The sequence below is a fragment of the Lates calcarifer genome, unplaced genomic scaffold (assembly GCF_001640805.2).
Source record: "Lates calcarifer isolate ASB-BC8 unplaced genomic scaffold, TLL_Latcal_v3 _unitig_5006_quiver_581, whole genome shotgun sequence".
NCBI lineage: Eukaryota > Metazoa > Chordata > Actinopteri > Centropomidae > Lates > Lates calcarifer.
Window position 1 is genome coordinate 114,149 of NW_026117230.1, and position 139,921 is coordinate 254,069.

At 41.9% G+C, this 139,921-nt stretch overlaps 12 protein-coding genes across 32 annotated transcripts in view; 4 read left to right on the forward strand and 8 right to left on the reverse strand.

Moving 5' to 3' along the window:
- Positions 1-3,415: 3,415 nt before the first annotated feature.
- Positions 3,416-5,855, reverse strand: LOC108873245 (interferon a3). Its single transcript, XM_018661409.2, has 5 exons — positions 5,267-5,855; positions 5,093-5,167; positions 4,603-4,755; positions 4,033-4,110; positions 3,416-3,915 (listed from the first exon to the last, which is right to left on the reverse strand). Exons 1-5 carry the CDS (start codon positions 5,441-5,443, stop codon positions 3,781-3,783), a joined length of 618 nt encoding a protein of 205 aa, XP_018516925.1. The 5' UTR covers positions 5,444-5,855; the 3' UTR covers positions 3,416-3,780.
- A 581-nt stretch (positions 5,856-6,436) lies between these two features.
- Positions 6,437-20,622, forward strand: LOC108873243 (globoside alpha-1,3-N-acetylgalactosaminyltransferase 1). Of its 3 annotated transcripts, none has more exons than XM_018661403.2 (12): positions 6,437-6,588; positions 7,015-7,317; positions 11,071-11,103; positions 11,808-11,852; positions 15,172-15,216; positions 15,347-15,400; positions 18,108-18,140; positions 18,231-18,368; positions 18,467-18,599; positions 18,706-18,901; positions 19,201-19,420; positions 19,499-20,622. In XM_018661403.2, the coding sequence occupies exons 2-12, from the start codon at positions 7,259-7,261 to the stop codon at positions 19,638-19,640; spliced, it is 1,098 nt and encodes a 365-aa protein (XP_018516919.1). In that variant the 5' UTR covers positions 6,437-6,588; positions 7,015-7,258; the 3' UTR covers positions 19,641-20,622. The 3 variants fall into 3 exon arrangements, with proteins under 3 accessions (XP_018516919.1, XP_018516921.1, XP_018516920.1); XM_018661404.2 differs by lacking the exon at positions 6,437-6,588 and adding an exon at positions 6,862-6,901; XM_018661405.2 differs by lacking the exons at positions 15,172-15,216; positions 15,347-15,400.
- A 4,143-nt stretch (positions 20,623-24,765) lies between these two features.
- Positions 24,766-44,664, forward strand: LOC108873251 (integrin alpha-3). 3 transcript variants are annotated; one of them, XM_051068586.1, is made up of 29 exons: positions 24,766-24,866; positions 26,243-26,415; positions 28,740-28,867; positions 29,273-29,358; positions 29,703-29,839; positions 29,920-30,026; positions 30,136-30,228; positions 30,453-30,512; positions 30,603-30,756; positions 30,936-31,129; positions 31,214-31,302; positions 31,475-31,608; positions 31,996-32,073; positions 32,156-32,223; positions 35,339-35,475; positions 36,745-36,888; positions 37,426-37,523; positions 38,428-38,596; positions 38,947-39,030; positions 39,174-39,253; positions 39,341-39,418; positions 40,232-40,334; positions 40,409-40,582; positions 40,732-40,869; positions 41,079-41,189; positions 41,664-41,762; positions 41,901-42,026; positions 42,149-42,291; positions 42,938-43,087. In XM_051068586.1, exons 2-28 carry the CDS (start codon positions 26,255-26,257, stop codon positions 42,257-42,259), a joined length of 3,141 nt encoding a protein of 1,046 aa, XP_050924543.1. In that variant the 5' UTR covers positions 24,766-24,866; positions 26,243-26,254; the 3' UTR covers positions 42,260-42,291; positions 42,938-43,087. The 3 variants fall into 3 exon arrangements, with proteins under 3 accessions (XP_050924543.1, XP_018516934.1, XP_050924544.1); XM_018661418.2 differs by lacking the exon at positions 42,149-42,291 and having other exon boundaries at positions 42,938-44,664; XM_051068587.1 differs by lacking the exons at positions 24,766-24,866; positions 26,243-26,415; positions 29,273-29,358; positions 42,149-42,291 and having other exon boundaries at positions 42,938-44,664.
- A 6,659-nt stretch (positions 44,665-51,323) lies between these two features.
- LOC108873228 (phospholipid transfer protein) lies at positions 51,324-59,816 on the forward strand. 4 transcript variants are annotated; one of them, XM_051068591.1, is made up of 16 exons: positions 51,356-51,367; positions 51,962-52,087; positions 52,192-52,327; positions 52,472-52,571; positions 52,973-53,107; positions 53,696-53,848; positions 55,188-55,248; positions 55,490-55,651; positions 57,176-57,355; positions 57,686-57,730; positions 58,015-58,131; positions 58,563-58,630; positions 58,722-58,761; positions 58,866-58,905; positions 59,018-59,094; positions 59,252-59,816. In XM_051068591.1, exons 3-16 carry the CDS (start codon positions 52,312-52,314, stop codon positions 59,327-59,329), a joined length of 1,272 nt encoding a protein of 423 aa, XP_050924548.1. In that variant the 5' UTR covers positions 51,356-51,367; positions 51,962-52,087; positions 52,192-52,311; the 3' UTR covers positions 59,330-59,816. The 4 variants fall into 4 exon arrangements, with proteins under 4 accessions (XP_018516880.1, XP_050924546.1, XP_050924548.1 ...); XM_018661364.2 differs by lacking the exon at positions 52,192-52,327 and having other exon boundaries at positions 51,324-51,367; XM_051068589.1 differs by lacking the exon at positions 52,192-52,327 and having other exon boundaries at positions 51,324-51,367; positions 58,869-58,905.
- Positions 59,817-61,404: 1,588 nt separating this feature from the next.
- Positions 61,405-65,587, reverse strand: rdm1 (RAD52 motif containing 1). Of its 2 annotated transcripts, none has more exons than XM_018661360.1 (8): positions 65,516-65,587; positions 64,966-65,066; positions 64,691-64,870; positions 63,574-63,702; positions 63,334-63,487; positions 62,628-62,726; positions 62,383-62,459; positions 61,405-62,027 (listed from the first exon to the last, which is right to left on the reverse strand). In XM_018661360.1, exons 2-8 carry the CDS (start codon positions 65,062-65,064, stop codon positions 61,947-61,949), a joined length of 819 nt encoding a protein of 272 aa, XP_018516876.1. In that variant the 5' UTR covers positions 65,065-65,066; positions 65,516-65,587; the 3' UTR covers positions 61,405-61,946. The 2 variants fall into 2 exon arrangements, with proteins under 2 accessions (XP_018516876.1, XP_018516877.1); XM_018661361.1 differs by lacking the exon at positions 65,516-65,587 and adding an exon at positions 65,314-65,509.
- Positions 65,588-72,030: 6,443 nt separating this feature from the next.
- LOC127140816 (interferon a3-like) lies at positions 72,031-75,490 on the forward strand. The gene is made up of 5 exons (XM_051068588.1): positions 72,031-72,308; positions 72,448-72,522; positions 72,854-73,006; positions 74,433-74,510; positions 75,024-75,490. Exons 1-5 carry the CDS (start codon positions 72,132-72,134, stop codon positions 75,156-75,158), a joined length of 618 nt encoding a protein of 205 aa, XP_050924545.1. The 5' UTR covers positions 72,031-72,131; the 3' UTR covers positions 75,159-75,490.
- Positions 75,491-76,227: 737 nt separating this feature from the next.
- Positions 76,228-85,318, reverse strand: abi3a (ABI family, member 3a). 6 transcript variants are annotated; one of them, XM_051068597.1, is made up of 10 exons: positions 85,160-85,318; positions 84,387-84,523; positions 83,702-83,872; positions 82,211-82,399; positions 81,150-81,208; positions 80,970-81,023; positions 79,886-80,193; positions 79,595-79,738; positions 77,345-77,473; positions 76,228-77,122 (listed from the first exon to the last, which is right to left on the reverse strand). In XM_051068597.1, exons 2-10 carry the CDS (start codon positions 84,516-84,518, stop codon positions 76,959-76,961), a joined length of 1,350 nt encoding a protein of 449 aa, XP_050924554.1. In that variant the 5' UTR covers positions 84,519-84,523; positions 85,160-85,318; the 3' UTR covers positions 76,228-76,958. The 6 variants fall into 6 exon arrangements, with proteins under 6 accessions (XP_050924554.1, XP_050924558.1, XP_050924556.1 ...); XM_051068601.1 differs by lacking the exons at positions 84,387-84,523; positions 85,160-85,318 and adding an exon at positions 84,346-84,364; XM_051068599.1 differs by lacking the exons at positions 84,387-84,523; positions 85,160-85,318 and adding an exon at positions 84,217-84,259.
- A 640-nt stretch (positions 85,319-85,958) lies between these two features.
- On the reverse strand, positions 85,959-87,707 carry ccdc103 (coiled-coil domain containing 103). Its single transcript, XM_018661399.2, has 3 exons — positions 87,228-87,707; positions 86,497-86,648; positions 85,959-86,157 (listed from the first exon to the last, which is right to left on the reverse strand). Exons 2-3 carry the CDS (start codon positions 86,643-86,645, stop codon positions 86,055-86,057), a joined length of 252 nt encoding a protein of 83 aa, XP_018516915.1. The 5' UTR covers positions 86,646-86,648; positions 87,228-87,707; the 3' UTR covers positions 85,959-86,054.
- A 3,013-nt stretch (positions 87,708-90,720) lies between these two features.
- On the reverse strand, positions 90,721-116,576 carry arhgap27l (Rho GTPase activating protein 27, like). Of its 7 annotated transcripts, none has more exons than XM_051068592.1 (22): positions 115,834-116,576; positions 115,677-115,733; positions 109,370-109,498; positions 108,229-109,133; positions 104,732-104,953; positions 103,329-103,655; positions 101,705-101,767; positions 101,505-101,588; positions 101,330-101,425; positions 101,176-101,256; positions 100,946-101,011; positions 99,098-99,165; positions 98,809-98,896; positions 98,034-98,135; positions 97,757-97,855; positions 97,588-97,660; positions 97,328-97,444; positions 97,033-97,131; positions 96,652-96,729; positions 95,586-95,720; positions 95,056-95,161; positions 90,721-94,537 (listed from the first exon to the last, which is right to left on the reverse strand). In XM_051068592.1, exons 3-22 carry the CDS (start codon positions 109,398-109,400, stop codon positions 94,360-94,362), a joined length of 3,018 nt encoding a protein of 1,005 aa, XP_050924549.1. In that variant the 5' UTR covers positions 109,401-109,498; positions 115,677-115,733; positions 115,834-116,576; the 3' UTR covers positions 90,721-94,359. The 7 variants fall into 7 exon arrangements, with proteins under 7 accessions (XP_050924549.1, XP_050924550.1, XP_018516910.1 ...); XM_051068593.1 differs by having other exon boundaries at positions 110,540-115,733; XM_018661394.2 differs by lacking the exon at positions 115,677-115,733.
- Positions 116,577-116,705: 129 nt separating this feature from the next.
- On the reverse strand, positions 116,706-119,044 carry LOC108873230 (uncharacterized). The gene is made up of 2 exons (XM_018661366.1): positions 118,936-119,044; positions 116,706-118,399 (listed from the first exon to the last, which is right to left on the reverse strand). The coding sequence occupies exon 2, from the start codon at positions 118,390-118,392 to the stop codon at positions 117,070-117,072; it is 1,323 nt and encodes a 440-aa protein (XP_018516882.1). The 5' UTR covers positions 118,393-118,399; positions 118,936-119,044; the 3' UTR covers positions 116,706-117,069.
- Positions 119,045-122,080: 3,036 nt separating this feature from the next.
- LOC127140815 (uncharacterized) lies at positions 122,081-134,317 on the reverse strand. 2 transcript variants are annotated; one of them, XM_051068585.1, is made up of 3 exons: positions 134,186-134,317; positions 132,797-133,266; positions 122,081-123,586 (listed from the first exon to the last, which is right to left on the reverse strand). In XM_051068585.1, the coding sequence occupies exons 2-3, from the start codon at positions 133,262-133,264 to the stop codon at positions 122,411-122,413; spliced, it is 1,644 nt and encodes a 547-aa protein (XP_050924542.1). In that variant the 5' UTR covers positions 133,265-133,266; positions 134,186-134,317; the 3' UTR covers positions 122,081-122,410. The 2 variants fall into 2 exon arrangements, with proteins under 2 accessions (XP_050924542.1, XP_050924541.1); XM_051068584.1 differs by lacking the exons at positions 132,797-133,266; positions 134,186-134,317 and adding an exon at positions 125,220-125,431 and having other exon boundaries at positions 122,081-124,065.
- Positions 134,318-138,078: 3,761 nt separating this feature from the next.
- LOC108873232 (cephalotoxin-like protein) overlaps positions 138,079-139,921 on the reverse strand; it is a 2,908-nt gene continuing 1,065 nt past the window's right edge. The window contains exon 2 of the mRNA XM_051068583.1: positions 138,079-139,921. This exon is cut by the window's right edge and continues 328 nt beyond it. Within this exon, the coding sequence (XP_050924540.1) occupies positions 138,592-139,921 (1,330 nt within the window). The 3' untranslated portion in view covers positions 138,079-138,591.

The window sequence follows — 139,921 nt, forward strand, 5'->3', positions numbered from 1 at the left end:
CACTATGACTGTTCATTCATTCACAGTTTAACAGTGAAAAAGTGAAACATCAACAAATATTAGAAATAAACTCAATTATTATATGTGTCCAAAGGTCTGTGGACACAGGAACGGTTCAACTCAATGAGTTAACATGGGGACAGTCTGAAAGTGTGTCTGTATGTTAATGGCCATGTTGTGTTTCAGCTCAGCTCCTCAAATCATCCTGTCAGTCAGTTAATTAGTTAATTATTAGATTAGTTAATTAAATAGCCATTTAATAAGTTAGTCATTTAGTTAGATAATTATATTTAATCAAATAGTTAATTATAGCTGGTTAACAATTAAGTAGTTCATTAATTTGTTATAATTAGATAATGTAAATAATTGTCAATTGATTAGTTAGTTTCTTTATTAATTAGCTCGTTAGTTAGAATGTGACATAAGAAACATTTATTCTCCTGTTTATTAATGAGTTTAAATGTATTAATTCTCCTGATTTATCTGTGAGAACTGGTTTAGAACATACAGATTATTTAACAGAGTTAATTCAGATTAAATGACAGAATAAATGAATAATGTAACATCACAGGACATAGGATTTTTTTTTAGTGTAGACCTTTAACTTTGAATCTGGTTTAAGTTGGAGGTGATTTAATTATTAATGACATGAAAATTAAAATAATAAAACATAATTAAATAATTATTTTGCTGTTTTTAAACAAATAAGAACATAAACAGATCTGTAAAGAGGGAATTTATTGCCTTTACTCAGATTAATGAATGAATAACTGCATTATAATCTATAAACCAGGATTAATGAACTGATTATCCGGGCAACAAAAAACACAAATATGAACTAATATCACTAAGACATGGATTTTATACATGTGTGGTTTTACTCTGAAATTACCTATTTTAAAGAGTATGGTCTAGACCTACTCTATATGAAAAGTGCCTTGAGATGACTTGTGTTGTGATATGGCGCTTCATAAATAAAATTGAATTGAATTGAATTGAATTGATAATCTGTTCAAACTCTTTAATATATGAGTCCAGTCTGTTTATAGTTCACACTTCAACATGACAACAATCCACTTTTATTATTTTACATCAAATAAACGATTCAAACATTGTTAAGGTGTAAATTCATTAGATTTTAATGAAAAAAATGAAGTGATTGTATTTGCGGAGGAGTGAAGAGCTGAGTCAGCATCAGATAGAAAGGTTGGAAAATAAATATCACTGAGCTGTCCACATACTTTTGGCCACGATGTGTTTTAGATTCCACACTGCAAAAGTTTTTTTTTTTCTGTGAATCAAAGTAAAACCCATTGATGGCGTCAGAGATCAGAGCAGCTCAGGATGCGGTTTAACCCCCAAAAGCTTCAGTTTACATTTACAGAGAAAAGAACAAGTGAAGAAACAGAGGAGAGAAAAGAAAGAGTGGGGAGATGGAGGAGAGAAAAGAAAGAGTGGGGAGACGAAGGAGAGAAAAGAACAACAGGAAGTTTACGCTCAGTTTACATTTAGACAGAAAAGAAAGGAGCAGAGAAAACGACAGAGAAGAGGAAGGAAGCAGCGTAACCTCCTCTGAGGGTTTTCTGAATGAGTCTGACGATGCAGACTCGACCAGGACCAGGAAAGTCCTCCTCTGTCCTCTGCACTCACTCATTCACTTTCCACTTCTCTTGAGCTTCAAGAGGAAAAAAAGCTGAGAGCAGCTTCGTCTCTGCTGCTGCTGCAGATTTCACTGAGGTGGAAACTGTCGGTTAGGTTTCAGTAGACCCAAAGGTTTACTGAGGAGAGCACACAGGTCAACTTCATCTGACAGAGTCTGAACCCAGACTGAGCCGAGATAGAACCAAGACTGAGCCGAGATAGAACTAAGACAGGACCGTGACAGAACCGAGACAGAACCCAGACTGAGCCAAGACAGAACCCAGACTGAACTGAGACAGAATCCAGGAAGAACCCAGACAGAACCAAGACTGAACCCAGACAGAACCCAGACTGAGCTGAGACAGAATCCACACTGAACTGAGACAGAACCCAGGCAGAACCCCGACTGAACTGAGACTGAGCCAAGACAGAACCCAGACAGAACCCAGACTGAACTGAGACTGAACTTACGACGTGTTCAAATAAGGATGTTCCTCACAGCACCTGTCTGTACAGGTGTGAAAATTCCTTTCACCTTCAGCAGTTTCCCAGGAGGACAGAGTCCATCTGGATCTTAAGGGTCCTTGTGTCTTGACCCCTCAATCCCTCGACCGGAGGCTCACGCTATTGTATCTTGACGACCTTGGTTGTTATGACAACAGCTGCCAGGAAGGGTTTGGGTTCATGTTATCATCCTGAAGTACTGGTCTCAGAGCTGAGCTGTAGTACTTCACTGTGGAATACTGGTCTCAGAGCTCAACTGTAGTACTGAATGACTGAAGGTTGACTCAGTGTGAAAAAACAGATTCAGAATAAAATGTTAGTTTCAGATTCATCTGACAGGCTCCTCTAAAACTGAACAAAGCAAGGACTCATTTTGCAGCTATTGATTAGATTGTTGATTATTTTCTCAATTAATCAATTAATATTTGATCCTTTTCACTGTAAAAACAAGTGACAGGAAATAAACTTTAAACCAACCTGATGTTTAAACTCTGAGCTTCAGAGTCACTGTGATGGTTCAGTGTAACAGGGAGAACGGAGCCTCTGTTTTCCAGCTTCAATCTCTGACTGAGCGACAGTCTGAGACTTTAACTGCTGGAATCAGGTCCAGAGAGTTCATAGTAACTCTGACCTGTACATTGGTTAAAAAAACTTAGAAGTCATTAAAAACCAGTATTCATCTCCGATATCCAGGAAACTGATGGAAATATCAAGAATTAGAAACAGAGTTTAGTGTGTTTGTTAAGCCACAGCACCTCCTGCTCCAGAAGGAGAAGAGGATCATGGGTAATATAGGCTTTGTCTCCAGTTCACGTAAACCACTGAACTGCTCGGACTCAGAGCAACAGCAGAGTTAATGACCTCTGGAGGCAGCAGGGGGCGCTGCTGCTCAGAGAAGTCAGCAGTTACAGAAATACTCTGATTTATTTCTCTCTCTCTAGGAACCACAGTCTGGATTATAAAGTGCTCAGAGCTGATCACAGAGACCTGTCACCTTTCTGCTACTGCTACCTGCTACTCCACTCCACCACCAGTCTCAGAGGGTAATACAGTACTTTTTACTGCACTAACTGTATCTGATTACTTTAGTTAAATTATTGCAGCTTAAAGTAGTTTTAATGTAGACCTGTCTAAAAGAAGTTTAATGTTTTGGTGTCTGATGAATCATCACTGTAGAAAACTTTATTGTACCATGTTGATGAACTGACAAACACATTTATATTTATATTTGAAAAAACTTTATTTAATAATCAGCACATGAAATAAAAACATAATAAATAATACATTTATAAAAAAAGGTTTCTAATATTAAATCATCGGTTTGTTCATTCATAGAAAAACAAAACTTCAGGTTTCTGAAGAATTCATCAATACACAATCAATAATAGAATCTAAGACTTGAGTAAATGTCAAATCAGAGTAGGTTTAATTTCAGCTCTTTACAACAGAGTAAAAACTGTCACATCTGAACAAATAAATAACAATAAATAACAATAAATAATCAATAAATAATAATCAGTAGATCAGTTAATGAATAAATAAACAGAGTGAGAGTAGAGACGCTGAGTGTGTGTGTGTGTGTGTGTGTGTGTGACAGAGGAGGTGGAGGCAGTGAAGCAGACGTCAGACGTGGTGTCAGTGTTGGTGGTGAGTTGGTGTAGAGCGCCTCCTGCGGGTAGCAGCTCTGATGGAGGCCACCAGCAGCTCCAACTGATCCAGGTGCAGTTTAGTTTCCTTCCTGATCAGCTCCCAGGACGCCGGGGCCCCGCCCTGTACACACAGTACTACAGTCAGTACTACAGTCTGTATACGCCCTGCACACACAGTACTACAGTCAGTACTACAGTCAGTAGAGTCAGTAGTAGAGTTGACAGTAGTAGTACTCACAGTGAGGTACAGAGTTCTCTTCTCCAATCTCCTGTAGTATTTCCTCAGTCGGCTGTCTGCTCGTTTGTTCATCGAAACCTGAAAACAAAAAGTCTTGAGGTTAAATTTTTTTTTGTTTGACAGAGAAAGCTGAAGCTGAAGACGTGAAAGGAAATGAAGCGAATTGTGAAGAGAATACACTGTTCAGTTGAAACAGAAACACTGACTGAACCTGAGGTTTCAGGTGAAGAGTGAGAGGAAGTTAAAGCAGCTGAAGCATTGGTCGATGAAGTTAAAACAACTGAAGTGTCAGTCAATGAAGCTAAAGCAGTTGAAGCGTGGGTTGATGAAGTTAAAGCAGCTGAAGTGTGGGTCGATGAAGTGAAAGCAGCTGAAGCGTGGGTCAATGAAGTGAAAGCAGCTGAAGCGTGGGTCAATGAAGTGAAAACAGCTGAAGCGTGGGTCGGTGTCTCTGTGAAGTTCGGTCTGAAGTGTTGTTCAGTTTCAGTGTTTGGGCTGATGAGTCTCAGAGAAGCTGAGCAGCTGAAGAGGAAACACTGAAAGCCGCTGAAGCGTCGTCTGTTTACTCACACAAGTGTTGAGTCCGTCTATCTGTCTGTCCACGCTCATCAGGAAGTGATCCATCTTGTCTGTATCCCAGGCGATGGAGGAGTGGTTGTCGTGGTGATAGAGGTTAAGGATCAGCTCCAGACTGTCTCTGATGAAAACCAGCTGGGACTCCACCTGGAGAGAGAGAGAGAGAGAGAGAGAGAGAGAGAGAGAGAGAGAGAGAGAGAGACAGGTGTGAAGCTTTCTGATTGGCTGACAGAGCTGATGTCATTAACACAACAGCTGCAGGTTGTTTACATGTTTGTATGTAAACAAACACTGAAAAAAGTTAAAGCGACGATAAAAACACAAACACTGAAAGAAGTGATGGTAAAAATGGAAACAGTAAATTTGAGGCTAAGAGAAGTTGAAGAATCAGGAGACGTGAAAAAGATTCAAAGTCACTGAAACACTGAAGAGGAAGCAGCCGACATGTTTGACAATGACATTGATTGATTGATTGATTGATTACCTCAGTGTTGCGGATGTCTTTATAGAGTCTGTATGGAAAGGAAACTTTACTCTCCTCTGTTGTCAGCGGATCACCCTGAAACATGAAGAGACAACATCACACTAAATTTTAATATATATGCTCCTCCAGGACCTTGGAAACTCCTCCAGGACCTTGAGTCGGCGCCATACTCACCATCTGGAGGATGAGAGTCCGAGAGATGTTGCTATGGCGACTGTAGTGTGTGAGCCAATCACAGCAGAGAGCGGGAGCGAGGGCGGCACAGAGGAGGAAGAGGACGGTCGAGCTGATCATGATGAAGGTGATGAAGATGAAGATGTGAGCTGAGCTGAGGATCAGTGTCTCCAACATGCTGCTGATCTGAGGACAGGACTTTTATTCTGGAAGGACAGGAAAGAGAAAACAGAGCATGAAAGAAGAAAAGTCCCAGTTTCTACTCTCACTTTCCACACACACACACACACACATAGACACAGACACACACACACACATACACACACACACACACACAAACAGTTTATTTCTTTTGTTTTTTATTTATTTAAATTGTGAAAGATCTGGGACTGTACTGCAGTAAAAGTACCAGTACTAAACTGTAGCAGAACTCTGTTACAAGTACAGTTATACTGCAGTATTAGTACACAGAGTGTAGTACAGTCAGTACACAGAGTGTAGCATTAGTGCAGAGTGCAGTACAGTCAGTGGAATATTCGGTCGTTTCCCGCTCAGTGAAGTCCCCTCACTTTCATTTTCCAAACTTCACATTACGCACACCACAGGAAGTCACACACTCTGCTGCTCTACAAAATAAAAGCTGTGACTTTGTCAGTGAGTGACTGATGAGTAATCTGATTACAAATGTAACGGAGTACAAACAGGAAAAGGTTCAGGTTCAGGACCTCGGATGGTTTTTCAGTCTGGTTTTTATAAACTGGTTTTTATGACGACGGGTAAAAAGTAAAAGCTTTTATTTTGAAGGCTGAATCCTCTTTACGTGACTCTTACTTGATTTTTAAAAAGATGACGTCACAGTTTTCACTTTCGCGCCTCACACTTTCTGGTTGTTCTGGAAACGATCGGTGATGATGCAATGCTGCGACATCACAGAAACAATGACATCATCAGCTCACGTCAGTTTAACCAATGTTTCTCTACCTGACTCTCAAGGACCCCTGGAATCTCTCAAGGACCTCTGATACTTTCACAAGACCAGGTTCAAGGTCCCCTGGAAAATCCTTATAACACCTGAGGAACTGGATCTGAGTCGTTTGACTCGTGTCACTTTGTTTCAATGAATGCACACTGTGATCCTCAGACCAGACCAGCAGGCGGCAGTGACACATCGCGTCTCTGTTTAATGACGGACAAGAAACCCCGAAGAAGGAGGAGGAGGAGACGAAGAAGGAGGAGAAAAGTAAAAGAGAAGAAGAAGAAAGTGTTTCCTGATTCAGTGTTTCATGGCTGAGAGCGCGCGCTGGGAGCGGCACGCCGAAACGGTGAGTCTTTCTTTTTCTTTGAAGACGTTTGTCGGTACAGAGTCCGGACTCCCGGAGACCCGGACCCCCGGAATCCAGGGGACAGGAGGAGTGTTTGAGTCGTGTTGATGTGAGCGGCTCAGGTGATTGAGCTCACCTGTTCACCTGTTCACCTGTACCTGAGCTCCACTCACACAACAGCTGTTTATCAGGACACATTCACACAGGAAGGAGGGGGGAGGGGGAGGAGGCAGAGGGAGGGGTTGAGGGGGAGGAGGAGGGAGGGAGGAAACCCAGTGTTTTCTGAGCAGGAAGTGAAATCTGATCCTGTCAGGTCTGAATGTGTCAGGATTCTGTGTTGCAGCATTAAGTGTTTTTTAGAAACTGTTCCTCGAACTAATGAATTGTTCTGTCTGTTAACCCCTCCCCCTCCCTCTCTCTCTATAGATAGTGCAGCTCTCTAGACTACTTCCTGGTTGAGTCCGCTCCCTGAGACATTTCGACACTGAACCACGGACTAAACCACTTTACTGACGTCAGACCACCATGAACCAGGACCAGGACTAACCAGGACTAACTGCAGAGGACTTGTCTGTTCAGACCTGCTGTATCTGGTCTCAGTGGACCTGGTCTGGAGTGAAGATTCTGACCCTGTGGATCAGGACTGTCCTGGTCTGACTCAGACTCTGAGATGAATTTATTCAACGGAAAAATTCTGGCAGTGACTCTGATGACGCTGCTGACACTGGGGTGAGTACAAATACTTCATATACTGCAGTACTACTGCTACTGTTACTAAGTATTACTGCTACTGTTACTGAGGTAGTAATAGTGTACGATTAATCAGTTGATTAATCGATGGTTTCAAGGTTTAATTTTGTCTCAGTGAATCAGTGATTAAAAACATTCATCAGGACAATAGTCCTGATCCTGGTCCTGGTCCTGGTCCAGCTCAGGTTCCACTGATCAGTGTGTGGTTCTGAGCGTCCAGGTGTTATTTACAGGTAGAGATTTACCTGAGGAGCAGGTTTGTCTCTGGACTAATGTTGATCCTTATCAGAGACGTCACACAGTGTTGTTCAGTTACCTGTCATTCAGGTGTTGGACTGCTGGAACCACCTGGTCTCAGTTTATTAGGAACACCTGTCTGACCCTGTGATACTCCTGCCGGAGGAGGAGGAGGGTGATGATGATGATGAAGCCTTACAGACCCTGTGTTGCTGCTGTCTGCTGACTGAGACTGAGTTTACAGGTTTGTTTATGAGACAGTTTATGAGACTTTATGAGGCCTCAGTTATTCCAGCAGAGAGATAGTGAGATGAGTTGTCATCTGACTTCTTGCTGGTGTTTTCATTTGTTCCTCTGTCAGAGGTTTTCTTCAGGTAAAGACAGGTGAGGATGTAAAGTATCCTGAACAGGTGAAAACATCCACCTGAGCTGTGATGGAGGAAACTCATCAACACAAACTGTCACATTCACATCACACATGATTTCACTTTGGTTCATTCATTCAACAGTAAAATATTTAACTTCACATTTTAAACTGATCATGTTTCATATTTTATTTCATCCACAGTCTGTTTGCAGGTGACATTTAAAACGTGAATGATAATGTAGAACACTGATCAATCAGTGATTGATCTTTTATTGATCAGTAAACAGCTCTGAACAGTGAATAACATCAGGATGTTATAAGGAGCTGCAGAGGGACAGACAGGTTGTGTTTCATCAGGTGTAACAGGAGGCAGCAGCAGGGTAGAGTCTGCAGGTGTCTCAGGTGACTGAAAGCTTTTGTTCTTTAGAGGATTTTAAGATGAATCATGATCGGTACAAACGGACGCTGCTGCTGCTTCCGAGAAATGTTTTCATACAAATCAGAGGCCTGTTCTATGAAGTGAGGTTACTGTCTTATCAGAGTAACTTCAGGAGTAACTTGGTGACGTCAGATGTAACTTCCTGATTAACCTGTACTATGAAAGGTGGGTAGGTTTTACCTGAGGTCTGTTGCCCTGGTAATTTATGCTGCGTCTCTAAACTGCTCCACACAGGTGGAACAACCAATCAGCAGAGAGAGGCTGACTCTGCAGGATGGGGTTCTCTAAAGACCATCAGAATTTAGCATCATTAGTGTTGCATATTATTGATGTGAATGATCCCTTAAATGGGGGGGGGGGGGGGGTATTGAAAATATGAATGTGAACCACTTTATAGAATGTTTCTATTTGATCCAGGTTCAGTTTCCACTGAGGCTGAAATACTGTTAACATGAAGTTCATACTGAACATAACAGCATTACATTCATACATATACAGCCTGAGTGTTCCAGGCAGAACATCATTAACAGGAACAGCTCATTCTCAGATATGTGACCCACGTGTTGACTGTAATCCAAGTATCTGAGAAATGATCACATATGTTCCGTGTCCTTCCATCTCATATTACAGATGAAGAATCCAGAGAACATGTGACCAGTCTCCCTGTCTTTGTTGGTTTTACATTGTGTCGTTAGAGTCTCTTTAAATTCCTCTAAACCCACAGAATTAACGTGCGCTCTTCATCTGAGAGATACGGTGCACGCCCCTTTAATCAACACGCACTAACTCTGATTAACACAGACTCAACTGACCGACATCTGAACCACCGTTGTACCATTTAACACAGATCGAGGCAGTCAGGGTTTGTCAACCCCGACTTTCACTGAGAACCTGAGTTAAACCAGAGGAGGTTAAACTCTCTTCGTAGTTCAGGCCTCAGATCCCTGAGATAAAACGACATGAAGCAGGAAGTTCACCGTGAGTTCAGGATGATCTGAAACCACTCATCATCAACAGAACATTAATCATCAAATAGTCACAGCTCCTACAGGATTTCTCTTTGTGTCAGTAAATTAATAACGTCTGGGTTTTTTAATTGTTGACTGAACAAAACTTTGTAAATGATTGATAAGGACAAAAATCTGGTCCACGTTAAAGTCCATGCACAAAGTTCTTGTTTCTGTCACTGACAGACGCAGGACTCCTGCAGAGCTATTTATTTAAGAGGAAGATCCTTTTAGTTTAACCAGAAACATCACTATTCAGAAAGTATTCAGACCCCTTCACATGTTGTTATGTTAGAACCATTTTCTTTCTTATCAGTCTATAATTATCCAATAATGAAACAGCCAAAACAGATTTTTAGAATTTTTTGGCAAATTTATCAAAAAAGAAAAATTGAAAAATCATCAAAACATCTGGAGGGAGCTCAGAGCAGAGCCACTACTCCTTCTCGTGGAAAGAGGGGAGAAAGATGTCTGGGAAAACAAGTGGATGACAATGAAGTGGATGAATGAAAAATCACACTGACAGAAGTATTTTGACCCTTTAATGTGACAGTTTAAATGTAGCTCATGTTCATCTCTGGGATGTTTCCACACCTGGACTGGAGTCCACCTGTGGTAAACTCAGATTTGAGACCAGCTCTCCGGCTGCTGCCATAACTGTCTCTGTCTCTATAAACTGACTGAATCCAAACCAGTTTGACTTTTAAATGACGAGAGGAGAGAACAGTTTTACCGCTTTAATGACGCCTCAGTCAGACTAAATCCTTCACTCCTTCATGTTTGATATGATTTGATATGAAGGGCTGAACAATTTGGGGAAAACATCTACTTATTATTTTTCTGACCGATATTGTGGTTTGATTTGCGATATAATTTTTGAAAGTCAAGCTTCAGTCCAGGATTCACAGTATACATGTAAAACGCGATAGAGCATTAACATTTAAGGTATCACTGAAATATTAACTGCTTTGTGAACTAATGGGATGAGAATGAAAAAATACAAATCCAAAATGTATTTATTCTAACAAAACAAACACATAATGAACCATAGAACAGTAGCTCTACATTCTCTTTCCTTCTCTGCAGTAACATCAGTTGTTCTGCTGCCTGTGGTGATTTTTCCGATGCTGATAAACTGAGGGTTAATAACAGCAAGCTGACAGAGACACAGCCCATTAAAACTCTGTGGGATTTGTCCCAGTAGAAAATACAAAATACACATACAGATCTAACTTAGTGTTAGCTAGTTCATTCTACCATTTTCTTTCTTTTTCTCTTCTTTCTCTCTCTCCTTCTCACCTCAACCGCGTATATTGCAATAATTTTCAGAAGCGGCAGAAACACTGCAAACAACATAAAGGTGGCGTCTTGGTTACAGCTCAGTTCTCTCTTCTGCTGGGCTGCTGACACTGTCGCTTTTAACTCGACATAACACCTGTAGTTTCTGCTTCCTCTGATCAGAGGTGGAGCAGATCAGCCTCTAATCAGAGGGTCAGTGGAACATATGGATGAATGCATAAATGGGTGAAGGGGTGAGTGTGAGCTCTAGTGTTGAAGCTCTTTTACTGTAAAACATCAGTTTTCATTTTTAGATGATCCTTGTGTTTAGTTTTAGTCTGAGCTGCTGCATCTAAACAGTTATTATTGATGATTGATTATTGTGTCTCTGTTTGAACCCACAGGATTTTCTACTCCTACATCTTGAGGCACTACAGGTAACACACACACACACACACACACACACACACACATACACATACACACACACTTCCTCAGGGGTGAATCAGGTGAATCAGTGTTTGTGAAGCCAGAACTGACCTGAGTTCAGTGACAGATGTAAAGACTCAGAGCGATGATGTTTAAAATCCTTTGGCCTGACTGAAGTCTGACTCTGGTCACACCACCATTTTGTTGGACCTTAGTTCAGCCTTTGATACTGTTGATCATATGATTCTCCTCAACAGATTCAGGAACTGCGTTGGCTCAGGTGGAACTCCCCTTGAGTGTATTCATTGTATTTACCAAACATACAACACAGTATTCATGGTTGATAACTTTAATTCCTCAGCTGCTCTCATGTCATGTGGGGTCCCACAGGGGTCAGTGCTCAGCCTTGGTTTTGTTCAGTTTGTACCTGTGGCTGTGTTACCTGCTTTGAACTTCCTGCCACTGAACACCGATCAGACTGTTCCTACGTTTAAAAAGCTTTTAAAAACCCATCTGTACAAACTAGCATTTTACAATATTTAATACTGTCTATTTAATTGTTTTGTTATATTTTACATCTTTCTCTTAAATGTTGCTCTAAATTACTACTAAATTATCAAGTTTTTATACATATTGTACGATATTGTGTGAAGCACCTTGTAAAGTGCTGTAGAAATAAAGACATGGTCTTTGTGTGTCTGTGTTATTTCAGATTTGTTGTTGCCTTCAAGCATAAAGACAAGACGTCAGCAGACAGGTCAGTAACACATTAATACTCTGTTGGCTTTTCTCCCTGGGTGTGGGCTGATAGGCTTATCAGCTCCACCCTGTTCTCTGACCTTCACACAGAACAACTGTTACCTGTTCACCTGCTCACCTGAGCTCTGTACTATGAAGCAGGATTTGTTGTTAGTCAGATACCTTTCAGGTTTAACTCTGAGTTTTCACCTATATTCACTTTATACTATTTTGTTATGTTGCAGCATCATGATAAAATAAAAAATCTAATTTTCCCTCATCAGTCTGCACTCAACACCAACACAGATTTCAGGTGCCAGAGTAAAGTTTCTGGATAATTATCTCAGTGTCTTATTTCAGTTTTTCCTTTTTGTAAATTTGCATTATGGGATATTGATTGTAGATTGATGAAGAAATTTTATCATGAGGCTGAAATGTTACAAAATGTGGAAAAGTGAGAGGATCTGAATACTTTCCAAATGCTTTGTATATCACGACTTTAACTTTATGGTGAGCATCATTCCTACAGGAGCCCAACAGGGACAAAAGAGTTTATAATAAAGTGACAATAAAGATAAATAGATATTTGTATAGATCAGTGAATGGTTTTTCTGTTTGTGTCCACTCTGGTTTTATCAGACTAAATAAATCCATAATAACTATTCTAACTTCATTTGAACAGAGATTCTTTAATGCGACAGATTTACTGTCAGTGTTGATGGTTTGACTCTGTTTCTATCACTGCAGCTCTGATGTCTCTGATCAGAAACATGATCACTGATCAGTGTTTCCAGGTTTCCAATTAGAAATGATTGATCTGATCAGACATGAACTCTGTCAGTCTGACGATACTTTACCTTTTATCTTCGTCACATGTTCTTGACAGTTTGTTCATTATCAGACAAAAGAACAAAAACACTCAGAATAATTCTCAATCCACAGTTTATACTCCGTCTGACAGTAGAAATTATTTCTACTGTTTCTGTTCTAATCGTTCTAATCGTTCACCTGTTTACTCGTTAACTGTTTACCTGTTTACTCATTAACCTGTTTACCTGTTTACCCGTTTACCTGTTTACTTGTTTACCTGTTCATCTGTTAACTTCTTCACCTGTTTACCTGTCTCTTTTGGAGTCTCTCCAGCTTTATTTCACTGTCAAAGTTTTTCTAGTCATATGCAAAGTGTTGCACAATGAACTTGTTCTGTGTGTGATCAGTGTCCCCCCTCGCTCCCCCGCCCTCCCCCTCCCCTATTATTATTGTACATGTGGTGCTGTAGCAGCACATACCAGATATTAAAGCTCAGCTCACACAGAACTATCACATCTAATGAAACCTGCAGGTATGAAGTTTATCTACAGGACAACAACAATAACATATTACAAACTGCACTGACAGACTCAGGATGATCGAAGCTGTTAAAGGACAAACTGAAAAGAACAACAAAAAACAACACAACACTTTATCATTAATCTGTTGTCGTGCTTGTTCCTTTGACACCTAACCCTAACACCTCTAACACTTCTAACACCTGTATCACCTCTGACATCTCTAATACCTGTAAACACCTGTAACCTGAGTAACTAACGCTCACTGTAACCGTTCTGAATCTGACACAACAGTAAATATAAATGTCATTAGATCATCAGAAACCTTTTAAACTTCCTCCTCACACTGAGGTCAGATTTCAGTCTGACAAAAAGTTAAAAACTTCAGGATGAGTCCGTAGCAACAGGAAGAGCAGGGGTGGGGGGGCTTAAAATCATCTTGACCCCTGTACAGACAGGAATAGAGTCTGTGGAGCTTTAGGCGTCTGATTTTAACAAATTTAAACCTGCTTCCTGGAGCAGACTCTAGATCTATAGGTGGTGTTTGTCTTCAGATGTGGGTGGGGCACATTCCTGATGTAGGTTTCTACTAGTGATAGACCGATATGGTTTTCTCAGGGCCGATACTGATACTGATTATTAGTAGTCAAGGAGGCTGATAACCAATATTTGGAGCCAATATTCATTTAAAATATTGGCGTCAAAATTTTGAATAATACAAACTCCAACACTTAACTTTGTTTAAATGCCTTTAAGTATATGTTTGTTAAACAGCTTTTCAGATTTGCAACATGTTAAAGGTTTTTTTTTTATCTTAGACAATAGACATCTTTGTTTTAAAATTCTAACAGAAAGTGCAGGGAGCTCCCAGGCTCAGCAGCATGTCTTATAAAGTTAAATGAAAACTTAAACAAATAAATAGCTCCCTAAAGTTTTCTACAGTAAATAAAGAAACATATATCTGCTCTCTGGAGCTTCTCCACCTGGCAAAACTTTTTCTCCTCTCCGCCGTGTGTGTGAGCACTGTGCATGCACAGCTTTCACTGCTGATTGGCTGTTGCCATGGATCTGCGTGTAACCAATCAGATGGTGCTGTGGGTGGGACAATGCTGGAGACAGAGTAGTGATTGCAGACAGAGAGGCGCGGCTGCATCAGAGCCAAAATAACCCATTTTTAAATTGAAGGCAGATGCCAATGTGCGTCAAAATGCAGAATACAAGCGCCAATAATTGGTCCAGCCGATAATCTGTCTATCCCTGGTTTCTACCCCACATTTGTACATCCAGCTCTGATCTGAGATCTGCGGTTTTAAGGAATGCCCACGTCAGAATGAGAAAACCTGAATGTTACTAAAACAACAAGAACATTTAGGAATATTCTTTGTGAACGAGCTGTGGTTCAGGTCTTGACCTGGGTTTATTTGATTTCTTAAGGAGGGGTTTGTCGTCTGTTTGCCTTGGTGCAGTTCAGTTCAGTCCTGACCTAAGACAACCTCAGAAACACCTGATAACTTCCTGTTTCATTGGAAGAGCTGGATGAACAGTCCTCCCACAGTAAACTGACGTTGTGACTGATCAGTTCAGTGAATAGACAATCAACTGATCAGTAAATAAAGTTTCTGTGATACAACCCCTGAAAAAAAAGACAGTTTTGTAGTTGTTCTTGAATCACTGAATCATTTGTCATGTGATTCATGAGAAATGTCGTTTTCTCAGTTATGCTCCAGTTAAAACTACAGGCTGCATATCAGCAGAGATTCAAGATTATTTTATTTGTCATTTAACTAAGTACTTGCAAACACAGAAATCAAATATTGCTTCTCACCAGCATTTAGTGCTTTAAGGATAATATAAAAAAAGAACATTAAGAGACAACTCTATGATTAAGAATAAATAACTAAATAAAAACAAAGCTGAAAAAACAAAAAAAGAAAGAGAAAAATCTTATTTTAAAAGGTCCTCTGAGACAATTTCAGTGTGTTAATAATGAATTGAAATTATGTTTTACAGTTCAGCAGCGTCTGACTCCACCACAGCAGCAAACTGTGTGAAAGAGTGAGTGAAAACCTGACATTTAAAGCGGACTGAAAAACTGAATAATGACAATGAAGATGTTGTGTTTAGTCGCCTTTATTCATCAAGACTTTATAGTGACTGTGTGTGTGTGTGTGTGTGTGTGTCGTAGATCTCCGGCCATCAACATCCGAAGTCATGAGTTCAGCCTGGTGGTTCCCGATCAGTAAGTATGAGGGCGACTGATAAGTTCATGGTCTAAGGTAGAAAGAGTCGGTTTTAGAAAAACAAGCCAACCTGCATTTACACATTTAGTCCAGTGGTCCCAGAGCAGATGGAGCCATTACTTGTAGAGGTCGGCGTCTTGGACCTCCATCATCATCACTGTCAAAATGACAACCACTGAGCTCCTCCTCCATCTCAGGGTAGAGCTTTGAGGGACCAGACCAGGTGAAAAGGTGTTGGATGAGTTCAGATCCACAGTCCTCCTGTCCCCTCCCCACACTGAGTCTCCTTCGTGTCCTCCTGCAGCTGTCTCAGCAGATCAGTGTAGTCAGACAATGTAGCAGTGTGACCCTCTTCCAGGCTGTCCTCCAGCAGCACTCCCTTCTGCCGAGGCCGTCAAGTTGCTCAGGATGTTTTCACTGGTTTTTGTCTCTGGTTGGAGGTGGTTGACCCCAGTGTCATCCATGCTCACGAATCACTGGAGAAATCTCTCAGGATCTGCCTCAGAAATTGAGATATTGTCCTTTAACATGTTGTCCTGAACCTGCTTCTGATCGGCCCAAAGAGGTTCAGGACCCAGCGAGCTGACACCTCTGTCGTTTGTCCTTGGTTGTGGTTCCTAAGAGAGACACAGCTCCGCGGTAATGAACCATGATTCATTGATCTGTCAACATCATATCATGGATCCTGTCAATGGCTTCCTGTGTGGTGATGAGGACCGGCCCTCCAGGAAAGAGGTCTTTGTCCGGGACGAGAGTCCAGACTCTCTCAGCAGCTCTCCTCTTCAACACCCTTCCCTGGTGTTGTCACCATGTCCTCGTGGACCTCTCTGGATAATCAGCTCTTCAGACTGAGGACTGCTGCACAAAGACAGATGTTGTCCATTTTCTTAGTCAGAGCTGATTTTTAATTTTCAATCAACTGAAACAGAAAAAAACACAGACGTTCTGAAATTCAAACTCTCTGCAGAATCAGTCAGAGAGTTGAACTGAATGTTAATGTAAGAAGAGCTGTTTAACTCATCTCCTTCTACCTTAGAACATGAACTTATCACCCCTTGTACACACTCGCCTTTATCATAATCATCAGATTTTAATATTGTCAATTATTGTCAGCTGTCACTCATTGGTGGGCAGGGTGTCAACGTACCTCAAGAGAGAAACGGTAACTGCTGTGTTCTCATTGTGTTAATGAGCTGCTGCAAAGTCAGAGTACTTTACTGATTAAGAAATGACACAGTACTTTAGAGTAACACCAACAACTCCCTACAAAACCTATTAAAACTTACCAACCTAACCTGGTGAATAAACAAAACAAAACATCTTTTAATCTTTGTAGAAACCTCAAACTGAACTCTAGAGAAAGACTGTTTAATCATGTGAAGCTGAAAAGACTGTGGTCCAGAGGGGATCTTGGGTAATCTCACAGATTGCACGGGTGTCATGACAAACACTTTCTGTGAAGGTGTCGGTGGTTTCTGTAGGTTTGGGATCCACTACTTTAAGATTACATACATGACTGAAGTTTGATGTTCTGAATCTCAGTGACAGCATAAAAGTTTCTGGTTTCAACACACTGAGATATAAAATATTTTAATTTAAGAGCATCATGTAAATCAGTGCTTCCCAACCTTACTGACAACCTGACCATGTGACTCCTTCACATGAATCATGGACATGCTGCATGTGATGATGAGTTGTGAGTCAGTGCCACCAAAGGTTGAATTTTTTTTAAATGGGGGGTGGGAGAGGTGGTAGTGGTGGTATTTGGTCTACAACAAGATGGGTGATACGAGTCAAATTAACATCCAGATGAATGAAGGAGCCAAGATTTCCCAGCACAACATTGGACTATAACCAGATGATCAGTGTTGTTCACTTCACCTGTCAGTGGTTTAATGTTGATCAGCTGATCAGTAATCAATAGTTCAAAGCATCAGATTGATCAGTGGTCCAACCTTTAACTAAAATGAACACGGACGACCCTTTGTCACATGCTGCATGTCAGTGAGTTGTGGGTGGTTTGATCAGAGTAATGATTCCTCTTCAGACTGTGTTTGATTCAGTTAAAAGCAAATATTTATACTCTTTACAGAAAAGTCAAAAAGTCAAAATACATAATGTTACATTGCAGAGATCTAGGCGGTGACAAACCTGAATAAATGAGTGTCCATCCATAATGAGGGAATATGTTTTAGAAGACCTTGCTAACATACTTGATGTTGGTTTTTCCTTTAATGTCACCGTCTGTAAGAAAAATATAAAATATGACCAGACTTCTGTCACGGTGCTGTCATGATGAAGAGGCTCCCATGTTTACGACTGCAGACGGTTGAATGTACAGAGTTGGCTGCAGACTGGTCTGGTCTGTGGTCACGAGTCACAGTGGGACCTGAAAGCCTCAATCCTCCTCAGAGACTTTGTTGCAGAGCAGTAGATCCTGAAACATCCAGGTGTCAGTCTGAACCTTAAGGGTGTAATGACCTCATGATGTTTCCTTTTAGCACCACCTGTAAGACAAACAGGTTCTACAGGTTGGACTGTGGTGATGCAGGCTAACCAGTCACTCACTGTTCAGACTCCATCACTAAAGAAATGGTCTTGATTTTGTTCATGTTGCTGTGGTGAGCTCAGCGGCCTGTAGGGGGCACCTGCAGCTCTTCAGAGTATGTGTGTTGTTTTCTGATAAGGAAACTGTTTGTGTTTCAGTCTGAAGTACAACCAGCCCCATCTCACAGAGAAGTAAGTATCATTCATTGTCGTCACTGTTTATGAGTGGTGGTGGTGGTTGTTTGTTTTTTTGTTGATGACATCAGTGTGTGTCTTCAATAGTAGTCGTACCGACGTGATGACGGTGACTCCCTGGTTGGCTCCTGTGGTCTGGGAGGGAACCTTTAACCAAGATGTCCTTGACAGCATCTACAAACCAAAGAACATCAGCATCGCAGCCACTGTGTTCGCTGTTGGAAAGTATGAAGTCAGAGCGCTGTGTTTTCCACACCGCCCTGAACATGACATTTCTGGTTTGACCTTTGACCTGGAGATGACCCCTCTCACCTTCTCCACAGGTACACCATGTTCCTGAAAAACTTCCTGGAATCGGCAGAGCAGCACTTCTTTGTTGGTTTCAGGGTTCACATGCACGTCTTCACCGACCAGCCGAACGAGGTGCCCAAAGTCAAAATGGCTGCCGGTAGGCAGGTAAGGGCAGGACACAAGTGAAATGTTCTGTTTCCAACAAACTGACCCCATATCAGCTGGACTCTGTCCACCTGGTTTATTAAAAAGACTCCTCCTCCTCTTCTAGGTCATGGTGCATAAAGTTCCCAGCTTAAATCGTTGGCAGGAGATCTCTGCTCGCCGGATGAAGCAGATCCAGGACCTGATAGAGGAGAAGCTTCGTGGAAACACCGACTACATCTTCTGTCTGGACGTGGACTCCAAGTTCCACGGTCGCTGGGGAACTGAGTCACTGGGCCGACTGGTCACTGTGGTACATCCAGGTCAGCAGTGAATCCTTCAGGGCCACACATTGTATAAACTCGACTCTCCTAGAAACTGAAATCAGGGAAAGTTTCACATTTTAACAGGAAAATTAAACAATAATCCAAGTTTATGATCATTAGTCCATCAGTTGATTAATTCCGCTCCGATCACCAGCTGATACATTCAGTATTGATCTACCTCCAGAAGTATCGGTGTCTCAGAGACTTCTTAGGTTTTTGGTGCTGCATGAGGATCAGGCTGATCTCACCTTTATATTTGGTTCTGTTCCTTTTTTCGTTCCTACCTGTGTCCTTAGGTTACTACAGAGACGACCGCAGCAGGTTCCCCTACGAGCGGAGGCCTCAATCCAGAGCCTATGTGGCTCCTGGGGAGGGAGACTTCTACTACTGTGGAGGGGCGTATGGAGGCCTCCTGCAGGAGGTCCACCAGCTCACCAAAACCTGCAATTTAAACTTTGAGGCTGACGCGAAGGACGGCATTGAGGCTGCTTGGCAGGAGGAGAGTCACCTGAACAGGTAGGCAGAGTCACCTGAACAGGTACTGACTCTGGCTATATCTTGTGATGACTGTACTTCCTGTTCCTGTGTTTTCAGGTACATGTGGATCAACAAGCCCAGTAAGGTTCTATCCCCTGAGTACCTGTGGCAGGACTTCAAGCCCAAAAACCCTGAGATTCGCCTCCTCAGGTTCTCTGGAGTCATCAAGAACTACGCTGATATCCGACCCAACGTCTGAGAGAACTGAACTGAACTGGACTGAATTGGAATAAGCTAGACTGGACTGAATGAGCCGAGACCTACCCAGTCATGGTTTGAAAGGGTTTGGAAAACCCTGGCTCCACCTGATTTCTGGTCATCATTCTTCACCTTCAAAGATGAAACTTCTGCTCTTTAGCGTCTTTTTTCTTTCGACTGTGACTCTGACTGTGAAGCTTGAATGTCCTGCAGTCAGTGTTGTGCCTGAAGCCACCACTGTGTCTCCAAAGAAAACAACTCTGAGAAAATCAATAATTACAAATGGCCTCAGTGTTTAAACAAGGCTAGCTGTCAGCTGACTTCAGCTGTGGTTAGCTTCTTTCTGCAAGTCAGTGAGGTGCAGGACAGATTAATGAGCTAATATTTGTTACCCAGTGAGCTACATAGCCATGTTAAGTCTTGTGTACGGACATCTTTAAGAACAGGACATCATGTAAACGTGCAGTGGGTCCTGGTTCAAGATGGCCTGACGTCATGAAAGTTGCTGTCTTCCTCTCAGGTGTCTGTGTTCTCTGATGAATGGAATAAAAAAGGGAATTGTTACACAAGTGGAAACTCCAGGTTTTATTTGGTTCTATTTGAGTGAGTTGTCAATAATCAATAATCTGAACAGGATGTTGATCAGTGAATAAAAACACGTTGACATGAAGCATCATATGTCACACAGGAGTGTTCAGGTGAAGACATCGTATGACTCACAGGTAACACAGTGAACACTGCATCCTCTGTCGAGAGTCACATGGCCATTTCTGATCAAAGTTTTATTATGAAAATTTAAATGATTTAAACTGTAATAATATTATAATGATAAGTTTTAAGTTTGTTCAGTTGTTTTTCTAAAATCAGTTTTTCATTTGTTAGTTTAGACAATGTGACCAGTTTATCAGATACACCTGTAAAATCTAAACTGTAAATGGGAAGAAACAGTTGCACCCTCAATAATAAACATAAAGTTAATGTCAGTAACACTGATCATTATTATCTGTAGAATTCATGGCTGAGCTGCTTTATTGTATTATGTTAAAGTGGACAGTGAGTGAACTCTCCACAGTCAGGATGTTTGGAAACGGGTCTTGAGTCTAATCTCAGGTTCAGAATAAAAACCTGGTAAAAGGTAAATTTATCCAGTGAATGTGACAGAGAACAGGCTTTTATCAGGGATGAAGACGCTGTCTCATATTTCCCACAGCAAACTCTTCTCACAGGTGCCCAACAGGTGACCAACAGTTGACCAACAGTTGACCTACAGGTGACCTACAGGTGTCTTCAAATCCTGTGTCTGTCATAGTAGTTCTGAAGATCAGTTTTTTTCACCTCAGTGTTTGTAGTTGTAATGCTGAATTTGGCCACAAGAGGCTGCTGTTCACCACCACACCTGTTTGCTGCGTCACAGCCGGCTGGGATCACCAGGACCCAGTGTTTCAAACCTTTTAATCCAGATCAGAACTATCTAGATTTCATAATCACCCCCAGATCAAACTGCTCTCTAAGGTTTTGTGGTTTTTCAAAGGATTTTCATGGAGAAGAAATCTGAAGTTCTTGTTTTTGCAGCTTTTTCTGAACTTGATGTTTGTTTTACTCTGACTGAAACTGATCATCGTTCTCTCAGAATGAACAGTTGATATCTACACAGGGAGCAGCTCCTCCTCCACAGAGTCCAATATGTTTCTACAGGAGCCCAGAACGGACAAACTGAACTGTGGCTCTATACATGAGCTGTTCATGTCTTAACATTCACAAAACATAAACCAGCTCAATAACAGAAAGAAAACTTTTAGTTTTCCTGACAGAGTAGTTGATGTGGAAGTTGACTCCATTTTGTCCCCTGACGGCCACTGTAGACGCTCAGAGAAGGAGAATTCAGGGGACAGGTGTTCAGTCGGCTGCAGTCTGAGTTCTCACCACTAGATGTCAGTATATCCTCCAACCTCCACACATCAAAACTATTCTGATCTCCACCTTAAGAGTTTAGAAATAAAACAAAAACAACGATTGATCAACAGCTGTGATGGGAGATCACTGTGATGTTACTGTGATGTCACAGCTGTCACCTGAGCTGCTCTGTGATGCCTTCAGGGACCGTTTGACCTGTTTAAATTATTTATTTATTGAGAACAAGTCACAAAAACATGAGACCAAAACAAACCAGATCAACATGGAAGAAGAATAATTTAATGAGATTTGAAATTCAACAAATTATAAAGTCTGATAAAAACATAGGTTCAGTTAAACATCAATTACGATACTTTTGCTGTTATGTTTTTCTATTTAAACAACGTTCATGTATTTTTATTTATGTTTTCCAGCTGTGAGCAGCTCTGCCATCTTTCTTTTTGCAAGACTGAGGCCTGACTCTGAAGCAGAAAACTGAAGAAAACATTATCCTGCTGCACACCTGAATCCACAAATCCACTCTGCTTCTATTTCTATCACTCCCTGTCTTCTGACGTTAGCATGCTAACAGCTGGCCCTGTCTCATCACTTTCCGATAGTCACTGTCTGCCTCAGTCGACCATGAGAGGATGAAGAAGTCGCTCTGCTGAGATGATGTATCCTAACCTCTGGTAAACACAATGATGACTGAAGTTCTTGGTGAGTAAACAGCTGCTAATGCTAATGTTAGCTATGTAGCATATAGCACCTTTAAAAATATGTCAGCAGACATTAAACTGGTGGAGACTGAACACGTTGAAAGCTTCTATTTCTTTCTGTAGAACATGTTGTTGATGTGTTCAGTGTTTTCCAACATGTTACCACGTGTCAGACAGGAAGCTGAGGGACTCTGTGATTGGCTGTTCAGTTGAGAATCAGTGACTCTGTCCATTCACAGCAGTTTGTTTTCGCAGCAGCAGGAAACAGAATCAGTTTGTTTCATACAAGGAAACATTTGAGTCTCAGTGTTTTTGTGTTCTCTCAGTCATTTCCTGTCACGTGTGCAGAGTGTACAGCAGCTGTGCTGCCTTCAGGTGCAACTCAGGTCTCTGTGGTGCCAGGTGCAGCGCTAATCTGTGTGGTGCCTTCAGGTGCAGGTCTTTTTTCTGTGTTTTGAAAACACAAAGCCTTTGATTAGTTGTTCTTTGTCAGTTTCAGGTCAGAGGTTGTTGTCTGACTGAATATTGTTGACGTGACAACAGCATCATATAACGTGTGTGTATGTGTGTGTGGAGGTATAACATGTTCTTATATGTCTATCTTTGTGAGAACCAGTTGAACACACCTTAGACTCAAACCAAAGTCCATTCAATATTCTACTGATTTTATCTGAGCTGTAAACTGTGACTTCATCTCTTAACATGTCTTAACATTCACAAAACATAAACCAACTCATTATCCAGAGCTCATTCCTTCTGTTATCCTCACAGTGATCTGATAAGCAGCAGCCAGGGGCGAGTACAAACACATTAACACGAACACGTCAATTTGTCTCACACCAAAGTCATTCAATATTCAGCTAATTAAATGCAAATATGCTTATTTCCAGGTTGTAAAATGTCACATCTCAGCTTTAATAAACCCTGAGGATATAATGGTAATTTTAGTTTATACATCACCATCTCAACACCTGTAAGCTCAGCCACATTTACACTTTTTAGAGCTGTTTATTCTAGTAGAAGCACCAGTGTGGAACATTTACAGAATATAATCTTCATGTTTTTATCAGACTGTAATCAGCTCCAACTGATCATCGTTCTCTCAGAATCAACAGTTTATATCTACACAGGAGCAGCTCCTCCAGAGTCCACCATGTTTGTACAGGAGCCCAGAACAGACAAACTGAACCAAACTGAGTCTGACGTCACAGCCTGTTACCTACGACATCTAAATATACAGAGTTTCCCCAGGAGAGGACTCGGGTTAGCTTCCTGTCATCAGCAGCAGAGACACTGCTGTCAGAGACTGAGGCTTTAAAACAAACTCTTGATATTTAGTCCTGACTTTCAGACGTTTGTAAGTGACAACAAAACACAAGACTTTCCCACTACGGCCACCGTAGACTGTCTGACACTAAGAGAGGGAGAGTTCAGGGGACAGGTGTTCAGCTGGCTGCAGTCTGAGTTCTCACCACTGGATGTCAGTAAATCCTACACACTGCTGCTTTAAGTTATTTAGATGCAGTGTTCAGATCTTTAGTTTCCACAGATATCAGAGTGAGAAGTTCATAAAACTGTAACAGAGGACGATGATAAATAAACACAGACATGAATCATTAATTTAATAACAACAATAATGAGTTTATTTCTCACTTAGTCAACAACCAATAGTAGTTTGATTCTTGGAACAGGAGAGTTTCCTCAGAACAGATTCACCTGAACACTTATCTGAACAGTTACCTGAACACTTACCTGAGCTGTGAACAATGTGCTGATCCCTGAGAATAGAGCTGATGTTGAGTTCATGAACAGATCAAACTCTGAGCTTCTTCCTCTTCTCTCTGTTCATACAATAAACACAAATAAAAAAAAAACCCCTCTGAGCTCATTATTCATCAACCTCATTAGTTCTGTGATTAACAAGACAATAAGTTAGACGTTGTCCTGTCAGTGTGTGAACAGTGTGTGTGTTGTCGTATCACAGTGACACGATGTTGTTGAACGGAAGAATAACTGTGTGTGTGAGGCTGATGAAGTTTGTGGCTGAAAATCAGAAAAAGGAGAAAAAAGGAAGTTCTCACAAAGACAGGAAGCTGAAATAAGGAGGTGTGTGTCTGTGTGTGTGTGTGTGTGTGCGTGCAATCAAAGTTCAGACCTCATAATGTTGGTAAAACATTTACTTTCACACACACATTCAAAACAGGAGGGTGTGTGTGGAGAGAGAGAGAGACAATCAAGGTGCCCCTTGCACGCCCAAATCCATTTATGGCCCCTCTCTCTCTTACTCTGTGTGTGTGTGTGTGTGTGTGTGTGTGTGTGTGTGCGCGTGCGTGTGTGTGTGTGTGTGTGTGTGTGTGTGCGCGCGCGCGTGCGTGTGTGTGTGTGTGTGTGGGCGGGTTAAGGACACACACAGACATGATTTCATTTCAGGGCGAGCGAGCACGACTGAAGAATGAGAATGAGGGTGGGGGGAGGGGTGGGGCGTGGGGTTGATATATATAGAGAGGGAGACTGAGCGTGTGCAGATCAGTTGTCTGCAGCCGGTGGAAAAGTCAGTCAGAGCAGAGTGGGAATCAAACCAACGACCTGTCAGTTACAGACAGAGGAGCTGAGAGGTTTGAATCTTTGTTTTGTCTTCAAACTGCAGATTATTGAACTGTGACTTTAAGGATTTAATCAGAACCAAGTTCTCATCTGAAGTAAAAGTACTAATACTGCTTCGTAAAAAATACTCTGAGAGAAAAGTACAGTTTGATTAGAATCATCAACGAACTGAAGTGATGTAAAATTAATGTTCAAGTTTTCTTTATCAGCTGCATTTAATGATAGAGTCAGAGGAGGAGGAGAGAAGTAATCTATTACTGTCAGAGCAGAGGTACGAAGAAAAACAACAAGAAACAGGATTGAGAGTCATGATGTTAAAGATGGAATGTCTGAGTTTTTAATGGACTCGGTCTGACTGGAGGATCCACATGATGACTTCCGTTCTGTCTGTAGCTCAGTGTGATCTTTAGTGTCAGAGCTGAAGGAAACTGGAAACTTGTTTTAGTTTCTTGAAGATGTTTCAGGTCTGAAAGGTTTCTTCAGGTCCAGAGGCTGAGTGGAGAGCTTGCTTGTTGCTTCATCTGTTTTTCTGTTCCTCATTAGTTGATGTCTCTGTAATAGCTCCAGTTTCCTGAGTACTCGATAAACTTAACTCTGATTTTTAGCATCAGTGTTTGAACAAATACTCTCATCTTCACTGAAGTAAAAGTACTGATGCCAATAATCTGAGTTAGATTCTGAACACAGAGGAAAAATACAGTTTATTATTATTCATCATCAGAAAGAACAACAAGCAGCTTCATCTCCAACCATCATCTCTATGGTCATCACACAAAAATTAATTAATTTAACAGTGAAATTAATGATTTTTACCAGAGAATTACACTGAAAATAATAATGTTTGGTCCAGTTAATGAATGATGATACAGTTATGATTTACACACTAAAACATCAGAGGAAGTTTTACTTTGGTGACTCAGGTCAGTTCAGCTCAGTCGTTTATTTCTTAAATTATTCTTATTTTAAGTGGTCAGGTGACAATGATTAAAAGCAACAACACAACAGTATACTGAGTTACTACATAAATGTGAAATACCTCCAGTACAAACAATCTCTAAAATACTAACTAACTAGTTAAAAACATTTTTTAAAAAGTGCTGATAAGTACAACACAGCATCGTCTGCATAGAAACAAATCAGCAGGATCCAGTAGAGAGCCCTGAGCTACTCCTCAGGAAATACTGACATCAGTCAGAGAGACAGGTGTTAGACCAGGTAGACACCTGTTCACCAGGTGAGAGTGTTCAGCAGGTCACATGACTTCAACACACTGATTAAAAAACAATAAACCAACAAACATTAATAATTAATTATCCTCAACTTTACAGATGTTGTTGTGTTTTACCTGTCAGACAGTGACATAATGTTGTTGTTGTCGTCCTCTCAGGTGTGTTTCCCCATGGCGTCAGGTGTGTGTGTGTTGTGTGTGAGTGTGTGTGTCAGTGTGTGTTTGGCATTTAACCTCGACACGTCGTTCCCGCTGCTGAAGACGGGAAGGAACGAAAGTTTGTTTGGACTGTCTGTCGCCCTGCACCAAGACCTGAAGACAGACGCCTACCTGTGAGTAAACACCTTTCTAACTATACACCTGTCTGTCTGCACACCTGTATGACTGTTACCTGTCTGACCCTGTCTCAGGTTCAGGTCTATGTCTGGTTCTCAGGTGTGCCCAGGTAAATGATTGTCAGTATTTTCTCAGACTGTTTGGGCTGTACTTTGCCTGTCATTGTGGTTTGACTGTGAACTGCTCACAAGGAGCCATGAAACCACATCTTCCTCTGAAAACTCCACTGAAGAGACAAAGTCACAGAGAGAGTGATGTGCTGCTCTCTGATAGGCCGACAGGTGTCATGTGGTGGCACAAACAAGAAGTCTGGTTTTGGTGGTGTAGGTCTGAACTGACTGACTGTCTGAGAAACTCTGTCTCTGTTCAACTGAACTGAAACAGTTTGATAGGAAGGAGGACTCTCCATGTCGCTGCAAGTGAAATGAATTAATACAAGGCTGATGTTCACTGTCAACAACAACGACAACAACAACAAACACCAGCAGACTGTTTTCCTCTGTCTGAACACTCAGTGGTCAGTGTGTGTGTTGTAGTGTAATAACTCTGTGCATGTGAATGAAAAATATTTTAAACTCTGTTACACAACAGGAATTCACAGATACACACACACACACACGCACACACACACACTCTCAGTCAGGTGACGCCCTGCAGCATTAATAATGTGTTGGATTCTCCTGGAGTCTGAGAAAACAGTGCATCAGGTAGAGGAGGAGGGGGGCCTTGAAGAGGTTCCACAGGTCCTTGAAGAGGTTCCAGGACACACTGAACTTATCAAGGATGATGTAGGGGTCCTTGAAATCCTGATAGATGTTCCAGGGGTCTGTAAAGCAGTTTAATGAGGAGTCCTTGGGAAGGTTTTCAGGTCATTGAATATGTTTCTGAGGTCCTTGGAGGTTCTGTGGGTTACAGAGTGTAGGGGTGCTTGAGGAGGTTAAAAGGATCCTTGAGGAAATTCCAGGAGGTTTTTGGTCTGTTCCAGTCCAGCAGCTGGACCAGGTCTGACTCAGTCTGAGCTCAGAGGTCAGTCAGAGGTCGCAGGACTGTCCGTCTCCACTGTCACCATGACAACCGTCTCTTTCTGTTCTCTAATTGGATTGGCTGTTAATGGACCACACACACACACACACACACACACACACACACACACACACAGTAATGATGTCGTCTCCCGTGGGAGTTCAGAGGTCAGGAGGTCGATGTCTCCTCTGATTGGTTCAGAGTCCTACTCATCAGACACCTGGAGAAGGCCCTTGAGGCGGCAGCAGCAGTCCTTGAAAATGGTTGCATGGGCCTTGAAGAGCTTCCAGGCAGATTTTAGTGGTTGGAGCTGATATCCATCTGTGACACGTGACACCTGTGATGTCATCGCCATGGTAACACACCTGAGGATCAGCTCTGAGCACGAGACAGGAAATGAATACTCACACACATTCACACACTGACACACACACACATACTGACACACACACTCACACACACTCAGTTGTGTCACTTTAAATAAATTCACAGCTGTTTGGACACATTTCACACATTGTTCCAGTCTGAGCTGTGTGTGTGTGTGTGGGGGGGGGTTCTAAACACTACGATACCTCGAGGGAGGTTTCCATGGAGACGAGGATCAAATCAGAGCTGATTCTGTTCTGCTGTTACTGACAGGAGACGTGTGATTGGCTGTTGGTGAAATGCACCTTGGGAGTCGTAGTATTGTTCTCAGTCAGTTTGTTGATGTGTGTGAAAAAAACAGCAGCTGCTTCAGGTTCCTGATCAACACTGTGTTTATTTCTCAAGCTGATCTGAGTCACATGACCTCGGCTGATCAGCTGATCAGACGACGACAAATTAAATAACTAACACAAAGGAGACAGCAGACCTCTGTCTGTCATTGTCTGTTTCCTGTCCTCCATCTGTGTGTGTGCGTGTGCGTGTGCGTGCGTGTGTCCTTGAGACTCAGACGTTTCTTCATTTATTCCAGGACCATAACAACAACAAAGGAACACAACTCAGATTTATTAACGTCTCTCTGACCCAGAGTCCTCCAGGACGTTCCAGGTGTCCTCAGAGGAAATCCAGGATGCTTTAAAATGCCTGTGGGGCATTTCAAGACGTTCCAGGGTCCTTGAACAATTTCAGTGATTGATTAAAGGCAACTTGTGTCCTTTCAGTATATTCAAGGTGTCATTGAATAAGTTCCATGATGCATTCAAAAGCTGTATTTGAAAGAAATTCCAGGGTCCTTGAAGGAGTTCCAGGATGCAGTATCTGGGACTGCAGGTCACAGACCTTCTCACCTGTCTCACCTCTCTCATGCTTAAAGGCTATTGGTTGGAGCTCCCAGGGAGAAGGCGGAGCCTGGTGTTTCAGCCAATCAAACAGGAGGAGTGTATGTCTGCCCGATCACCATGGACCAATCAGACTGCAGCAGAATGAAGCTCATAGATCCAGGTGAGTCCTGCACTTCTGACCTCTCTGAACACAACACAGGTTCATTAGGGTTCATTCATTTAATCTAATCTGATTTGATTTGGTCTCTGGTTAGTGTGTAGTGTTGAGGTTTGTGTCAGCCAATCACAGAGCAGGCTGCTCTGAGCCTGACAGTCAGGACTCGGGGCTGAACGTCTGATGTTATCTGTGTCCTGGTGCATTAAGAGTCGTCCATCGCTCAGACAGAACAGACAGCTGCTGCTTTTATCTGCTGCTGCCAAACACACGATAAGGCTCCGTCCTGAGTGGGCGGTAATCAGCCGTAACCATGGCTACGGCCAATCAGAGGACTTAATTTTTAATGTGTGGTTGAACAAACAAACAGCGCAGCTGCTGCTCTGACACATGGACCTGTTCCTGTTCCAGACCTGAACCCGTCTGAGGACTTGTATGAAGACATGTGGCTAGGCGTCTCTGTAGCCAGTCAGGGACGACCAAGGGGCAGGGTCTTGGTGAGTCTGTGCTCTCATTGGCTGATTAAATAGTCAGGATGATTGTAAAGGGTCAGTTCACCCAAAATACAAAAACACTTTCTTCAACATACAGAGGTGGAGACCGAGGTGGAGACTCTAACCCTATTACTTCACCAGCTTCAGTCAGACTGACTAACTAACTGACTTATTAACTATCAGGTAACTAACTGTCTGTTTGTAAACTCAACTGACTGATGATCCATCAAACCAACTAATTAACTGTTAACCTGACTAACCTGACTGAAAAATAAATAACCAACCTAACCAACTAACTGGCAAACTAGTTAGCTAACCAACTAACTAACCCTGTGTCCTCCTTCCAGGCCTGCGGTCATCGCTTCGTTAAACTCTTCGGACCGTTAAAACTCAGACAGATGATTGGTCGATGTTATCTCCGTGGAAACGACCTGCAGTACGATGACAGCGATATGCACTGGCAGAACCTAAAGCAGCCCTGCAGGTAGGTCACATGACCCACATCACCACATCAGTCACATGACCCATGATACAGTCAGTAAACTTGTGTGTGTGTGTGTTTAGTCACCTGGATGATGTCAGAGGTGAAGCCATGTGTAACATGGGGATCTCAGCCTCCATCACTCAGACTGAGGTCATCGTCGGATCACCTGGAAGCTATGAATGGCAAGGTACCACTCTACTCTATTCTACTCTCTTCTATTGATCATCACAAGTTTGTTTAATTTCTTGTGTGTGTGTGTGTGTGTGTGTGTGTGTGTACGTGTGTGTGTGTTGTAGGAAATGTCCACGTTTCCTGGATGAATCCTGACGATGTCTATGACACCCAGAAGAGCTTCTTTCACAAAATGGAAGAGAGGAACATTTATATAGGTGAACTGTCCCTTTAAATCCCTTTAAATCAGGTGTGAACTGATATGATTCAATGTGTGTGACTGAATAAGAAAAGAAAGAAACCAGAGAAAACAAAAGCTGCAGAACATCAGTCATCATGAAGCACTCAGGGATCAGATCAGACCTGGTCCCAGCCTGGTGTGATGGGGGTCACTCTGAGAACCTGGACCATCACCTCTGATATGACCTGTGTTTGTTTTCAGGATATTCAGTCACTCAGGCTCGTCGTCTTCTCTCTAAGGAGGATGAAACCATAGTAACAGGTGATGGACGGTTTTACTTTCACCCCTCACATCCACTCACTAAGAGATGGAATCATCTATTGATCTATTGATTGTTTCATTGCTGAACAGGAGCTCCTAAGGACAATAAAAATGACAGTTTTGGCTCTGTGCTGTTGGCGGTGAAACGGTCTAAGGAGCTGGTGATTCAGCAGAGGCTCCGCGGTGAACAGACAGGATCATACTTCGGTAACACCGTGGCAACCACCGACATCAACAACGATGGGTAAAAAAAAAAAACCTCATTGTTCTCTCAAAATCACTCAAAGTTTATGGCTTTAAACCTTTTCATTTTCAGCTGCACTCTCTTCCATCAGCAGCAGTGAGGAGATGAGGATAAAACTCAAACATTAAATCTGAAGTCAGAAAACGTTGAAAGGTTGATGAAGGTTTTCTGTCCAACAGGTGGAACGACCTGCTGGTGGGTGCTCCTTTTTACTTCCATCGTCAGCCAGAGGCGGGTGGGGCAGTTTACGTCTACATGAACTCAGGAGGAGGCTTTGATTCTAAACCCAGCGTGGTGTTGAGAGGACCAGCCGGATCTGCGTTTGGTATGGCTGTTAGTGCTGCAGGAGACCTGAACCAAGACGGCTTCCAAGGTGAGAATGCAGCGTTATACTGACGATAACATGGTGTTCATGTTTCATCATCAGTCAGAGTGATGAGTGATTGTTGTATTTCAGACTTCGCAGTCGGAGCTCCATTCCATGAAAGAGGAAGTGTGATGATCTGGACCGGGAGCAGTAAGGGGGTCTCTACAGAACCAAGCCAGGTCTCACACACACACAGCTATCTTTCTCTATCTGTGAGGACCCTCACTAACGTGATGCATTCCCAGGACCCAAACCCTGAACCTGAACCTGAATCTCAGTGTGACTGTTGAAAGTTGGTCCTCACAAAAATAGTAATACAGGCCTCTCCCCCCACCCCCTACCCCTGTGCAGGTGATCAGGGGCAGCAGCATCTCTCCTCGGTTCAGGACTTTTGGGTACTCACTGACTGCAGGTCTGGATGTTGATAAGAACAAATATCCAGACCTGGTGGTTGGTTCTCTGGATGACACTGTCGCTCTGCTCAGGTACTTTAAACACCTACTTAAACAACTACCTACAACTACTTACTGTTCAAAACAACATAAACACTTTGTGGTTTAACAGGAGCAGGAAGAATAAAAGTCTTAAACCTGTTTCCTTCTTACAATTCTCCAAATTAAAATGTCAGTGTTTACTAGACAGAAAATGTAATATGAGTAACAATTAAAAAGTAGTAGAAATGAACGTAACTACAACAGTGAACTGTGGATGTAATGCACCAGCCTCACAGAACTAGGTCGTATCTGTAACTACCACTGACAGACATTTACATGGTGATTATTTATTTGAGTCAGTGATGATAATCTACGAAGCTGTCATGTTATTGATGATTTGACTCAGCTGATTTTTTAAATGATTGACTGATTCCTCAGAACTCGACCAGTCATTCACCTCAAGAAAACACTCTCAGTTTCTCCAGACGTTGTTGACCCGAACAACTGCGATTTCTGGTGAGATTCACAGATGATACTTGCTAACAAGCTAACAGGCTAACAAGCTAACAGGCTAACTCAGTGTGTTTTCGTGTGTCAGTATTCAGGTGAAGGTGTGTCTCTCCTACAATTTCAGCACTGGAGAGAAGAGCGACAGAGACAACATCAGTGAGTAAACAACAACAACAACAAGTTTACAGGCAGTGATTCACAGACTGAGCCTCTGTCCAGATGTGAACTGATGTGACTTCATCTCTGAGCTCAGCACAGTAAAGTGAACTGGTGCCTTGAAAATAACCAGAGTTGTAGGTTTGGTTTGAGACACAATCAATCAAAAAGACAATCAGTCAATCAGTTTATTTATTTATTTGTTTGTAAACACAGAGCAGATTAGCTTATATATATTCAGAATAATGGAGGAGTTCAAATAAAAACTTAAAACAGGGAAATAATGAGTCTGTGCCTGAGTGAGACGAACAGAGTGAAACCCACAGATGTTCAGTGTCAGTTAAACAGGTTTTAGTGTCTCCTGGTTCAGACAGAGCAGAGGCTGGTAAATGTTGGTACAGTGGAGACAGGCCGGTGGAGGACCAGGATTCTGTGGGACCAGGAGGACAGGGTCTGGGAGAAAAGATGACATAGCTCTGTCTCCAGCTCAAGGTTGAGCTGCTCCATCTGAGCACAGAGTCCACAGAGTCCAGCTGGTTCAGTATAATTAGCTGAGCCATGATAACAGGAATCAGACGGCCATACAGGCTCCACTGCTGCAGTCTGCTGCTCGTCTGCCTCCACAGATTAGAAAGAATAACAGAGACACTCCTCATATCACAGGTTCAATTTCCCAGGACAACACTCCTCACCTGTGAGACCATCCACTGCTTCCACAGACTCATGTTTTCCTCTAGCTCACCTGTGGGCAGGTGTTTTATTGGTACCTATGTTACCAGCAATGTGAGAACTGAGCTGCTGCAGGTTAGGATGTTTAATGACCTGAAGCTGAACCAGCCTCTACCTGAGCTGCTCACCTGTCCTCTCTGATACCTGTCCTCTCTGCTCACCAGTCCTCTCTGCTCACCTGTCCTCTCTGCTCACCTGTCCTCTCTGATATCTGTCATCTCTGATACCTTTCCTCTCTGCTCACCAGTCCTCACTGCTCACCTGTCCTCTCTGATATCTGTCCTCTCTGCTCACCTGTCCTCTCTGATACCTGTCCTCTCTGCTCACCAGTCCTCTCTGCTCACCTGTCCTCTCTGATACCTGTCCTCTCTGCTCACCTGTCCTCTCTGATATCTGTCATCTCTGATACCTTTCCTCTCTGCTCACCTGTCCTCTCTGATATCTGTCATCTCTGATACCTTTCCTCTCTGCTCACCTGTCCTCTCTGATATCTGTCATCTCTGATACCTTTCCTCACTGCTCACCTGTCCTCTCTGATACCTGTCCTCTTTGCTCCTCTCTGTTTATAAAAACAAACTTTTCTTCCTTTGACTGATGAAAAAACAGAGAAACAAAAGAGAAACAAACCTGAAAGGAAAAAAAGTGAGACAAACAGGATCATTGACTGACATCAGTTTCCTGTTTCCAGGGATCTGTGCTAATGCTAACATACTAACCTGACAGATGTGGTGTTTATGAGGACACGATGCTAACGAGTCTGTTTATGGTCCAGAGTCATTAATGATCATCAACAGTTTCCTGTGTGTACTTTCAGCTACTTAACCAAGCTGACTGATCGACAGAACAAAGCTGTCAATTAAAGCCTGCTGTTAATCAGAAAAGTGACACACACACACACACACACACACACACACACACACACACACACAGATGACATCATGCTGTGTCCTTGTGTGTCCTTTTGTCCTCTGTGTTTCTCTGAATGATAAATCACATTACAGAAACTGATATTATTACATCTGAGAAACACACACACACACACACACACACACACACACACCTATTTCTGTGAGAGCTCTGTGTGTCCTACATCTGTCTTGTTAATTTGACCAATCAGAGATGAGGTCACACTGTTGCTATGACACCAAAACCTCTACACACACACACACACACACACATACACACATACACACTAATGATTATTAATTATTGATTCATTCAGAAACATGAATCTGTTAAAGACTGAAAACAGAGAAAATGTGAGTCCAGTTCTTCAGACTGTACGAACTCTGAACCAAAGGAAAACAATAAAATAATCATTTAAAATAATATTTCATCAGCTGCAGATAGAAATATAAGACTCCGGCTGAGTTCATATAGAAACATGAGAAATGCTGAACATGACTAAATCTGGTGATGGTGAACTTTTTGAAATGTTCCTTTATGAATCTAAATAATTCAACTGAATAATCAGTTTAAAACATTTTGATGTTCAGGTGTCATGTCTGAGCTGATCCTGTAACTGATCCTTTGACCACCTGTTAAATATAAACCAATGAATGAATATGAATAAATTGTTTTTATTTCAGTCATATGCATCATGAAAAACAAGTAATTTCCCACAAATTTAGTCACAGTACATAACTGACAAAGGAACAGGCTGAAACCCTACCCACAAAAATATCAATCAAAAAATAAAATAAAATAAAAACCCAGAATATCAGAGCTGTAAGACCAAAGTAAAAAAAAACACAATTACATTAAATTCCAAATTTAAATCCTCAGTTATTTTACATTTTAATCAATTAACATCATGATGAATATTGAATACAAACAAAAAGGTTATTGTTTATGGCCTGAAAAAGGATTTCCACTGTTTTTAAATACACAGTGGAGTGTATAAAAAGATACGGAGCTTTATGTTTTATTCTAATCTCTCTTTTCTGAAGTTTAATTTTAGGTACTATATTTCTTTTATATGCATTTCCCCAGGTTTTAACACAGTTATTCCCCAGGTTCTGTGGTTCCGTATTCTCTAACTAGAGAACAGCGTTCTCTGAGGTTCTGAGCTCCAGTTTTTACTTTTATTCAATTCACTCCACTTTTCCACCTTAGCCTTTTTGTTTAAGTAACAAATTGAAATACTGCAAATTCTTTTATTGTGTGGATCAGTTTTATCATCATGTAAAGACTGAGTCAGTGAACAAATCGATGATTCAGTCTGATCAGTTATATCTCTGTCTGAGTGAAATGATTTCTCTTTGTTTTCCTTTTGTTTTCTTCATTTCGTTTCTTTTCCTGATGAACTGTCACTTTGTGTTTGAAGCTGTTGTAAAACTTTACTCTTTTTATTTCTGACGGTGTGTGTTGCTTCTTCTTCTCTCAGTCGTCCACTTCACCGTGACCGCCGATGTCACCAGTATCAAGCCCCGCCTTCGGTTCCGTGACAACGGGAAGAGCATGTTCTCCGGCTCCCTGCCAATGCCGAAAAAACTCTGTGAAACCCTAGAAGTCGGACTGCAGGTGAGATAAGGGTCAGCGCCCCCTACAGGCTGCAGTTGTCATCACAGCCACATCTGTCCTGAAGGTGGATGTAGAAAAGAGCTTATTAAAATCTACAAGGCTGATCCTCTGAAAATCAGGAACCTCACTGATGATCTGAGCAGCAGATGCTCGGATGTTTTTATCTGAGGGGAAAAAAACGGAGGCTGAGAATCAGGTTCAGTTCAGATCAATTCAAAAAACTTTATTTATCCATCAAAGAGCAATTAGAGGCGAGAAAGTTTTCAAACAGACGAACCCACAGATCATTCAGTTAAATACACAACTGAGTAAAATAAATGCTAATGATACAACAACTATTACTACCATTAATAAGAAGAGATAACCCAAACTCATGAAAATGTTTGTGGCTTGACTCTAAATGTTGATTTCTGTGGTTAAACACATCTGATGCATTTCAGCAGAGAGTTTCAGATAATGAGGAAGTTCTGCTGCATGTGATAAGACTGACTGATGCTGAACATCAAGACTTTTTACTGCCAAGCTTTAATCAGTCAGCTGTTAACAGTTCACATCCTGCTTCACCAGAGCTTAGAGGGAAAACACTAAACTCTCTGTTCAAGATCCTAGAACAACTTGCTGATGATCTCTGAGAGCCACAGTTTGATAGTTTTATAAATAATGTTTTGAAACAAGAAAGTTTTTCGTACTGCTCCCTATAGTGCATTGGTGGGTGTTTTCAGGTAAAATCATTGAATGGTACAGGTTGAAGTAAAGTTCATGATGTTCTGCACGTCCTGTCACGTCTGCATGTCAGTCTTATCAGCATGTTTGTATTTCTGCCCCAGTTTTCTCTGCTTGTTTTCAGCTTTGTTGTCTGTTGTCCTGTGTTGATGTTCAGAGTGTGATGACTAAGAGACACTGACATGTCTCAGCCCAGTCACATCAGCACATTGTTTTTCATTCATTTATTCCAGTAACTATAAATCCTGTTTACTTCACATTCCTGCTGGTCACTGTCCAAATCATCCATCTGCCTTCAGGCTGGTTTCCTCTCAAGCAGCAGTTTCTCTTCATTTAAATTAACCTGCAGAGACCTGAGACCTGCACAGACCTGAGACCTGCAGAGACTCAGTGTTCAGACGGCTTTATGTTCTGTTGAGTCCCCATTATGTGTCCTGATGCTGTTTGCGGCAGAGACTGGTCTGAAACAAACAGCATGAACAGTAGAACAGTTCCTCTCATGTAAAGTGTTGCTGAGGTTCTGTTCTGTTTGTTTGTGTTCTTCAGAGTCTGATCGAAGACAAAGTGGAACCTCTGGTTTTCTCCCTGAATGTCTCTCTGCACGAGAAGCTTCCCAAGAACAGAAATGTTGTGCAAGACCTGAAACGCTTCCCTGTGCTGAGCCAGACACCTCAACCCATCAGAAAACAGGTCAGAACTTACAGAACAATCCAGAATGTCCCAGGAACTATTATAATTCCAGACAGAACCAAACAGAGCCCATCAGGACCCAGGTTTGAACCCAGGCCAAAATCAAAAACTAGTCAGTATCTAGGTAAGAACGCATCAGAGCCTGATCAGAACCTAGCTCAGAACCCAGCCCAGTTCATTAATGACAACCAGGCAAAGCCCACATAAAAACTTAACATCACTCTCAGAACCAGAATCAGAAACCAGATCAAAATCAGATCTGAGGTCAGACCTAAACAGCACCCATTAAAACTGAGGTCAGAACCTGGAAGAACCCACTTACCTGGAAGAGTTAAAGTGATAAGCAGTTAGAATCCAGGTCAAAATCCATCAGAACTCACTTTTAAAAATACCCCTCAGAACCTGCATCAGAACCCTCAGCAGTACTGGTTAAAACCCAGATCCTAACCTGTCTAATGTCAGAGAACTTTGTTTTACATTACACTGATGTGAAACTCACTGTCTGAACGTGTCTTATGAATTTTTTCCATCTCTTAGATCCACATCCAGAAGGCCTGTGGTTCTGATAACCGTTGCCATAGTAACCTGCAGATGACAGCCCAGTTCACAGATGGAAACCAGAAACCGTTCCCCATGTGAGTGAATCCCTCCTTCATGTCAGACTGTCAGTAATTAATTTCATGCTCTTCTTTCTTTGTCAAATTTATTTGTTGGTTTTGTGATTTCACTGCATGAATCTGACCACACTGACCAGTTTTTGCTGCTGAGTCCCCCTAAAGTCTTCCTCCAGTCCACAGTGTCTAGTTTCATTTCTACATTACTCTCACTGCTAACATGCCTCGGTGTGCTCTGAAAATGTTGCCATAACTCTAATATCATTAAAGCACCTGTTGCTGAGGCCTGTGATTGTAAGACTTTATTTAGACTTGGCCTTAAGAAACTGGAAGTTGCCTTGGACTTGCCTCAAAGGACCTGGGACTTGCCCAGAGACTTGGACTTGAACTTGCAGGACACGAGACTTAACTTGGACTTGGACCCCTAAAGACATAACTTGGACTTGCTCTTAAGGATGGAAGACTTGACTTGAATCTTCCCCTAAAGACCTGGGAAAACCTGGGATTGGAATTGTAAGTTAACGCAGAGCTACCTTAAAGGACTTGACCTGAGACCTGACTCATGATTAACCTAAAAGACTTCACTAATTGAATTGAGAGTAACATGCACTTGTTCTGTTTGACTTGAATATTTCCATGAACCTGGGGATGTGAATCTGGGATTTCATTCAGACTCAACCCCAAAGACAAGAGATATGACTTGGGAGATGATTTGACTCTTGATTTTGATCATCGACTGGAGATTTGGACTGTTAAAAGGGTGGTGGTAGTTTATCAGATGATTGACAGCTCTCTGACATCACAAAAGTCACAAGACCTGAAATGACTACTGCACCATCTCTCAGCTCATTTGTCTCAGCTGGCCTCAGGGTGCTGCCATCATGTTGCTGATGTGTTTCTGTGTGTATGTGTTGTGTATTTTCAGGCAGAATGGTAGTCAGGTTTTGCACTACAATGGCAGCATAAAAAGACTGTCTCTGGAGATTAACATCAGCAACATACCGTCACTGGACCGACCAGCAGAGGACGCTCATAATGCCATTTTGAACATTAGCATCCCACCTTCTCTCAGTTACTCAGCAGTTCGAACAAAGGTAATGAAGATCAAGGTTTCTGTCATCTAGCTTTTAGCAGATAATATAGTGGTGATAATGTAGTAGACCAGAGTGTCGTCTGCGTATGAGAGGATATTTATTCTGAGGCTGCAATTTAAGTTACTGAGCATGACCAGTTAAAGCAGGGAAGAGGGCTGATTCTTTTTGAGTTGTGAGTAAAACAGGAACAACATTTGTGTTTAACTAACACATGAAGTGGACACGAGTTCTTCATTTTTGTTGTACAAACTTTCGATGGACTGCAGAGACTTTATTTAAAAAAAAAAAAAAAGAACCTGGGACTTGGACTAGTTTCTCCTTTAGTCAGTCATGTGTTTGTTTGACTTTAGGGTGACACCTCAGCACCAGTGAAGTGTTCTGGTGACACTGTTCTTCTGTGTGAGCTGGGGAACCCGTTCAAAAGCAACCAGAAGGTAAACAACATTGTAGATCATATTATAACTGCTGAATCTGTGGTACTACTACTACTGTCTGTACTACTGTTTGTACTGCTTTCTATATTACTGTCTGTACTGCAGTACTCCTGCCTGATGCTTCATTTCTTTCTGTGTTTCAGGTTCAGGTGTTGATCATATTTCAGCCATCTGACATCAGTTTGGACACCAGAGAGATCCTGTCTCTGCTGCAGCTGTCCACGTATGACACACACTAACACCCACACAGACACTTCTCTAAATGTGTTTTACTGGACCAACATTCATTCATGTCTTTTTGTGTCTTCAGGCTCAGCGAACAGTCGGATCTTTCTCCTCTCTCTGTCTCCATGTTGGTGGAGTATTCTCTGCAGACATCCCTCATTCTGTGAGTACAAACACAATGAAACGCTGCCTGGTGCTGTTCACATGTTATTCTAAGATGATGTGAAACTACACAAATCAGCCTCAATATTGACCATCACGAACTGAACAACTCATCTTGTGTTTCTGCTGGGAAACCATGGCTCCTTCTCTCATCTGGATGTTACTTTGACTCGTACCACCACCTAAACATTGTCGTAGACCAAGCATACCTCCCAATGGAAACGGGGGCCTCCCCCAGCAGGACAGTACTCTCGCCAGGAACACCACAAAGAGCCCAAGGTGTTGACCTCCCCATATCCCAATTTGTTCCAGGATCTGTGGGATGATCCAGAACAAATGGATCCATGGAGGCCACAACCTGCAACTCACAGGACCTGAAAGATCCACAGGACCCACCCAGAGGTCATAGTCCACATCCCAATGGGTCAGAGCTGTTTTGGCCACACGAGGAGGAAACTACACAGTGTTAGAGAGGTCCCACAGATGCTGGATGAATGAAGGACCCAAGGTTTCCCAGCAGAATATTCGCTTATAAAAAGATGATCAATATTATTCACTTCACCTGTCACTGGTTTAATGTTGCGGCTGATCGGTGTAGATCCAAATACTGTACAGCTGCTAGAAAATGAGCTGAATAGATTGTGTTGGTGTTGCTATTAGATTTTATTTTGGCAGTGTATGACTGATGTGAATAGGTTTTCCCACTCAGCTGCTCACAATTATGGTTTAAACTTTACAATGTGAACGCAGCAGGTTTAATACTGACCTCTGACCTTTGACCTGATGACCTCATGGGTTGATTGTGTCCTGACAGAATCAGTCATCCAGACCCCACCCCCTTCAGTGGTCATGTGATTGGTGAGTCGGCCATGAAGACGACGGAGGACATCGGCAGTCTGCTGCTCTTCACCTTCCGGGTTTGTCTAAAGTCAGTCTGATCTGTCAGTGATGTGTGAACAGACCAGGTGTAAACCATCACCTTCTCCAACAGGTGCACATCAGTGGGAAGCCGCTGGGTCACCTCGGTAACCTGGAGGTGGAGTTTGATTGGCCGAGGGAAGTGTCCAATGGGAAGTGGCTGCTGTACCTCACGGAGATCCAAGTGAACGGAACCTCAGAGCCTCGCTGTCGTCCTCCCAACATCATCAACCCTCTCAACCTCGTGGTAACCATGGCAACATCAGCCTCAGGGATTCCTTTCAAAATAAAGTCCAGTTCCAGTTTATCCTAACAGAGATGTCACTGTCACTGTCTGATCCTCCACCATCTGATTATGTGTCCTGTCAGTGATGATTTTTGTTCCTGTTTTCTCAGCTGGCAAAGGAGAAGGAAAAGAAGAGGGGGAGGAGGAGTCTGAAGGAGGAAGAGGTGAAGGAGAAGAAGGAACAGCAGAGTGAAAAAACTCCACCTGTTGTCCCCCTGCAGGGAAAGAAGAAAAAGTCCTACGCTCTGGTACAAACACAAGACGTTACCTCTATGAGGCCTATATGTGCAGTTCTGCAGCTGAACACATGGGGGCACTCCAGATTTAATAAAACAAAGATCATCATGAAACTACAAACATGAAAGGCTTTTTTAAAACCTGCTAGAGGTTTTTGATCTAAGGAACAAATGCAGATTTCCTCAGAGATGTAAAAGTAGAAATGTGTGTTTGTGTACAGGACTGTGCACAGGGAGCTAGATGTGTGACGTTCGTCTGTCCGTTGATCAACATGAACAACTCAGCGACTCTGACTGTCAGAGCCAGACTGTGGAACTCCACCATGATCGAGGTACAGACTCCTTCAGTTCATTTTAATTCAACTTTAATCAAGTGTTGTTTCTGTGCAACTAAACTGCAACAACACAAGGTGTTGTAGACAGAACTGATCCATTGATGTGTAGCAGCCAAATCATTCATGAACCTTTCATATCCAGAACAACACAGCCCTGCTGTCCCCTCTGTTACCTCTTTGCTTTTTTGCTTTCAAGTGAGTTTTTATTTACATAGCACTAAATCACAACAGAAGTTATCTAAAGGAACTTTTCATATCTAGCAGGTTTAGACCGAAATCTTTATATTGTTATATTTACAGAGACCCAAACGATTGGTGCAACATGATGCAAGTTGTGGTATTTTTCTTCAAAAACAGAGCGACAATAACTACTGCAACTTCAACAGATAATAATAATCATAATACTCTCCCAAACCCAACTACTACTGCTACATAGCCACTGACAGACAGTGTTCATCCTGTGTGTTTCAGGACTACAGTGATGCCAGGAGTGTGTTGGTTCGAGGCCGGGTGACTCTGAAGCTGCAGACCAACAAACCCACCATCAACATGGAGCCTCAGAGCGCTGAGGTAAGATCCAGACAGTGCTCCCTACAGCCAGCAGTGTTTGTCTAGTCTGAAGTGATTTTTAATTCGTCCTACGTTACCTCCTGCTGGTTACTGACTGATTACTGACTGCTCCCTCCTGAATCACCTCTTCCTCTGAAGATTGAGGTCTCCATTTATCCAGACCTGGGTCATCAGGTGGACTCTGGCGCCCCTTTGTGGATCATCGTGGTGTCTGTCCTGGCTGGAGTCTTACTGCTGGCTCTGATCTGCCTGGTGCTCTGGAAGGTAAATGTCTGTTTTATGCCTGGTTCTGGTTCTAGGTCCAGATCAAACTCCATCATGAGTTAATTCTCTCATCATCACCTCGTGGTTGGTAAAGTGCTGTTGTGTCGCCCCCTGCTGTTCAGTGTGGGTTCTTCAGGAGAGCCAGCACCAGAGAGCTGTACGAGGCAAAGACCCAGAAGGCCCACATGAAGAGTCAGCCGTCAGAGCACGAGGGGCTGACCGAGGAGCTCTGAGTGAGGGCACAGTGCTGCCAGAGAACCCTGCTGTAAGGACCAGCTGTCTGTTACTGCCTGGTTACTGACTGTTACTCACTGTTATTGACTGTCACTGAGTGTCACTGACTGTTACTGTTACTGATGTTGCTGGCTGTTTTCCCTCAGCAGTCAGTCCAGAGGTGGAGGAATTTCATCACTAACTAACTCTTTTCTTCCTTTCCTCTTTTTTTCCAGCTGCTCTGACTCATTCTGCATCTGATCAATCAGTTTGTCAATAACTGTATTGATCTGTATTGATCAGTGCTCTCTGTCTTTTCATTAAACAGATAAACAGTCAGACACTGATTCTGACCCTGTACAGAAGTTGAAACACTCTAACGGTCAAGTGAAGATACTTTCAAAATAAAAGCCATGGTTTTATTTCTCAGTAATGCCCCCTTTGCCTTCAAATCAGCTCCAGTTCTCTTCAGTACACCAGTCCGCCTGTTTATCTGTTCACCTGTTTACCTATCCACCTGTTTACCTGTTTACCTGTGTATCTATTCAACTGTTCAACCTGTTTACCTGTCTACCTGTTTACCTGTGTATCTATTCACCTGCTCAACCTGTTTACCCATTTACTTGACTGACTGTCTCTGCTTCCTCCTGCTCTGTGGACAGACATGTTTTCTGACAGTGATCCTGTCTTCTGTGCAGTGTGGGTTCTTTGTGCGTCAAGTGGTGTGGCGGACGGCAGAGCTCCACCAGGGGAGGATTATGGGTAAAGACAAACAGCAGCAGTACACAGACTCTGACGGCTTCCTGATCCAGGACCACGCCTTCTCGTCCAGGAGCAGGAAGTCACCGAAGCACTGGGTTACCTCCTGGACTGAGACTCACTGAGAGACTGACCAAATCCATGGGAACATGTCCAGACCAGACCAAACCAAACCAGACAGGACAGGACTAAACCATACCAGACCAGACAGGACAGGACAGTACAGGACCAAACCAGATCAGACCAGATTAGAACAATACACTGCCTGACTGTGTGTGTGTGTGTGTGTGTGTGTGTGTGTGTGTGTGTCTCCTGCCATGTGACAACCTCTAATCTTGTTTACATTTACTTCATTGTGTACTAATAAATGGAGATACAAGGTTTTCAGCTGACAGCAGAGTTCATGATTTAAATATTTCTCTGTAAACAGCAGCTGGTGGTTTCTGTGTATATGGAGCAGTTTGTTTATTATTTCTGTGTATTTCAAACATTTTTTTTTGTTTACCATATGTGAACATTTCCCAGCATGCTCCTGGCCTCTGAGACCAGATATAAAGAAAAGAGTATAAATCTTTGACCAAGTTAAACTCTGGTCTTCAGTGGTGGTAACGTCCTTATGTGTCCTGATCATGGATGTATTAACAGATGTGAAATGACGCCTCCAGTCAGTCTGTGGTCAGTCACGGTACTGCGGCTAAAAAAAATACTCAAAATCTTTTTCCTTATAGACCCCCATTTGAAAAGAGACATTGGTAAAACTGCTGCAAATGTGAGTTATTATCCACTGTGTTGAGAGAAAACTAAAATAGAATACAATTAAATAAAAAATACTAATAGTCCACCATCCAGTTTTTAAAATACATCCATGGTCCTGATACAGGATGATAAAGGACTCAGTTTTCTGTCATGGAAATTTCTACCTCCTCCTCATCTTTACAACATCAGGGCTTATTCTTGTATCAGATCACAAATTCAGCCAACAAACTGTCCTCATATAACATGTTTTCCCTTTGTGCGCCACTGTTGCTAATTTAGCTTAACTTAGGCTAACTGTGTCGGGAAACATATATCTTAAATATGGACCAAAAAGTTAAAGTGGAAATGAAGCAGCTGCTTAGACAAAATGAGCTGAAAGAGATCTGAAAGGACGTAAATTAATGACTGACTCATGATTTGGAAAATAATCAGACAGGAGTGAACAGGACTTGTAGTGAAAGGGCTAAAATATAAAAAGTGGTCTGCTCCTTTAAGAACCAAAGGTGGCGGCAGAGGTCAGTGTTAACATGTTCTGATGATGTTGTGTTTAAATGCTTTTTTCAAGGGCTCCTTGTAAACTCCTTGTTCCCCTTAGTTGGAAGTAAAAATATTTGTGTTGCTTTCTGGTGCTGAAGGATCCTGCAACAAAAATCCTGTTTGTTGTCATTGTTCTTCTGCTGAACTGGTTTTGGTGTCATGTCCCTTCACTGCCTTAATTCCTACATGTTTATATGATTGTGATATTTCTGACTGCACATGAAAGCAGCATGGGTTTATGTGTAAAACCTTGAGTCCAGATTGTGTGGATGTGGTTTGTTATCACTGTGGTGCAGTTTTGTCACTATGTCTCCTGCATGTTGGTAATATTAAAGTATTTTCAGACAGTTTACTGACAAGTACGTTACCTTCACTCTGGGTTTCTTTCTTTTTTAAAAATAATGATTTATTGAAGCCAGGTTCAGGTGTCTCTGTGATCAGATCCAGCCTTGTGGAGGTCTTATAAAGACCTCTAACACAGGTGTTCATGTCAAACTCTGACTGGACTTCAGATGGTGCTGTTGAACTTGGCATTTAGCTGATACCTGCTGAGTGCTAACACTAAGCTAACTATGAGCTAATGGTGAGTTAACTTTAAACATATTTCATCAGAATTTTCTGTTACTGTCAGAATTCAAAAAATTTTTTGCTGCTCAGATTCTCATCTTATGTTTTTTTTATACAAACCAACAGAACATGTTTCAGGCTGGAGATGAAACAGCTGTGTGGCAGCAGTCATGAGGACAGATGCTGATGATTCCTGGTCTCTTGAAGACCCTGTTGGGTGAGTTCCCATTTCAGCCTCTTAATGTTTGTTTTTATCATTTTAAGTCTTTTTTTTTGTTGAAACAGACAGACCATAGGGACTGCTCTAATTCAGGGAGGCCTTTGGATTAGCATCAGCAACAGGTAAATTGTACCCCAGGAATATTCTCCTACACCTTGGGACGCCACGGGTTGGGCATCATGGGTACTGTGGGGTATCTGGACCCTCCATTCTCCTGGGATGACCTGGAAGGAGCAGCTCACTGAGGCTGATCGATCCTGGTCTTTCCTGTGTGGTGGGGGTGGGGTGGGGGTTACTCAGGATGAAGGAGGTCGTTGGTGTATGGAGACTGACCCAGGGAATAGAAGGAGACACTGATGAAGCAGGGCAGTACTCGGGGTATAAGGAGTACATAGAGTATGAAGAGGTCATCGGGACTGCAGGGTAAACTGTCCTGAGCTCGGATGTTGTGTAACTGATGACTAGTGTCGAAGCAAACCCGTCCATATTTGGTAAAGGTTTGGGCATATCACATTTTAAAAGTTGCTGGTGTCATGGCTGTTGAGTAACTTTGTGACAGATGTTGTGATGGAGAAGAACACTGTCATCACCTGTCACTCAGCCGGGATGATTCCCTATAAATCAAAACACAGAATAATTCCCTTCTTCTTCTTCCCTAAAGCAAACTGTTAGAATCAGCTCAGTTCTTTGCTCCTTTACTTCTTAGATAACATATTATATATCAAGAGTGTGTTTTAATTCTGGTATATTTCCCATAAATGTGTCTGTTGTGGCTCTGAGGGTTGACCTGGCTTTGACCTGGTTTCCAAACTTCTGATTGGTTCATATCACACTGCAGGTCATTAACTGTAGTCTGTCCTCTCTGACTTCAGATCTGTTCTGTTGGAGGTTTCCTCTTGTTAAAGGCAGTTACAGTTAAAGTAATGTCAGGTCTTTACTCTGTAAAGATAATCTTCTTTATGATTCTGTGTTATGTAAATCAGAATGACACTGAGTAGAGTTCATACATCAGCCGCGGCCAAACAAAGATGTCCTATATCACAATGTTAAGGAGAGTGATTAAAAACTCCTGGAACTGCCCTTTTCAATTCAATTCAATTCAATTTTATTTATATAGCGCCTTATCACAAAAAAAGTCATCTCAAGGCACTTTTAATACAGAGCAGGTCTAGACCATACTCTTTAAAATAGGTATTTACAGAGAGAGACCCAACAAATCGGCGGCCATCTAAAACAGAGAGAAAAGGGATAGGAGAACACAGCATAACACAGACTCCATGTAAAGATGTAAAGTGGTAAAGTAAATAATTTCTAGAAAAAAAAGGCAGGTGTTGTGAAGGGCTGTAGGAGCAGCAGGAAGCCTGTCATCACAAATCAGACTCTGCAGCTCCAGAGGCAGAAAGTGACAGAAGAGGAAAGAGAGATGGAAGAACACAATACTACGAGAGAGGGAAGATATTGAGTTAGTAACATATATTTATGGGATATAAATCTATACTGATGGAAAGAGAGAGAGAAGCTCAGGGTATCATGGGAAATCCTCCGGCAGTCTAGGCATATAGCAGTAGAACTAAGGGATGGTTCAGGTCTGATCCAGCTATATAAGCTATAAACTATAAGCTTTATCACAGAGGAAAGTTTGAAGCTGACTGTTAAAGGAGCAAAAAATATTTCTGTCTGAACCAGTAAATATTTTATCATGAATCTGTTGAGAAATATAAATCAGTTGTGATGTATTTTAATTTTTTTTTTATTTTTTCATCAAGTTTAGTGATCACCTCTGTTTCTGTTGTTTCTGTTTCTATAACAACTGAAGGCTCCTTTTAACGTGGAGCTCACCGAGGTCACGACCGCCAAGATCACTAGAGACGGACTCATTGTCACTGTCAAGGCTAACACACATCATTGTTTTACAGTATTCATCACTGACATAATGCACTCCCTAACCCCAACCCTGAGTATCACAGTAATCCAGTGAGACAGAGTCATAAAGTGCCTGACATAAAAGAGAAGATACAAAGATTAAAAGCTAAATCAGTAAAACAGCACATGAACAACACACAAAGTCAGACACATTATTACAAACACAAAATAAAAAATCCAAATGCCTGTCTGAACCCAAATGTCTGTAGCTGTTTTTAAAGGTCTCCTCTGAGTTAGTAAGATGAAAGGATGATGATAAATCATCAAGTACAAGACACCACTGGTAATCTAAAAGCTCTGAGATGTTCTGGGCTGCCTTAGTATTCAAAGCTTTAACAGTAAAACCAAGAACTTTAAAACTGACTCTATAACTAACAGATGTGATCTCTCTTCCTGGAGTTAGTTAAAAGACATGCAGCTGCATTTTGGACAGACTGCAACCGATTCAAAGATTATTCATTAAGACAGTTAAAAAGGGAATTAATCCAGCTGAGAAAAAATAAAACGATAAACAATCTGTTGTAATTCCACACTGGAAATAACACATCTTCATCTACAGGGACTGGGAACTGTCCAAGATAAATCCAGGGTTACAACTGGATTTAACAAGAGAACTTACAGACCGAAGGAATTGTTTGGTCCTTGAGATGACGCTATCTGGAGCAATGAGGAGAGTCTTTGTTTCGTCAGAATTTAACTGTGGAAATGAACATTTAACTAAGACTTTAACTAAGACCTGACGGCAGTCAAACTGGTGTTTAGATAAGCTCATTCGGCCAAAAAGAGCAGAACAGCTGTATATCATCAGCATACGATAAGAGATTGTTAAAATTAACAGTCATCTGTCCAAGAGAAAACTAAATGTCTGATGCTCCTCAGAGGTCGGACAGACAGACGCCTCAGCAGCCTCTGAAGATCGGAGTCAAAGACAAAAGTCTGGTTTCTCTCTCTCACAACGTCAAGTACCAACAAAAGCACTAACAAACACTCTCTGTACCACAATACCATCCTGTGTAGTGCTGCACAGTATCATACTGTGTAGTACTGTGTAGTACTATTCAGTGTAGTACTGTGTAGTACTGTTCAGTGTAGTACTGTGTAGTGCTGTGTAGTACTGTTCAGTATCATCCTGTGTAGTACTGTTCAGTGTCATACTGTGTAGTACTGTGTAGTACTGTGTAGTACTTTATAGTACTGTTCAGTATCATCCTGTGTAGTAGTGCTCAGTGTAGTACTGTTCAGTGTAGTACTGTGTAATAGTGTGTAGTACTGTATAGTATCATACTGTGTACTACTGTTCAGTAGTACACTGTTTCTCATTTGCCCTTGACATTCAACGAGGAAACATTGAACATGAGATAAAGCCATAGAAAGCCAGTAATGACGGGGTGTTTAAAATAGATTTGGAAAAATGTAGGTAATGTGTTTGTTTTGTTTATTTTAAATACCTAAAAGCCTGTGTAGTACTGCTTACTGTAGTACTGTATAGTACTGTTCAGTGTAGTACTGTTCAGTGTAGTGCTGTGTAGTACTGTTCGGTATCACCAGAATTCACTCAGTCCAGCTGTTTCTTTTTCAGATGTAACTCTGACACAGTCAGGGGAAGATTTGTGGTAAGAAAATGCTGCTGTAATGAATCTAAAAACATCTCAATAATAATTATGATGGTGATGATGATGGTAACAGTGTGTGTTGTTTCTGTGCAGAGCGGTCTTGGTAACATTATCATAAGCTTCCTGAGTAAGAAGCAACACACTGCATGACACCACCTCACTGTGACCTCTCACTTCTATTCAGCAGGTAGTTTACAGATTAAACTAGATTATTAACATGTGTGTGTGTGTGTGTGTGTAGACTGGTATTATGGAGGAATATTGATGCCACTGCCTGAAGGTCTGGACTTCAGTCAGGGGGAGATCGAATATTATGACGTGAGTCTGTTTACACTGAATAATTAACTCTACTGCATCATCAGAGCTAAACAGGACTGTTAATAGAATATACCTTAATATATTAGACTTCAGTGTATTATAATATACCTTGAGTGTACTGTATGAATGAACAGAGAGCTGAACTGTGGATGCTGGGATTTCACTGCTTCTTTAGTTCTTTAGATATAATGTGGTTCTAAATACATCTGTAGTTACTGCTGTTGGCCTGTAGAGGGTGCTTTTCTGTGAGAGAGTACTATTATCATTATTATCATTATTATTATTATTATGTTACCAAGTAGAGTACTTGGTAATATGTGTCATATGCAGGTCTCCTCTGTGATCAGGTCTCCTCTGTGATCAGAGGAGACCTGAGCATAACTCAGGCGGTGAGGGAGAAGATGGTGAAGGGAATCAGCAGTTAGATGAACAGAGCTATAGACGTGAACGTCCAGCTGGACGAGAATCTCTCCGCTCTTCTGAAACTTTCTTTATCTGGCAGCAGATCAGTGACAATCCTGGATCATTCCTGTCTCTCATGTAACCACAGATTGGAGGAGTGAGACTTCTGAACAGAAAATTAAAGTCCTGTTAGAAGTGAAACTCCCGTCTGTCAGCTTTTAATCCTCTTTGATTCTTTCTCTGAAATAAAAAGCTTCAGCATCACATGAGTCTGTGGTGGATGTTCAGAGTGGATGGGTACTGACAGTATGGGGATGTACCCAGGATATGAGGTGGTACACAGGGTACTCTGTGTACAGGAGGGTAGTCAGGGAATGAAGACATACTCAGGGTTCTGGAATCAAGACATGATGCTACTCATGGGGGATTTAGGATATTAATTTCCTCATAATATTTAAATATTTAAATTTAAGAATCTTTATAGTCAGAAAAACACTTTCAATAATGGATAACTTTTGCAAACTGGCTTCAGCTTTCATGTTGTGTAGCTGCTGACTAATGTCGCCCAGCTGAGTAAATTTGTCCATATTTGGTAAAGGTTTGGGCATATCACATCTTAAAAGTTGCTGCTGTCATGGCTGTTGAGGAACTTTGTGACATGTGTTGTTGTATTTCATAGTTACATTTCAGAACATTTTTCTTCCCCTGAAATATTTTGTTAGAACTACAAAGAAAAAGAGTTCTCCTTTATTTCTTATACATCATATTTTACAGGCCAGCAACTCTTTCTTTAATTCTGGTATATTTCAATCTGACATATTTCCCATAAATGTGTATGTGTTTGTGGGTTAAGCCCAAGTTTCTGACCAAACTCCCCAGTCAGATCTGATAATCTGATCAGGTCATAGGATATTTGGTTTGTTCCAGATCATCCCACAGATGCTGGATCAGATTGGGATCAGGGGAGTTTGGAGGCCAGGTCAATACCATGGGCTCTTTGTTGTGTTTCTGGTCATGTTTTCATTTACATCATGTGGATGGCTGGGCATCGCTTACTGGGGGAAGATATGGTGCCAGGATGCACTATGGGAAGAAGGTGAGCCGGCGGGGGCAGTGGTCAGAGTTTTGCTGAGTTCCTGCCGTTCATGTAGATGTCACTCTGACATGTACCACCCACCTAAATGCTATTGACTAAGTACACCCCCTCATGGAAATGGCATTCCCTGATGGCAGTGGCCTCTTTCAGTAGAACAATGGATAAATGGTCCAAAAACAGTTTGAGGAACACAACGAGCTTGAGGTGTTGACTCGGCCTCCAAATTCTCCAGATCCCAATCCAATCAAGCATCTGTGGGATCTGCTGGAAGCAAACTGCTGATGGCCCAGACCACAGCAGACCTTCAGAGGTCTAGTGGAGTCCATGCCTCAATGGGTTAGGGTTGATTCAGAAGCAAAATGGAGGACCTACTCAATATTAGGAGGGTGGTGATGATGTTAGGGCTGATCGGTGTATACAGCTGTTCCTGGTCTCTCTCAGTTCAGCACTTTATGTGTAATCCTGCTGACATTCAAACACAACCTCTGTTGTGGAGGTTATCAAACTGAACTGAATTTAAAAATGTATTCATTGGACTGTTTTAATGATCTTTACATTATGAAATTTGCAGAAAATAAAATTCATTTTAAAAACATATTGGATGATCTACAGGAGGAGTCTCAACTGCAGCGTTCAAATCGTTTCATTTTATATGAGCACCAATAGAAACTGTGGTCAAGGCATAAATGAAGTTTGAAAAGCTGCTGTTGTTAGTGCAGCTCTGTCATTGTACCTGCAGATGGTCTGAGGAGATCAGCACAGTCACAGTTGTCATCTGAATATTTCACCAGACAGCAGCCAACTGACTGACTCCATGTCCATATATAGTCAAATGTCTGAGAAATGTGCAGTTTAATGCTTCCTCTACAAAAACCTGTATAAGAAGTGGTGAGTTAGTAGAAGCTGTGATCATCAGTGGGGGACTCAGGAACCTCAGGTAAAACTGCTGCTGCTTCTTTCTTCTTCTATTTAAAATGACAGTTAACGTTAGTACGTTGGTCAGTTTTAATGGACAGTGGTTGCAAAGAAAATTGACTGTGATTGACTGGAAGGTGGATATTAACTCTTTAAATGAAAACATCACAAGAGAAAGAGTAAAGACTGTTTGTTTTCAGTTGGACATGTCATGTTAACAGATGATGCTTTTCTTATCAAGGTCTGTGGAAAGTAGTTTTTTATATGTTCTCCCACTGGTTCAGTGGAGCCACCGTATCACAGCTATAATTACATCCATGCTTTGTGAACCACTTCCTACTAAATGTTAGCTAGCAGCGCAGATGTTTGTCGGGAGGTGAACACAGAATAAATGAGGTAATATTCTCCGGGTTTGGTTTTGCTTCGTGTCAGGTGGTCCTCAGCCTCCATGTTGTTGACATGTGTCCTCTCCATCAGCTGACAAACATTTTCTTTGTAACATTGAACCTTTTTTTGGAACCCTGAGGTTCATTCTTGAATCTTTTTATGAGAGAATTTTCAACATCTTCCTAACACTGAACTTGTCAGGGTGCCTCTTCTTCTTCTTGTGTTACAGGTTTTTTTCTCAGGATGGCTTCCTGTCTGTTTTCCTTCCTCCTCTTTGTCTCCCTGTTTCCCTCCATCCCTGCTGCCGTTCCCACTGGCCTCAAAGTGCGAGTCACCGACCGAGCCGAGGACATTTGTAAGACCTGAACACTGCAAAATAAACAAAAAACACTTACACTACAACACTGTGCCTCAGTGATACAAATTAATACACTAACCAAACTGTTGAAACATATGTAGTAACTTTCTTTTAGTGTTTTCTGATGAAGAGAAACAAAGATTTCCTCACTCACTGACTCAAACCATCTGAGGATTAATACTGAGACAAAACCAGCACAGAAAAACAACTGGTCAATATTGATGGAGCTTCAAACCCGTCAGTATGAAAGAAAAAAAAACAAGATATAATGAACACTGATTAATACTGAGCTAAAGTTAAACTCAGCCCAACAACAGAGCTCTCAGCAGTATCCCTACTGTGTATCAGTAGTATTTTTTACTGTGTTTTGTGTTTTTGCAGTGAAGGCTTTCGGGCTGACGTTTTTGGATGAACTGCTGAACAAACCTTTTCCAGACATCTTAGTGCCGGTCACACAATCTATAAACTTTAATATCAAAGGGTAAAGTAACTTCTTATTATTACAGTTATTAATAGTTTTTCTCTTGTTCTGTTTCTTTTTATTTTCTTTTTAAAAGAAAGATTTAATTTGTTTTTCATTTTTTAATTTTTATTTTCTTACTTTTTAAATTTGCTCATCTTCATTTTTATTTATTTCTCCTTTGGTTCAGTCTGATGATGGATTATGATGCGTTGTGTTTGAATGTTTGTTCTGTTAATGTTCTGTGTCTGAAGGTCTGAGTCATGACAACAGAAACCACTCCATATAGAGATCATCACTGATAGAAACTACATTCAGAGGTTACATCTGAAAAAACGACCACTAACAAAACTGAAAATGTCTTTGGTTCAATGGAAATCTGAAGGATTACAGCTGTACACTCATATCCTCCTCCTCCTCAGGTCAACATTCACTCATCTGTCAGTGAATCCACATCAGGCCATCCTTCGTTTCCAGGGAGGTGGTGTCAAGATTGAAATCAGGGACATGAACTTTGCAGGAAATTTTCAACGAGACGTCAAGGCATATTTATTAAGGTACGTATAAAACCAAAAATGCTATTAAATTATTAAACCATTGAACACAGTTTCTGGTTGAAGTGCCAGACTGTGGTGCAGGTGACCAAATCGCTGATCTAATGAAACCAGAATTTATTTATTTTTTAATTCTTAGAGCTGCCTAAAATGGTTAACACTTTCTCTCATGTGTTACCTGTAATAAAGTATCAGGTAAGAATCAGGTCTGTTATTACTGCTTTTGTTGCTGAAGAAGAATCTCTGACTTCATTATTATTCATTCATTACACATTTCTATGTGGATCTTACATCATGCTATGATCTTCTCCATCCTCTCCCCCATTTCTCTTTCTCAATCCAACCGGTTGGGGCAGAGGTATATTCCTGCTGGAAAATAAAACTAATTTGTCCAGTCTACATAAAATATGTAGGTTTATGTTTGTGTACTTCATATTGAAAATTCCTCTGCACAATGCCAAGCTGTACTTTATATTTGTACCAGATCCTGAGGATCTGCTGTTCACTGCAGCAGATGTATCATTGTCTCAACACATTGCATCACTGGAGGACTGAATTAATCTCTTGTATTTCATGTGTTTTCTGTTGCAGTCTTAAAGGAGCAGGGACCTTTGAAGGAGCAGGCGTGAGTGCCACGATTGGACTGGACCTGAACCGAAACCAAAACGGACACCTGAGTGTCCAGATGTCAGACTGTCGATTTCAAGCTGATCAGATCAGCGTGAACCTCGGCGGCCCTCTGGGGTAACAAGACGATGATGACTCAGTGTTGTCTATGACTCCTCAGGTACAAGGTTTTTAAGTTTCCAGAGCTGCAGACAAGGACGCAGTTCCTCAATTCCTTCAGTATAAGTACAAAAATATTACCATCTAAATATACATGAGGCACCAAAGATTGTGGATCAGTTTATCTTTATTAAAATAAATAACTCAAAAATGTAGACAGTACATTTCCCTCCATCCACTTTCTTCCTCTAATCTGGGTTGGGTCACAGTGGCAGCAGCTAAGCAGAGTATTCTAAACATCCCTCTCCAGTTTTCCAGCTCCTCCTGAGCTGTTCCCAGGTCAGATGAGATATATATGAGATATAGCTCATGACCATAGCTAAGGGTTGGGATATAGGTTGGTAAATCAAGAGGTTTTCCTTCTGGCTTTGCGCTGTCTTCCCCACAACAGTCCAGTACAACGTCCACATTACCACTGACACTGCTCTGGCTCCATTCTCCCCTCACTAACAGGATCCTGAGATATTTGAACTCTTTCACTCAGGGTAGAAACTCTCCCCTCACCCAGAGGGAACAATCCGCTGTTTTCCAGCTGAGAACCATAACCTCAGGTTCAAACTGTCCCAGCTTGTGTTGAAGGTCTTGGTCTGTTGAAGCCAACAGAATCACATCATCTGCAAAGAGCGAGATGCAAGTCCAAACAAGACTCTCTTCTCACCTCAGCTGTGCCTTCAGATCCTGTCCATGAACATCACAAACAGGATCAGAGACAAGAGACAACATTGGTGGAGTTCAACACCCACTGAAAACATGTTTGGCTTTGACATGTAGACCAGATGGTCACACTCTGACGACCCCTCAGCTCTCCTGTGAGGGTCAGTCAGAGCCTCCTTTCCAGCGATCTGGAGTAAACTTTCCCAGAGAGGCTGAGCAGTGTGACACCTTCTGGTCCCAAGTAAATTTCATTTTCCTTTATTTAAACAGGTCCAACTGAGACTCCAGACCTTGTTTCTGAGAGAGAGACCTTGAAAAACATTGAGATTTAAAAACATTTCTAAAAATTAGGGAACTACATTCTGGGATTTTATTGTTGACTCACAAAACAAACCTGTAACAAATTTTTTTAAAAAAAAGTCAAGCTGAGGCAAAGGGGAATGACCTGAGTTCTGCAGGTATTTGGTCATAAACCAAAGTATTGTACAAATTAAAATGTGACCTGATGGTGGTGCTAGAGAACCACATTAATGTTGTTAAATTTATCAGCTGGTTGATCTCCTCTCTGTGTCTGTATCTGTTCTGCTGCAGCTTCACTTGTTATTGATGATTGATTAATATGATTTTTGCTGTTTGTTTTTAGGGTGGCAGTCAAGACTTATGACTATTTTAAATCATTATTCCGAGGCTTATTCAACAATCAGGTTTGTTCCACCTTCAGTCTCTAATAGAACTAAACCAGGGCTCTGTTTCCTGAAACAATTCAATTGAGAAGTTCTTAGATTTTCTAAGAGCTTTTCTATAAACATGTGAATGTTAGAAATGACACAAAGACACGTTTCATGAACAGTTCAGACTAAAAAAAGTTTTATGAGCAGTAAACAGCTGCAGTTTACTGTCTGTCTATCTGATTGTCTGACTGTCTGTCTGTCTGTCTGTCTGCAGCTCTGTCCTTTTATCGAGACGTATGCCATGCCTAAAATCAATACCATGTTGGAGAGCCTCACCATGGTGATGAAGGTAAACGAAGACCGTGACATCAACATCGACTACTCTCTGAGCGGAAACATCGCGGTGACCCCTCACACCCTGGATATCCCATTCAAAGTGAGACACAAACACAGTCCGTTACCTGATCCTGAACACAACCCACCATCAAAAAACAGCACTCTTATACCTCAGTATTCTGTCATGGACATACACACTGACAGCTGCAGTCATGTGGTTGTAGTAATGCTGCATTCTGTTTTGTACTAACGTTAGTCAGAGGTCTGAGGTCTGAACTGAGGTGACTTCTCCTGAGTCGACCACGATCCAGTTGAGAAGTCAGAGAAACATGGCCGCTCACAGGAAAGTCTTTGTTGTTGTTTATCTGTCAGAGAATCAGATCAGATCTGCTCCTGAAGAACAGCTGAGCTGTTAATGTTGGAGTTCAACAAACTCTTGAGGACGTTGTTAAAAAGACGTTCACATTTCAAACCTGGAGCATTAAACCATGAAGGTGAACTGATTCAGATGTATCTCAGACTAGCTGTTGTTAGCAACAGTTGCTAACAGCGCTCTACAAACAGCGTAGCAACATGTCCACAGATAAAACCTGAACAGTTCTCTGTGTCTGACTGACTTCATGTGAAACTAATGAGACTGAGCTGCTATAAACAGGAACATTAGCAGAGTGTTCACTGCTGTTGATGTGAGGAGCAGCCATCTTGGATTCTAATGGCGGGGTTGGTGAAGCTGCTCTGACTTCAGGAGGCGTTCAGGTTCAAACTTCTGACTGGGAACTCAGAAATTCACACTTCAATTCAATTCAATTTTCAATTCAATTTTATTTATATAGTGCCAAATCACAACAAAAGTCATCTCAAGGCACTTTTCATATAGAGCAGGTCTACACCAACTTTAAAATAGGTATTTCCCAAGAGAAACCCAACAGTTCCCACCATGAGCAAGCACTTCAGAGAAGAACTTGAATGCAGCATAAACCCTTTGGCAGTTCTGCCTGTGCAGCTAGTGTGCTGTGCAGTCCATACCATGTAATACAAGTGTGTGAAAGAATACTGAAATATAGATACTTCTGATCCCAAACCTTTCTGTTCTGGGATTGATTCTCATTAAAAGATCTGTAGTTAAGCTCTGTAATTTGGGGGTAATTGTGTATTTTGTCATCAACAGGGACACAGCAGAGAGTAACTTCACTGTACCCGGTTGATAAGAACTGTATTTATAATCTGTAAATGTGGTAAAGCAGCACAGTGTAACTTCTCTGAGCAGCAGCGCCCCCTGCTGCCTCCAGAGATCATTCACTCTGTTGTTGCTCTGAGTCTGAGCAGTTCAGTGGTTTACATGAGCAGGAAATAAAGACCAGAGCTCAGACTCTTCTTCCTCTGGAGCAGGAAGTGCTGTGGCTGTAACAAACACACCAAACTCTGTTTCTAATTCTTGATATGATGTTACTCTGAACTCTCTGGACCTGATTCCAGCAGTTTCAGTCTGAGACTGTCGCTCAGTCAGAGATCAAAGCTGAAAAACAGAGGCTCCGTTCTCCCTGTTACACTGAACCATCACAGTGACTCTGAAGCTCAGAGTTTAAACATCAGGTTGGTTTAAAGTGACCTGTGTGTGTTTCAGGGTTTGGTGTTCAGGCAGGGGCAGAACGTGGACATCCTCTTCACATCAGAGAGGAAAGGAACTGATCTAGTTTTCTATGATACTGACCGGATGGCTTTTCTTGGTGTCTCTGAGTTCTTCTTCAACAGCATCGGCGTGGTCCTCTACCAATCAGGAACCTTTCATTTCGAACGCCCAGAGGTGAGAACAGCTGAACCACCACAGTTCACTACAATCCACCACATTCCACTACAGTCCACTACAATCCACTACAGTCCACCACAGTCCACCACAGTCCACTACAGTGTGTTTGTGGTGATGAGTGAAGATGTTTCTGAGCTGCATTGATGTGGTTTCATAGTTTCTAGAAACAGCTGAATCAGACACATCATAGCTGTTGTTTACAGGACACATCCAGTGTAGCTTTGACATTTAATGACTTGAGATAAAATTAAATAATTTAGTTTGTCAGATGATCCTGGCTAGAAATAAAAACCCTCTTCTCATCTCCTGCTCTGTTCTCCTCAACAGCTGACCAAGCTGCAAAAGTGGGGTTTGTCACTTGCAGGAATTGAGGTGAGCAGAAACTATGCCTGTCGTCAAAAAGTAAAAAAAAGAAAAAGTTTTAATTTAATTCTTTGATGTTTTCGTTAGTGTAGAGTCTCTGTGTGAGTAGGTCCTCCTCCACCACAGCCAACCATGCTTCTATAGTGGCCTGATGTTACCTGAAGGCCTCCTTATATATACCATATGTTTATTTACAGCGCATGCAGAAAGTATTCAGACCCTTCACATTAAAACTGAATTTTAGAAAAATGTCTCAGGTGTAGTGATCACCTCTGCTCCTCTCCCTGCTGTAGTTTCCTCTTGATGTGACGTTCACTGAGGCTCCGATCATCAGCATCAGTCCAGACGGACTCTCTATCAATGTGAACGCCTTGGCCCAGCCTTTGGCCAAAACAAAACCTGTTCCTCTGGTAAAGACACAGCTGCTGTGTTTTAGTGCACAGTTTACTGTAACATCACTGATCTGCTGCTCTGAACTTGCTGACTGTCTGAAGTGATGGATGACTTCCTGAGGATATCATGATCTCTGACATCCTTTCAGAATAAAGCTCAAAGGAAACAGAGGCTGCAGAACTTCATTCAGAATCCTCCTGTTTTTAACTTTCAGTATCACAGTAAAACAGTGAGAGTCGTCTGAACATCCATGATACACTGACACCAGCAGCTGCTGTTAATGAGACACTGAACAGATACAGGATGAAAGCACTGGGCTCAGTCTGTAGTCCATGTTGGCTGAAGGGAGGTCACTGTGTCAGATTTTCACCTCTTTGTCTCTAACACTGCAGATTTCCTGATGTTCGTCAGAGGTTGAGTCTCTAAATAATCACTCTGTCTCCTGCAGACCTGTGAAGGCAATGTGAAGATCGGTATCAATAACAGGCATCTGGTTTTTCCCTCCAACAACATCAAGTAAACACACACACACACACACACACTGCAGCATCATGCTGTGTAGTACTGTATCACCCGTGTTCACTCCATCCAACTGTTTCCTTCTCAGATGTAAACTCCGCCCTACAACAGTCAGGGGAAAAGCAGTGGTAAGAAAACGCTGCAGTGATAAAACAGCAGATAAAACATCTTAACAATCATAATAACAGTGTGTGTGTGTGTGTGTGTGTGTGTGTGTGTTGTTTCTGTGCAGAAGAAGCCTGTTAACAACGGCCTTAAGACATTCATTCAAGGTAAGTACCACCACCACTTTACTGTGGTCTCACACTCATATTCACTGAAAGATGACAGTTTACAGTTTGATTTGAACTGGATTACAATGTGTGTGTGTGTGTGTGTGTGTAGACTTGTTGGATAAAGGAATATTGATCCCTCTGCCTGACGGTGTGGACTTCACTCAGGGGAAGATCGACTATTATAATGTGAGTGACAAAAGTATGATGATAAATACCTGTTTATTCACACTTAATCACTGCACATTAAACTATACTAAACCTTCCCACATTATATTAACTACTGGCTCTTCCTACCTGTTCCTAACTGTTCCTACCTGTTGACACTGTGTTGCTGTCTCTGCAGGGCTACCTGGTGATCGGAGGAAACCTGGGCATGACTCGAGTGGCGAGGGAGAAGGTGGTGAAGGGATTCGGCAGGTAGATGGACGAGAATCTCACCCTTAGGAAAAAGAAATCTGTTGCTATGGTGGATACATAATGTTAAATCCAGTAAACGGGCTTCAGAAAGTATTCATACCTCTTTCTTCACACTTTATGGATTTGGAGATTTAATCATGAATTGATTATTATAAAAATAACTGTTTTGCCATCTGTCTTTCAATAACACATGATGACACAGTGAGAACATTGTTTTTTTTACAAACTGTTGCTAATTTATTAAAAGTCAAAACCTTCCAGTCTGGTCTTTGACTGGTCCACTCAAGGACAGAGATGTCCTGAAGTCACTCCAGTCTTGGCTGTTTGCTTCAGGTCAGGTTGAATATTTGTTAAGCTACAATAATGTTACAGTATAGTATAGCATAAAAACAAAAACAAAGTGTCTCCAAGTGGTCAAACATCTGTCATTATCCTTGCTGTGGTTTGTTAAATGTTGTCTAGAACAGAATCAATAAAGTTTTGTGGCTTAACTTTTGGGTTGAGTTTCTCTGTTTTTGAATTTTGAATTAACAGATTTTTTTTAACTAACCCTAACCCTAACCTCTGGCTAAAAGCTGGAACCCTAACCCTAACCTCTGGCTAAAAGCAGTAACCCTAACCCTAACCTCTGGCTAAAAGCTGGAACCCTAACCCTAACCATTGGCTAAAAACAGTAACCCTAACCCTAACCTCTGGCTAAAAGCAGTAACCCTAACCCTAACTTCTGGCTAAAAGCTGGAACCCTAACCCTAACCTCTGGCTAAAAGCTGTAACCCTAACCCTAACCATTGGCTAAAAACAGTAACCCTAACCCTAACCTCTGGCTAAAAGCTGGAACCCTAACCCTAACTTCTGGCTAAAAGCAGTAACCCTAACCTCTGGCTAAAAACAGTAATCCTAACCCTAACCTCTGGCTAAAAGCAGTAACCCTAACCCTAACCATTGGCTAAAAGCAGTAACCCTAACCCTAACCATTGGCTAAAAACAGTAACCCTAACCCTAACCTCTGGCTAAAAGCTGGATATCTAACCCTAACTTCTGGCTAAAAGCTGGAACCCTAACCCTAACCTCTGGCTAAAAGCTGGAACCCTAACCCAAACCATTGGCTAAAAACAGTAACCCTAACTTCTGGCTAAAAGCTGGAACCCTAACCCTAACCTCTGGCTAAAAGCTGTAACCCTAACCCTAACCATTGGCTAAAAACAGTAACCCTAACCCTAACCTCTGGCTAAAAGCTGGAACCCTAACCCTAACTTCTGGCTAAAAGCAGTAACCCTAACCTCTGGCTAAAAACAGTAATCCTAACCCTAACCTCTGGCTAAAAGCAGTAACCCTAACCCTAACCATTGGCTAAAAACAGTAACCCTAACCCTAACCTCTGGCTAAAAGCTGGATACCTAACCCTAACTTCTGGCTAAAAGCTGGAACCCTAACCCTAACCTCTGGCTAAAAGCTGGAACCCTAACCCAAACCATTGGCTAAAAACAGTAACCCTAACCCTAACCATTGGCTAAAAACAGTAACCCTAACCCTAACCTCTGGCTAAAAGCTGGAACCTTAACCCTAACTTCTGGCTAAAAGCTGTAACCCTAACCCTAACCTCTGGCTAAAAACAGTAACCCTAACCTCTGGCTAAAAGCAGTAACCCTAACCCTAACCATTGGCTAAAAACAGTAACCCTAACCCTAACCTCTGGCTAAAACATGGAACCCTAACCCTAACTTCTGGCTAAAAGCTGGAACCCTAACCCTAACCTCTGGCTAAAAGCTGGAACCCTAACCCTAACCTCTGGCTAAAACAGTAATCCTAACCCTAACCTCTGGCTAAAGGCTGTAACCCTAACCCTAACCTCTGGCTAAAAGCTGGAACCCTAACCCTAACCTCTGGCTAAAAACAGTAATCCTAACCCTAACCTCTGGCTAAAAGCTGTAACCCTAACCCTAACCTCTGGATAAAAACAGTAACCCTAACCTTAACCACTGGATAAAAGTGGCCAAAAGCTTTAACTCTAACCATAGGTTATAGGTGGCCTATAGCTAAAAACATTCACTTTGAAATATTAAACAGACCAGCAAAATATTCGGTGATCAGAAGTATTTATTTGAGCAAGAGTAAGATAATAATTTATTAATCCCACAGTGGGAAAATTCAATGTTGTAGCAGGAAAAACAGAAAAAGGCATGATATAAACAAGATATAACAAAATACTCTATAATATATATTATAAACAATATGAACAGTATAAACAGGTCTGTGTACACAGTACTGATGTTGCACTGTGTAAAAGCAAAATAGTAAAATAAATGACAAACACAAAATCTAACCTAAACACTGTACAGAGGCGTGAGTGTATGGCAAACAAAGGTAAGATGGCTGCTTGAAGATACCTTACTTTAGTATGACAGGCTGTCACAAAATGTAAAAAAAACATCATAGTATAGTAAGACATCAAAAATGTGTTAAACATGTTATAGTTTGTAAGAAGTGATGTGAACAAGAACCAATCAGAACACATCTCCACTGACACTGATAAAACTGATTTATTGAATAAATATTCATATGAAGCTCTGATACAGTTCCCAGATTATTTGCCACAGTTCTACCCAGAATCCTCTGGGAGTCTATGATACAGTCAGATCCCACTCTTCATCTCCACCATCCTCTTCATCAGGATCAAACTCACTCCAGGAAAACTCGTTCACCTGAGACACAGACACAGATATAAACTAATGATGTGGGTTAAGCCTAGATCAGGCTACACACAAAATATATAAACACAAATATACACAACTTCCACATTTCTATATCTTTAATTAATGAATATTTATGTAATTAATAAAATATTTATCAGTTTATATTTGATTTACACCTATAATTATGTTTCTATATATCAAACAATACATGTACATAGATGGATCAAGACATATGAATGTTTACCAGTCCTTGTATCTATATATCTTTCTAATAAATATATATAAATATTATATTTGACAGAGCAGCTGACAGCACTATCTGACCTAACCTCCATCAGTATATGAACACAACAGGTGAGTTTACCTGGAGAACTCCTTCAATCTGCTCAGGTAGAAACTGATCCGAGGTCTGTTTCACCTCCACCATCACTTTACCATTTCCTACAGAGACAGAGACAGGTCAGCTGACGTCAGGCCACTGCTACGTCACTACTACAGCAGTAGTAGTGAGAGTAGTGAGAGGAGTAGTAGTAGCAGCAGCAGCAGCAGCAGTAGTAGTAGCAGCAGTAGTAATAGTAGCAGTAGTAGTGAGAGTGGTAGTAGTAGTACCCAGTAGTATGAGCAGGACTGTAGTGAAGGCCTGAACCAGAGCTTTCTCTCTGACCTGCTTCTGTAGTTTACAGCGTTTCTGCAGCAAAACATCTGGACCTGAAGAAAGAGACAGAAAACACGTCAACACACCTCTAACCTCTGATCTCTAACATGTAATCTCTAACCTGTAATCGCCAACCTCTAATCTGTAATCTCTAACATGTAATCTCTCATCTAATCTCTAACCTCTAATCTGTAATCTCTAACCTCTAACACGTAATCTGTAATCTCACCCTAACCCTGTCAACACAAATCTATCACCTGATTTGAATCATACATCACCTGTGAAATAATCTTTGTTTATAATACATTTTTAATGATACATGACATGTGTTAAATAACCTAATCTAATCTATCATAGAGACATATCTGTGGAACATGTGGAGCGAACACACACAGTTCCTCTAATTGAACTGTGTGTTTGATGAACATGTGGAGGGGACGTTGGAAAACTAATAAATAATCAATAAGCATTTCTGATGAGACTTGTTTCTCCTCAGACTCTTCTGGATTCAAACAAAGAGCTGGACGAGCCTCACGTCTCTTTATTGATCAGTCGTCACAGACTGATATTGATTATTGGTAATAAGCTCCAGTCTGCATCAGTCTGGTTCTCCTCTCTCCTCCACCTGGGTTAGTGTTAGGGATCTGGAGTCGTCCTCACCTGTGCACGTGAAGCTGTCCTCCACCACAGCTGCTCCTCTGGTCGTCTGTCTGTGAGGGGGGAAGGAGAGCTGCAGCAGACACCCAAACCTCAGCCTCCTCCTCCTCCCTCCTCCCCCCTCCTCCTCCTCCTCCTTGTTGGTGAGCTCCTTCAGCTGAGGACACAGACAGAGAGACAGGAAATCACCTGTCCTTGCTCAGACTCACCTGTATGGAAATGGCTGAAGTGTGTGTTTCTCACTGTGATGATGTCAGAGGTCCAGCCGTTGAATCCCAGGCAGTGATTGGCCAGTTCCAGGCAGCGGGCGTGGCTCAGAGGTCTGCTGCTGTCAGACAGGAAGTGAGGAGTCTGTTTGGAGCTCAGCCTCACCTGAGCACACAGGTAGGTTACAGGTAAAGTTTATTAATCCATCAGCTGATCAACAGGAAACTCATCTGTAGCTGATTGAAGGAAAAGAATCTTCTTTCAGTTGGGAACAAACGATTGATCAACATTCATCAATAACTGGACATTAGGACGTGATGAGTCATGAAATCAGACTGAAGCTAACAACACTGATAAAACTGAAAGTGAAAGTTTCTGTTTTATTATGATTTCGTTTGTGATCTGTTTTTACAGTGAAAATGAACAAATGTTCTAGAAAATCTTCATTTAGCTTTTAAAAAATATTGTAACAAACATCATGAGACGTGGTTCAAGACAACAGGTGAGTGACTCAGGGATTTAACAACAGGTTAAAAACACATCATTCAGGTTAAAACTGAGGCAGAAAATTTCCCTCAAAAAATTGGGAAATTTAGGAAATATTGAACTAGAAATTAGGTGTAATTTACATAAACTGTCTCATAAACAAACGTCAGCGTGAAGATGACATTTAAAACTTTAATTAATTCTGTCTCTGAAAGAAACAGATGAACACACTGTTAGCTCACATTTAGCATCAGCTAGCTAACTACTGTATAAACAGATGTATTGATGACAGATCAGGTGTATTGATCAGTGTAATGTGATCCAGTCTACATCCAGTCAGTCTGGATTTTGGTTTGTTTTAACAACTTGATGCTGAAACAGGTTTTTATTTTACTACATTTAAATTCCCTGTCACAGATGAACCTGCAGTTTATTCCTGTTCATTCCCACAGAAACTTTCCACCTTTTCCAACCTAACTGTACTGACCACATGTTGTCTGCAGCTCTAATGTTTACTTGATGCATCAGTTTCCTGGCTCCAGCTCCTCAGACAGCAGAGCTCTGAGTTTCACCTTGAACTCATCTGATCTCAGACCAGGTGGTTCTCACTGACCTACAGGACGGGGGAGAAGAAGAAGGTCATGTGTAGAGAATGTGGGGTGGAGACCTTGAGTGGGGAGGTCTGGAACAGCAAGCATCCGTCCGTCCGTCTCTGAGCCTCCGACGCCTGAGCAGCAGAGTAGAACTTGACGAGGGCGGAGAAACCAGGCGGGTGGAGAGGAGCGTTAGAGCTCACCTTCAACAGGTAGAGAGGACCGAAGGAGGAGAAGACGGAAAACAACCGCTCCTGAAACACACATACACACACACACACAGGTACACACGGGTACACACAGGTAGACACAGACCTGGTCCTCAGACCTGGTCCTCAGGTGGACTCACATAGATCTCGGCCTCAGTATGAACCGGCTGAATGTCCCAGACAAACAGAGTCTTGTTGTTCTCCACAGGAACCAGGAACTCCAGGACGTCCACCTCCATCACTGCAGAGAGGACACAGGGAACCAGAGACAACCTGAACCAAACTGCACTGAGAAAACTCCTCATTTAACAGAGTTCTCCCTGTGAACTCAGACACAGTCACTACACAACTCAAAGTTAAACGTTTCTCTGTTAAAGAAGAGTCTCTGAAGACTTCGGCTCACAGCTGACCGGTCACAAAACTGTTCGTCTCAAATAACATTAACTTTTATAGCTCGGACTGACGACCCCCTCTCAGCGAGATCTGACCTGAAACAACGGAGCTGCCGGTGAATGAGACAGTTACAGAGCAGCAGACTGCGGAGTTAAAGTGACGGATTTCTGAACCGAGTTTGGTGGAGAGCTCAGTGCACGCAGAGGATACCGGACTGAAGGAGGCGGTCAGTTTAAACCTGTCTGTCCGGTAACCGTCTGTGGTTACAGTCTCCGGTTGTTGTAAACTCGGACTCACCGTCTCTTCTCCTTTTTCCGTTCAAACAGGATTTACCGCGCTTCCGCTGAGAGGCGGAGCCTGCGACAGGAACCAATGACAGAGTCAGAAAAGAGTGACGACATGACGCCGGTGTGCGTAAAGTGACTGTGACCTGGACCTGGACCTGGACCGTCCTGGGGTCTAAGATGAAGGAACCTGAGGACTGAGGACCAGAGAGAATCTGATTTAAACCAACTTTATTTATAAAGACGTGAAGGACAGAGACTAAACCATCAGTTACTGACAGGAAGTAAACAACAAACAAACAAACAAACAACAACAACATGAGAGGAAAATACAAATAAAAATAACAACATTAAAATAATCATGTGATAAAAAGAGAGAGTTCAGGGGGTGGGATGACAGTCACTCAGGTGAGTCACACAGGTGAGTTCCTGTAAATCACCTGAGCAGGTGAGTCACAGCTTTGTTTAACAAACATGATCAGATGTATTGTTAGACGACAGAGTGTTTCTGATCACACCTGTCAGCAGGTGAGTGTCTGACGTTAGTGGTGTGTTTTGACAAACTCATACCACACCTGTACAGGTATCAGACAGGTGGCTTTAATGTAGAGGCTGTTTTCTAAACAGAAGTCTGATGGAACGCTGAGTTTTCTTCAAGTTTTCATGTTGTTTGATTTAATATGTGGATTGATTGTTTAATCAGATAGCGACTAACGTCAGCACAGGTGTGCTCTCTGACACATGGCACTGAATTAAAGTGCCAGGATCTCCAAAGAGACTGACATCAACATGATCGTTACTGAAGGTGAAACATCAGCTGCCCTAACCCAGGAAGTCAAACAGTGATCCAACACAGATCCTGGATCATAAAACCAGATCAGTAAAACCTGGTTTACAGAGGCCACGGTTTAAAAGGTCTGTGGGGATTTTCATCCTGAGACAAACAACAAAGAGTTTGTTCTGTTTCTGTTTCAGTTCAGCTGAAGTTTGGATATTTACTATCAGCAGCCTGTAGCTGAGGAGGTTTATTTAAACTTCAGTGGACTGAGCCTCCACACGGTGATGTGGATCTGGACTCATGAATGTATGAGTTATAGTTATTGAATATAACGGCTGCAGGCAGCACGGATCAGGCCCTCACACCAACATGTATGTCTGTGGTACTGTTCAGGGATGTTACATGTTCCATTTTATACGTCCAGGTGACGTGAGACCAGGCCGGCAGCAGCTGGGGGCAGGGTGGGCTCGGTTCACCTACACATACATCTTCCCCAGTTCAAATCTTTATTCAAATTTATACAATTATTATCATTTTGTTCAGTTAGTGTAAAAATAGCAGTGAAAATACAAAGAGTGTTTCTACCCTGTGACCAGGTGAGCAGCCTACAGCTCAACATACCAGCAGTTTCTGATCCGATCTAATCTGTTTGATCAGTGTTGACACTGACTTCGTTGAAGACTTTCGCAGTCAAACATTAAGTGGACCACAGTAGTTTCTCTTTCACTTGCAGGAGCCTCAGAAAACACCTGACTGAAACAACAAAGAACCAACAGCAGATGAACCTGAACATTCTGTGTCAGACTTTTAGATTTTCTCATCGACAGTCCAAAGCAGGTAAGATGACTAAACGTTAATTTATCATCTTGTTACCTGTGAATATGATGTCTTTCTTTTGTTTTTGCTTATTCCAGTTTTGTTCAGTGTTTTCACGTCAAATTCAGGCCACAGTTCATTGTACTGCATCAAACAAGCTGCGGTCTAAAGTATCCGTGGAGCTTTTATGGTGTCTGGAGATGTGGATCCACACCTGTTTTTATTAAAGTGTTCAGATCAGATCAGACAGAATCCAGGACGGCTGTTCCAGCTCGGACTGAGGTTTATCTATGGAGGGAAGATGAAGGACTCTGGCTCCCTACCTCAGTGCTAGAGACATCACACACATTCATAACAGATTGTATCTGAAGACGAATCATTTGGCTGCAATAACAAGTTTCTAATACCTTCAGTATCAGTCTTTTCCAAATCTGGAACCTTGTAGAAAATAACCAGGCTGCAGGACAAACAGAGAACATGTTTTAAACATGAAAACACTGGAATCAAACAGAAATTATTTACAGACAAAGTCTGAACAGAATCTGAGCTGCAACAACCTGATGTGATTCAACACTCCCTGTGTTAGAAACAGTGACATCTAAGACTACTGCTGTAATTCAACCACAAACACACTGTCACTGAACATCTGCTGCTCGACTTCAGCACCGATATGAAATTAACGAGTCACAGACGAGATGTGAAGTAAGACAACTACATAATTCTGTATTTCAAGTGAACTATTCCTTTTTACTTTGTCCGTCCACAAATGAAAAACGGACAAATATTCTCTGACCCTGAGGAGCTCTGTGGTCAGTAGCTTCTGTTGTAACAGCTGATAAGCAACAGGCAGGAGTGCACCTCCATTACTAAACTAACATTATGAATAGAAGATAAATTCAACATGAGGTATGTTCAGAGAATTTGATATTTTTTTAACAAACATTCAGAATGACACAGCTTTTTGATTTGATTTTCAAAATCAACAAAACTTTTGAGCCAAAAGAATTTCAGCCAATGTTCCTCCCCAGAATGAAAATTCAATAACAATAATAAAATTCAATAAAATTATTTGTCACTTTAACCTCATAGGATCAGTGGTGAGTTATATTCTCAGGGTGGATCCTGCCCTTCAATCTCTCTGATTGGCTTACCCTTACCAATCATCACTTTTCATGCCTAAACATACACACGATGAAGCCAATGAGAATTAGCCAATCAGGGTCATGCTTTCTCTATCAGTAGAAAAAATATTTGTCTTACAGCCAGAAGAATACTGAATGATACGTATCAGAGAGAACCTAGAGGCTACACCACTCTCTGTCAGTCATTCCTCTCATAGAAAAGATACTAGTTTTAACAGTGTCACTTAAACATGAAATGTATGTGTACTGTGGTAAATTAATCTCACCATAGATGTCGATAAAGATAAAATCTTTTCCTGTGAAACTACAGAGGGAATGTGCAGACGAGTTGGACAGAAACAGAAAGAATGTTAATGTCTCTAAGGTTGTCTCGGTGTCTGTAGGTGGAGCAGCTGCAGCAGCAGCAGGTGCTTTAGCCTTCTTTACAGAAGGGTTAGCGATACCAGTTCTAGCTGTAACAGGAGCAGTAGCATCAGGGGTTGGTTTGGTTACCAGGATCTGATATTGTGGATGTTGTCATATCAAATAGTGCCATAAATGAGGCAAAGCAGATTTTAAAGCAGAGCAAGACTCATGAAAAGGAAATCCAGAAACTCATTACTGGCGAAGGAAGAGAAGAAGAGACAACACAGGCTCGTGCTTGCCATGATATTGTTACAGAAAATTATGTTGTGGAGCTAAAATCAGTCTGTGCACCATGGTATCTGATTAGACCAAAGATCTCTGGGAAGGAAGGAACCTTAAATCTTCTCAGCATGTCAGTTCCAGGCCTTGCATTGCCTGCAGATTTTCCTGGAGAAAACTTCACAAAAGACAAAAGAAAAAAATCAGGAAAAAAATGGTTTCAAAAAGACTCTAAAGCAGGTACTTCTGTAGGTCAGTTAAGAAACTTGGACATATTACGTATCAGACATGAGAGTTCATTTGATGTATTTAATGACCTCACAGACCTCCACTGTTTACAATGTCACTTAAAAACCACATTATTTAGACCTCCTCCTCCACAGTCACCATGTTTGTTGTTTTGACTCAGTGCTGCCCTCTAGTGGACGTATTGTTTAACATCATTTGATGGTAAAAACAGGACTGGATGAATTTGACTTTTTTTAAAGATTAGTTTTTGGGCACTTCATGTGTGTATTTGATTGTGCAGAGACAGAAAATGTGCCGGCTGGGAATCAAACCCAGAACTCACCACTCAGCTGTTGGGTCGCCCCGAGGTCCAAAACTGAGGCTGAACTGTTTGGTTCTATTTCATTGACTGGATGTTCACTTCATTCAGTCCTGTACATCTACACTTTCTTAGTCTAGTCATTAACATCAAAGTGTTTCGTTGTTTCCCTCTCAGGTTGGAGCAGCAGCTGGACTTTAGTCACTGAGCCGAGCTGATGGGGAATCAGAACACATGTAAACCAGAAACCAGTCAGACTGGAGACAAGAAGACTGATGCAGAAGAGATGGAGAAAGAACTGGATGAATTTCTGTGAGTCTTTGAAAATGAACAGGTTCATAATGAAAGATAATATATCGTCAAAGATCCTGAAACAGGAGGAGCTGTAGTAGAAAGTAACATCTGAACACATAATTTTAAGATGGACTACTGAAAATGACTTTGGTTTAAATGACAAGTTTAAGATGCTTCTGTCTTTAATTTCTTCTTACAGAAGGTCCTGTCTAAGATTCTCACACATTATGATGTTGGAACACATTATGATGTTGGAATACATTATAATGATGGAACACGTAAGGACGACATTAATGAAGACATTAAGTCAACCACTGATAAATCGTGCAACAGAAAACTGTCAGAATGAAACTGTTTGTCAGTGGCTGAGACAGAACTCAGATACTTTCGTCAAACTCGTGGACATGTTTCATTTCTGAAAAAATACATTGATGAAGAAGAGAAGAAGAACCACAGTGACGGTGTGGACATCACCTTTTTGGCTCATGGATCGATCAGAGGCTCCATGATCCCAGCCAGCTGTCTACTGCCTCTGTCCACCATCACAGACGTGCTCCTCTATTCTCCCTGGAACTGCGCCATTTATGCTGGTGCAGCATACGGCATTGCTACAGGACTCATGAAACCTCAGCACAGAGTTTTTCTTTGTGGGAAAAAAGACCACTGTCAAATTCCCAATGAAAAACATTGTCCCATCAAACTGCCCGACCACTGGAACTCAATGAGAAGAGCTGGAGATCAGATGATTCCCAACATCATGCTTAGTCATTTTAAACCACCAAAGGACAGCTGCTGGAGAAGCTTTGAGTCTCTCACAAAGACACATGGTCCACCAGGAATAAACCAAATCATCATCCCATTCATCGTCCCAGGAGAGACAAGTGTCCTGTTCTCTGTGGTCACCTTGACTCTGTCTCTGGTCCTCCTCTCCTCCAGGTTTAAAGCAACCGTCCACCTCGCTGCCTGTCTGAGTGATGGATCTGTTGGACAGAAGCTTGACAGGAAGTATCTGGAGGAGCAGTACGTCTGCACCATCGACAACACTGTGATGAAAGTTTCACCAGACATGTTCAGACGCTCACAGCAGACATCCTGAGAATCTGAGCTGAAGCAGCTCTGTAGGAACAAAGGTCCAAACCTCCTCCTGATCCGATCCAAAGACTGGACTGAGGTTTAACCAGTTATTAAATCCAGGGGGTCTCTGAGTGTCTCCAACAGGACTGTGAATGTTAAATGGGTGTGACTGCACATGAATGAAGTCTTAAAGTCTAAAGATAATTTCATAGAACATGTCAAATAAAAAATTAAATTAAAATGTTGATATGTTGGACGTGATGAATAAATAAAGTTCAAGTGTAACTTGATGCTCATTTTTATTAAATCACATATTTTATATCAGTGTCATTTGTTTTATTTTGTTTAAAATTAATTTTAATAAATTCTTAGAACACACATGTCGGGTCCAGGTTCTGTATTCATGAACTCTGATTTTTGCTTTTTAAGAAGAACCGGTGGTTCAACATGGGACCTGCCAGGTATTTAAAGTAACCACTGGCACCACAGTGACCTCTGACCTCTGAAGATTATCAGTCAATAGTTATAATTCTAGATTATTAAATATAAAGTTAATGTATATTATTATATTCAGAAGCACTGAACATCAAACAGCAGTTCAATAATGTAATTAACAGAGAAAATATAATATAATGTATATATTAATTATTATTAATTATAAAATTATTTATTTATTTAATTATAGTTTGTTTTTCTCCATGACCTCTGACCTGTTGTGAGGTGGATCAGATCCAAACAGGTCCAGGGGTTCTGATCTGACCTGGACTCTCAGACTGAACCTCCTCCATGTTTTTATTTTCAGACTCTGACTGTGTTGATGACATCTGCAGTTATGATGTCACAGCGTTGCATCATCAGTGACATCGACCAGAAAGTGAAAACGAGGCTGACGTCAGCCGTCAGTCAAACTAGAGAAAAAGGAGGAAACAGATGAGACATGACTTTTAAAATAAAAGCCTAAGACTGGATGTTTTTTTAGCTTAATGTGGCGTCTGTTCTGTTGGTGAAGACAGGAAGTCCCAGCTTTTATTTTGTAGAGCAGGAGAGTGTGTGACTTCCTGTGGTGTGTGTTAGGTTTGGAAAATGAAAATGAAGGGACTTCACTGAGCGGGAAACGACCGAATATTCCACTGACTATACTATACAGTGTCGTACTGGTACTTTTACTGCAGTACAGTCTCAGATCTTTCACAATTTAAATAAAAAGAAAAAAGAAATAAACTGTGTGTGTGTGTGTGTGTGTGTGTGTGTGTGTGTGGAAAGTGAGAGTAGAAACTGGGACTTTTCTTCTTTCATGCTCTGTTTTCTCTTTCCTGTCCTTCCAGAATAAAAGTCCTGTCCTCAGATCAGCAGCATGTTGGAGACACTGATCCTCAGCTCAGCTCACATCTTCATCTTCATCACCTTCATCATGATTGGCTTGACCGCCCTCTTCCTCCTCTGTGCCGCCCTCACTCCCGCTCTCTGCTGTGATTGGCTCACACACTACAGTCGCCATAGCAACATCTCTCGGACTCTCATCCTCCACATGGTGAGTACGGCATGGACTCAAGGACCTGGAGGAGCTTTCAAGGTCCTGGAGGAGTTTCCAATGTCCTGGAGGAGTTTCCAAGGTCCTGGAGGAGCATATATATTAAAATTTAGTGTGATGTTGTCTCTTCATGTTTCAGGGTGATCCGCTGACGACAGAGGAGAGTAAAGTTTCCTTTCCATACAGACTCTATAAAGACATCCGCAACACTGAGGTAATCAATCAATCAATCAATCAATCAATGTCAATGTCAAACATGTCAGCTGCTTCCTCTTCAGTGTTTCAGTGACTTTGAATTTTTTTCACGTCTCCTGATTCTTCACTCAGCCTCAAATTTACTGTTTCCATTTTTACCATCACTTCTTTCAGTGTTTGTGTTTTTATCGTCGCTTTAACTTCTTTCAGTGTTTGTTTACATACAAACATGTAAACAACCTGCAGCTGTTGTGTTAATGACTTCAGCTCTGTCAGCCAATCAGAAAGCTTCACACCTCTCTCACTCTCTCTCTCTCTCTCTCTCTCTCTCTCTCTCTCTCTCTCTCCAGGTGGAGTCCCAGCTGGTTTTCATCAGAGACAGTCTGGAGCTGATCCTTAACCTCTATCACCACGACAACCGCTCCTCCGTCGCCTGGGATACGGACAAGATGGATCGCTTCCTGATGAGCATGGACAGACAGATAGACGGACTCAACACCTGTGTGAGTAAACAGACGAAGCTTCAGCTGCTTTCAGTGTTTCCTCTTCAGCTGCTCAGCTTCTCTGAGACTCATCAGCCCAAACACTGAAACTGAACAACACTTCAGACTGAACTTCACTTCATTGACCCACGCTTCAGCTGCTTTAACTTCATCGACCCACGCTTCAGCTGCTTTCACTTCATTGACCCACGTTTCAGCTGTTTTCACTTCATCGACCCATGCTTCAACTGCTTTAACTTCATCCACCCACGCTTCAGCTGCTTTAACTTCATCGACCCACGCTTCAACTGCTTTAACTTCACTGACCCACACTTCAGCTGCTTTCACGTCATCGACCCATGCTTCAACTGCTTTCACTTCATTGACCCACGCTTCAGCTGCTTTAACTTCATCGACCCACGCTTCAACTGCTTTAACTTCACTGACCCACGCTTCAGCTGCTTTCACTTCATCGACCCATGCTTCAACTGCTTTCACTTCATTGACCCACTCTTCAGCTGCTTTCACTTCATCGACCCACGCTTCAACTGCTTTAACTTCATCCACCCACGCTTCAACTGCTTTCACTTCATCGACCCACACTTCAGCTGCTTTCACTTCATTGACCCACGCTTCAGCTGCTTTCTCTTCATTAACCCATGCTTCAACTGCTTTCACTTCATTGACCCACGCTTCAGCTGCTTTCACTTCATTGACCGACACTTCAGTTGTTTTAACTTCATCGACCCACGCTTCAACTGCTTTCACTTCATTGACCCACGCTTCAGCTGCTTTCTCTTCATCCACCCACGCTTCAACTGCTTTAACTTCATTGACCCACGCTTTAACTGCTTTAACTTCATTGACCCACGCTTCAGCTGCTTTCACTTCATCGACCCACGCTTCAACTGCTTTAACTTCATTGACCCACGCTTCAGCTGCTTTCTTTTCATCAACCGACACTTCAGTTGTTTTAACTTCATTGACCAACGCTTCAGCTGCTTTAACTTCCTCTCAGACTTTAACTGAGCTCAGCTCTCACTCTTCACCTGAAACCTCATTGTCCATCGACTGAACCGCTTCAGCTGCTTTCAGTGTTTCCTCTTCAGCTGTTCAGTTTCTCTGACACTCATCAGCCCAAACACTGAAACTGAACAACACTTCAGACCAAACTTCACTGAGACACCGACCCACGCTTCAGCTGCTTTCACTTCATTGACCCACGCTTCAGCTGCTTTCACTTCATTGACCCACACTTCAGCTGCTTTAATTTCCTCTCACTCTTCACCTGAAACCTCAGGTTCAGCCAGTGTTTCTGTTTCAACTGAATCAGTTCAACGTCTTTCAGTGTATTCTCTTCACAAACCACTTCATTTCCTTTCACGCCTTCAGCTACAGCTTTTTCTGTCAGACACCAAAAATTAACCTCAAGACTTTTTGTGTTCAGGTTTCAACGAACAAACGAGCAGACGGCCAACTGAGGAAATACTACAGGAGACTGGAGAAGAGAACTCTGTACCTCACTGTGAGTACTACTACTGTCAACTCTACTACTGACTGTACTGACTGTAGTACTGTGTGTACAGGGCGTATATAGACTGTAGTACTGACTGTAGTACTGACTGTAGTAGTGTGCGTACAGGGCGTATACAGACTGTAGTACCGACTGTAGTACTGTGTGTACAGGGTGTATACAGACTGTAGTACCGACTGTAGTACTGAGTGTAGTAGTGTGCGTACAGGGCATATACAGACTGTAGTACTGTGTGTACAGGGCGTATATAGACTGTAGTACTGACTGTAGTAGTGTGCGTACAGGGCATATACAGACTGTCGTATTGACTGTAGTACTGTGTGTACAGGGTGTATATAGACTATAGTACTGACTGTAGTAGTGTGCGTACAGGGCATATACAGACTGTCGTATTGACTGTAGTACTGTGTGTACAGGGTGTATATAGACTATAGTACTGACTGTAGTACTGTGTGTACAGGGCGTATACAGACTGTAGTACTGACTGTAGTACTGTGTGTACAGGGCGGGGCCCCGGCGTCCTGGGAGCTGATCAGGAAGGAAACTAAACTGCACCTGGATCAGTTGGAGCTGCTGGTGGCCTCCATCAGAGCTGCTACCCGCAGGAGGCGCTCTACACCAACTCACCACCAACACTGACACCACGTCTGACGTCTGCTTCACTGCCTCCACCTCCTCTGTCACACACACACACACTCAGCGTCTCTACTCTCACTGTTTATTTATTCATTAACTGATCCACTGATTATTATTTATTGATTATTTATTGTTATTTATTTGTTCAGATGTGACAGTTTTTACTCTGTTATAAAGAGTTAAAATTAAACCTACTCTGATTTGACTTGAAAACATGAAACTGGAAATCAGTGGTGGAAAGTAACTGAGTACATTTACTCAAGTCTTAGATTCTATTATTGATCGTGTATTGATGATTTCTTCAGAAACCTGAAGTTTTGTTTTTCTATGAATGAACAAAGTGATGATTTAATATTAGAAACATGTTTTTTATATGTCATTATTTATTCTGTTTTTATTTCATATGCTGATGTTAACTGATCTGATTATTTCAGATTATTTTTTACTTGTTTTTATAACTGATGACATTAAAGATTCTGATGCAGCTCTGACTCTATCCTACATCATCTACTTTATTCCTGTCGTAATAACTACGGCCACTAGATGGGACTGCACAACAATACGAAGCAGTTTCACGGCTTCAACAGAACTAAAATCTAAAATAAAATCTAAAGTGTTTGACGGCGTTTACATCGTGTTAACATCGTGTTTACGTGTTGTATCTGCAACATGTCGGACATGTTCCGATCAAACCTTCAGGAGACAAAAGTTTGGGACTCACAGCAGAGATGATGAAGAGGTGGAGTCATATGACAGGAAGTGACATCGGCACATCTGCAGGAGATCACTGCACCTGTAAACAGACTGTAGTACATAGTAATACTGTGTAAAAGTACTGCACTTTAAATTCTAATTAAGTAAAAGTACTGAAATATTTTCAGGAAAATATAAAAATAACATTAAAAGTTATAAAATATAAACATACTCACTGTGACTCCTCATCCTGTCTGCACTATAAAACTGATTGATCGATTATCAATAGTATTTATTGGAGTATTGTGGGGATGTTTAACCTGAAAACAGCTGTTTTTCAGCTTCATCAGAAAAACATGAAAACAACAAACAATGAAAATAGTAAAACATTAAGAAATATTTTATTCAGAGATGGATGAATTTATTGATCATCTGATTGTTACACTGACAGAAACATGACTACAGTAAACATTTACATTAAATCTGTTTAAACTGTGAATGAATGAATGATGTCCATCAATGTTTTAGTTTGAAATGTGTAGTTTGTGTCAGTGACCTGCAGGGGGCAGCACAGATCCACCACTCTGTTAAAATACTTCATTAACAGTAAAAAAAATACTCAGTCAGGAGGTTACCAAAGTAAAAGTACACAGGCATCAGCTGATCAATAAAAAGTTATTTACAGCAGAAAATCAGTTTGTTACGGAGAGAATTTATTTTAGAAATAAACTGACGGATAAAATTATTTTATACTTTTAAATAGAATTGTTATATTTTGATCATTTTACTGAATCATTGTTTTATTTGAACACTGAACATGTTTCTCAGCTTCTAAAACAAACTTGAAGCTGACAGCAGGGAGGCTTGAAAACTGATCGAAACAATTGATGACTGATCAGGTTTGTTTTGACTAATTGATCAATTGAGTGATGAAGTGTTTCAGCTCTTGGGATTTAGACCTGGAATTTACTTTTATTGTTTTTTCTCTAAATGAATTTATTTTTACATTAACATGTTTTTTTCGGTAAAATCATTTTAAACAGTAAAACAGACGTGACTCAGTCTGACTCTAGTCTCCATGGCAACATAGGAAGGGGGCGGGGCTTCTGTCTAGTCACACGACTGGACGTAGTTTGCTGGGAAGAAACCCTCGTTTCCATTCAAGGAACCCTCGCACCAGCCGTCGTCGTGGCGACGTGTCAGGTAGATGACGTCACCCTCGGCAAGGGACAGGTCGTCGGGTTTTGTGGCCTCGTAGCTGTACAGCGCCACCACTGGACACACAGAGAACTGCAGTTAGACAAAGACAGACAGCCGCAGTACTGACGACAGCCACAGGGGGAGCTCTGCACCCAGACTGTCGTCGTCATGGTGATGATGTCATCACACAGAGAACGTCAAACTCCGAACTCTGTTTACGTCTAAATTTGTTACTACAATAGTAACAGTAGTAACTTTAATAGTAGTAGTGGTAGTAGTGTTAGAAGTATTTGTACCTTTCTCCAGGTAATGTGGGGGGGCACTGGTGTCATAGTCCACTGGTGGAGGGAGGGGCGGCATGATGTCATCAAAGCCTCCTTCGTCATCCAATAGGAGAGGAGGGGGCGGGGCCGGGATCTCTAGATCTAAGAGAACAGGCCACAGGTTGTGTGAGTGACAGCTGGGACCGACCAATCAGGTGTGAGGAGGCGGGGTTTTGACAGAAGCAGCAGAGCAGGTAGTGTGTGTACTCCAATATCTCTAATAACTCTAAATATGATATAGTCATGCAGTACGGCAAGTACTACTGCTCAGTAAATATGTACTAGTACTACTGATCATAAAGTACTAACCACAGTATTTGTTTTCTTACCCAGGTGTTCGAGGCGAGCAGGTAAGCAGAGCCGAGGTGAAGAGGAGGAGCGGGGGAGCAGGGTGAAGGAGGAGGGGTGAGGAGGGGCGTGGGGGGGGGGTAGGGGGGAGGAGGGGGGATCATGACTGACAGAGAGAGAGAGAGAATTCAGGAGTGATCATCTGTCTGCAGAGACAATCTCTGTTCCTCACACCGTCAACACCATCTCACTGTCAATAAAGTTTGTATTTAAATAACTCAAACAAAGGCCTGGAGCTCCTGGAATCTTCTCAAGGACTTCTTCAATAACTCCACAAGGACTTTATCAAGGTCCTTATCAAGGACCCTATGGCTTTCTCAAGAACTCTTAAGACCCCGTCAGCTTCCATAACCCACACAGGAAGTCCTCAAGGATCTCCCCAAACCCCTTGAACTTCTTTTAATCCTTGAACCGCCCTCCTTAATGGACTCTCAGATCCTCCTCAGGGACCCAATGACCTCTTTAAGGCCTGGAACCTACTCACAGCCCTTGAACTTTCAGGAATCACACTTAAATCTCCCTCAATGACTACTGGAACAGCTTCAGGAACTTTCTTCAAGCACTGTAACCTCTTCAAGGATCTCTGATACTAACCTGGGATTACTGCGACCTCTTCAAAGACCCACAGAACTTTCCCAAGGACTCCTGGAACCTTTCCAAGGACCCCAAAACTTACTTCCTGACTCCTTGAACTCCTTACACTGTCCTCAAGCACTCCTACTACCCCTGACATCCTCAAGGTTGATATTTTTCTGTCTCTACCTGCTCTTTCACGACACAGGAACAAATAAATTGATCGGTATCTGATTGATTATCTGAAGACAGCGATGTCCTCCGTCGGCTTACGTGATTGGACGGCAGGCAGGAAGAGAGAGCGTGTGTAACGGCAGCGGGAGGCGGGGCCTGAGCGGACCCTCAGAGAGAGAGAGCGAGTGGTGGGGGGCGAGCGACGGCGGCGACTCCTCCGAGTGGGGAGGGTCACTGAAGAAAAACACCACAGAAGAAGAAACTGAGAGAAACCACCAGAGAAGAAAAAGCACAAACTTAAATGTAAACATTTCTCAGCTGAGTTTGGTGTGAAACCGTAAACTGTGTCATACAGTCTCATGTTGTTGTGTAGTTACGTGAATGAGCAGAGCAGCTTTGAAATGCATGTTTTTTAATGGAGTTTTGAATGTTGTGGTTTATTATTCGCTGTCTGGTTGTTACATGAAATTAACTTTAACCCCTAGAATTTCCTTACATTGAGTCCTGGAATCTTTTCAAGGACTTATTCGATGTTTGGTGGCGAGAGTCTAATATTAAACTTTCTTTTGTGTATTTCTGTTACCAGGCGAGTCAAACTTAAACTGGAAGATTTTTGAGTTGAGTTCTGAATGTCCTATTCAGAACTATTCCTCTCAAGGAATTTATTCAATCACTCCTGAAACCTTTTCAAGGACTCCTTGAACTTAACCAATGACTCCTGGAAGTCTGATTTAAGACTTTAACTGTTTATCTGATTACAAACTGTCAAGACATGACAGTAGCATGTATTTCTTTTCTTTGATGTAGTTCTAGTTAAAAGCCTTAAATTGTAATATTTTTAAATGGAGTTTGGTGCAGCTTTGCTGACAGACTTCTGTGTTTGAGGGAAACTCAGCTTTTAATCTGTTTCAGCGTGAACCATAAATCACATTTGGGAACGTAACTGATCAAAAACGAAAAAATCTTGTAATCTTGTTATTTATCAGCTGATTTCACATCAACATCAAACAGTGCCATAAAATATCTTTTGTTCTGGTTTACCTCTGTATATAAACAGTACAGATGTAAAAGCATGATTTTTTATATTGAGTTTGGTGTGGCAGTGATCTGAGACAGACAGACAGGTACCGTCTACTTCCTGGCCAGGTGGAGGTGGAGGGGGCGGGGCTGGCAGTTCTGGGCCGTCATTGGGCAGAGGAGGGAAGCTGTCATCATCAGAGGGAGGAGGGGGAGGGGGAGGGGAGGGAGAGGAGAAGCTGTTCTCCTCCACCACTGAGGAGACAGAGGACAGGTGATGTCATCATGATGTCACTCAGCTTGACCAATGATAGGTTTACACTGAGCCTTGGTTGGTTTATCTAATCCAGGTTTAATTGATCCAGGTTTAGTTACTCAGAAACAGACGACCAGTTTTCTCACCTGTCTCGAGGCTGAGAGGCGGGGCTGGTGGCAGAGCACTGGGATTGGTCAGAGCCCCTGGAGGGGGAGGAGGAGGAGGAGGGGGTGGGGGAGGAGCCACCACCTCCCCTGACAAATCAGGGGGAGGAGGTGGAGGGGGCGGGACAGAGGAGCTCATGACCTCATCATCCTGAGCCAACATGTCATTCATCTCAGGAGGAGGGGGCGGGGCGTCGTCCAGCAGCGTGGTGATGATGTCACACTCAGGTGGAGCCTGCTGCCAGGTGGTGGGGATGGTGGGCGGAGCCACAGGTTTCCCAAAACTGGAGCTGAGAGACGACACAAAAATAAAGTTGTTGACTGTGTCAAAAGTAACACAACAATATAAACTGTTTATGTTCTACTTAATTAAAAGTGTCTGACAGTCGTTAATATGGAATTACAAATCATTTCATTTTAAAACACAGCGTACGATCAGTGCACTTGGTTTCATCCCTCAGTTGATCAGCTCATTCCTGAAATTATATTTTTAATAAACTGTGAGACACAGTGACTGTGTCAGAGTTAAACCTGAACAAGTATCATGACTAATAATCACAACCTGTCATTAAAAAAAATTCCACTTCAGTGAAATTACTTTTTTACTTTTAACATGTATCATTGTAATATTTTGTGTTGCGTTCACTGCCTGCTGACACCGTCAGTCATATCATGTTTTTACTAAAATCTAAAGATTTTAATCAGTGACTTCTTGACAGCGATCAACTACAGATGTGATGTGAAGGATTTAAAACAGCTCCTGTTCTCTGGTGCAGTTTTTCTTCAATGAGCAGACGTAGAATCCCTGAGTTTTATAATGAGGTTTGGTGCAGAAACAGAATTCTCTGTCTCTCTACATTTTCTGAAGATGACCATGGAGTGCATCTGAAAGCTCTGGAGGACGGCAGGAAATAAATACAATAAACAGTAGAGTGTGTGTCTGTCTGTGTGTGTGTGTGTGTGTGTGTGTGTGTGTATGGGTGTGTGTGTGTGTGTGGGTGTGTGTGTGTCTCATTATTTCACAGAAGATGAAAACAGAAGAAGTGAACCAGACTGAAACAGTTACCCGCCAACAGGGGGCACCACCGGGCACTGCACCGGCTCCAGAGGTTTGTTGGACCTGAAACATGCACGCGCACACACACACACACACACGCACATTAAACCACAGTCAGACTTCCTGTCAGTTCTGTGATGTGAAAGAAGAAGTGGTCATTAATAGAAACACAGTAGAATCAGACTGAACCTGACAGAGGCTCCATGTTTACGGATCGTTCCTGTTCTGTCCGACTGTTTCCCAGAGACCTGGGAGGGGGGGCAGAGTGAGCATCAATAGAGTCTCTGAGGCCTCAGCAGCTCTAATTAGTCTCTTTACACAGTTTCCCACGCTCAACAAAGACTGAGTGTGTGTGTGTGTGTGTGTGTGTGTGTGTGTGTGTGTGTGTGTGTGTGTTGTGTGGACTGCAGCCAGGGTTATTGATCTGCTGGAATGTGATCGACACAATCTCACTCTGAGCACAACAAGTACTTTTACTTTCATACTTGAAGTACATTTTGTGTCACTTTATACTTTTAACTACAGTAAGACTTTGATTTGAGCATTTTTACATTGTAGTGTTGGTACTTTTACTTAAAGGGTCTGAGTACTTCCTCCAACACTGAACGGTTACAGAATAAGTAGAGTAAACTCTACTATCTCTACTCTGCAGCCAACACATGAGAAACAGCAGAAGTTACAGTTACAGTTATAGTTACAGAAACTAACAGACTGACAGAGAGCAGAGGAAACTCTGATGCACAACCAGTCAACACAACAGCCTGCAACAACCGGCAACAGTCTGCAACAACCTGCAAGAGTCTGCAACAGCCTGCAACAACTGGCAGCAGTCTGCAATAACCGGCAACAACCAGCAACAGTCTGCGTCTCTCAGTGTTGTCTTCAGTGTCGGGGTTAGGACTCTGAATGAGGAAGTCTTCCTGCTTTGTCACGTCTGTTTCTGTGGTTCTCTGCAGCCGCCGACACTTCCTGTCAGCATCACCTCCTCACACTCAGAACAAAACCTCACTTCTGTTTTCTGCTGATCTACATGCTCCTGCGTCTCTGCTGAACAACATGGCTGACAGCAGCAGATTATCAGGTCAACACTCTGAGGTAACTCTGCTGAGGATTCACCCTCAGAGTCTCAGACTGTGACCAGAAGGTTTATATGTTAAATCGTCAGTTTTCCAATGGAGGTTCTGTATTAGTGGGTAAAGTGGATAAACACTAAACAAACACACCAGTGAGACAACATGTGGTTGTGTTACCTTCATGCCGTGGCCCAGGCCGTCCAGCTGCTGGTAGTTGATTGGTCGGCGGCTGTAAGGTGCGATGGGCTGCGTACCTGCAGGAGGCTGAGCAGGTGGGAGGATCTTCTGGCTGCGTGGGACTCGTCTGACCGCCGTGAAGACGCCGATCTCCCTCCGAGAAACTTTCTCTTTGTGCATCTCCACGGTCTGAGGACGACGAGGGTCAGAGAGTTAACCAGGACCAGGACCAGGACCAGGTCTCAGGTTTAGCTGATCAGATAATCTTCACAGATGAACACCACTGTTCTGATGTTTGAAGCCTAAATCCAACCTCCAGAAGTAAGAAGCTAATGTTAGGCTATAAACCAACTACACCACGGTCACATGACAGGAAGTGCTAACATGCTAATATGCTAACTGACTTCCTGGTTTTAGGATCAGTCTTGCAGAGCTCTGAACTCAGCTGCTGTAAAGTTCAAATTAGTTTTCTGACATGTTATTGATTAAAATATGAGTCGATCGATAGAAATAATGATCAGCAGGTGAAGTGATGATGAAAAGTTCAGAGTCACTGAAACATTCAGTGTGTTAAAGAGTAAACACATTAGTTTGTACAGCACTGAGTGAAACTGATGGATGAATGAATGAATGAATAAATGACAGCAGGTTAAATCACAGCAGTGGTCGTAGTAGTTCAGTTAATGACAGTGAGAGAACACAAAGAGACAGAAAACAGAGGCTCCATTCATTCATTCACCCATTCACTCATTCAGTCAGTCCAACCCTCCCTGATGGAGAGGAGGCTATTATCACACACACACACACACAGTGATGACCTGGATCTGTATTCGCAGCACAAACTGAGCAGAAACAGAAAAACAAACTAAAAGAAAAAAAGCTGAAACATTGAAACACACAGATATTTACTTCTTCTTCTCACTTCCTCCTTCACTGCTGCTTTTATATAATTAGTTCTATTTTATTTTCCTGTTGTATTCTGTTCTGCACTCAGTGCTCAGTTTATTAGGAACGTCTCTCACTGTGGAGGATGTGTGTGCTGCTGTTAAACAGTAAATCTAAGGTTCATTTCCAGAAACTTTCGACAGGAAGTTAAACTGAGGAATTTTGGAAATATTCAAAGTGTGAAACAAACTGAATCATATGCAAACAAACACATTTTAAAATGACATCTTAGACTTTAATTTGAGATAAACTTTAATAAGTTCTTTTACTGAACAACAAAAAGCATGAATGTTGAATAAACTAAACAGAAAAAAAAGTTTTCTCTTGAGCTTCTGGTTTCTGTATTTTTCTGGAAATGATCTGTGCAGTGACGGAGGAATGCTCGGAGCAGGAGAGAAATTCAACTGAATTTACATCAAATCTGGTTGTTTTAATAACATTACACTGCGACAAGTTTTTATTTAATTACATATATTAAAATAAAGATCAGAGTAATGTAACAAATGAGTTTTATAGTTTATCGTGTTTGAATATAGCATCTCTCACCTGACCAATGAGGTTGATGGAAGACTCCATGTGACGCAGCTGATTGGTCTGAGCGTCGAACAGACTCAGCACGCTGTTGGCCAGAGTGCTGATCTGGTAGGCGATGCTGGCCAGTGATTGGGTGGTGAAGTTTTTTGTTTCCTCCAACGCCTTCATACTGCTGTCACCTGACTAAACACAGGGAGATAGGAGGGGTTAGCCTAGCTTAGCACTAAGACTGGAAACACAGGGAAACTGCTACCTAGTTTCACCAGTTAAAGCTAAATATAAATATCAATAAGAATGATGTAGTTGTTGTAGCAGCAGCAGTAGTAGTACCTTTATGTAGTTGTGGCAGTAGTAGCAGCAGTAGTAGTAGTACCTTTATGTAGTTGTTTTGGCAGTAGTAGCAGCACTAGTAGTACTTTTATGTAGTTGTTGTGGCAGTAGCAGCAGTAGTAGTACCTTTATGTAGTTGTGGCAGTAGCAGCAGTACTTTTATGTAGTTGTTGTGGCAGTAGCAGCAGTAGTAGTACCTTTATGTAGTTGTTGTGGCAGTAGCAGCAGTAGTAGTACTTTTATGTAGTTGTTGTGGCAGTAACAGTAGTAGTAGTAGTAGTAGTACTTTTATGTAGTTGTTGTGGCAGTAGTAGTAGTAGTAGTACCTTTATGTAGTTGTTGTGGCAGTAGTCAGTAGTAGTAGTACCTTTATGTAGTTGTTTTGGCAGTAGTCGGCCAACTTCAGCAGGTTGTCGTAGTTTTCCAGCAGAGCTTTCCTGGCGTTCGGAGCTTCCTCCAGAATCTTCATCACCTCGTCTTTTAAGTTCTGATCCTTCATGGTCACTGAAACAGGGTTATTGATCAGCTGACTGATCAGAACATGATCGATTCTGTGCTAAATCATTGTTCGTGTAAAATGATTTCCTGGTTTCAGTTTCTCACACCAGTCGATCTGTTGTTTTTCTCTGAATCATTTTAATTAATTATTGATAATAAACAAACACTGTGGAGGTTTCAGTGTTTCCAATCAATCTATAATCAGCAGATCGATCCATCATCACATTAATAATTAGTTGCAGTTCTGAACAGTTTAAATCAGCTCCACCTCAGCTACCTGCAGTTATAGTTATTGCACTGAGTACTTTAAATACTGTAACTACATCACTCTGACTGTACTTATACCCAAATATTGCAGAAGTAATGTTCCCAGGCAGTACTTTAACTTTTACGTGTAACGGAGTAGAGTGGTATTAGTACCGTTACTTCTTCCTTCCGCGATGAGTTTCAGACGGACTGAAAACCTGAACTCTGTTTATAAACCTGGTTTAAACGCGAAGCTCTGATATTTACGATCACTGATTACTGATTATTGTTTTTTGATTATTCGTTTTTAATTCCGCGCGTGAAGCCGCGACGCTTTTATCAGTTAAAGTCAAATAAAGAAGCGGGAAAAGAATCTGAACCAGAGGCAGAACTCACCCGAGGAAGAACCGGTGAGTTCGCAGTCCGGGTCTGATGGGGTCTGCTCCGATCTGAGGCTCCGGTCTCTGTCAGAGATGCGGGTTCGAGTCCGCTCACACCAACCTGCAGCCGAAGATCCTCTCTGCTCTGACAGATGACTCACTCCTCGCTGTTACTGAAGCTTTTTTTTTACCGAACAAAAAAAAAAAAAACAGATCTCACGAGCATCCTGGAAACTTTTTGGAGCTCCTTAAAAACCCATTCAAACCACTGAACGCTAACCCTCGCTAACCATCCTGGAAACGTCTTCAAGGACTCCTGGAATGTCCTGATGGACCCAGAAACCTTGTAAACATCCAGTACAAACACACAAAAAGCATGAAAGGATGCTGAGACCCTTTTCAAGGACTCCTGGAAGTCTTTCAAGGACCTTGAAATCTACTGAAGGACCATTTAAGGACCGTTGAAAACCCTAGAAGGATGTCAGAGGTCATTTCAAGGACTCCTGGTACCTTGTAACCTATAGTTTCCTTGTACAGGAAACTCCAGGGTCTTTGAAAGGACTCAAAGACTAGGACTAAAGGACCCCAGGACACCTTTCAAGCACCCATCTCCTATGCTTCTGGAGTCCTCTGAAGGGCCTGGAGGTCCTTGAAGGAGTTTTGGTCTGGGAATAACTTCAGAGTGAGACCTCCTGCCTGTGTCTCCTCCTCTGTGCGTGAACCTGTTCGACATAAACCACTTCCTGTTTCACACGAGAGGAAAACAGTTTGTGAACTGACTCGGAGTCAGTTTGAGGCGAACAAACCAGACTCAGTTTAAAGACACGGAAACTAAAAACATGTTTAATTAACGTCACAGTGAAAACACTCAGTGGGTTCATCTGGCCCGTTGTTGCTATGGCGACCAGGCATCACTTGTTGCTCGGGGCGACGGGGTTCCAGGGCTGTTTCCGTGGAGCTCCGTCTTTATCTTTCTTGTCCAGAGGCTTCAGGCGACAGGCCAGGACCAGGTCTCTGACAGGGACAGGAACACAGGTGAGACACGGCCTGGAAACACTGCAAGGACCCCTGGAATAGTCTGAGACATCATGGAACTACACCAAGGAACCCAGAATTTCTTTAATGACCCAAGGAGCTTTCCAAAACATCACTGAACTACTTCCAGCCCCCTGGAATACCCTGGAGAACTCCTTCAAGGACTTTTGGAATGACTTCAAGGGTTGTTTCAAGGGAATTTCAAGGATGATTTTGAAATCTCCTGGGTTTTTTAAGACATTCCAGGATTCACAATTCCAAGATGCATGAAAGGACTCCTGGAATCTCCTGGAGGTATTTCCAGGCCCCTGCAGTTACCTGAACTCCCTGTAGGTGGCGACTTTCTGATCGACCGCCCTCAGCTTGGCGTCGTTCTCTCGCCGGTGCCTCCGCTCCGACTCCACCGCCGCCTGCAGCTCGCACTCCAACGCAGAGAAATCGATGACATCACGCTCTGACGTCGCCATCACCTGAGGATGTCACACATGTACACAGCCACGGGTCACATCACCTCATCAGTGATCACAGGGTCTAGAGTCCAGACTCCATTGACAAAAACAGGGATTTAACCAGGAGCTGCTGGAATACCACTGCCTCCATCTGTTAGTGTGTCTGTGTTACTGTGAGACTTTCAGTGGTGGAAGAAGTAATCAGATACTTTACTGCAGTAAAAGTAGTGATGTTCGTGATTTAACTAAAAGGATCTTGATAGAAAGAATGAAAATAAAAATCAATAGAAATAAATGAAGAAGTAGAGGCAGAAGACAGAACTTTACTGAGAGCTGGTCTGAGGTTTCAGACCATTATAAACGTTACTGAACGTATTGTTTTTGAACGCAGCTCAGCCGCCGTTCTCACACACACACGCACACACACACACACACACACACAGGTGAATCAACAGGTGAACCGTCTGTGTCACAGTTTAACGATCTTTGAAGCTAAAACTGAACCGTGTTGTTATTGAACGCAGCTAACGCTAGCTGCAGTTAGCTCCTGTTAGCTGCCGCGTTGACAGGTAAAGGTGAGTTTTACTTGCATCATCTTACCGGAGCTGGTTTTACCGCCTCCCTGTGTGTGTTCACGTGCTTTCAGGAGTTTTCAGTGTCTTCTTGAGTCAGGAATAACAAACCGTCTCCATGACGACGGGCTGCCGGAGCGCGCCTGCGCAGTGCCGCGCGGGAACGGCGGGAACTGAGAGAGTGGAAAGTGTGATTCTAACATCGATCTGAACCTGGTTTAACGTTTTAACTTTAAATAAAGTCACTGAAATCAGCCTGAGGTCAGAGGCAGGTCTGAGTGTGAGTCCAGAAGGCTCACCTCTTGACACCGCTCGTGACACCGCTCAGGTGTTTAAACCTGCCCCTCCTCGTCTCTTCCTGTCTGTGACCGGAAATTAGCTCGGTGCTGCCGCCGGCGGACGGAGGATGAACTGCACCAAGTAAAAATCAGCTCGGTGCTGCCACCTGCTGCGACAACCACAGAGCTCACCCTCCCGCCACCTACTAATTAATACATATTAATATTGATTGATATTAGAATATAATTATTAATATTTTTATAGTGTTAAATATGACTTACATAACAACAACAACACTAATAAATAGATAAATAAATTCACTTCACTTCCCACCTGATAAGAAATCAAATGCCGTTGTCATGGTAACACCTGGCAGAACAGGTAAAATAAAGGTGAGGTGTGGTCATGTGACTTCAGGTGAAAGAGGCAGGTACTGCCAGGAACCAGAGAGAGGGGACAGAGCCTGGAGCTGATCCAGGTCCACAAAGACTGAATCAAACTGAGTCCAGGTCTGAGTCAGAGACGACGGAGACAACGTGAGTGAAAAAACTTTCACATTTATTTTGATCTGTGAGCAGGGAATAGAAATAACTGAGAGAGAGGAGACTGAGTTTACTGTCTGATCCCAGGTCTGATCCTGGATCTGATCCCAGGTCTGATCCTGGGTCTGATCCCGGGTCTGATCCTGGATCTGATCCCAGGTCTGATCCTGGGTCTGATCACACAGAACAAATCATCTGAATTTTGTTTGTTGCTGTGAATGTGTGTTATTGATCTATCCTCTGTTGTTTTAACTGATTATTGAGAACCTGCAGAGCTTTGATTTGAAGGAGCAGAGATTTGAATGTTTCTACATCTTGAAGGAAACTGACCCATTAAACCAAAGTTTGTTCTTCAGTAAAATCAGAGCTGATTTTATTTCCTCTCCTGGAGACATGACATCAGTATTAGTATATGTGATTAGAATTATATCAAACGACATGTAGAGCAAAGGTGAATCACAGGTGATAAAACCTGAGTGGAGTTCTGTGGAAAAATATTTCCTGTTGTCAAACTGAACCAACCTGTTTTTCATGAATCTTTTCTCCTCGAACGAAACAAGAAAATCTTAACGTCTGATCAGAGACAACGCACAGTAAAGTTAGAATAATATTCGACCCCAGCAGAATGAACAGTGATTGTGTGTTTCCACAGACAGACTGTAGGTGCAGGTTTCCTTTCACTATGACTTGCAGATAAACAGCACATACACCGCCCTGCCAAAAACAGTCACACTAATATTTACTTTGACCTCCTTTAACTTTGATTACAGCACACATTCACCGAGGTATCTTCTCAACAAGATTTCTGTCCAGAGTTGCAGTAATTTTCTTGCATTGATGATGGAGAGACTGCTACATTAAGTCCTCTCCAGCACTGAGGTTCTTAGTGGAGTTCAGGTCTGGACTCTGTGGACTCATCCTCCCTAAACCGGTCTGTAACAGTCTGAGGGGTCCTGAGAGGCACTGACCCACGGTGTCATCATGTGACTCGATCACATGGGCGGAGGTGTGGATGGAGGTTAAAGAATCTCAGGACTGTGTTGTAGGTGACTGATGGTTGGTGTAGTAGCCTCCACCTCTCTTTAAAGATGGCTGTTCCTGATGAACATAGATATCCTCCTTCATTCCTCTCTGTCCAGGATGTGGACATTATTGTCCTCAGAGAGTCTGAATGTCCCTTCTCCTTTAGATGAACAGCTGAATCTGGTCCTCCTAATCCAGGTGGTGACTTTTTTTTGTCCGGCAGTATATATGTTATATTACATATGTGGATATTACAAACACTGAATATTAAAACACCAGTTTGTATAAAACTGTTACTTCTGCCAAATATCAAAACATATAGTTTCAAACTAAAAAAACCTGAAGTAAAAGTCCTGCATCCAGAATCTGACTGTTTAATGGTCAACGAGAAATTACAGAGTGAAACCTAAAGAGGACACAACACCTCCCTGTGTGAAGAGGTGGAGTAGACGTACTGAGTCATACAGATGTTGTCGTGTCTTTAACAGGAAGCAGTGATGGACGACACCGTCAAAGAGGTTCTGCTGAAGCAGCTAAAGAAGCTGAGAGCTGAAGAGTTTCAGGAATTTAAGTTTTACCTGGAGGAGTATGGATCCAAAGCTCAGGCTGCTCTCTCTAAAGATACAAGTGTCGTGGCCATTTCACCGTGTGACCTAGAGAACGCCGACAGACGGAGGACGGTGGATCTGATTGTCCAGACGTACCCCAGCCAGTCGGTGGAGGTGACCCACCAGGTGTTATACAAGGTTGGCAGGAATGACCTGGTGGAAAGCTTCAATGAGAACACGAGGAGAGGTAAAGACCTACACACTGAGTTTGCAGAGAAGCACAGGTAGATGTTGCTGTCATCAGTCCTGGATGCTCACCTGGTCTGAAGGTTGACGTGTTTTTATTTTTCCTTCCTCAGGTCCGCTGCAGTTAAATGCCGGTGGGTTCTCAGTCAATCATGTGACACTGAAACAACTCAGAATATTTGACAAACACAGAGTGACCTCTGACCTTGTCCTGTCTCTTTTCCAGAGCATTTGCAGTAACCTGGTTGCCTTGGTAACCGCATCACAATGCCACACTCACAACTGTACGTCCTGGACAAACACCTGCAGACGTCACCTTCACTGTTTCTGTTGGTTTTTCTCTCCTAAGAAAATATATGTTAAATAAAATAAATAGATAAATGACTTCAAAGAACAAATATATAAAGTGGTCTGCAGTTTGCAGAACATTAAACTTTAGTTATCAAATGTTGGTGTAATTCCTCTCACTGCAATGCAAATTTAACAATAAACCAATATAAATATTTTATCACATCTGAGTTTTTTGAGAAATCTATTCTTTTATTTTTCATTGAGGCTGTTTTTGATTTTAAATTCATCACTTAGAGCTTTTTTTTTTGTTTGGTTTCATGTTTCCTGAATCATTAAATCATCCTGACATTGTGTGTTTTAAAACATCATATATTGGCACAGTGAACATATTGAAACTGATGGCAAAGTGGTGGATTCATGGTTATGGTTTTCATATTGTGGTAAAGTCATCTAGAAATAAACTGAATGTATAAAAATGTTTGGTTTTCAGTTTCTTGTTGAGGCTGTAGATGGATGAACTAAGACAGAAGTTCACAGAGAATCTGAGGGATACGTTGGGTAGGAGCTCACATAACAAAACACACCTGAACACTGTTGTATAGATCAGTTTTATTTTTATTAAAAGTCAGTAAAATACCCTCTTATGTACAGAGTTTAATCTGTTAATTTTCCATGTTAACTTTGTTCTGTATCTGTAATACGTATAAACTCAATACTATAAAAACATACAGCATTGTACAGGTAATAATTTCTAGAAACACAAACAGTAAAATAGTTCCTGTAAAATTAATCCCTAAAAGAAATACTTAAACATTTCTGTAAAATGTTAGGGAAAACGTCCTGGGTCCTCTGAACTTTAAAATCTATATATATATATATATATAGATTATCAAGATTTACAGAAACACTTCTGTAAACAAATTTGAATAAATCTTCCTGCTCTTGTCTTTTGCAGGTGAGTTTGATCTCTGTGTGTATAGAGATAGATCCAGAGAGTGTTTAGCTTAGCTTAGTCTAGCGTAGCTTAGCTTAGCTTATTTTAGCACGTTGATCATTTCTCTGTTGAACTGTGGTTTAATCTCCATCCTCTGTGACAGTCAGCTCCATATGACTGAAGAAACCATCACACTGAAGCTAAATTTTGATCCAGTGTTTAATATGAAGGACTCATTTACTTCAAACTCTGACTTTGAAAATGACTTTTCTGTGCAAATCTCTGTTTTCCAGTGTCAGTGAACGCAACACAGACTGACGCTGAGACTAAGTATCTGAACATGGACTTCAGAGAGTCCATTGTTCATCCACACAGGGTTAGCATTATAGTTGGAGGTGGGGAATGACACTTATTGGAAATTTAATTAAATGTTCCAGACACCATTTTAACAACAGGTTTACATGGATCCTAACATTCTGATTATAATCAGTTTAAAGCCTAAACAGAATAAAAATGCTCCATATAAACACCACAATAAACAGGCTAAAACTGTTTAAACCTTTTCATAAGCTGAAAGAAAACCTGTACCATGATGATTTACCTGCACAGCTGAAACTACAGGACATGGCCTGTAATAAACACTGCAGCTACCACTGAGGCCCCAGAGGTCAAGACTTAGGACGACTGCAATAATTCAAACCTCCAGATAAATGTATGGCTGGATGCAGTCAGTGATACTGGGAGGCTGGAAGACATAACAACCTCATCTTCTTAAATACTGTGTTGGTTCCTGTATAGGACACTTGGATATGTAGCTTAGCCGTGTTTTCTGCAAAGGTTACTTCACCTTGAATTAATTAACAGTCATAATAATAAATGCAATGAAATGAATCATGCACAAAACATGAGAGGGAGTTACTTCACTGTCAAAAACTGTGGTCATTTTTAAAGTCAATCTGCATTCTTGGAATAGCAACCAGAGTCCGCCAGAGTCTGCTAACTGAGCCTGCTCTCAGTGACATGGTTCAGATGTAGAAGGACACTGCTTTGGATTTAAATGACAGAAGAAGCAGAAAAATGGGAGGAAAACTCACAGGTACTGTGAACTTCTTCACCTGATCGCCTGTACTTTGTCTTGTTGAACAGACTTAGTTCTTGGCTTTCACTCCGAGGTCTCCTGCTGTTCTGAAGTGTTGTCCCTCACCTGTAAGTTGCTTTATATAAAAGCAGATATGAATCTAGTCCCAATGGAGCTACAGTTTGATGGACACAGCAAGACTATACTTGACAAGAAGCAGAGACCAACACCTGCAGAACAGCAGAGGTCATCAGGCACAAAGCTGCCATTGGCTGCTTGGATGTGATTGGAATGACCAGGTAAGACTTGATATGTATGAAGTCCGGGCCTCATTCTTTGAACAACAAAAGTTCAGACTGCTTTTGATGTCTGCAGTCAATCAGTTCTAAGACACTGAGCAACTAATAAAAATTACAAAAATGAACATAAGGACCATTTTCAATTAGTTTGGGTGTCAATAAACAGCTGCTGTAACATGCAGTAAATATTTTTGGTATTCTAAGGCTCAGATTTGTGGAGGTGAGAAATAAGAATCAGTTTGATAAAATTCCTCTGAAAAAAAGCTAAATTCACTCAGTATCCACAGACACAGCATCATGTTCAGGATGGGTAAACCCAAAACTTGAAATCTGTCCACGGAGAGTGTGTACATCCTGTTTGGTTTGTTTTTTTGGTTCCTTGGAGATGAGTTCTGTTAAAAAGATTATAAGACATTTTGATGCCAAAATGCCTGAAACTGTCATGTCCTTAAAAACAAAAATGCACAGTTTGATTCCCTGAAGACAGACAGAGGTCTAGACATCTGAAGGTTCTCCAAATAGTCTGAGTAGGAAGCAGGACACTGTTTGAAGATTGTTTGGTCTGTTACTTTATTCCAGCTTGTCATGTCCCTGTGTCAGATCTGTTACAGGTTTCCAGATGGCTCAGTTCTCGTTTCTTTGGCCTCATTTAAGGTTTGGTGGTCTGGTGGTGAAATATTGAACTCAACAGCCTCTAGCTTCACCCTCTGTAAAATTTATTGTCCACAGAATATTTTAAAAGAGGTGGAAGAGGTGGTGTTTGCTTCTATGAAGTTCCATTCAGGGTCTAACTTTGTTAATTACAGCTCTAGTTTGGTAAGAACGTGATGTTCATTAGGTTTCAGATTCAAACCCTGTAAAATTAAAAGTCTACAGAACTGCTGTAAAAAGGAGAAAATATTTGTTTGTGTCCAGAGTTTTAAAAGGTTTTGGGTGAATCACGGTTGTCTGTTGTTAAGGTTTCAGAATTAGTCCAGAGTTATAGACAGCTGCACCCAGCTCTACCTGGATCATTTAGGACCGAGTGGTTAGAGAGGAGCATCATATAATCAGCAGGTCCCAGGTTCAAAACCCATCAACTCATACCATAGATTTTAAAACCAGGATCAGGAAAAGACTTTGGGTCCAGAGAGTCACAAGATTCAAGAAAGATCCCAAACTTGTTGGAACAGGTCTTGTTCAAAGTGAGAAGCTGTACTGTAGTGTGTTTTGTTTGGTCTGTTGACTTGAAAGAGAAGAGATGCTCCTGATGAAGGTTTCAGAAACAATCCATGGTTTTAGGTGGTCCCAGTCAGTTTGTACTTGGGCTGTTTAAGGCACAGTGGTTAGAGAGCCAGCTGGTTTGATGTTTAATCCCAGCAGTTTTAGATGAATCTGGAACTTATTCGGAGTGATCTTGCTTCAAGTGAGATAGTTTGGGGTTTCAAACCAGTCCAGGATTCTAAGTGGTTTCATTAATATTCTACCTAGATTCTACCTGGATCCAGAGATCTACAATTATCTAGAAGGATCTGGAACTTGTTAGAGGATTCTTGCTCACAGTGAGGTGATTTAGGGTTTTTTAAGATAATGTTTTCCATTTGAACTGCTGCCTTGTTAGAAGGATGAAGCTGCTGGTTGCAGAACCTGTCCAGGGTTCCAGGTGGTTCCACTCAGGTTCTATGTGAATTGTTTACAGCACAATGGTTTCAAAGAGGCTCTATGTATTCAGCAGGTTCCATGTTCAGTGCCCCTTGAACTTGGGTTTGAAAGGATGTAATGTTTAAGTCCAAAGTTTTAGAGGAAACACTTTGAAGAGCCACTTTGGAAGATTTTTGGCCATTCTCTTGGTGCTCTGGGGTCTTCCAGGACCATCCAGGAGCTTCCAGGTGGTTCTTTGACAATTCTTAAAGGTTGCAGATTAGCTCCAGGAGGTTCCTCCTACCTCTGGGAGAAGACAGTGTGGAACTCATTGAGCATGAGCTCCACTATCTGGCTCTGGAAAACCATGTGAACCGTCATGTTGGCTGACTCGGTCTGGGGGCGGAGCAGCGTGGGTCCAAACACGATGGCGACGCTCTGAACCGACATCCTGTTGGACTCCTTGTGCTCGATCACCCTGGAGAGAGACAGGGAGAGAAATTCAAGACTGTTTCCTGTTCCAGACAACAAACTACATCTTTGCTTTATATGCATTTATTCTTTTATTCAGGCCAGTGTGTGGTGATATTTAAGCATAGTTATTTTGTTTTGAAAATAACCCATTCACTGAGGTCTGTTCACTGCAGAATAAAAGTTAAGAAACCAGGAGAAACAACCAGAAGAAAACTTAGAGGTTATGTAGACCATAGACAATCCATATTTTACAGTCTGCTGGAACTTATATTCGTTAAACCAAAGACTGATGTGAGTTTTCCTCTTTCAGTCAGCTGTCAGTGGCAGGTGATGAGCTGACTGAGGTGACAGAGTCAGTCAGTCGTCTACAAAACACTACACAGGATAATAAACTGTTAAACTCAAAACCACACCCAGAGCAGGTTAATATCAAACATGAAGGATTTGTTGCTCCCTGGCCTTGGTGAATCAATCCAAAGATAAAACCTGGTCCTGGGTCTCCTGGTTCAGTTTTGAACTTACCTGCGCAGGTGTTTGAACAGCAGCTCCATGGTGTCGTGGTTTGGCAGAGGCAGAGACTGAACCAGGTCCTTCATATAGGAGACTCTCAGACTGTAGTCTGGGACCTCTGCATGGAAACAGACACACAGAGCTGCTTTAGCTGACAAGGCAGTATATAATACTACAGGCCATAGATGATCTCTGGATGTTAATGGTTTTCAGATGATATCAACAACATAAGCTTCTCTCTTCTGCTGTCTGCCAGCACAACACTTGTGATACGTGTAGTTGTATATTTAGACACAGCTGTAAACACCAGTGTATATTTTGGCTGTGAAGCTAAAAGTTTGTATGTTAATATAAAAACCTATGAGTTCTACCAAACCACCACAAGTTAAAACCTTAGAATTTGACTCCATGACAGATTTTAACAGAATCTGTGTCACATTTTGTAGGCTCTGTAGAGTGTGTATACAATGTGTGTATAGTGTGTATACAGTGTGTGTATAGTGTGTGTATAATGTGTGCTGTAGGTTTAGTTGTGCACTGACGGATGGCAGCGATGAACTTGTCGAAGCAGCTGAAGGGAAACAGTGGCTCTGGGAGCTCACGCAGGAAAAGCTTCAGAGCTCCAGTGATGACGTGGATCTCCTCCCACTGTCCATCCTCCAGGTCCAGCTGCTCCTCTGCAGGGACAACACCACAATAAAAACATTTAAAAAGCTTCAGTAGAAACTGTTCATCTGCTGCAGATTCTTTCTGAATATAAACACAGTGGAATTACATCCAAACAACAGGACATTGTCTACATATAATGTCATTAACGCTTTTTGGATGTTGATGTTTGATGTTATTTGGACTAATTATTGGAAAAATATGACAAATTTCTCAATTTAAACTCAAGTTAATTTAAATGATTATTTAATTATTAGTGAGAAATGTATTCTTTACATGTTGAACTGTGTTTGGCTGTTGACAAACACTAGACTACACTATAGAGTCATAGTTATTTGGAATTAATACACAGGCAGTTTACTCTTGAACACTGACTAAACAAACTAAAACTAAAGCTGTAACCATCTCTATGTTCTTGACACCAAAATCTGATTTATTGACAACTTCCTGTCTACTGCCTCATTCTAAGTTAAACTTTGCAGATGACTGACTGCTCACACTGACCACTGTCGACAGAAATGTGTATAGATTTTTTATCCATTAAACTAAATCAGCTGTTAAATTGAACATGAGAGGTCCTATAAATAAGCAGGACCACTCAGCGCAGTCAGAGAGAGGTTAGAAGAGATCCTGGGTTTCACAGCTCTGAATGATGAATGAGTGTCTGTTACTTCCAAGCCCTCGCTGCCAAACGAGGTTACGTGATGTTGATTAAACCAATCAGCACCCAGTAAATGTCTCTGTATTTCACAGTACGACAGTTTTACATCATTATCCTCCAGGAGATTTTATCTTCCATATTTTCCATGGTTATTCAGGGGCAGACTGAGCTATTTTAAAGAGTTTCATGATTGAAATGTTGCGGTGGTCATTGATCTGTTTGAAGCTGCATCTTAAAAATGTGGCCGAACAACGGGAAACGACAGACGGGCAGTTTGTTACCATGATCAGCTTTATGTCGTAGTTTCTGGATCACGGCCAGGTTTCCGCTCACTCTGTAGATCCCATCAACATCCAGACCTGAAACCACACACACAGTGAAAAACACAGGTGTGTATCAGTTGTGAACAAGAGAAACTGACCTTCACTCACTGTGTTTTGTAGATTAAACGAGTATACTGTACATAAACATTAGTAGTTTTCCATCTCCATCAACATCGTACACACAGGAAACACATCGCTGATTTAATGTATTAATTGTAACAGTGGACCATAGTCTATCTGATGTTGTTCTTCCAGCTGGGTTTGACCATAATTTGCTTTTATATATAGTTTGCTGGTATTTGATGATATTACTGCTGTGTAAAGGTTTATGTGTGTTACCTCTCCTCTCCACTGCTCTGATACACTTCTCCACAAATCTGGGAATGGTTGTGTTTTCTCTGTGACAGAGTGTGTCCAGGTGACAGCCAAAGACGTTATCTGGACCAGAAGAGACGAGTGGTTTGAATGTTTTACTCAGTGTTAACAGACATTATGATACTGCTCTATAAAACACATCATGTATAACTGATTGATTACAGACTGGACTCATTAGAAAACTGCTGCGACTGATCAGACAGTTTTCTGTTTGATTACAGCCACATAAAGGTTCCTCTGGTTCTTCCTGGTTCTCTACCTCTGATGTATCCTTTCTCTTTGACGCTCTGCAGCGTTGGTCTCCGCTGGAGGAACCGTCTCAGTTTGGTCCGAACTCGTCTCTGCTCTGAATCCGCTCCTGATGAGCTCCTGGTCGCTGAAACAGAAGAAGAAGAAAAAGGTCTGATGTCTTAACAGTGGCCAGAGGAAGCTGTTTCATATCATGCACTCAGTTTACAGATGAAGGATCTGGATCTGGAGTGAGGAACCCTGAGCTGAGATGATTTTGTCAACACTTACACGTCCTCTTCCTGTCTTTGTCCTCTTTGTCTGAAGCAGCTTCGTCCTCGTCCTCTGACAGATGTTCCTGTTCCTGAAAGAGTTAAACAGCCAAACTGACCCTGGGTCTGTTCAGTGTTTATCACAGCTGATCTAAGCAGTGAGGAGGTGTGTGGTTGTGTTGTGTTACCAGCTGTCTGATGGTGTCCTGGATCACTTTGAGCCAGTCGCTGATGATGCTCTCGGTGTCGTACTGCATCAGGTACTCACAGCCCTGACGAGTCTTCAGCTGCACAAACACACACACACACAAACACGGTCACAAACACTTGATACTACAGTCAGAAACAACACAGCACTGCACCGACAGGAAGAGTAACCACGGCAACAGCTTCACTGTCAGAGAGATGCAACTTCAACACCGTGAACTCCTGTAACCACAGCAACCATGGTAACAGGTACCACACCTCTAGAACATTCTTCTTGGACGACTTGTCTTTGGAGGCCCAGCCGACTGAAGATCCTCTCAGGTCGACAGTGTACTCTGGAACAATCTGTGATGCTTTACTCTGAAAAACAGGAAGTGGTCATCAGCCTCATCATCATTATGGATCAGTTTGACTGGAGGAAGTCAAAGTGACTGACAGGTCTGTAGAGATGCAGTACGTCATAGCTGTGGCATTTGTAGAGTTGTTATTCACAGAAACAGTTATCACAGAGTCATTCCGGTTCATCCTGAGGGAACATGAACGTCTCAACATGTGGTTCATCACAGTCCATCAACAGCCTCCACCAAGGACATGATGTTTTCACCTGCGATTGTTTGTTGATGGAGATCCAGGAGGTTTTTATAAATCACCTTCCTGAACATGGTGAGATCAGACATTCATCACTTCAGGTCTGAGCTCTGCTGACTCTGAACCAAACTGATGGACTGAACCATGTTTCCCTCTCTAGCACTTCATCAGTTTATTCCTGCTGGAAGAATATGAACCTCAAGAGTTTGACTCTGGTTCTGTGTCACCTGTGTCATCTGGTTCTGATTTTCACAATAAACCTCTTTTATGGGCTCCTGTCAACTCATCTGACCTGAAGTAATCTGAAGATTATAATTGTTTAAATATTTATTTCTGTAAGTTATGAATATTATTAACCTGTTCCTGTAGTGTTAGATATGATGTTGTATAATAACTGAGCTGATAGTGACCCAGTAAAGTCCCAGTATGTGTAACTGGTTCTTACAGCGTTCCCAGTCGGAGTAGATTTGGGGTCTTTGTGGAAGGTGAGGATCCCACCGTGGAGGACAGTCCAGGACTGTGTCCAGTTCTTCCTGTCCAACAACAACAAGTCAGACACAGTCACCTCCAGACACTTTGTCCATGTTCAAACTGAAAAACACTCTGATGTGGATTTAACTCTGAGATAAAGTGAAGAAAACAGCAGAAATAAAATGTTTCTGATCTCGACGATAAAACTATTCATTATGAACTAGATCCACAGGGTGAAGACTGAATGAGTTTCTGGTTCTCACCTGATCTTTTTGCCGTTATCAGCTACTTTGGTCTTATTGATGACTCCTGCTTTCTCCAGCAGATGGCACTATAGACACACAGACAGGTGAACAGACATACAGGTGAGTCTTCAGGTTTCTTAAAACCTGCAGGTCGGCTTTGAAATGTGATTCCTGTCTAAACCTGGGAGTGGTGTGAGTGAAGGCTGGTTTCATTTTGATGGAAACATTTTACTGTGACCTCGTCAAAGACCATCTCCCCTTGGACCCTGAGAACCTTCTCAAAGACCTGTACAACTTCTCAGGGGCTTCTAGACCTTAATTAAGGAGCTGTATCTCCTCCTCACAGACATCTAGACCCTCTGTAAGGACCACCTGAACCTCCTCTAAGACCCCTCCCTGGATCTTACTCAAGGACTGTTAGAATCCCCTGAAGCACTTTACATAGTCCTCAGATTACTAGGACACTTATAAGATCATCTACAACTCAATCCCTTCAAACTCTTCAAAACCCACTAATTATTCTCTAGTACCCCTAAAATCTCCTAGAGCCTCCCTCAGGGCCCCTTCAAAGACCCCAGAACCCCCTCAACAACTGGTAGACCCTCCTCAAAGATCCTCAATAACCCACTGATCATCCATATGTTTACAATCTCCTCATGAACCCAAAGACCCCCCCCCCAGACTGCAATAGCCACTCTAGGACCTCAACATTAACCTCATGGACTCCAAGACTGACCCTAGAACTGGTAAAAACCTCCTCAGTTACTCATAAACCCCTTGAGGAGCTGTATATCCTCCACACCAAGATCCTCCATGTGGACAACAATGTACAACCTCTTCAAGGGCCTCTAGACATTTCCTCGAGGACCCAGATATCCTCATGGACCCTTAGAGTATCCTAAAAAAATCAAAGAACCTCCTCTAGAGTCTCTTCAGGGGCCCAGAGTGTCTTCTGAATGACTCCTAGATCTTTATGTAACTCATCGGTTCAGCTCCTCCTCCAAGGTTAGACTCATCTTTAAAAAAAAAAAAAAAACAGACTGATAGTTCACAGCCATGCTAGCAGTTCTGTGAGGCTGTACTTTATGCTGACATCGACTAAAAGGATGAGCAAAGTTCAGAGGATCAGCTGAGTCTGAAAAAAGCTTCATGTGCCGTTCAGTGGTTGTTAAGATTTTCAGTCTGGTCTGAAGCTGTGGACCTGAAAGCTGCTGCTAGCATGGCTAAAACCACTCTGATCAGTGGGTAACAAACAGATTCTTCAGTGGACAAACAGAAGAGATGTTAGTTCCCCAGCGTCACCCTGAGAACTGTCAACAGAACCAAACCAGAGCTTCACAACGGTTAATACACAGGATGAATGACTTAGTCTGTGATTTGGAGGGTTAGTGGAAGAACATGGGCCAACTTTTGGGCAGTATTCAAAGTCTGGATGTCTGTTTAGGTTTTCAGTCATCCTAGTCTTAAGTGCCAGAGTCAGAGGCAACTGGACTTCTTTTAGGTTCTCTGAAGACGTACCTAGGATACCTGGGACTCCCCCATCAGCTTTTAGAACTCAAGAAGCCTTTCAGATGAAAGGTGAAATGTCCTCAAGGAACCTAAAAGAAGTCCAGTTGCCTTAGACTCTGGCGGTGTCTGTCGGTACTGCCCAAAAAGTTCCCTTCACATGACGACTTCCTTTTTTATAAAAAAATCTAATGTTAGTTTGATTCTCAGTGAGTTAGAACAAAAGTTAGTACAACCAGGCACACGTTTCCATGGGAACTGGAGACGAGATCTGACAGTCTCCATGGAAACCTCCACTAATTTTTGACAACCCAATAAACACCCGGTAACTTGAGCGCCCAATCAGGGCCCAGGACCTACGTGGAGCTTGCTGGAGTCTGTGCTCCGATTGGACAGATTCCTCTTCAGTCTGTGCCAATCAGACAGCTTGATGAGGGAGAACAGGATAACATCACAAGGTGTTAACGAATGAACAAATGAATGAATGAATGAGTGAGTGATGGTAAGAAGAATGAGATGGATGGATGTGTAATGGATCTGGATGAAGCAGTGAGACAGGTGTGGGACAGGTGTGGGTCAGGTGTGTGTACCTGTGGACTGTCGGGGGAGTGTCGTCTGTTGGACAGGTCGCTGAGGTCGGAGACGTTCCTCCTGTGGCCCGGGGCAAACGTCTGTAACACAGAGGAGAAGTTTTAAACTCAGGAAGATAAAGTTTCATCTTTTCATCTCAGTTGTTGAACTCACGTCTTCGGCCACACTGTGTCTCCAGTTCCTGACCTGCACTGTCGGCCCCTCCTCAGAAACTCCATTTCCCATCAGCCTTTGAGGCAAATGTGGTGCCTGGAACAAGCAGTGACAGAAACATCAGGCACACACTGACTGACTGACAGATGGATCTACTGATTGATTGATTGATTACCTCCTGCGGCCTCCACTGGGAGCTGTTTCCATCTTTCAGGTCCAGCTGAGCTCTGGGAATCAGACCCACAGGATGCTGAGGATTCTGGGAAAATAAAAACAGGGACAAACTACAGATGAAATCTGGACCTTTCAGTCTGACCTGGGGTTAATTCTGATAGGTGATAGAGTTTAATAATGAACTCAGTGTGTGAGTTGTACCGTTGTGAAGACGGCGTCATCATTTGGCCTGTCTACAGGATAATCTTCCTCTGGCAGCGGAGGCTTCAGATCAATCACAGAAACAACAGTTAGTAAAGAAGATAAAACACAACTGTACCTGCTTAACTTCAATAACTCTGTTTCCTTCTGTTTCCTTCTGTTCTGCTTTGGCCTTAAAACTCTTGACTGGTCATTGGGGTCATATCACAGAAACATTCTCTCTCAGGTGAACAGTTCCTAACTTCAGAGACAATCTTCTTCAATAAGCTCTACTAACTTCAGGAGTGTTAATGTGAGCCTGAACCGGTTTGATCCACACAGCTGCTCTTTTATTTTACAACCTGTCACTAGGTGGAGCTGATTCACTGAGAGTCTGATGTTGGACACTAACCATGTGTCTCTGTTTGATGACCAAACACTCGTCAGTAGATCCAGGCCCTAATCCTGCAGTTAGCCCGGCAGCTACGAGCAGCTTCGGAGAGGCTGACCCAGGTCACATGGGCTCTCCTCATGATGCTTTATCACACAACCTGACCAAGGTGGCGACGGCAGTTTGTATTTTAGCTGCTCGTTACAAACAGTTTCCAAGAGAAGAAGTCACAGCTTTTAGAGTTGCACTCTGCATCGATCAGAAAGTCTTTGACTCGACTCATTCATTTCACTTTTTTTAGCTGCCTCACACACAGAGCTGCTGTAAGCTCTACAACCACATCTGGTCTTAAAATGAACAAACCACAAACTAACAGTGATGGAGGCAGAGACCAGATGAAAGCAGAGTGACTCGTTCCTGTCGTCCTCAGGTGAGTTCTACCTGCTGAGAGCTTCACAGCTAAAGAGAAAACTACCGGAGTTAGAGAGAGTTAAAACAGACTGACAGAGTCCGCAGCCCGACAGGAGAGACATGGAGCAGGAGGATTTATAACTTAGCTGTGAACAAAACAATCACTTTACAATAACTTCTACGATAACTAGAACTTCTCTGAGTTTCTGCTGTGAACAGTTTGTAGTGGTGGGAAAATTATTCTCATTGCTGCAGAGTTGTGAAGTTACAATTACATGCCTCTGCAGAGGGCTTTTAATTTGAAACAACAGTCACAAGAAGTAGAGACAGAGGTAATACCTGGCTGAGGTGAGGGAGAGAAAGGTGGATTTAACTCACTAACATTAAGTTGGATCTGTAACTGATCCTCATCCACTGGGACAAATCCACAATCCTGTGAAGTCGTTATTGTCTGTTTCTCCTTGCTCTCCTGTGTCGGCCATCTTAACCCGCTCTCTCTCTGTTATCTCCACAGTTAGCCTCGTTCACATGTTACCAACACTTCTAACTCATCTGACTCCAGGTTCAGCGCCCGGTGGTGTTTCTGAAATCTAATTCGTTTGAGGATTCGTTTGATTCTTCATGTCTGAACTTCAGACTAAAGACAGGATGTTTCTGTGACACTGAATTCCTCTTTGATCCTTTTCCAACACAACAGAATATTTCAAAAGGAAAAAGGTTTGTCATGTGATCTTTCTGTTTCTGTTTAGCATCGCTCCTGTTTATCATGAATCTGTCTTTAATCCCTCTGTGCTGCTCTGACTTTACTGATCTGAAACCAGATTTAATCCAGACTCCTCATACCGGCCCGTTGTCGTGCTTCCTGTTGGTTGTGGATCCAGTGGGGGAGGAGGGGGAGGATGGGGAGAAGGGCTCCGGTGCAGTCCAGGATGTGACTCGTGTGCTGGGGTTGTAGTAGTAAACCCTCCCCGAGACTTCGTCAAGCAGCTGCTCCCAACCACAGGAGCTCTGAGAGGAGGCGGGGGAGGTCAACTGTCCCCCCTCCCTCCCCCTGGACTGGTCCACATCTCGAGCGGGCAGGGGTGGGGGGCCACGGGGGTCGGACCAGGTGGTCTGTCTGGTCACAGGATGGTAATAAAACACCTTCCCGCTGTCCTGGTCGGTGTGCACCTGAACCAACAGGAGATGAGTCAGAGAAACAATCGATTCTACTCAGTATACGAGCTGATGGTGTGTTCAGGTGCACTCGTTACTGCGTTCATATGAAGGTGTGGTTTAAAATGATGGTGTCAGACTGTTAACTTTTGTATTTAATTAATTTTTATTTTGATAAATAATCAGGTTATTTTCAGATGCAGTCAGATCAGGTTTTAAATAATAACTTACATAAAGTTAAAAAACAACAAAGTAAGTTTTCTCCTGTACTCCTGATTCTTTGTCTTTATTCTCAGTTTTAAAACCTGTGCTCTTCACTTCAATGACCTGAATCCTTTGTCAAAACTAAAATCGTCGTTCAGTCTAAATATAAGGATGTTAGTTTTTAACCTGAGTTGTTGAAGTGTCTTTGAGCCAGGCAGTGAACCGTCACCTGTTCCTCAGCAACATGTGAGCTTTAATTGTTCATCCGATCTCTGTGGAACGAACCTGAACAGCTCAGATTACCTGATTAAACTTTAATTACCTGTGTGAAGCTGCAACATGAACACACAATTTTAAACTAAGTAAAGTCTGAAACCTTCATATGAGCTGAACTAACACAGAGTATAAAACTGTTCATTAAATATCCAGGAGGGGAAAATACGAAAATACTACTATAAACACATGGCAACGTTTCAATAATAAAACAAAATCTAAATAAAGTTAAATCAAAAATCAACAACAGAACAAAGACATGAAATATGAACTTTGTGAGAGAGAGAAAAAGTGTTTTCCTCACTGAATTTTCTGAACTCTCTGTCTCAGAATCTGTTTCTTCTGTCTGAACTGTAAATGTCACTTCATCTTCTTTCAGTGTTAAACTTCATCTGTTGCTTCAGTCTCCTTCACTGTTTCTGTCTCAGCTGCCACTTTCATTACTCTCACTGCTTCTCTTAGATTAAATCTTTCAGTCCTTATTTTACCTTTACTTAGTTCTACTGACTAAATCAGTTCCTCTCTCAGCTGCCACTTTAACTCCTTTCACTGCTCAGACTTATTAAAATGTGACGCTGGAGCACCGACCTATCAGAGGTCAGAGGTCGCCTTACCTGCCAGCCGTCCTGTGGGCTGAGCGGGGACGCAGGGCTTATCATGTCGGAGGAAGAGGAGAGTGAAGATGAGGGGGTGTGGTCTGTGAGGGAGGGGGCGGGGTCAGATGGAGGTGGAGGTATGGGGGCGGAGCCAGATACAGAGCTGTGAGGGAGGGGCGCCTTTTTCAGAGAGGAGACGTTGGCGTAGATGGGCGAGTTAGGGGCGTGTGAGCTGTGGTCCTACAGAGAGAGAGAGAGTTAGACAGAGGAGAACCCCCCCCCGACTGATCAATGACTTTAATCACTGATCAGTCAGAACCCAAACATCTCGTCCTCTTCCTGTTTTATTTAGTTTCAGACTCATTAAGAGGAACAGTCTGTGTCTGGGTGGAGCGAGCTGCCGACAGGAAGTGCTCCTCCTAGGTCTTATAAACACACACACACACACACACAAACACACACACACCCACACACACACACACACACACACACACACACACACACATAATGAGCAGTAATGTCGTGTTCAGTGTAACAGACTGATGATTTAAATGATTATCTTTAACTGTTTGATGAGACTGAACCAATAAACCAATAAAACCAGAGAGAGAGAGAAGAGAGGAGGAAAAATAAAAACCTGATGTTTCTAGATCAGAGTAAAACACCAGAACAGGTATTTAACCTGCTGAAAACCAACACTCTCTGACCACTGGTAACTTTGGTGAGCAGGTGCGACCTCCCTCTAACTGAGACATCATCAGCAGCTTAAAGGTGCTATATGTGAGTTTTTGCTATGGCCACATAGCTAATGTTAGCATTAGCAGCTGTTTACTGTGAGTTCATCAAACCTCATTCCTTCACTCACCAGGAGCTGTTTACAGCTGTGAAAAACAACGTCAGTGTTTTGCTTCTGTTTCTGTCTCTTCTTTTCTCCTACTGAAGTTAGCATGCTAACCAGCTAGCCCCAGTCTGTCCTATCTTATAACACCACTTTATGATAGTGAGTCACTGACGATGAAGACGTAGCTCTGCTCAGAGGATGTAAACAAAAACACCAAAAACTCACACACAGCCCCTTTAAACTGCTGGAATCAGGTCCAGGAAGTTCAGTTCAGTTAAAGACTCCTTTAGTCTTTAAAACCAGCGATCATCTCTGATATCCAGCCAGGAAACTGATGGAAACATCAAGAATCAGAAACAGAGTTTGGTGTTTGTTACAGCCACAGCATATTTCACATTTAAAAGATGAAATTTATTTTTATGAACATTTTCAGTTTGCAGATTAAAGAAATAAAAGTTTCACATTAACCTGAACACATCTGCCGTCAGCTGACCACAGATCAGCTGTGACGACAGACTGAACGAGGCTGAAAGCTCCAGTTCAGTAAGTGAGTGATTTAATGATCCAATGACAAGCAGCTGAATCATTAACTTTAATTCACCGTCAGTTCAGGGTGAGAGGACTTACCCATGATGCCTCAGTGATTAAACTCCTTCAGAATTAAACTCCGTTAGAGACAAGTCTGTTTCTGATTCTCTGGTTCGACTGCAGCTCGGACTGTTTCCTGTTGTCAGACTGCAGGTCTTCTCTGCAGCCTGTAGCCCCGCCCCCCCTCCCTCTTTCCTCCCTGCCTCCCCCCTCCTCCCCCCTCCTGTTGGACAGCCTGGATTGTTTTGGGATTCGTCTATTTGAACCTGATCTCTGGCTTCACACCTGTTTGACCCTCCAGCTCCTGGATTCATAAAATCCCCTTCAATGACTCCTGGAATCCTTTCAAGGACGTACAGCCCTTCATTAAACTTCTCCAATGACTCCTCTACAACTTCATGGAATCTTCTCAAGGACCCCTCCTATCTCTTTTTATAACACCTGGAACTTCCCCTGGAATATATGAATATTCCTCAAGGACCACACAAACCTAAACACAGACTCCTGGAACCTCCTTTTTCCAACCTCTTCAAGGACTCCTTAAACATCTTCATAGATCCACCTCGAACCTCTTTAAGGATATCTAGCACTTTCTTAAGGACTCATGAAACATCTTCCAGGACCCTAGAACTTCCTCACTGACTCCTGGAACCTGAAGTGAGTGCTGAAATGTTGTTTGTTTAGTCCAGTATCAGAACCATCAGGTCCTCTGGGAGCTGCTGGTTCAGGAAACATTTTTCAAACTTCCTGTGACTAAAATCTTTTTCTCTACATCAAAACATTTCACTGCAAAAATCCTGAGACAGTGAACACATCGTCTGCAGGTTCAAAAAACAAATTCACAAAATGTTGTCAGTTAAAATCAGCGGAGTTTCCAGCTGTTTAACACTGATCTGATCAGCTGACGTTCAGAAGCGACAGCTAAACAGAGATAAATACTGAAAAATACTGATACTCCTGAACGCAGCACTGAGGCCTGTTTCAGTCCCTGATGACCTCTGCACCTGAACCAGGTAAGGACAGGAGGCAGGTTCGGAGAGCCCTGAAGAGAGTCCCAGACTCTGATGGAGAACAATGACTCGTTGCTGCCACCTGCAGGACGTCAGGGAGAACTGCACATCAATGACCAGTGGCTTAACACACTGTGGGGTCCCTGTGAGCTCCTGTTGGTCCCTGTTGGTCCCTGTGAGCTCCTGTTGGTCCCTGTTGGTCCCTGTTGGTCCCTGTGAGCTCCTGTTGGAAGGTTTAACCACTGACCTCTGACACTAAAACCTGACCAGACCTGAACCTGAAGCAGCCATTTTGAATTCTTATGTCAGGATTGGTGGGGTCACTCTGACTTCAGGGGCTTTTAGGTTCAAATGTCAATCAATAATAAATAAATCTGATTATTGTCTGACAGAAATTTAAACTATTATTATTGTTATTGTTCAGTGTTTTGTAGTTGAAAAGTTTCTGTGTCATCAAACCAAAGGTAATTTTTTACAGTGCACTGAGAGCAGCTGATATATGAGACAGTCAGAAACCAGTCAGAGCAGTTCACACACACACACACACACACACACTCTCTCTCAGGTGTCAGGTGACTGTGCTTCCTGTCTTGTCCTGCAGGTGTCACCGCAGTGTCATCCTCTCCCAGTTTCCTGTCTGACCCTGAACACATCCTGCCGGCTGTGACATCACTACATCCTGCTGACCTCATCACATCCTGCTGTGACATCACCAGACCCTGAACCCCCCCCCCCCCCACCGTAACTCTGCAGCAGCTGAAAAATAAACATTAAAATACAACAGAAAATAAATTTAATAATAATCAAATAAGATCAGAGGTCAGAGGTCAGAGGTGTTTCTGCTCTGATGAGAATAAAGGAGGAAACAGCTTTTTCTTCTCTGTGCTTCCTGTGTCGATGCAGCAGGAAATGACACGCTGCAGAGGGCTTTTATTTTGGAAAAAGATCACCAGCCTCTGACTGAGCCACAGCAGAACCTTTAGTCTGAAAACCTCCTCTGATAAGATAGACTTTAATACTGAGTCACTGATCCACAGGAAGTGAAGTTTGTACCATGTGAGTCTCAGGTGTCTTACCTGTGATGAGGGCGGGGCAGGTGCAGGTTCAGGTGGTGCTCCAGGACTCACTCTTCCTCCAACCAAAGCCTCCAGGTCCAGGTTCAGGTCCTGGATGGACTCATAGATGTGGTTTGAATCTTCCTCCTTCAGTGAATCCTCAGCACTCGCCACCTCCCTCTCCTCCTCCTCCTCCTCCTCCTCCTCGTCCGGCTCTATCGGGGACTCCTGGTTATCGTGGAGGCCGTTGTTAGGAGGGACCATGGGCGTCTCCACCGGTATGGGCTGGGTCTGTGGCCGGGATGTGGAGAGGGGGTCTGCTGGACTGAAACTAGGAACCCGAGGTTTCCCAGAGTCCCTGTGGTCGTCCAGGTGCGGCTGCTTTTTGCTCAGATCGTCGGCCATGTTTGTATTACAGCTGGTTGTCATGGTCTCTGCAGGACCAGTGGGAGGGCTGCTGGGATGCCGTGGCACAGGAACCACCAGATGCGACAGGTCGTGGAAGTCCAGCGGGACACCGAATGTCGACATGCGGTTCTCAGTCTTGCGGTACCCAGTGGAGGCATCAGGTCTGAGCCGGATCGTCACCTCATCCCCCGGTTTGGTTCTGGTCCCGCTGAGCTCCTCCAGAGTCTTTGGAATGGGGACAGGCACGGGTACTGGGACTGGCACAGCCACAGGAACCAGCACCGCTTCAGGACTGGGTGGATCAGCAAAGTCCAGGGGGGAGGGGAAGTCCGCCGGCAGCTCCTTGACGTACTTGGCAGGAATGTAGAAGGGTTTAGAGCTGCTGTCACGCCGGACCTGCCACCAGTGGTCATTGGTTTTAGCTAGCAGGACATAGCGTTCGTTGGGTTTGATGGAGACCAGCACCCCATCCCGACCCTCGTACTCATACTCAAACTCCACCAGGACCAGACCCAGACCTCAAAGACCGAGGACCAGACCAGAATCAGAGGAAACAATGAAGTGCAATACAGCTAATGCTAATGCTAACTCTAGTGCTACTTCTAGGCCCTGCTACTACTGCTACTACTAACAGTACTGCTAATACTACTGTTGATGCTAACACTACTGTTAATGCTAACGCTACTGTTGATGCCAGCGTAGCTGCTCTGTGTTTAGAAGTTTAATGTATTCTTAGAAAAATAAAAGAACTCACCTCTGCTGAGCAGGGAGGTGGTCGTTGCCATGTTAACAACCCTTGGCTCCTCAGGCCCCACCCCCTCAGGTAGATTTGCAGGTGACTCTGAAGGTGAGGGGTCAAAGGTCACACCTGGTCACCAGCCCCCTTAAAGAGAGAAAACCCAGATTAGACCGGACTGTAGAGGCCAAAGAGAATCAGTGAAGCATCTCTGTATAAATGTGATCAGTGAGACGAAGACAAAGCTCAGAGTCACAGTTCAACAGTTACTCAGAGTGAAAACAGGCTCCATGTTACAGAGGAATGAGAGTTATGTGTCCTCTGGTTCTTCATGTCAGAACAAGTCAAACTACAAACACTGAGCTCCTCCTGCAGATAATCCTGACTCTCACTCTTCACTCTGAATCATGTCTTCACCTCCGTCTGTACATCTACCTGAACCTGAACCTGAACCTGTACCTGGACCTGGACCTGGACCTGAACCTGCTGTGTCCTGTCTGCAGGTTTTAAAACTTTCCGTGGGAATGAAGAGGAATAAACTGCACCTGTAACAGTGAATTTAAATGTAGTTGAATAAAAACCTGTAGCAGCATCATTTTAATGTGAACTGAGTTAAATTTCTCCTCTGAAGTCAAAGACTACATCCAGTCAGTCAGTCTGGATCACATTACACTGATCAATATATCTGATCTGTTAAGGTTTAACCAGCAACAACATACATCTGGTTATACAGCAGCTAGCTGTTAAATCAGAGATGCAAAATGTGAGCTAGCTAGCAGCATTTCACTGACTGCACTTTAAGAGGCTAGCTCTCATGGTGCAAATTCAGCTGTGATGTCTTTTCCTCTGTTCCTCTGTCTGTTCATACAGACTGTAAGGTCAGAGTTTGATTCAGCGGCTGATGGAGAAGAGTTCATGTTTTTTCTTGTTCAGTGAAAGAATCGATTAAAGTTCTACTCACGAATAAATCAAGTCAGACACATCAGTGTTTAAATGTGTATTAGTTTGCAGCAGGTGCTAATGACAAAACAACTTGTTTAGATTTATGTTTGATATAATACAGTTTGTATAAACTGTCCCAAATTTACAGTTAATTCTCACAGAAAGTTTCCAACTTGGAATATTTGCAAAATTCCCCATCTTAACTTCCACCCACAGTTAGAGATGAAGTCATGTTAGTCCACACACCTCTGAGGAGCTGACGTCATTGAACCTGCTGCAACACCTGCACAGGTAATGTTCACCATCAGCTCAGTCTGTAAACAGGCTGAAACTCTGAGTCTGTAGCTGCGTTGAGATCGACTTCACCTGACCTGCTGGTCAACGTGAGCTGCTGCAGACTGCTGGGCTGGACTCACTGTGGAAAACCTGCACAGCTGTTTTCTTTGATTAAAAGAATAAGATAGAGTTCTCTTCAACATGTCAACATGTCTCTACATACTCAGCTTCAGATGGTTTCTCTGACATTTCAGGTCAAACTTATGAAAATATCTGTAGTGATGTGTTCAGGTGTGAGGGAAAACTTAACTGGAGGGTTAACCCAGCAGGACCAGACTAACTCACCAAGACCAGATTAACTCACCAGGACCAGACTAACTCACCAGGACCAGACTAACTCACCAAGACCAGATTAACTCACCAGGACCAGACTAACTCAGTTTACCTGGTTTTAATCCAGCCTCGTCTGAGCGGCGACGATCTGTCAATCGACTGATCAATCAGTGATCAGAAGATCAATGAGCAGCTGTCTCAAAACTCTGATCATTTAAAGTCTGAGCAAGGCAGCTAGTGCACACACACACACACACACACACACACACACACACACACACACTGAACAATAGCAGGAGGCTGATCTCCGGCCTGTTGTGTTTACTGAGGGAAGTCTCTGCTCTTCCTGTCTGCTGTAAACTCCACCCCTGAGGCTGTGTAGGCTCCGCCCCTCTGTGACATCACAGTGTGTGTGTTTCCTGTCTTTGTGCAGGAACAATAGTGTGTCTGCAGCGGGTCTGTTCAGAGCCAAGCGTGACGCTCAGTGTTCCTCCACACCGATCTGAAACGTCACTGATCACCGATCAATAACGCTGATCTGAAACATCACTGGTCAGTAAATCTGATCTGATCGTTGTGTTATCACTGTTGAACATGAGCCCCTTTTACCTCATAAATTTATCACCCCAGTTGGTACCTCACAGTAAATTTACTGCCCATTTTATCCCTCTGTTATAAACAAAAACAGCTGACTGGCCCTTTAAGAGTTTTCCTGGAGGTAAACAGTCGAACCTGCCCTGACTCACCTGAGCCAGGTGTGTTTCAGGTGTGTGACAGACTCTGATATTCTGGAATGCTGCCTGCCCCCCTCCCTCCTCCCTCTCTCTCTCTCTCTCTCTCTGTTTGTCTCTGTCTCACAGCCACACCCACACCGCCAGGCTGGTATGTAACACACACACACACACACACACACACACACACACACACACACACACACACACACACCACAGGACTGAGCTGTCAATCATCAAACCGAGGTTGAGGGTTTGTGGCCGGACCGTCGACCAATCAGAAGAGACGAAGAGTTTAAATTCCACCAGAGAACCGTCAGTGTGTCGTGAGTCATGTGACATCATAAACCTCAGCAGCCAATCAGGATGTGCCTCTGCAGAGTCGACCTTTGCCCTGAGTGGTGAGGGTGTGGTCACAGTCAGAGGCACAGACAGAAATAAGTGGATCATAAATCTGTCGGTGGACTCCACCAGCACAGGGACAAACAAACAGCCTCCACAGGAAAGTCTGACCACACCGAGTCCATGTGGATCCTGATCCTGATCCTGATCCATCTGACACAGTCACACACACACAGAATCCTGCTCTCACCAACACCATCAGTAACTCCTCAAAAACCTCTAAAATCTCCCTGGAAACTTCTCAAAGACCCCCTGCGCCTCTTTCCGACTGCTCCCTGCTCAAGGACCACGAGAACCTCTTCAAGGACTTCTCAAACCAGATCAAGGCCATGCATGTTCTCCTGAACCTCCCACAGCCTCCCCATAGAGATCAACAACCTTCTCAAGGACCTCTACAACCTAATCAAGGACCTCCATGACCACCTTTACGACCTCTGCTATCCCCCAAAGAGTCTCTACCTCCTCCTCAAGGACCTTTTCTATTTTCTCCAGGATTCCCAAACTAAACTAACCATGACAACAGAGAATCCTGTTCTATGATTGGCTGTCAGCTGTCTATTAAAGACAGAGTCCAGGTGAACCAGCACTACAGGACTCCTTGCAACCTCCTCAATGACTACTGATGAGTCCTCAAGGACCCCCAGGCACCTCTGGAAACTCTTCAAAGAAAAAGCTATGCAGAGAGGCACCAGACAGTGTAATTTAGTTTTGTATAATTTGAATATCTATGAATATGTCACTGATCTATACTCACATTTAAACATTTACATTGAATAATATCTGTATGATATAAATCACAGCTCTGTCATGTAAAACATCATCTGAAAATTTCATTTTGTTTTGAAATTTTTAAAAGTTTGAATGATGATATTACTTTAAGGTAAAGGAAAACTAAAATCTGATCTCTGGAGGTCAATGAAAACACATCACCAAGATATGAAAATATTTAACCATGTGTCTTCTGAGAAAAATAAGAAACATGATCATGCTTTGAAAACTGACGGAGAAAAAAAATAAAACAGATTGGTTCTCATAAAATGTCTAATAATAAATGAATGAATATCATCTTTAAAACTCTTAACAAAAACATAAGCAAATTTATCTGGAATCATAAAGTACCTAGATTAAGTCTAGAGAAATTATCATGGGACTGCAAGATGGGCGGCCTCCGACTACCCAATTTAAAATTCTACTATTGGGCAGCACAGATGAGATTTCTCTTACCCTTATTTGGACAGGACCCTGCTCCCTCTTGGACACAAATCGAACTGTATGATCTCGATGAAGAGGTGAAAAGTGATGTAATTTATAAATGGGACCAGTAAAACCAAGAATCCACTTACTATCCACCTGGTCAAATCTTGGCACGAGGTTCATAAAAACATTGGACTAAATGTTGAATTATCACCCAAAACTCCCTTGTGGAAAAATAAACTCATACCAATGTTCTTTGACAACAAAATTTTCAAGTTATGGCATGATAAAGGAATAAGATACTTCGAACAATGCTTTAATAATGGGATCTTTATGTCCTTTGAACAGTTGAAAGCTAAATATGATCTATCCAGCAAGCACTTCTTTTGTTATTTACAACTGAGAACTTTCCTGAAAAAAAAGTGGGGTGAACAGATGACAGTGCCTAAGTTGACGAAGGTGGAGAAACTATTCCACAACATCAAAGGCCCAAAACACTTTATTGGCCAGATGTATTTAACAATGATGGAGGAATATCCAAAAAAGAATCTACATCGATCAAGAGAGAGGTGGGAGTCTGACCTGGGCACTACAATATATGAGGACCTATGGTCTAATTTATGTCAAACCAGCTTATTTACCACCATGAATGCCAGATTCAGATTGGTCAACTACAATTTTCTTCATCAACTTTACCTCACCCCTCAAAAACTACACCATTACTCCTCAATTTCTAATACCTGTTTTAGATGTGGCATTACTGAGGGTACAATGCTACATTGCACATGGCAATGCACCAAAGTGACCACATTTTGGCATGACCTATGTGACACATTGACTTGGGCACAGCGATTCCGTTGGACCCCTGATTATGTCTCTTAGGAAATGTGTCAAACTTGAAACTGAATCAGAACTCCAGGAAATTTATTGACATAGCTCTTACGGTTTCTAGAAAATGCATTGCACTTACCTGGAAGTCAGACTCCTCCCTCTCTATATCAAAATGGATATCAGAAATGAAAGCCTGTTTACCCTTAGAGAAGATCACATATTCCATAAGGAACAAGTATGACATTTTCTTGAAGATCTGGCAACCTTTTATTGAGTATATGGAAGCATTACCTCTAGCAGCTGTGGACTCTCTATAAACCTTTTACTGGTGCAATCATAAATTAGCAATAATGTCCAAGTACAGTATTTAGGATATCTTAATCTCATTTTACTAGATGTTTTTTTTTTTAGACCTACCTTGCTTATTTTATTTAATTTATTTGTACTTTATTTTAATTTATTATATCTGTATTATCCTACTATTATTATTGTATCACTTACATTTTGCCTGTGGGAATGAGTTGTATTGTTCTGCATATTTGAAAACTTCAAAATAAAATATTCTAAAAAAATAAATAAATGAATGAATAAAAATAAAATGTGTTTTCATTGGTTGTCAGTATTTTATGTAAAATATAAAAACATAACATATAAAACCAATGTAATCCAGTTTGCCTCAATATATTATACATTTTACTTTATTTTGAAATATAATATGTTTTATGAACTTTATATGTAATGTACATTTATGACCATATGTCAGGCCAAATTTTATTTTTATTTCACACTACATTTTATTATTTCTTTTTCTTCTACATTTAATTTTCTCTCTTCAGCTTTTGTGATAATTAAAACAGAAATAAAATAGAGCTAAAGAGCCCTCTGACACTCATTTTTTCACTTTTTTACTTTATATTGTTATCATACAATCTCATTGTGTTGTGTTTATTTTATTTTATCTCTATTGTCTATTTAAATTTTTGGCCAGTTTTATCTTTTTATCTGCATTATCACTCCATGAGCTGTTAAATGGTGTTTAACTGTTTTGGAAACAATGACAAAAATGTTCTTTTCTATTCTATAATGTCATTTCTACCAATAGAAGAAAACAGAAAACTTTACTGTCTCTACTAAACCTCAGTGTCATCTGACGTAAATCAAATGACTGGAGGAAGTTAAATTTTAGGAAAGACTAAATGTTTATTTAAAAGTTTAACTTTTACAGGATCTTTCTGAAGCTGTTTTATCCTCATTTGTTACTTTATTTTGTGATTTTCCAACCTGCGCAGAGTTAATGTTCAGTCTGCAAGTAGGAACTAAACACACCCGGTGACACATTCCAGCCAACAACACACACACACACACACACAGAAAACCCTAATCTGAACCAAAAGTCAGGTTTTCACTCTATAATGATACTGAGTCTCCGTAACGTAGGGTGGGAACAGGCTAAGGTCCCCATAATGTAAGTTTTACAAAAACAACAAAGATTCATTTTCCCAGGTTTTTACAGTAAAACAAGTTTTGAAAGGCTAAAAAAAAGTCCAAACAACAACAAACAAGAACAACAGAGTAAAGACAGAGGAGAACCCAGGTTTATAGGGACAGTGTTTTACCTGCAGTAGAAGTCAGATCCAACCATCCTGCTCTTTGTGTTTTTTTCTCTTCTATTCCTGAAGGGGCGAGTCCAAATCACACAAACAGGTTTCTCTCTCTCTCTCTCTCTCTCTCTGTGTGTGTGTGTGCGTGTTTGTGCCCCCGCCCCTCCCTGACCTGCCAGTCCCAGCTTGTCCTCCTTCTTCTCCTCCTCCTCCTCAGTTCACATCCTGTTTGACAGACCTGCAGAACAACAGCGCCCTCTGGCTGTACAGGTGGTGCATCATTTAGTTCACGGGCACTAAAAATTTTATGATTACAGAACACAGAATTAAACATTATACATTATAAATTATTTATGTATATGCAGTTTTTCTATAGTTTTATACTTTGTGCCTTGCTTTTCTCCTTTAATCCTCTTGCTTTTTATTTATTTGTTTCCTTATTTATGTCTGAACACTGGGGGTCAAAGATAAATGTCATTTTGATCTTCTTCTGAACACATAACAGGTTTGACAATAAAGGTAACTTTAACTTTTGACCTTTAATTATTCCTCCTCTGTATAAATTTCAGTGTGTAACTATTCCTGAGCTTCGAGAAAATTCAGACAAAATTTACATCAAAATGTGTGGTTCAGTTGGGAATAGTGTTCAGTGTTATTCAATGTGATATAATTGAACTGAAAAACCAACAGAACAAAAGTGTTTTTAGGAGGTCTGATATGGAATTGTCAAAGGTAATATGAACAAAAGCTGTGAAACTGTTCACTTCTGTGAATCATGTTTAAGGCTGATGTGAACAGTTCATGACTAAAAGTAAAGATGGTCAACAAATACCTCCATAAATTATCAATATTTGCAATGTTATTCAGAACAAAATGCAGTCTGTTGAAAAGAGTAAACTCTGTGGGTTTATGTAATTCAGCAGCTAATTCAGAAGGTTTGTTATATCTGGCTCTAAATGCTGCACATTAGTTTGTCCTCGCAGGCTTTGTGATATTATCCTCACAAAATATTTGTTTTAACCAAACTGTAAAAATGAAATTAAATGTCTTTAAAATGTTTTGTTTATTTGGCATGATCTTTTTTCAGTTTGAATAAATGCATGGTACAAAGTACAAATATAGAATTTTAATTTGGTCATTTTACACTGTTTCACTACAGAATTGCTTTTTTAAGCCTGAAACGCAATTAATTGATGGATATTAAACTACATTTACAACAAAAATGAAATAAAAATGGAAGGGTAGAGTTATCTTCATCAATGTGACGGTACAAAGTCTCAGAATAACTCTATTGTCTGACGATTGTCTGGTCATTATTTGTTATTCAGTGATTGAGCAACTCATGAAGAAATAAAGTTAATAGAGTTTTCTGTCTCATTCATTAGCTACATATGTTTCAGTGATAATATTAATGACGTCTGCGACAGCTTTTGTTGTTGTTGTTGTTGTTGTTTATTGGTTGGTCGGTCACTTCCAGCGAAACCCTGGCTCGGTTCTGTAAACTCTCCCTGAGGGCTAAACGCATGTACTCAAGTGGAGTGTCAACAGGGACTTCGATGTGTGCCAGAGTTGTGCTTTCTCCTTTACCACGTTGCCTGTTCACCTGGACCTGCAGGTTGTAATACCGCTGATTATTCCTGGGAAACAGACCCTGTAGGTCAATGCGAAGGTTACTTGATGTAACCAAGTTGGACCTGGCCTGTTGGCCCAGGCCCCGGCCATCCCATCGGTTAATTAAACCTAATGCTTCTTCAAAGTAATCATCAGAGTCTGCGATGGCTTGGTGATTTACTACTGCTACGAACGTGGTCACTCTCCTCCTGTTGTTGTCAATGTCCTCCCGAGTACAGACCACCTGTGGCGGGTTAGTTTGATTGGGTTTCTTGGGTTTCCGTTTGGTGCGGCGTGGCACGGAATACCTGCACTCTCCAGGAGAGATGGCTCCACAGTAATCCCAGTCATTGTTGTCTGTTGTGTAGCACCAGTTATATGTATAGCCATAGTCTCCACACTTGTGATTTGAGCGACAAGGCACACCTTTGTAGGTGACGTCTGGCGTAGGTGAGCAGTAGTCCCAGCCATCATGAGTGTGGCACCAGAAGTCCCAATAATCAGAATACTGGCAGTCATCAGTGCAGTGTTTTCTGTATTTGGTGTCATGTATCACTGGCTTTGGCTCCACTCGTCCACATTTGCCCCAGCCTCCTTTGTCCAAATAGCACCAGTGGTAATCGTGTCCATATGTGTCACAGGGATGGTTTTGGCGACAGGCGTTGCCTTTGTAATCAAAGTTTTTTCTTGGTGAGCAGTAATCCCACCCCTTTGTGGAATGGCACCAGTAGTAGTCCTTATTGTGCTTCTCACAGCTATCATAACACGGCATACCATATGTTAAGGTGTAATGGTTTAAGTCCTCTATCACATCTCCACAGTATCCCCAATTCGAGGCTGTTTTACACCAGTAGTAGCCATAGCCGCGCTGCTCACAGCAATCAAAGCACATGTTTCCCTGGTAGTCCACCTCACTCCTTGGTGAACAGTACTGTAGTTCTTCTGTGCCATCTGTCTTGTGTACTGTGCACTGGTATATCTGGTATAAGCCCTGAGGATGACAGTCGTCGGTGCATTTTATCCCATGGTAGCTGTAGAATGTTTTTCCAGAGGTGGGCCATGGAGAGAAGCAAAGGACGAGAGTGAGGAACAGTGAGGCGAGTCTCCTTTGATCCTTCATTTTAGCTCTGTAGAGGAAGAGAAAGAGGAGAACAACTCTTTACAATCATACATCAGTAAAAGCAGGAAACACAACACCAAACTAACGTATATCTGCTCATATTATTGGGCTTTGTTACAGTGAGATGCTGATGGTGGTTTGGGTTCAAACTAGTTGCGATTATGGATTAAAGAAACAGTGACTACTGGAATCAAACAACCTCCTTCTGACACTGTTCAATGATCTCTGAAATCTGGAAACATCAGTGTTATCATTAGTTTTTTTAATTACATCAGGTTACATATTTAGATACTTAAGTAAATCAAATGCATCACTCTAGAAGTGGAAATGTTTAATGTTGAGTGTTACACCACATTAGCTTTATACAACAGTAAAATAACTACAGTATCCTTTACTGTTAAATCTATCCAAGATGATGAATTCTGTTTCTTTGGGTAAAAAAAATGGGTTAAATTTGTATCCATGCATCTATTAGCTATTAGTGTTAGTCAATCTCTGAAATTCAATGATATCTCAATTTAGAGGAAAAAAACACCAACTTACAGTCTGCTGCATCGTCTGCAGTCTGCTGTTTGAGGCTGACGTTCTTTATACACATGGTGTTTGTCTCAAATCTTGGACTGAACCATTTTGGAAGACCTTGGACTCTGTTAATATAAAACAGAGGGCCTTCTTCAAACACAGTGGTCAATGTTTCTGTCTGCTTGACTGTAAATTACACTGAATTAGATGTAACTTTATGGTCATTACAGGCCAGATAAACTGGTCATTACAGGCCAGATAAACTGGCCAGATAAACTGATACATGCACTGATCAGCCGCAACTTTAAACCACTGACATGTGAGGTGAATGACACTGATCATTTGGTTCCAGTCCAGTGTTGTGCTGGGAAACCTTGGCTCCTTCATCCATCTAGATCTTTGACATGTACCACCCACATAAACACTGTTGGAGCCCAAACACACACACATTTTTTATGTATGTTTACATTTTACTTGTTTTTAAGGACATCCTGAGTTTAGGATTTCAGTGGTCATCAATGTCTGCTTGACACAAACAGACCAAACATCCTCAGTCCTCCATCCACATGAGGAATATCAGACACACAAATGAAATAAGACAAAAGGTTGCTGACCTTCATAAATCAGGCAATGGCAACAACATTTAGATGCCACCTCTATGTCATGTGACCCGGTCATACAAGGACAGAGGATGAATAAACAAATGTCTGACAGTTCCAGACAGATAATATAATAAAACAAGCACACAAACTGTTTTTCTATTGGTAGTATTACAGTGGTAGAAGTAGTAATAGTAGTAGTATATTATAGGCAAGTCGCACCACTCAGCAGCAATTCAACTGTTCACATGTGTCAGTGTTAACAGCCAGAAATGAATGAAAATAAGTTTTTATCTCATTTAAATATCTAGCCACAGCAGCCATCATAGTTCCAAACATAGGTTACAGTTAGGTTTAGGAACTTAAAAAAAAAAATGATTTGTTGTCTTCAGTTTTGGAAAGGCCATGTCCGTCGCACCAAGTCCGACTGACTTGACACAGTCCAGCTCAATGTGCTCGACAAAAACACCTCCTGGAGTCTGCCATGTTGATTTCTCTGCTAATATACATAATGTAGCAGACAGTTAAATTTGTTTTTGGATTTCGATGCTGTCAACAGCATATTTGGTAGACTGTATTTTAGGACAAAGCTTCACAATTCTACTGTAAATGTGTAAGACTGTTACTAAGGGCTTGACAGAAAATATATTCATTATGGATTTGACAATTATCATAAATATCTTCAGTCTGTGTTGGGAAAAAGGCAGACCCAAACATTCTTACCCAGACCCATAGGGAGCGCCACAACAAAACCACCTACCTCAAAACCTGGTAGACAGAACTTGATAGCAAGTTTTCAGATTTTACCCGATCGGACTTACTGGAAACTGAAGATGATCCTTCAGTCTAATGCAACATGAAGTTCATTGTTAATGCATTTACTAAAAAAGAAATCAAGACTCAACTCAAACCAAACTCACACAAAAAGAAATTCAGGCTGAAAAATGCTTCAGATTCCTTCAATACAAATAAAAGAGCTCAAAAAAGAAGAGAGAGAAAAGAGACAGCATCTGGAGGAGGAATAATACTCAGAATGATATCATACTGGAACAAATAACCAGGCAATCATTTTCACAGCCACCAGGTGGCATCATTTCTTCTTCTCCACTACAGATTTCCTGTTATTTCTTCTTTAATGTGTCCATCTTTCTTCACCACATAAACGAATCATTAAATATTTTACCTAGAAGACAAAGAATTTAAAACTAAGACATTAGAATAACAGAAATATAAGCAACATAATATAATCAGAGCTCTCTCTGCTTTAGATGGAGTTAAATACAAAATATATCAACATGAAAGAACAGATCAGCCTGTAACTTGACAGCTAAATACAACCTGGAATACAAAGACCATTTTTAGAAACTGATGGTTATTCTAAGAATGTCCACTAGATGGAGCCAAGTCCTTCAGAGCTGGTTTGCTGAGTCTTAATTTTCACCTCTCTGTGTTTAACCCATTCAGAACCTGCTGATCAAGTTCATTCATGTGCACGTGGAAAAAAAATTTATATTTATATTTTGAGTTATGAACAGTTGAAGTAATAAATAGTTAAAATTATAAAAAGTTTGAAATATAAACAGTTGCAGTGAAATAGAAAGTTATAAATACTGGCATTTCTCCCGAGGCCGATGCCGGACCTGGACTTGGACCAGGACCAGGACCCGGGCCCTGCTCCAGCCGACCCACCTCCAGCTGCCACTGCGGGTCCTGACAGAGTAATCCAGCGGGGAAACAGATCTGTGGCGACCGGTGAATTGGATCCATTCTCCTCTGCAGGTGACCGAGTGGTCTGCGCCGAATCAGCAAGTCTGTCCGCCTCTTCAGAAGGAGCTGCTGCAGGATCTGGTCTACAAGAGACGGACTTTACCTGAACATGTTGCTCTGTCTTTCAGACGTGTCAGACTGTTTACATCTCTCACACGCGCCTATCTGAACTCTCTTCTTCCTCTGCTAGCCACAACAAAACCTGTCACACCGTATCCACACAGCTCCCCCTGCTGTCCGTCCTCCTCCAGTCCCTGCTCACATTACCAACAGACACCTGATTGTCCCTGCTTAAATAGAAAATATAAAAACACCTCCTCCGCCAGTGAGCTGTGTCCTCTTAAACACAAGGTCTCTGACCATTAAAACCGTGAACTCAACGAGTAAACTGGACTTTCTCTTCTGAACTGAGATGAATTAGAGCTGCTGATGTCTTGATGTAAAATCACAGGAAAAGGGATTCTTAATCCACCACATGGATCAGACAGGAAGTGAGGAATCAAAGACCAGGGGGAATCATTATGAGCTACACAGTGATTCAGTTCATTTATCTTCAACATTTTATTGATATTTATGAACATCTGATCCATTAAAACCACCATCTGAATGTTCCTCTTTTATTTCCAAATGAATGAGAATATGAGTGAGTCAACAACACTGAGCTGAAAACTGACAGGATGACTCATTATAAAACTTCCTCATTTTAATTAAAGAGTCAGAGTTTTTCCTGTTTTCATGTGTTGGAATCAAACCTTCACTTTATCTTCAGAGTCAAACAGAAAGAATGAAAACTCTCAGAATGAAGCTGGAGATGATTTTTAATAACACGACATCTGCTTCTTTTACAATCACAGACAAGAGCAAAGAAATGAAGCACATAGAGATGATGATGATGATGATGATGATGATGATGATGAGTCAGTCCAATCTAAAGGTTTTTGGTTCTGGTTGAATGAAGTTAGAACAGATCAAACTGTCCTGGATGTGTGATTGGTTACTGATGTATGATGATTTGTATGATGATGTTTTCAGATGATTCTAAACTTTCTTTCTGTGACTCCACATCTGTCTTGTTGATTCTCTCCTCAGTGTCTGAGTTTGCATCACGTTGTCTTTCCTGCAGAATCCTGCTAGTGATTGGAAGATGTCAAACCAAGTCTCTTGAGAATCTTGTCCAGTTTGATGTTAAGGGTGCTGATATCAGGCACAGGATGTTCTAATTTGGCCACTGGGCTCCTGCGGATTTTAGCATCATTTTCACATCTGTCTCCATAGTAACGATCTGGGCACTTACACAGGTGATCATTGGAGTCCAGCAGCCTCTCACACTTTCCACCGTTCTGACAGGGATCAGGGTCACAGACAGGTAAGGTTTTGGAGTAATAGATGTGGATGTTGTATGGATTTAAAATTCCCCATTTACACTTGAAACTCTGAAGGGCATTTGGGTCTACAACAAAGTCATTAACAGTTGAATAGCTGCTGTACATCACTTTGATATACTCTGTGACAGGAACACCAGCCACCTCATGACTGCACACTTTTTTATGTTCAATATCCTCACACAGTGTCCTTTCTACACTAGCTGTCCTACCCCAACCAGACCATCTCTCCTGGTAACAAGAAATCAACTGATTCTTAACTTCTTCTTTTCTTTCTTCGTTTGTTTTCTGAGTGTAGCCCACAGCCACAGTGATCTTACCCACAGGGACATTTGTCATACTATATCTATAGATGTATTTTTGCTCCTGGTCTGTGTTGTACACCAGCACCACCCAGTTATACCAGTTGTACTTGTTGTCCAGAGCCTTCTTCACCTGAGCAGCAATGGCGGTTTTGTCATCAGGATTCATTGCTTTTCCGATCTCCTCCACATCCTTCTCCATGTACTTCTTGTAGTTGTCCAGGCAGAACTTCACAGCTGATATCTGAGCCTTGGAGACGGTCTTGAACATCTGGGTTTGTTCAGCTTCTTTGCCTGATGGGTTAAAACCGACCAGATCCCAGTAGAGCTGGTTGAGGAACATTCCCTTCACCAGCAAGCTGCTAAAATATATGTTATATTTACCGATCTCTCTAATGCTACATTTAAACTTCTTCTTCAGCAGGTTGTTGAGGTTTCCACTCAGAGACGTGCTGCTGACTGTCAGGTAATGGTAGAGGTTGGCCACACTGGCCTCAACTGCTGTGTTCTCATAGTAGTTGGTGAATATCTCTGCCAGTCGGAGTTTGTCTTCAGCAGTGTTTACCAACCCACTGTTTTCACGGAACTCGTCAAACTTCTTCCAGGCGTTGAGGATGCGGACCTCATCTTGAGAATAGACGCTGGCGTAGTTGAACCATTCTACATCTGTTGCCAAGTTGGAGATCTGGAGGGAGAGAGAGTCCAGTTTCCTGTTCACCTCAGCAAACCCTTCCCTCAGCTCCTTCAGAGGGTTTTCTTGAGGGACAAGGGCCAAGACCAAATTTGCAATTGGTGATGCCAGACGTATGAATTGAAGACAAACTTTGGTGAATACTGAGATACCCTTCAACACACCTGACAATGTTTCAGGATTTTTCTTTCCAATCACTTCATTGATTATAGTCAAAGTGTCTTTTGAAAATTGCACAGATGCTGTGACCTCCTCTCTGGTACGGAAAGGCAGCTCTCTTTTTACCCTGTGTGGTGGAAACAGGTCAGTGGAGGTGGAGTCATGTGACCAAGCAGAGGAGGTCGTCCAGTAAAGAAGAAGGATCAGTGAAGGCAACAGCATGGAGGTAGACCACCGTGGAGACGCCATGACTGCAACACAGATAACATAACATGGGATATTTTCCTTAACGCTGTACATTGAAGAGTAACTCACCCTCCCCTCACAACCTGCTGTTTTCTAGAAGTTTTCCTTATTCAAACTGACGGACTGAGAGTTTTGTTTGGTGCAGAGACTGTGATTCTGTCCAGGGCAAATTTGTGAAACTGGGCCATAAAACCAGCTCAGTATCCTGCTAATGAAGCCCACATTGGACAGTTCATTAAGATTTACATCATGTCCTTTGATGGATGTGTATGTCTGACCTTCATACCAGAGACCAGAGTTCACATCCCATCACAGAGGCCATGTAACTTACATAATTTTCTATATACATAACTGTGTATCCAGACAGTTTGTTAAAGTCACTCAGTATCTTTAAAAGGAGAAAATGGACAGGTCTAATTTTAATATATTAAAAGATCATCTGCATATAGTGTTGGAGCTGAAAGCAGCACCAAAAGGCTCAATGTCTAAAGCCAATAAAATAAATAATAAAGGGCAGTCCGTCATTATTATTTACAGGGTTAAACCTAATATAATCAACCTCCAATGATGTTTGTTATTTCAACTCTCAGAGTAGATGAACCTATCTGAAAGATATCTGAAACACAGTGTTGTTTAAATGTAGTAATTTGGGCAAAGACTGGACAGGTTAACCCACAACTTCATGATGTCATCATAGTGACTTTTAATATCATCACACAAACAAATTTCAGAGGATCGGAAACCAATGAACACCGGAATCAGAATTAAAAACACAATCGCAACCTCTACACAAGTGAAACAATGAGATTATTGTGTGTCAAACCAGTTTTACCAGTTTTTGGTCATTTTTACACTCTCAAAAAATTCTTCTCTGTGAAGCCATATTTATACATTAATATGTTTAAAAGCATTATTCCTCACCTCAGCAAACTTTGTAGGATCGAAGACAAACATATTCTCAGTTTGACTGAACCATTAACAGATTGTACTGCAGCCTATTGATTTTCTGTAGGGTCACAGGTTTGGGGAAAAAAATGCAAAATTCCTAAAAGAGTGATACTGAATTAGACCTATGGACATGACATCTGCTGCAGTGATCATCTGTATGTAACTATGTTTAACTGTACGATCCCTGTTAGATAAATAAAAAGACTCAGACCTGGGAAGAGGCTTGGAGAGCTGGATACTGGTCCAGAAAGGTGTGGCTGGTGGAGCTGATCAGCAGGTAGTCTGGATGGTTGTTGAATGATGGTCTGTGACCACAGTCTGGAGGCTGTTGATCTCTGAGCTCCACACAGCACAACCAGTCATTCTTATAGGAGGCTGACTGACCACACCTTCCCTTCAACCACATGATTCTCATCCACTTTGGAGCAGGTGGAGCTGGAGGCACAGAGGTTTACCTTATATGGAGAAAAGACAGAAAGACGACTGCTTTATCTGAACAGACCAAAACCACAAAGGAAACAAGTTTCAAGTTTCAGGAAATATGGTCACAGTGTCCCCCTCTGTTCCTGAGTTTTGGTGTTGAATAATGGACAGAAAGGTGTTTTTGCTGAACATGATGTCACAGTGAAGATGACCTTTGAACTTTGACAGTATCAGGCCCATGGTTTTAATGTTGTGGCTGATCTGTGTCCTTGATTTAGTTTTACAGTTTACAGTTTAACCCTTTCAGACCCGACCCACAGGTAATAGGATGAGGCTCACCAACACAGGGTGTACTGGCCCTCGGCAGGTTAACCAAAGCTTGGACGTGCTAGCACTAAAAGTCTACAAATGGTTCAGAATGCTGCAGCTAGAATGCTAACCAAATCGAGAAGGTTTGACCACATTGCTCTGGTTTTAGCCTCCCTTCATTGGCTCCCTGTTCATGTTAGATCAGACTTTAAAGTTCTCTTAATGACTTAGAAAATTCTAAATGGGTTAGCCCCCTCATACCTGTCTGATCTTCTTAACCCTTATATTCCCTCCCATGTTCTGTGTTCACAGAGTGCAGGGCTGCTGTCTGTCCCCAGAATTAAAAAGAAGTCAGCAGGCTGCAGGGCCTTCTCCTATCGGCCCCCTTCCTCTGGAACAACCTCCCTATTGATATTAGACATGCTGAGTCAGTTCAGGCTTTTAAATCCAAACTAAAAACTCATCTTTATGCCTTAACTTTCAACTAGCATATTCTGATTCCTATTTCAGGATACCATTTTTCCTTCGGCAGGTTGGGTCAGTCTCAATGCATCAGTTAAGCTTAGTAGTTATTAAATTATTTATTTAATAACTATATTTATTTATTGTGTTTCTTCTCTCAAACACATTAGTGCCCAGGCTGTGCTTCTCTCTCTCTGCTACTGTCTCTTACTGCAGGGTTCTGCCTCCAGAGCTGTAGAGTCTCCTGCTGCTCCCATGATCCAGCTCAACCCATGATATTACAACATTTAAACATTTATTAGTGTTACACACAGGTTGCACCAAATACTAATAAGGAGGTGGGCGGGAGTGTGTATTGAGGCTTCCTATTGACTATCCAGTTCAAAATAAAAAAGTGTTCTCCTCCTGAAGTTAGCATGCTAAACAGCTAGCCCCGGCTCGTCTTGTCTTGTCACTTTCCAATACTGAGTCATTGTTGCGTAAAGAAGTAGCTCTGCTTAGAGGATGTATTCTAACCTTTTGGAGATTAGAAAATGTGTGTGTATAAATATATGTAGGTGTTTCATTTATCTGTAATTTGTGAAAAAGACCTTTGGTCTTGTGATCTGTTGTCTGTTGAGAGAATAAACTACACCAAGAGAAATATTTCCATAAAGATATTTGAGCCCAGACCAGGTATAAATATATTTAGATGAAATTTGTCTCTCTTTAGACCTTACAGGCTGAGGCGCCAAATTACATTACTGAATTACTCCAAACATTGTCCTTTTCGACTTAAGAATCTGTCATTGTGAATCAACATTATTGTCCAAAAAAGAGAGAGAGAGAAGGAGCAGCTCACACTGTAGATAAGGCCAGAAAAAGGAGATGTTGAGGTTTGGAGACATGATAACCTGCAGCCCAACTTCTGTTTCTGTGGTTCACTGTAAGAAACAGACGTGATGCTGCAGTTATGGTGTTGAGTGTAAAAACCACAGCAGAAAACACAAAATCCATCAATAAAATAGCAAGAACAATCACTGAACGAACAAAAGCTTTGACTGAAACAACAAAAACCTGCAGCCTAATTTGACCATGGCCAGACCATGTCCTGCAGGACTCCTAGTTCTCCTGGTCTCTGAAGATAGTTCTTTATGACTCTGGCTGTGTGTGGACTCGTCTCTGTACCACCTGCATTATATTGTTATATGTTTTTTAAAAATTTCTTCCTCTCCTTTAAAGTTTTGTTGCTCCTGTTAACACAAGTTTCACCTTTATAATATCTTAGTTCCATCAAGAAAAAGGCTGTGGTGCCTGTTGCACTGCTCCTTGGCCCTGAAACACCATCACTGAAGGTAACCACTCCATCCCCTATCCCCCTGGTCCTCAGCAAGATCAGTGGTGGAAGAACTACTAAGATTCTTTTCTCAAATAAACATACAAATACAGCAGTGTAAAATGAGACAACCATTCCCCTCTGGAGGCCGAATAGGAGGGCAACACTGGGTCCCGTCTGGAGACAGAGCAGGAGTCATCTGAGCCATCGACAGGAGAGGAGGGACAGGAGTCGGCTGAGGCTTCAACTGATGGGAGAAATGGAGCTGGTGTCAGCTGGACCCACAAGAGGAGCTGGAGTTAGTTGGACCACCAGTGGGAGAGCTGGATCTGGGGTTGACCAGACCAATGAAAGGGGAAAGAGAACTGGAATCAGTCGGACTGCTGACTGGGAACCAGGAGTAGACTCTGTGTCAGCCAACTGAGACACAACCTCAAACACTGATTAGATATCAGCTGGAAACCCTGACACAAGAACAGACGAGACATCAGCCTGGACAGTAAACTCAGGAATAGACAGGACTTTGACTGGGACCCCAGATACTGAAACAGGTGAGACATCGGCCAGGCCAGCTGTCACAGGAACTGACACAGGGAGAGGCAAGGTGTCAACCAAGACCCCAACACTGGAAACTGGTGACACGTCACTAAACTTATTGTGAATCATATTTAGACCAAATTTGTCTCTTTAGATGACATGACCTCAACATTGTCTTTTTCCACTTAAGAATCTGTCATTGTGAATCAACATTATTGTAAAAAAAAAAAAAAAAAGAGAGAGAGAGAGAAGGAACAGCTCACACTGTAGATAAGGCCAGAAAAAGGAGATATTGAGCTTTGGAGACATGATAACCTGCAGCCTAACTTCTGCTTCTGTGGTTCATTGTAAGAAACAGAAGTGATGCTGCAGTTATGGTGTTAAAGCTGAAAACCATCGCTGAAAACACAGAATCTAGCAAAGTTTGATACTAAACTGAAGCTGAGTAAAGAAATGATCACAATCAGTGAATAACAATGAAAAAAAAATCAGTGTGAACAGCATCCAAAATAAATGAGAGAATCTAAACAACAAACTTAAAATATGAGTTAATATTTATACATTTAATTTAATTCAGACAATTAAATTAGTGATTTGTCAGAGAGGTTACCTTACCTTAAACATTCATCACTTTGACACATACAACCCACCTAAACATTGTTGTAGACCAAGCACACCCCCATGGCAACAATACTCCCCAATGTCAGGGTCCTCCCCTAACCTGAACCCCAGGACAATGCTCCCACCCACCACATAAACTGCTCAGAAATGTCTCCCAGAACATGACAAAGAGCCAGAGGTGTTGACCTGGCCTCTAAACTCCCCAGATCCCAGATCAGCCTGTAACCTGACAGCTAAAAACAACCTGGAATACAAAGACCATTTTTAGAAACTGGTGGTTATTCTAAGAATGTCCACTAGATGGAGCCAAGTCCTTCAGAGCTGGTTTACTGAGTCTGTTAACTCTCATCCTCGTCCTTCTACAGCTGTCCACCAGGTGGAGCCAGAGTTCTCCACAGTGATTATTCTGGGTCTAATTTCTCTGACTTCGCTGAGGTTTTAACTGAAAATCATCTGTGTCCACACACACATGAACAAAATGAAAGACTGATAACTGAAACAGGTCAATGTGCAATAAGTGTCCACATTGCATCATGTGACAGTGTCGTCCACAGTGTTCCTGGACAGACACTGTTGTTAAACTGAGACTGACACTGAGTACAGGGCTGTGGTGGACAACTTTGTCACTTGGTGTGAGCAGAACCATCTGCAGCTCAACGTGGCAAAGACCAAGGAACTGGTGGTGGACATGAGGAGAACTAGGGCTCCAGTGTCCCCTGTTTCCATCGGTGGGGTCAGTGTGGATATGGTTGAGGATTACAGGTACTTAGGGGTGTACTTGGATAATAAACTGGACTGGACCAAACTTTCTGAGGTTGCTGAGGTCCTTCAACATCTACCAGACTATGCTGCGGATATTTTTTGAGTCAGTGGTGGCCAGTGCCATCCTTTATGCTGTTGTGTGCTGGGGCAGCAGACTGAAAGTGAAAGACGCAAACAAACTGAATAAGCTAATCCACAAAGCCACGCTGTGGGAGGGGATCTGGACTCTCTGACAGCAGTGTCAGAGAGGAGAATGTTGTCTAAGATTAGGCCTATATTGGACAACTCTTCCCACCCTCTCGATGACGTGCTGGTTAGCAGAAGAAGCACATTCAGTCAAAGACTCATCCCCCCACAATGCACCACTGAGCGGCACAGGAAATCGTTCCTGCCGGTGGCTATCAACCTGTTTAACTCCTCCCTCTAAGATGCAGTCCATCTTAGGGAGCTGTTCTCTTGTTATATGTGCAATACACAAAATATCCTCCCACTCTGTATATATTTTTTATCTGAACAATTTAATGTTAACAATTTAAATGTCTGTAAATATTAACAATGTACATAGTGTCCATTTTGAAGTGGTAGATTTCTTCATTTTCTTCTTGATTTTCTATTTTTGTATTTCTACTTTTTATCTTTTATTTTATATTATTATTATTATTATTATTATTATTATTATTACTATTTTTTGTGGATTGGGTTTCATTACTATTTTATTTTATTTGTGTCTTTGTTATGTTACTTTCCCCTTTATGTATCTGTACTATGAAATGGGGCACTGCAATCCAACAATTGGATAAAGGATTCTGATTCTGATTCTGATTAAATTGTCCAATATACAGACTCTCTGTAACAGAGACCTCATGATTTTCTCTGCTGAAACAACATTAGAGTCCAGAGGTTCTGTGGATGTTAGAAAACATTAGCTTCCAGTGATAACATATCTGGCCCCTGGTTTTTATTTAAGGTTTCATTAAAAACATATGTTAATTATATGTAGGATTTGTCTGTGAAGGTTCTCAGTCATCCAGGTCATGATAGTCTTAAATGCTAAGGGTCAGAGGTCAGAGATAATAACTTCCTCAAGTTTAACAGAAAAGTATCTTGATAAAAAATCACAGGAAGAGTCAAACAGAAACAATGAAAACTCTCAGAATGAAGCTGGAGATGATTTTTAATAACATGACATTTGACTTCTTTTACAATCACAGACAAGAGCAAAGAAGTCAAGCACATAGAGATGATGATGATGATGATTTGTGATTGACTGTAATCATAACTCATTTATTGATGTTTTATTCAGTTATTAATCCAGTGTATTGATTTTCAGATGAGTCTGAGCTTCCTCTGGTTCCACATTTACAACCTGACGACCACACAAACTCTAACTTTCCCAGCTGAGTTAAAAAGTTAGAGTCTGCTCATGCCCCCCAAAAAAATCCATTTGATTTTTGTGTTAAAGTGATTATCTTGTATACATGTGTTATTTATCCAATGAGGACAGGTTATTTTAAGGTTTGTTAACTTTGCAACAATTCTAGTTTAGTAATTTGATGTTTTGTAAAGTCAGAGCTGATCCTTATTTACCGTCTTTTTTAAACTCCTGAGGGTGAAACATGTAAACAATCTAACATCATCACCACACTGAGTAATAAGTTCTTCCTTTGGCTGAACTGTCTGAACACACAGCACATCATTCCTCATGTTGTTGTGTTGCAGCTGCAAAGATTTAACTGGACGATTCTCAAAACAACTCACAACATATGGATCCAAGATAATCACTTGTTGCAGTTTAAATTGATTTTATAAAGGATATTTGCATGAGATCGTTGTGCATAATATTGATCATGTTCATACAAAACATGTTGTTTTGAAAAGATGAATTTTTGTAAGCAAAATTTGGATTTTGTTAAACAAGTTGTGTTCACAACATCTGGATCTTTGTACAAGAAATGTAACGTGTGCTCACAAGGTTAAAAGGAAGTCTCAGATTTTCAGCTCAGAGGTTCAGTTGCTTCCATCTTCATTTGCAGGTTGGCAGGAGATAATATTTGGACTGTTTAGTGCTGTTGTCAGATGCTCAATCACTTGATGGGTGGTTGGTTTTTGAGTTTGTATCAATTTGGTTCAGAATTCTTCCTCTGATGGGGATTTTGCACTTTGATAGTCTTGTCAAGTTTGGACTCCATCGTGTCCAGTCTGGACTCCATCTTATTCAGTTTGTTGTCAATGGTGCTGATGTCAGGCACAGACTGGAATTTATCAGCCACTGGAGTCTTGCTGATTTTGAATATTTTTTCACATTTGTCTCCATAGAAACCATCTGGGCAGTTACACAGCCATTCATTGGAGTCCAGCAGCCTCTCACACTTTCCTTTGTTCTTACAGGGATTAGGAGCACAGAGGGTTAAGGTTCTGGAGTAATAGATGTGGAGCTCGCCATCTTGTTTTTTTGGAGTGCTGCCTGTAAAACAAGGAGAAATCTGCAGGGCGACTGGGACTTTGGCAATTGTCTTTGTTTCTCCTTTAAAGCTGGCATGCATCACTTTAACTAACTCTCTCACAAAAACACCAGAAACCTTTCGACTGCACCGTGGTATCTCCTGCCGTGTGATATCATCACAAGATGTCTCGCCTACCACCTTGCCCATTTGTTTTGTTTGTGGTTGCTTGTAACAAGAACTCAACTCTTTTATTACTTCCTCTTTTTTTTCTATGTTAGCTTTCTGAGTGTAGCCCACAGCCACAGTGATTTTACCAACAGGGATATTCTCCATATTATAAAAGGTGTGACTTTTTGTGGGGCCTGTTTGGTGCACCAGCACCACCCAGTTATACCAGTTGTACTTCTTGTCCAGAGCCTTTTTCACCTGATCGGCGATGGCTTGTTTGTTGTCAGGATTCAGTACTTTGGCGATATCCTCCACATCATCCTTCATATATTTATTATAATTGTCCAGGCAGAACTTCACAGCTGATATCTGAGCCTTGGAGACGGTCTTGAACATCTGGGTTTGTTCAGCTTCTTTGCCTGATGGGTTAAAACCAACCAGATTCCAGTAGAGCTGGTTGAGTACCATCCCCCTCCACAGCAAGCTGCTAAAATATATGTTATATTTACCGATCTCACTGATGCTACATTTAAACTTCTTCCTTAGCAGGTCGTTGAGGTTTCCACTCAGAGACGTGCTGCTGACTGTCAGGTAATGGTAGAGGTTGGCCACACTGGCCTCAACTGCTGTGTTCTCATAGTAGTTGGTGAATATCTCTGCCAGTCGGAGTTTGTCTTCAGCAGTTTTTACCAACCCACTGTTTTCACGGAACTCTGTTAACTTCTTCCAGGCGTTGAGGATGCGGACCTCATCTTGAGAATAGACGCTGGCGTAGCTGAACCATTCTACATCTGTTGCCAGGTTGGAGATCTGGATGGAAAGAAGGTCCAGTTTCCTGTTCACCTCAGCAAACCCTTCACTCAACGGGTCACGCTGAGGAATAAAAACCAAGACCAAGACAATGATTGAAGAGACCAGAGTTCCGATGCCAGGCGCCAAGCTGGCAAAGCCAGAGATCCCCTTCAACACACCTGCTATATTGTCAGTTCCAATGTAATCCACCACATCTTTCATTACACTTAGAGACTGTGTTACAACATTTAGGCCTTTTTCTGTTTTGTCTTTGGTGTCTTCAGGCAAGATTCTCTTGAACCTGTCGAGGGCTGAGAGGTCGGTGGAGGTGGAGTCATGTGACTGAGCAGAGGAGGTCGTCCAGTAAAGAAGAAGGATCAGTGAAGCCAACAGCATGGAGGTAGACCACTGTGGAGACACCATGACTGCAACACAGATAACATAACATGGGATATTTTCCTTAACGCTGTACATTGAAGGGTAACTCACCCTCCCTTCACAACCTGCTGTTTTCTAGAAGTTTTCCTTATTCAAACTGAGAGTTTTGTTTGGTGCACAGACTGTGATTCTGTCCAGGGCAAATTTGTGAAACTGGGCCATAAAACCAGCTCAGTATCCTGCTAATGAAGCCCACATTGGACAGTTCATTAAGTTCATCATGTCCTTTGATGGACGTGTATGTCTGACCTTCATACCAGAGACCAGATTTCACATCCCATCACAGACCTGCAGGAACATTTGTCCCTTTATCTTACCTTAAAGGATCAGAGACCAGTGAAATGCAGCATTTTTATATCAAGTTCTCATTCAACAGTATTTAATATTTTCCCAGATCTCAGAACAAAAGAGTCATGAACAGAGGGGCAACAGTGGTAAAAGAAGAACAACCTGTGGTCAGTCATGTTTGTCAGTCAAAGACTCAGTCATGGAAAACCAGAATCAAAAAACCTGAAGTTTCCACTACACAAGTGAAACAATGAGGTCATTCTATGTCAAACCAGACAGAATCCAGGAAAGTGATTTCAGCACTGTCTCAGGTTTTTATCAGAGTTTGAATCTTTAATGTTCAGGTCCCAAAAATTAGGCCTGTAAAATATGTTTGGATTCTCACATGTTTAAAATTATTATTCACAGCCTTAACAACCTTTGTAGGATGTAAGACAAACATATTCTCAGTTTGACTGAACCATTAACAGATTGTACTGCAGCCTATTGATTTTCTATAGAGCAGATTTGAAAAAACAGTGATACTGAAGGTATCATAAACCTGGACCTCTGTACATTATCTGTATGTAACTACGTTTGACTGTACGATCCCTGTTAGATAAATAAAAAGACTCAGACCTGAGAAGAGGCTTGGAGAGCTGGATACTGGTCCAGAAAGGTGCGGCTGGTGGAGCTGATCAGCAGGTAGTCTGGATGGTTGTTGGATGATGGTCTGTGACCACAGTCTGGAGGCTGTTGATCTCTGAGCTCCACACAGCACAACCAGTCATTCTTATCGGAGGCTGACTGACCACACCTTCCCTTCAACCACATGATTCTCATCCACTTTGGAGCAGGTGGAGCTGGAGGCACAGAGGTTTACCTTATATGGAGAAAGGACAGAAAGACGACTGCTTAGATGACTTATCTGAACAGACCAAAACCACAAAGAGACTCTGTTCAAAGGTCTGAACCACCTCGTCTTTACCTGTTAGAAAACACCACGTACAGAAGATGGCAGATGTGAATTGTAGCCATGAGACAGTGGTTTACCTCCCTTCTCTCTCTTATACACTGAGTATACACACTAATGTCGACAGAATCTGAACCTGCACTTAGTTCAACAGGACAAAGAGAATCAGAATCAGGGTCTGGTGGGTGATACGCCTCCATAAACCAGTCAAGTTTCAGGAAATATGGTCACAGTCTCCCCTTCTGTTCCTGAGGTATGGTGTTGAATAATGGACAGAAATGTTATGATGTCACACTGAAGCTAACCTTTGACCTTTTGGATAGAAAATATCATCACTTCATAACTTTAACCTCTTAGGCTTCCGGCAGAAATTAGTCATAATCCGTACATTAGTTATGACCTTCCACCTTTGACCAAAATCTAATCCGTTCATCTCTGAGACCAAGTGAACGTTTGTGTCAAATTATAGGAAATTCTCTCAAGATGTTACTGAGATATTTTGTCCATGAGAACAGGACAGACAGACCTCCTGAAAACATGATATCTCTGTCTGTTACTGGTGCAAAGGTGATCAGTAATCTGTATAACTGTAGGTGTCAGGCTCCTAACACAGCACAGTGTCTCTGTTTGTGATGATCTGCATCAACAGGCCCAGGACGACCCACCCTTCATGTCAGGGTCATCACCGGTGACCAGAGTTGGGTCTTTGGCTGCAACCCAGAGACCAGACAGCAGCCTTCACAGAGTTAGAGCTGCAGACCAAAGACAAAGGTCCAGTACACCTGCAGCTGGTGCACTGCTGTGGCTCGTATCAGAGGGTTGGAACTAACTAAGTATATGGTGGTTTAAGTTGGAGGACTCGTCAACTTCATCACGACTGGGAAACTCAGATTTGTCTAAAAGCTTGAACACTTAATGAGACAGAAGAGGCCGAAAACCAAACAAACATGGACGCCTCTGGTCAGCCAAAGTCTGCTGGTCATGTGATTAAACACTAATGTCATGGATATGGTGTCACATGTTGATCCTGACCAACTCTGTCACCATACAACGTCTGTCTCCACCGTCCATCACACAGGACAGAAGAAGTTCTTCCCGTTGAATCAAACAGACGAACACAGATTGAGTCCTGATGGAACAGACCTGTGGATCCACAGTCACATTCACTCTGATAAAGAACATCCAGTAATGAAAGGACACTAGAAACTCTGACAGGTGGAACAGTATTTGAATAGACAGCAGGTTCTGTTTGCTTAAACACACAGAGAGATGCTGATGGTGCAGCTGAGCAGCTCAGCTCAGCTCCATCATTTGCATCCACTCAAACATCAGGAGACCACCACTACTACTACAGTACTACTACTACTACTGCTACTACTACTACTACTGCTGCTGCTGCTGCTGCTATTATTCCTGCAACTACTTTGTTTACTGCAAGTACTACTACATTCAGTGAAATATTAGGAGATGAAAACAACAACTACTACTGTTACTGCTGCTGCTACTTGTAGATTCAATCTGCTGTTGCTCTGTCGTTATCTGAGCTGCAGTTTAAACTTGTTGTCTGGGTCAAAGTCACATGAACTTTGCTGCGTCCTCAGAGCCTGTGGTTTGCATCCAGTCAAACATCAGGAGACAACGACAACTGCTACTACCCAACTTTACCATTATTAATAAGCTATTACCATGCTTACTGCTTCATGTGCCACTGCTGCTAACAGCTGATGCAGTGGATACTGTCAAAACAGAGAAAGTGCTGAAACTGCTCACAAACAGCCAGAAAACAAACAGAACACACTTCAGCCTCTGTCACAACCAGTCACTAAGTTCTACTGTTTGGAAAGAAGAAATTCATACAGCTCTGGTTTAACAAACCAATCAATAAAATCATATGTTAAAATTATAATTATACAATTATAAAATAATATAAATTATATATTCCAATAATTTTAAACTAATGTGTTCACATATTTTAATACCCACCCCCTCCAGGGCTCCTCTATCCTCCATATTTGCATACAGACAGAGCTGCTTCAGTCATAACAGACAAGAAGAAGATGCAGATATTCTATAGGTGCTGTATTCTCTCTCTCACACATAAGGTCAATTACAACACCCTAAAGAGAACTGTTACAGGGGAATAGAGGAAAACCACTGATCATCATATTAAGAAATAATTATGAAATATAATGATTCAAAAACAAAGTCTGACAGGTGATCAGTAAAGACAAAACCACAAAATCCAAATATCTGAGTGTGTGAAAATGAAATCTCACCTTTGTGTCATTTCTTCAGTTTTCTCTTTAATCTTCCACATCTACGCTGCGTCTGCTGTAACCGAACAATGATCCCTGTTTCCAAAACACGACCTGACCAAGCACAGCCCTGACGTCGTCACAGGAAAATGACTTTTCTGGGCTTTAGACAAGTTAAAAAAAAAAAAAAAGATTAAAACTCCATGGCTCAAAAATACACAACCCCAAGACTAATAACTGATTGTGTTTACAGATGGAGGTGTCCTGTCAACAGTTTGAAAGAATAGTAAAAAGATGAGTCACTGAGATTAATTTATATCCATAAAGTGCATTTACCAATGAATCAAGACTCCCAACTCACACAAAAATAAATTCAGGCTGAAAAATCCTTCAGATTCCTTCAATACAAATCAAAAAGCTCAAAAGAGGAAGAGAGAGAAAAGAGACAGGGTCTGTAGGAGGAATAATACTCAGGAGAATGATATCATACTGGAACAAATAATCAGGGAATCATTTTAAGATTTTCTAATCATTTCTTCTCCTCCACTCCAATACAGATTTCCAGGTGGAGCCAGAGTTCTCCACAGTGATTATTCTGGGTCTAATTTCTCTGACTTCACTGAGATTTTAACTGAAAATCATCTGTGTCCACACACACATGAACAAAATGAAAGACCAATAAATAACTGAAACAGGTCAATGTGCAATAAGAGTCCACATTGAATCATGTGACAGTGTCGTCCACAGTGTTCCTGGACAGACACTGATGTTAAACTGTCCATTCAAATATACAGACTCTTTATAACAGAGACCTCATGATTCTCTCTGATGAATTCAAAACAACATGAAAGTCCAAAGGTTCTGTGGATGAGGACAGAAAGAAAATCAGCCTCCACCTTCTTCTTCAGGAGGAACATGAGAAGGAAACATCAGGTCTATAACTGTGAATGAGATCACTGCAGGATTCTCTCTGTCACACTTTAACAAGATTTTATTTCTGTGAATAAAGATCAGATGAAGGACTCCACACAGTCCAAAACTATCTCTGCCATGACACTGGGGGAATCATTATGAGCTATACAGTGATTCAGTTAATTTATCTGATCCATTAAAACCACCATCTGAATGTTCCTCTTTTATTTCCAAATGAATGAGAATATGAGTGAGTCAACAACACTGAGCTGAAAACTGACAGGATGACTCATTATAAAACTTCAGAGTCAGAGTTTTTCCTGTTTTCATGTGTTTGAATCAAACTTCACTTTATCTTCAGAGTCAACCAGAAACAATGAAAACTCTCAGAATGAAGCTGGAGATGATTTTTAATAACATGACATCTGCTTCTTTTACAATCACAGACAAGAGCAAAGAGGTGAAGCACATAGAGATAATGATGATGATGATGATGATGATGATTTGTGATTGACTGTAATTATAACTGATTTACTGATGTTTTATTCAGTTATTAATCCGCTTATTGATTTTCAGATGAGTCTGAGCTTTCTCTGGTTCCACATTTACAACCTGACGACCACACAAACTCTAACTTTCCTAGTTGAGTTAAAAAGTCCGCTCATCCCAGAAAAAAAATCCATTTGAATTTTGTGCAAAAGTGATCATCTTGTATACATCTGTTATTTATCCAATGGGAACAAGATGAATGAACAAACTCTGATCAGATCAAACTGTCCTGGATGTGTGATTGATAACTGATGTATTGAGTATTTCTTTGATTATCAATTTACTTTAGTTGTTTTCAGATGATTGTAAACCTTCTGTGACTTCACATCTGTCTTGTTGATTCTCTCCTCAGTTGATCACTGACGGGGACATCGCTCATTAAGCTTGTTGAGAATCTCCTGCAGTTTGGACTCCATCTTGTCCAGTTTGACATCAAGGGTGCTGATGTCAGGCACAGGATGTTGTAAATCGGTCTCTGAGTCGTTCCTGATGTCGAATTCCTTTTCACATCTGTCTCCATAGAAACCATCTGGGCACTCACACAGCCAATCATTGGAGTCCAGCAGCCTCTCACACTTTCCTCCATTGTCACATCCCTGACTGCAGACACTCAAGCTCTGGGAGAAGTACATTGAAATCTTATGTCTAAGTTCACCCCATGTACTGGAACCCCTCTGACATTTAGCTGTATGAAATGGTTCTGGGAACTGAGCAAAGTCGTCCCCATAGGTGACATGTGTCACTTTGACAAAGTCTGTGATTCGTAGACGTAATCTTTGCCCAGACACATCAAAGAAACGGACACATTGTTTTTCTAGCTCTGACACTTGATCACATTGTTTACGTACAAAGCAGTCATTGCCAAGCTCCTTCAGATGATCTTCTAATAACTTGTCTGCTTTCAGGGTGGGGCTGACAGCCACAGTGACTTTAGCTGAATGGAACTCCTTCATATTATACAAGATGAAATTTGACTTCTGGTCTGTGTTGTACACCAGCACCACCCAGTTATACCAGTTGTACTTCTTGTCCAGAAATGTTTTCACCTGATCAGCGATGGCGGTTTTGTTATCAGGACTCATTGCTTTGCTGATCTCCTCCACATCCTTCTCCATGTACTGTGTATAGTTTTTCAGACAGAACTTCACAGCTGATATTTGAGCTTCAGAGACGGTCTTGAACATCTCAGTTTGTACAGCTTGTTTTCTTGATGAGCTAAAACCAATCAGATCCCAGTAGAGCTGGTTGAGTACCATCCCCCTCCACAGCAAGCTGCTGAAATATATGTTATATTTACCGATCTCACCAATGTTACATTTAAACTTCTTCCTTAGCAGGTCGTTGAGGTTTCCACTCAAAGACGTGCTGCTGACTGTCAGGTAATGGTAGAGGTTGGCCACACTGGCCTCAACTGCTGTGTTCTCATAGTAGTTGGTGAATATCTCTGCCAGTCGGAGTTTGTCTTCAGCAGTGTTTACCAACCCACTGTTCTCACGGAACTCGTCAAACTTCTTCCAGGCGTTGAGGATGCGGACCTCATCTTGAGAATAGACGCTGGCGTAGTTGAACCATTCTACATCTGTTGCCAGGTTGGAGATCTGGAGGGAGAGAGAGTCCAGTTTCCTGTTCACCTCAGCAAACCCTTCTCTCAGCTCCTTCAGAGGGTTTTCTTGAGGGACAAAGGCC

Bases quoted from the DNA above. Each gene is read 5' to 3' on its own strand.
- LOC108873243 (XM_018661403.2), top strand. From the start codon at position 7,259: ATGAATTTATTCAACGGAAAAATTCTGGCAGTGACTCTGATGACGCTG. The intron at 7,318-11,070 runs GTGAGTACAAAT...TTGAACCCACAG, and splicing joins ATGACGCTGCTGACACTGGG to GATTTTCTACTCCTACATCT. The intron at 11,853-15,171 runs GTCAGTAACACA...TATGTTTTACAG, and splicing joins GACAAGACGTCAGCAGACAG to TTCAGCAGCGTCTGACTCCA.
- LOC108873228 (XM_018661364.2), top strand. From the start codon at position 51,976: ATGGCTTCCTGTCTGTTTTCCTTCCTCCTCTTTGTCTCCCTGTTTCCC. The intron at 52,088-52,471 runs GTAAGACCTGAA...GTGTTTTTGCAG, and splicing joins CGACCGAGCCGAGGACATTT to TGAAGGCTTTCGGGCTGACG. The intron at 55,249-55,489 runs GTTTGTTCCACC...GTCTGTCTGCAG, and splicing joins GAGGCTTATTCAACAATCAG to CTCTGTCCTTTTATCGAGAC.
- abi3a (XM_051068597.1), bottom strand. From the start codon at position 84,518: ATGAAGGATCAGAACTTAAAAGACGAGGTGATGAAGATTCTGGAGGAA. The intron at 81,024-81,149 runs GTTCAGTCTGAT...TGCATGTTTCAG, and splicing joins AAACATGGAGCCTCTGTCAG to GTCCAACAAACCTCTGGAGC. The intron at 77,123-77,344 runs GTACAAATACTT...CTGTGTGTCCAG, and splicing joins CCCACATTACCTGGAGAAAG to TGGTGGCGCTGTACAGCTAC.
- LOC108873251 (XM_018661418.2), top strand. From the start codon at position 26,255: ATGGCGTCAGGTGTGTGTGTGTTGTGTGTGAGTGTGTGTGTCAGTGTG. The intron at 29,359-29,702 runs GTGAGTCTGTGC...TCCTCCTTCCAG, and splicing joins GACCAAGGGGCAGGGTCTTG to GCCTGCGGTCATCGCTTCGT. The intron at 35,476-36,744 runs GTGAGATAAGGG...TGTGTTCTTCAG, and splicing joins CCCTAGAAGTCGGACTGCAG to AGTCTGATCGAAGACAAAGT.
- arhgap27l (XM_018661394.2), bottom strand. From the start codon at position 109,400: ATGGCAACGACCACCTCCCTGCTCAGCAGAG. The intron at 101,012-101,175 runs GTACACACACCT...TCCCTCATCAAG, and splicing joins ACTCCCCCGACAGTCCACAG to CTGTCTGATTGGCACAGACT. The intron at 95,162-95,585 runs GTCAGTGCACAA...GTTTCCATGCAG, and splicing joins CAAGTTCATCGCTGCCATCC to AGGTCCCAGACTACAGTCTG.
- rdm1 (XM_018661360.1), bottom strand. From the start codon at position 65,064: ATGGAGGTGGACGTCCTGGAGTTCCTGGTTCCTGTGGAGAACAACAAG. The intron at 64,871-64,965 runs GTGAGTCCACCT...TGTGTGTTTCAG, and splicing joins ATACTGAGGCCGAGATCTAT to GAGCGGTTGTTTTCCGTCTT. The intron at 63,703-64,690 runs GTCTCCACCCCA...CTGTGTGCTCAG, and splicing joins TCCAGACCTCCCCACTCAAG to GTGAGGCTGAGCTCCAAACA.
- ccdc103 (XM_018661399.2), bottom strand. From the start codon at position 86,645: ATGGCGACGTCAGAGCGTGATGTCATCGATTTCTCTGCGTTGGAGTGC. The intron at 86,158-86,496 runs GTAACTGCAGGG...TGTCCCTGTCAG, and splicing joins GCCACCTACAGGGAGTTCAG to AGACCTGGTCCTGGCCTGTC.
- LOC127140816 (XM_051068588.1), top strand. From the start codon at position 72,132: ATGTTGGAGACACTGATCCTCAGCTCAGCTCACATCTTCATCTTCATC. The intron at 72,523-72,853 runs GTAATCAATCAA...CTCTCTCTCCAG, and splicing joins AAGACATCCGCAACACTGAG to GTGGAGTCCCAGCTGGTTTT. The intron at 73,007-74,432 runs GTGAGTAAACAG...TTTTGTGTTCAG, and splicing joins TAGACGGACTCAACACCTGT to GTTTCAACGAACAAACGAGC.
- LOC108873230 (XM_018661366.1), bottom strand. From the start codon at position 118,392: ATGAAGGATCAAAGGAGACTCGCCTCACTGTTCCTCACTCTCGTCCTT.
- LOC127140815 (XM_051068584.1), bottom strand. From the start codon at position 124,063: ATGGCGTCTCCACGGTGGTCTACCTCCATGCTGTTGCCTTCACTGATC.
- LOC108873245 (XM_018661409.2), bottom strand. From the start codon at position 5,443: ATGTTGGAGACACTGATCCTCAGCTCAGCTCACATCTTCATCTTCATC. The intron at 4,756-5,092 runs GTAATCAATCAA...CTCTCTCTCCAG, and splicing joins AAGACATCCGCAACACTGAG to GTGGAGTCCCAGCTGGTTTT. The intron at 4,111-4,602 runs GTGAGTAAACAG...TTTTGTTTTCAG, and splicing joins TAGACGGACTCAACACTTGT to GTTTCGATGAACAAACGAGC.